At 42.7% G+C, this 144,179-nt stretch overlaps 2 protein-coding genes across 12 annotated transcripts; one reads left to right on the top strand and one right to left on the bottom strand.

Annotated features, from left to right (window-relative positions):
• Positions 1-62,215: 62,215 nt before the first annotated feature.
• On the bottom strand, positions 62,216-70,311 carry ANAPC13 (anaphase promoting complex subunit 13). Of its 4 annotated transcripts, none has more exons than XM_087430542.1 (3): positions 70,196-70,311; positions 67,343-67,467; positions 62,216-63,384 (listed from the first exon to the last, which is right to left on the bottom strand). In XM_087430542.1, exons 2-3 carry the CDS (start codon positions 67,439-67,441, stop codon positions 63,259-63,261), a joined length of 225 nt encoding a protein of 74 aa, XP_087286668.1. In that variant the 5' UTR covers positions 67,442-67,467; positions 70,196-70,311; the 3' UTR covers positions 62,216-63,258. The 4 variants fall into 4 exon arrangements, with proteins under 4 accessions (XP_087286668.1, XP_087286670.1, XP_087286667.1 ...); XM_087430544.1 differs by lacking the exon at positions 70,196-70,311 and adding an exon at positions 70,001-70,135; XM_087430541.1 differs by lacking the exon at positions 70,196-70,311 and adding an exon at positions 69,403-69,883.
• CEP63 (centrosomal protein 63) lies at positions 70,081-128,947 on the top strand. 8 transcript variants are annotated; one of them, XM_087430540.1, is made up of 16 exons: positions 70,445-70,714; positions 74,408-74,421; positions 78,990-79,058; positions 80,247-80,424; positions 90,431-90,526; positions 91,379-91,501; positions 96,024-96,137; positions 105,929-106,162; positions 106,410-106,549; positions 107,378-107,515; positions 110,591-110,705; positions 111,814-112,011; positions 113,922-114,008; positions 118,850-119,055; positions 119,879-120,158; positions 122,369-128,947. In XM_087430540.1, the coding sequence occupies exons 1-16, from the start codon at positions 70,481-70,483 to the stop codon at positions 122,525-122,527; spliced, it is 2,385 nt and encodes a 794-aa protein (XP_087286666.1). In that variant the 5' UTR covers positions 70,445-70,480; the 3' UTR covers positions 122,528-128,947. The 8 variants fall into 8 exon arrangements, with proteins under 8 accessions (XP_087286664.1, XP_014644916.2, XP_014644911.2 ...); XM_014789407.2 differs by lacking the exon at positions 74,408-74,421 and adding an exon at positions 72,956-72,993 and having other exon boundaries at positions 70,445-70,729; XM_087430538.1 differs by lacking the exons at positions 70,445-70,714; positions 74,408-74,421 and adding an exon at positions 70,081-70,167.
• The last annotated feature ends 15,232 nt before the right edge of the window (positions 128,948-144,179 follow it).

Genomic DNA, 144,179 nt, shown 5'->3' with positions numbered 1-144,179 from the left:
AGGTAGAAAATGGGTGAAAGGCGATCCTCTGCCTCTGGTTTGGGGAAGAGGGTAGAAGGCGGGACGACTGCTGAAGTCAGGTTTGGGGTAGGGACAGGGAACCAAGAGTTCCCCTCGGAGAAGTGTGTGAGATCTGCGAGTGCAGATACTGGGGGGAGAGGGGGATGTGGGAATTCAGGGGTGTTTGGAACTTAGCAGACAGCTGTGGACTGGAATGCAAGTTAGGAATCCTTAGCAAATGTGTGGTATTTAAGGCTGGGGGGATGAGCGTTACCATCCAGCAAGGGAATGCAGACAGAAGAGACTGAACTATTGCTTCCAATTCTTTGCTCTGCGGTAATACATACCTTGGCCACTATTTCATGGTGGGTAGAGTGAACATTATCCCCTTGACTTTGGATTGGGCCATGTGACTTATTTTGGCCCATAAGATGTTAGCAGATGTTACGCTTGCGTACTTTGGCTTGGCACCCCGTGCTTCTGCCACCACCAGAAGAACGTACCCTAAGCACTGGGCCCCTCAGCTTCGCCCCAGAACAAGACACATGGGACAGAGCCAGCCCAGCCACCACACAAATCCACCACCTCAAGCAGAGCTGCAGCTGGCCCACAAATGCTGAGTAAGAAAGAAATGCTAACTGTTGTGTATATTTTGTGGTTGTATGTTACGCAGCATAAGCTAACTCACACCTCCCTTCAGCCTCTTGTGTCCATCTTTTCTAACTCCAGCTCTCCTCCACATTGTAATAACCTATCATCTCCCAGCTGCCAAATATTTCCTTTGCTCATCCAAGATCTTCAAATCCTATCCCCTGGACCTTGCTAGACAAGGTGAGGGGAACGAGAATAGTGCTTTGTCTCTAATAGTGACAATCTGTGAGCACACAGCCCTTCAGCGGGCCTAGAACACGTCTTACACGTTCTTATGTGGTAGGTGTTCTTACCTTGTCCTACTGAGGAGGCAGCCAAGGTCCAGAGGGAAGGAGAGTCTTGCACCAGGTCCCACAGCTGGAGGCAAGACAGGAGCCCAGCAGCCAAGACGGAAGCCTAGGCCTTCTTGGGGCCAAGCAGGAACCAAAAACCAAACACTGACATTCTGGGAACAGGTTGTTTTTCACTGAATAGCCATTTGTTCCTTTTGAATTCTGTACCATGTGCATGTGTTACCTACATACACACACACACACACAAAGCCCAGGAATAATCAATAATATTAACACACTTAAAGAAAGACTCCATCTGTGAGTTGAAGGCGATGTGAAAGGGGATTCAGAGAAGCACACTTTTTCTGTTTCTAGTTCTGTCTGGGGGAGGAGACATGAGGTGCAATACCCTGGCGAGTCTTCTCCATTCCCGGTGCTGGGCCTTCCTTTGGATGGAGGATTATGAGCTGGAAGCACTAAAAGTCCTAGAGGAGGAGAGCCCTGCTCTACGTGGGATTCTGCCCTGCCTTGTGTGATGGGGATCTGGAACCTCTGGGGTGCCATCACTCCCCTTTCGTGGCAGAGGGTCAAGAGACTGACACCCACTGAAGTGTCAGCCTGGAGAGGCCGCACCTGAGAGATCAGCCCCAAATCTCCCCACTTGAGCCCTGACACCCCTTTGCACAGACACACCTGCTAGTAACAGCAGCCCAAACTGAGTATGGGTGCCTTTAGTTTTAAATCTAGAGAGATGAAGTCCACATCTCCCCTTGTCTCTCTGCCTTTGTTTTCTCATCTGTGAAAAGAGGTGATGTGCTTGTTGTGTGTGGGGGTGGGGGGTGGGGTCGGTGGGTTGGGGGCCCCCTCCAGTGGAGGCTGAGGAGGTGCCTGGGAAGGAAGACAGATTAGAATCTTTGGGGCACAATGCAGTAGTTTGAAACAGCAAGCTCACAGTGACCACAACGACCACAATAGCTTTGTTTTGTTTTCCTATGTTTATTTTCTTTTTGGTCGGGATATGTCAAAGCATTTGAAGCTGCCACTAACATTAAAGGAAGATGTGAGATATTAAACAAATGAGGGGGAAGAAAAGACTGCTGGGACAGCAGGCCGGCTGGTGGGGCGCGAAAGGGCTGCATTTGTGGCTGCAGAAAAAAAAACCTGTTTTTTCAACCCAGTATCCCAAGAGGCCCGGACAATTGGGGTAAACCCGCAGGATCAGACGTGCAGACAAAACCGGCATCTGCATTTGAAACGCGCTCCCGGGGGCTCCTCAGGGAGGCCGGCGGCGGGATCTGCCGGCTGCGGGTTCCTCCAGTCCAGATAACATCCCAGAAAGCCCAAGCAGGAGGCTCCGGCTCAGCGCTCAGGTTGCCGACCCCGGGTCTCTGGGTCCGGGAGGGGCCCCCAAAGAAACCCCGCGCCGAAAGCTGGAGGGCGGCGGAGCGGGCGGATGCCCCCGGGCTTGGCTGTTTTGCTCAAGGTCACCTCCAAACGGGATTGGGAATAAACCCTCCTTGTTTGCCTCTCGCTTTGCCTAAGCCCCGGGTCCCCTTGGGTGTCGTCCAGGACGCCAGGCGCGGCTGCTTACAGTGGCGCTCAGACGACAGATGGCGGGCGGGCAGGGGAGGGGCGCGGGCAGGTGCGCGGGGGGACGCGCCGCAGCGCCCGACGTCCGGCTGCCGGGCGAATGGATCGCAGCCCGCCGGCTGCAGGCGGCCGCCCAGCCCCGCGAACAATAACCGAATTCTCCGCACCCCCGGGCTGGGCCACGCGCCGGGCAGCCGGGGCGAGCGCCCATCGTGCCGCGCCCATCCCCATGCGCCCGGAGCCCGCGTGCGCTCGGGGCCGCAGGCAGACCTACATGCTCACACTCACGCGCTCACGCGGGGCGCTGGGCCAGCGAGTCCTTGAAAAGGTCACAGGTGTGGCGAGCCCAGTGCGAGAGCACAGTGGCTTTCTTCACTGGCACACAAGCCGACTTCAGAAGGAAGCAGGTTTGGTTTTGAGTGCCGAGCTCAGGACCATAAACCGCGGGCTGGGAGTCAGGCAGGACGGCGACCGAGAGAGCCCTGAACCGGAGTTGGCGGGGCTGCAGCCTGGCCCGGCCTCTGCCACCCGGTGGGGCCCAGTCGGTGGGCTCGCTGACCACCTTTCCAAGAGTGCTCACTCCGCCACTCGCCTCTAGCCGTCAGGCCTTCGCAGCTACTGTTACACGCTCCCTCTCCTGTGCTTTACGCTCCTTCTTAAAGTGAACCTGAACGAGGCAAGGCAGGTGACAGGACAGCGGCCCTTTCTGTTCATCCCTTCAGGCCGGAAGCTTTCCTGAGGCCAGGGAGGCACTTTTGTGAGGCCCCAGCACCGTAGAGTGTTCAGTCTTTAGGGGAGTCGCCCTAATCCTTAGGAGACAGTTCACTGCAAATGGAGGCAGGACCCAGCGCAGGCTGAGTCAGGACCCCTTTGTTGTTGAAGAGCTAATGGCAGTCGGGTGACCTGGGCTGTGAATGTCTAAGGTGTGAGTGTGTGTATGTGTCTGTGACTTTGAGACTGGTGTGTGTGCCCTCAGGGCCTCTAAGAGGTGCCACAGTGACCTTCCCTCCCCACTCCCCAGCACCGTGTGGACAAATAATGATGAACACGACACAACAAAAGAAGCATGTGAGGCTCTTATTCTGGAAGAAATTCCTCCCTGGAGTAGAGGCAGATTGGGCTCTGAGGTCCTCCCTAGCCCAGATCCCCCTTTGGAGGGGGTGCTCTGTGAGAGGAAGTCCCTTATGATGGCCACACCTCCTGTCCTGCCTTTCTCTATAGCCCTAGGGTTTCTGTGTCCTTGCTGCTGTCATTCAACTGGATTAAATCTAAAACATTGTAATTCCTGCCTCCTTGCTTTCTTTAATTATCTGCCTGCGTTTTGAGGTCTATCTATGAATATGCTATACATATGATACATATGGATCATACATACCTGGTATATATATGAAATATGTATATATGTATATGGCTTGTCTGACCATGGAAAAGTCATTTTACTAGTTTAACCTTGATTGTAATCTCTCTTCTTTTTTTCTTTAAAGCAACACATAACACCCTGTTAGAAGAACATTCTGGTAATTATACTATGCAGAGTAAGGCTGCACCAGAGCTGGAAGGGAAATATCACGTTTTTCTGGTGCAGTATTTCTCAGGCTTTGTCACTTACACGCCACCTTTGTGATTTCTGTCATATCATGCACCACCTGTAATATTAATTACTTAATATGTTTCTGTAAATCCTCTTGCTTTTTAGCTTAAATTTATTTCAAAAGGATATTTTAGAGGTGATTTTGGGGACATGGTAGCCTGAATGTGGTTCCCTATCTATCCACTTCCAAATGAGTTTCTCTCCCTCTGGAGCTAAACAGATGTAGGGGCCAGTGGAAAGAACGAGGGATGGTTGTTTTCCCCATCAGTTCGTCAAATACTGGTGAGCCTTGAAAGAAGGTTTCAGAAGAGGAGGAGCCTAGGGAGAGTTTGGACCCCAAAGATCTGGGGACCCCCCAGAGGAAGGCTGACAATGGGCCAGATGAAGATGCTTGGTCCCCTGTACCTCGTCCCAGCAGCTAAAAAGTTGTTGAACCAGTGGGCTAAGTTCCCTTGTTCCTGAGGTCAGAGACTCCTTGGAACTCAGACCAGGGAAGCATTTTCCAGAGGCCTCTGCAGGAGATGGGCAGCATGCCTGCATGCACGCTGCCTTGATTAGGACAGAGCTTCTTTCCCACTGATAGAATGCCCTTCCTTAGGGTTCCCCAGCACTTGAGCCCCAGTGAGCTGGAAAAGAGAGAAGGGACAAACAGAACACACATCCAGGGAAATAGAGCTGCTGAGAGAGGCAGATGACAACATGAATTTTAAAATAATAATAATAAGCACTGCAGATACTTAAATATAGCAAAAAGAGACTTTGTGGAGCTAAAAAAAATGTGATTTCCCGACTAAACAGTTCAATTGGCGAGTTGAAGGAGAAAATGGTCACTACTAGGATTCAGACAAGTAGCATGGAAAATCAAGATCAACAAATAGCTTAAAGCACAGAACAAAAATATAGAGATGGAAATTAGGGACAAGAGCAGTCTGGGATGGTAGGTCTATCAACCTGACATATAAATAATAGGACTTCCAGAATGAGAAAAAGGAATAGACGAAAGAAATAATAAACGTAATAGAAAAATATTGCCTTGAGCTGAAGGAAGACTTGAGTCTGCAAGATTGAAAGGACTTTCTCAGTTTCAGACTGAATTGACAAGAAAGTACTTAGGCCTATTTCTGAACTCTAAGGATAAAGAGAAAAATGTTACAAGGTCCAGACCTCAACTCACCTATAAAGAGAAAAGAATCAGATTGGCATTAGACTTCTCATCTAGTAGCAGGAGCTGGAAGCTAGTGAAATGGACTCTATAGGACTGTGCCTGATCCAGTGGTTCACCTGTTAAGGAAAAAGAAATATATTTGAAGCTAACCCCATCTGATGAAAATATTCAAGAAAAGATGATCCCCAAACATAATGAACCAGGAGAGAATGGAATGGAAAAGTAGAATAGAACTCTCAAATTAACAAGGGGAAAAATGGAAACCAGTAAAAATAAGAAAAAGCAAAAGAGGGAAGAAAAGAATTACAGTGTATTCTCATTATTCTAGGATTCCTTATTTGAAAATTCACCTACTTGCTAAACTTTCTTTGTAACTTCAAAATCAATATTGCAAAATGCAATATGTATAGAAAATGCAAAATGTACAGCCACTTTGGAGGACAGTTTGGCAGTTTCTTATAAAACTAAACATACTCTTACCATATGATCCAGTAGTTGCACTCCTTGGTATTTACCCAAATGAATTGAAAACTTATGTCCACATTGAAAACCTGCACATGAATATTTATAGCAGCTTTATTCATAATAGCCAAAACTTGGAAGCAACCAAGATGTCCTTCAGTAGTAAGTGGATAAAATAAACTGTGGCACACCTAGACAACAGAATATTATTCAATGCTAAAAAGAAATGAACCATCAAGCCATGAAAAGACATGGAGGAACCTTAAATGCATATTACTAAGTGAAAGAAGTCAATCTGAAAAGGCTACATGCTGTATGATTCCAACTATATGACATCCTAGAAAAGGGAAACTATGAAGACAGTAAAAATAGCAGTAGTTCTGAGGGGTTGCGGGAAGGGAGCGAGGGATGAGTAGGCAGAGCACAGAGGATTTTTAGGGCTGTGAAACTATTCTGTATGATACTATAAAGGTGGATACACATCATTATACATTTGTCAAAACCCATAGACTGTACAACATCAAGAATGAACCCTAACGTAAACTGTGGACTTTGGGTGATAATGATGTGTCAGTGTAGGTACATCGATTGTAGCAAATGTAGCAATCTGGTGCCAGATGTTGATAGTGGGGGAGGCTGTGTGTGTAGGGGGTCAGGGAGGTATATGGAAACTCTGCATTTTCTGCTCAAATTTGCTGTGAACCTCAAAATGCTCTAAAAACATGTCTATCTCCCTATCTCTCTCTCTATCTAACTCTCTTTCTATCTATGTTGGATTAAAAAGATCAAAAGTTATATAACAAACTATTTAGAAAGCAATGGAAAACTTGAAAATAAAGGAACTAAATATTCGTCTTACAAATTAGAAAAGCAAAATAAACAATAACCACTAAAAAATAAGACACTGGATTAAAAAAAAAAGAATTAAATCAAGAAAAGGGACTCTAAAAATGATAAAAACTGAAATTAATGAAATAGAAACAACAACAACAAAAATGTCAAAGGACAAATAAACTACAGAATGGGTTCTTCGAAAAGATGAATGAAATAGATAAATCCTCCATAAACTTGATCTTACTCCTTAGACCAAAGGGAGAGAAAGGGCAAAACAAACACTATTAGGAATGATATAGGAAACATAACTACAGATAAGATTAAAATAATTATAAAGAATACTACATGTAAGTCTTTCAACAACAAATTTGAAAACTTGGAGAAAATAGACGATTCCTTGGAAACATATAAATTTTCAAAATCGATCCTAGAAGAAATAAAAAATTTGAAAAGACCAATTAACGCAAATGATTGGAAATGTGATAAAAATTTACTACCAAAAAACACAGTACCAGATGGGTTGACGGTTGAGTTTTTTCTGGCCTTTAGGGAAAATCAGGCCATAGAAAAAGAAGGACTGTTTCTAATTCATTTAATAAATCTAGTCTCAGTCAGGTTCTGCTGCAATAATGCTGCATGATAATTTTTTAAAAATCTCAATGACTTTCAACACAGGCTACAGGTCTGTGGGTCAGCTGTGGGTTGACTGGGCTTGGTTACTCTTGGCTTCAGGCTACAGGTTGGGGTTAGTTCTGCTCCACATGTTTCCTGATTCAGAGACCAGTGACTATCAGGGAAACGATCTTCTTAAGGAAGAGGACAGCGTTGCAAGAAGCCAAGTCAAACCATGGATGAATGTGACATTGTGTTTGCTCACATTTCAATGGCCGAAGGAACTCAGGTGACCCAAAGTCAATGGGATGGTGCCATATACTCCATCCTCAATGAAGCCTTGGCAAAGGCTGAGGAGGGGTGGGGCAGAAGTGAGGGGGAAAAGAACTGTGTACAGATATTTACTTTCCAGTGTAATTTGAATACCAAACTTTACATTTTAATGTAAATGCAAAAGCTCTAAATAAAATATTAGCAAACAATAGAAATATTCTCTATCTTGACCTGAGTGGTGGGTATGTAATTATTTGAGCTACTCACTCTGGATTTGTGCTCTTTTCTGTAAGTGTGATATTCTTCAATAAAAAGTCTAAATGTATACTAGAAAATTAAACATAAGTCCAGACAACCCACAGACCTATGAGCAAGAAATAAGTTGTTTTTTATTGAAGGTCACTGAAATTTTTAAACAGCTTGCTAAAAGGTAATCTTCATAAGATCAGGGATTTTGTTTTGTTCCTTGCTGTGAATCTAAACAATGCCTACAACATAGTAAGCTGTCTGTAAGTATTTGTTACTAGCAAATAAACAAAGTAGCAAATAGATCCCAGGAAAATATCAAAAGAATAATATATTTTGACCAGGTAGAAGTTTTTCCAGGAATAAATATCAGAAACTCCATTCAACATAATTTATCACATCAGCATGTTAAAGGAAAAAAATCACAGAATCATATTAATAGATACTACAAAGACTTGGTAAAATTCAACAGCCATTCCTAAAAAAATTTCATAGTAAACTGGATATAGAAAGAAACTTTAAACATTTAAAAAACTATCCACCAAAATCCAATAGGAAATGTTATTCTAAATAGTGAAACACTGAGATAACTCAATTAAAATTAGGAACTTGACGGGGGTGCCTGCTATGGCCATTGCTATCCAACATTGCTTTGGAGGTTCTAATAAATGCAATAATACAAGAATATTAAGTAATTGCTATAAATATTGGAAAAGGAGAAATATAACTATCGTTTTTTTTTTCTGGTCATGTTATAGTTCACCCAGAAAATCCAAAAGACTAAGAAAAAAACCTTGCTGGAATTAATAGGATAATTTGGAAGGTGTCTTGATAGATGACACATATGTCAAAATAGCTTTTCCTTATTTTAGCAATAAACACCTAGACACAGAAGTAGGAAAAAATTTCAGTAGAGGGGTGGCAAAAGATACATGGCGCCAAGAATAGAGTTAGCATGAAAAACACAAGGTCTATTTGTAGAAAATTCTGAAATCTTACTGAAAGACATATTCTTCTTTGAGAAGGCAATGTCATAAACTATCAATTCTTCCAAAATTAATAAATAAATTTAAAGCTTTGAATTTCCATAGGACTTTTTGGAATTGGATAAACATTGGATTATAAAGAATAGTATAATGCCTGAGAATTGGCCAAAGGGTTAATATCTATAGTATGATAGGGGCTCTTATAAACTGATAAGTAAAAGACGACCCAATTGAGAAAATGGGCAAAGGATATGAGAACGAAGTTTAGAATGGCCAAGAAACAAAAGAGAAGATGCTCAAAACACTAGCCATCAAGGATATGCAAATTAAATTAAAAATGAAATAACACTTTTTCCTCCTTTGACAACAAAAATTAGAAAGGTAGAGATAGCATCTTGAATCAGGGGATTCAAGAAAGAGGTACTATCATACGGCCCTCGTAGAAATGTGGGTTTTTTGGACTGTAATCTATGAACATCTATTAAAATAAAAATACAGCTTCTCTTTGACCAGCAATCTCACTCCCGAGGGTCTACCCCTTAGATATTAAACCACGAGTGTGAGGATGTTTATAGCAGTGTTGTTTACAATGGGCAAGAGTCAGGAGCAGTGTGAATGTTCATCAGTAGGGTTGTGGAACTGCGATGCATCCACGCCAGAGAATTACATGGTACACATAGCTTCTAAAAACCGAATTAGAGCTATAGCAGTGAATCTGGAGGAATTTCTGAGAGGTATTTTTTTCTGTTTTTTTATTGATGTCATAATAGTTTATAACATTATGAAATTTCAGTTGTACATTATTATTTGTCAGTCATCATATATATGTGCCCCTTTACCCCTTATGCCCACCCCCAACCCCCTCCCCCTCTGGTAACCACTATCTATTTTCTTGGTCCATGTATTTGTTTATCTTCCACATATGAGGGAAATCATACAGTGTTTGTCTTTCTCTGTCTGGCTTATCTCACTTAACATATTACCTTCAAGTTCCATCCATGTTGTTGCAAAGGGGATGATTTTGTCTTTTTTATGGCTGAGTAGTATTCTACTATATGTATATATACAACATCTTCTTTATCCATTCATCAATTGATGGGCACTTTGGTTGCTTCCACATCTTGGCTATTGTGAATAATGCTGCAATGAACATAGGGGTGCATAAGTCTCTTTGAATTGTTTATTTCAAGTTCTTTGGATAGACACCCAGTAGTGGAATAGCTGGGTCATATGGTATTTCGATTTTTAATTTTTTGAGAAATCTCCATACCGTTTTCCATAGTGGCTGTACCAGTTCGCATTCCCACCAGCAGTGAATGAGAGTTCCCTTTTTTCCACATCCTCTCCAACATTTGTTGTTTTTTGTCCTGCTAATTACAGCCATTCTAATAGGCGTAAAGTGATATCTCATTGTAGTTTTGATTCGAGAGGTATTTTTGAATAAATAAAGCAAAATGCAGGACAGCATATACACCAGGATTCCATTTTTGTGGAGCCAACAGGGCAAGTCCCTGTATGTATGAAATTAAAAAAAAGAAAGAAATAAAATCATCGTGATTTTTCAAATCAAGTAAAAAGGAAAAGAAAACAAAACCTTCTTGTCCCTGCTAACAGTCAGAGGGGTTGATCTGTACTTAGTGTATTTCTGCTGAGTACCTGGATTGATAACAAAGAAGTGTAAGTCAGAGCTCATTTGCAGGATACATGCTCTAATTGATCATCCTTAATTCAATAACATCTGCAAGTGTCTTCAATTTCCTTGGTCTTTTCTAATATCTGGAAAGGTTAATCCTGGCAGGTTTAGTTAAAGCACACTCCCTACCCAACCCCTGCTTCCCCAACTAATGTTAAAATGGGAAGCCCTTTTTAATGAAAAATAAAAACTGAAAAGGAAGCTATATTTTCACCATAAATAGGAAATTAAGTATAGTTAAAATAAATATAAGGTAGCAGAAAAAATAAAAATAATAAAATCAAAATGAAGTTATTAAATTCCAGCTGCTATTGCCAGCAGATGGCTTGGACGGAAGCCCTGCTCAATCTGTTATAAAGGAGGATCGAAGTCATAAGAGAAGTGTTAAAGGCCCGACAGCACCAAACTGAGACTTTCTCTCCTACAGTATTAAAGAACCGAAAGATAACTGTAAAGGAAAGAATTCTGTCAGTGCTTGCTTCTATGTCGTTTGATGCTCTGCTCCTGTGCCACCTAAAATCCCTGGTGTCACAGCCTCAGCACTTGGGCAAATGCTCATTTAGTCTAATCCTCATTTCTTCAATTGGAAAACCAACCCCTGGAAAGATGCGGGCCTTATGCAAGGTCAAACGTCTGGATGGTAGCGTGTCTTTTCTGCCACACCAGCTGGCTCTTCCTGAAGAAGCAGAAGTCCCTCTAGACATTTGAAAGAAAGAGCAAAATCAGGAGATGACGTTCAGTTCTATTCTCTGCTCGTCGTGGAAAATAACTCCTTGCTCCTCTTCTTCAGTCACTTAGAAAAATATTCACATTTATATGAAAATTAAAATAGATGTTCAAGGGGTAGCATGGAATATATAAAGGTCCTTGGAGGAGAAAAATGTTCATCAAGAAACCATTTAAAGCACTTTGTCTTGTTTCTTAGGGCGGGGAAGGAGTTTAAGAATAGAACTCACGGAAGCAAGGGTTCCAAATGGAAGAGAGCGGTGGCGGGTAATTATAATGTGATGGGTAATTATGGTTTTCCAGGAAGTGCCAAAATTACAGGGCAAGTGTCATTTCCATGTTGCTTCCTCCCAAGAAAAATAACAAAGGCCAGAAAAATTGAGGTCTGGCTGGTACGCATTTGAAACTTGGGCACACCTCATCCAAGGCAAGGCAGCTTTGTTTCAGGGTCTCACGACTGCCCCCGTTCTTCCTTCAGCGCCTTGTCACCTGGCATGAGGGGTGGCGGTCAGTGACTTCCTCGCCTTCCCTGACCACTCTCTACAGTGAAGGTGGCACTGTTCACTAGCCTCCTCCCTGCCTTCTCTCCAGCTCCCAGAGAGATGAAATGGTCAGAAAGTCAACAGTGGTGAGGTCATGGAGAACCGGCAGCTGTGAAATAGCAGATTCTCTCTCTCCTCTCCTCTGTACAAAGGCAACCTTTCATTCCCTTGGAAAAATCCACCACGGGCCCTCGTGAAGAAATGGTCTTCCTGGGGACTCCTGTTTACTTAGCTCTCGCCTGGGAGGCCAGGACTGACTGACACAAATGCCACCTTTTTAAGCCATACTGACCTCAAATTGGTAGAGTAGAAAAATAAGAGTTTGTGTGAGGGGCTCCCACAGGGAAGGTCTATGGAATTTTCCTGCAGCCATTTTGACTGCAACAGCAGCAGCTATTTCACACACAGTTGTTTTGATTCAAGGACATTTTGACTCAGCCTAAAACCCAATCGTTAAAGTTTAGGCTTAAAAAAAAAGAAAGGCTAAGTACACAGACCTCCCTATCCTATTCCTGAGCTTGAGCCTTGGGTGCGGCGAGAGTCGGGAATGGAGTAAGGGTTTTAAGAGTCTATTTTGCACATTGATTGATGATTTTAACAAAGTGTTTTACACTTTGACACAACCTTGTCAAAGTGTCAAGATGGTGGCATCAGGGTGGCCACATCAAAATGCCCAGCTTCTCAGCCAGCCCCACTCTCGCCCTCCCACATGGCACCCCCTTTCTCATATTGCTTCCTCTGTTGGTTCTTGTCCTGGCCCAGGCGTAGTCTCCTTAGGGGCAGGCACCACTTCTGAATCTCCAACAGGAACAGCTGCTCGGTGCACGCTGATTTGACTAACAGAAGAAAATATGCTTCCATTCGGTTGGGACTTTCCCACATCTCTGAAAAGAAAAGATAATAAATGAAGTAAGATCTCCAGACCAGTGGTTTCTTCAAACTCTTTGACCACAATCTATAACAAAAAAGGCATTTTGTATTGCAACCCGGTGTAGTGTAATCACACACACACACACCACACACATACACCTGATACAAAAGTTTAATGAAATAAAACTTACATTCCTATGTGCATTGCGCTTTGCTATTTTCTATTCTATGCTGTTTTGTTCTCCTCTATTTCATTTTTTAAAATGCTTGAACGTTCTGCATTCAGTTGATTTGATGGGCATCCAATGGATGGTGACCCATAATGCGAAAACATTGCTGGACCTGTTCCTGACAGTACTCAGCAGGGCACCAGCCTCATGTGTCACCGCTCACCGCTCACTCACCTCCTTGAAGGTGCATAAGAAGGAGTTGCACCATGTACTCTGAGCCTGGGCCCGTGCTGGCTCCCATTCCTTGCTGGCTGCTCTACCTGCACATGAAGCTGGCACTCAGTTGATTTCATGGGGTAGGTGGGTAGACCAAGTCTTTCGTGCCAACATAGAGCTCAGGCCTGGTATGCCAGTGAGGGTGCGGTTGGCAAAAGGGAAACCACACTGGGTATTTCAACACAGAGGAATTAATATAGGGAATTGCTAACACAGCTGTTGGAGGGCCGACAAAACAAAAAGGCAAAGTGAGGTAATTCAGAGGTAATGTCAAGCAGTCAAGCAGATCCTAAGCAGAAGCTGCAGGCAGTGGCTGGGCTGGCTTGCCACACATCTGTAGATTTGCCTGGGAAGGGGCCCATGAGCCTAAGTGGATTTAGACAGTTCGTTACTCACAGCACAGCAGGCATCATGAGCGCCATGTTTGCATCCCTTGTCCCCCATGGGGGTGATGCAGAGGTGGGCCTACATGAATGCCAGACAGTGGGTCTGCATCATAGCAGAGGAACCCTGAGCTCAGGAAACTCCCAATCTTATAAGGGGCCTGCTAGCAAACCTGCTGTGTTAGGGCTGCTATAACAAATCCACAGACTGGGTGGCTTCATCACAGTATTATCAACAGAAATTTACTTTCTTATAGTTCTGGAGGCCAGAATTCCAAGACCAAGGTGTCAGCAGGCTGTTTCTTCTGAGGCCTCTCTCCTTGGTGTGTAGATGGCTGTCTTCTCCCTGTGTCTTCACATGGTCTTCCCTCAGTGTGTGTCTGTGTCTTAATCTCTTTTTATAAGGACAGAAATCACATTGGATTAGAGCTCACCTTAGTCATCTCATTTTAGCTTAATTACCTCTTTAAAGACCCTGTCTCCAAATACAGTCACATTCTGTGGTCCTGAGGGTTAGGACTTCAACATGAATTTTGGGGAGGACACAATTCAGCCCATAACACCTGCCCAAACTTTGCCCCAGAAGGATCCATTATCTCTATTATCCTGGCCAGAAGACTCATTCTGTGTCCCAGAGGGAAACTCTCTGTAGCTTTCAAGGCTGTTTGCTGTGCAAACCTCTTTGAAAAGATCCTGAACAAAAGCTATCACAAGATGTGTAGAAATGTTTGGAGAATTGGCTCCCAACAGACAGTAAGTAGGGAGCAGCTACCACCCTTTGGGCAGGGGAACAAGGAGAAGTTGAAGTTATCAGAACCTAGATGCTCAGATGTGGGCCCCGTGCAGCTGGGACGCAGACATCTGAAGAACGGGCCCTGCTAGGGGTCTCCTCAGACCTCTGACGGAGGCCACAGTGAGGCTGGTTCTAGGAGTTTACAAAGAAAATAGGGGCCAGAGCCCAAGGCTGCTGCAGGGGTGAAGGGCCTTTTCTGAGACAGGAAGCAAAGGGGAAGGAGCAAGTCCCATCTCCATCTAGCACTGCCTGTTAGTGGAATCTATCAGGGGAACCAAGTAAGCTAAGGGAAGGTAGAGTTTGCGGAGTCCTAATCCCAGTATCTCAGAGCAGAGTACAGAAAAATGGATTTGGGACTGAGAGATAATCACTTATTGACCAACACAGTCTCCCTCTTTGGCTACTGAACATGGAAACACACCCTTCTATAAATCCTTTAAGTCCCATACAACAATCACAACTCTATGCTTCTTGATGACAATTATGCTTCATGAAAACACAGACGCTTTCACCCTCCATCAGGAAGAGGAGACAAAATGTCCCACCATTATTGCCTCCATCTTTGGGCAATAGCCATAGTGTCTATCTCTGGGTAGTGTTCATTATTTCTCTAATTCAGTCATAGTCCCGCTTGATTATTTTCTAACCTAAAATCAGATTCTACAGGTAACTACCAACAGCAATCCTTACATAAAATAATAATGGGAAGAATAATGGAGGAATATACACACACACCTACCAGCATAGCTGCTATGGTCCTCATTCCTGTAGCTGGTCATGTATCTGTAGTCGATATTTATTACTTTTTTCTTTTCTGACCCATTCCACGTTCTCGGATGGCTGCAGTCCTTGTCCTGGTAGGCTGACTCAAACCTTCACTCCTGCATGGTCTGAGTCCTCAGCAGCTCTGACTTTTCTTTGGTTGCTGAAATTTTCATTAACTTTTACTATTAGAGATAGATGTGCTAAGAAGCTGCCCAGAGCATCCTCTGGGTTCCAGATATAGTCCTCCTTACCACCATTGTGCAACAGTAACCCAATTTCCCCTTGGTAATTGGGATCAATCATCCTAGCCTGTGGAGTAACCCCTTTTTCTATCTGCTGGCTCTGTGGCACGAGGATTCCCAAATGGCCGGTCCCATCTTCCAGTTCAATGGAATCAGTGTTTGTGTTCTCTGGGGACTAAGACCTCCAAACCGGCAGAGATCTAAGTTGTATGGGAAGTAAAATTTCCAAGAGCGGGTTATTGGCTAAAATAGTGAGAGGAATCACCCCCACTTCTGCCCCTGATTCCCAGACCCATGTATCCTGGCCTGGAAAAAACAGCAATATCTATTCGTTGTTGAGTCAAAGCTCATGCTGCATCCCGTAGGGCACAACCCCATCATTTAGGCTGTTGTCTCCCAACTGTAGACCCAACGGCTGTAACTGGGTCTTCAGCAGGCCCTCCTGCTGTTCCACCAGCCTTCTGTTTCTGGGTGATGGGGCCTGTGTTAAGACCAGTGAAATCCACGGGCATAGGTCATCACTCTCTTTTGCTGTGAAATGAGTTCTTGCTGTATCTGGGTTCTTAAGAGGATGGAAGAGGAAGGCTGGAGGGAGGATTGGGAGTCATGAGACAGTGCCCCATTTCCTGCAAGAAAAAGTCTAGACCCCTTGATCCAACCTTCAAAGCCCTTTTCTCCCTCAGACAGGCCCTCCTTTCCCGCCCTGGTCACTTTCCCTGCATAATTATGCTCCCTCCTGCCCCGTGAACTCCTCAGTTCTCAGGACAGCTTTCTCATGTGAGTCACTGCCTCTGCCTCTGTGTGAAGCCCCTCTCCTCCACACCTGTGCACCTGAAGCTCTGTTTCGTCTTTTCAGCTGCTGGAACTCTCTGTGCCAAGCCTCAAAGCCCTGACCTGTCCTGTCCTTCAGGGTCCAGCTCCTGGAAGTCTCAGGACTGCCATTTGGATCTGGGTTACTCCTGTGGTGCCCCAACATGTGGTCATCTCAAGAAGGCCACTTGTTCTGGGGCAGGGAGGCAGGAACGGAACTGGCAGTGTACCAACTGTGGATGTGGGATGCCATGCCCAGCTCTATCCTGTTGAAAATGACGCCCATTTGCCTGTGTGGGAGTCTGCTCACTGGAGAGTTACTTGTGTGGCCTGACAGAAGACGGATGTTGGGAAGCCAGACTCAGAGCAGTGTCTGCCCCGCAGTGAGGGGGTTGGGTTGTGGGGTTACAGCCCACAACAGACGGCATTAGCTCAAGACCTTCAGGCCACAGTCCAGGTCACCTAATCCTGAGTCTCCAGTGAAAACCAAAGCTCATTGAGGGGGTCTAGGGAGGGGAGGAGAGGTGAGGCAGTGCAGGGCGTTGTACAAGGCTGTGCCCATAGGGGTGGGGGGTGAGGGGTGTGCTCCCTGGGGAAGATGCCCTTGCAATGAGCACTCTCACAAGGGTAGCCTCATTACACTATGTAGGCATCAATTGCCAGGGCCTTAGACACCAGGGACCCTGCCAGTGCTACACTTCCCTGCCAAGGGAAAAAGAGCCAGCAGGTCCATAGGCAGAAAAATAAACCACGTGGGACAAAAATGAGCTAGAAAGAAAAATGTAGACTCAACTCACTTCTGAACTAGAGAGAAAGGACTATCAGGTCATTTTTTATAAAGCAAAGAAATATACTTTGGCAGTGTATTCTGTCCAGTGCAGTGGAATCATAAGGAGAGAGTGACAGAAAAAGGGAAGGGAAGGGGAGAGCTACCTGCAGGGACAAGCAGAGGGCCTGAGAGGGGCAGGAGGCCACTTTTGGCCACTCAGAGCCCCTCGGGCCAGGCTTCAGCTTCTTTGTCTATGGCCCCTTCCTTCCTGCTGTGATTCTATCCATCCTCATCTCAGCACTCATCCTTGCTCCCACTGTGGTCCACCTCTCAGTCCTTGATTTTTTTAAACAACTTTATTGAGGTATGATTGACATGTAAAAGGCTATACATATTTAATGTGTACAACTCGCTAAGTTTGGGGATAAGTATACACCCTTGAAACCATCACCACCATCAAGGCCATAGACTTCACCATAGATGATATCCATTGTCTCCCAACATTTCCTCCCACCTTCTTTATTATTATTATTATTATCATTATGATGATGATGATGATGATGTGTGTGTGGTAAGAACACTCAACATAAGATTTGCCGTATTACAAAATTGTAAGTATACAATGCGGTATTGTTAGCTATGGGCACAATGCTGTAGAGTAGGTCTCAGGAACTTATTTATCTTGCATACCTGAAAATGTGTACCTTTTGACCATCACCTGCCCATTACCCACTCCCCCCAACACCTGGTAACCACTGTTCTACTCTCTGCTTCTATGAGTGTGACTATTTTAGATTCTACCTATAAGTGAGATCATGTGGTATTTGTCTTTCTGTGTTTGGCTTATTTTACTAAACGTAACAACCTCAAGGTCCATTGTATTAGGCCTCTCCAGAGAAGCAGAACCAACAGAATACATACAGATGCGTATAAGAGGACATTTGTTATAGGAATTGGCCAATGTGGTTATGGATGCCAAGAAGTCCCACAATCTGCCATTTGTAAAGCAGAGGATCAGAAAAGCCAGTGGCGTAATTCAATCCAAGCCTGAAGGGCTAAGAGCCAGGGGGCCACTGGTGTAAGTTCTGGAGTCCAAAACCCTGAGACCCTGGAGCTCTGGTGTCCAAGGGCAGGAAAAGATGGATATCTCAGCTTAAGAAGAGAGAGTGTATTAGCCTTTCCTTCACCTTTTTGTTCCAATTGGGCCTTCAGTGGATCAGATGATGCCAGCCCACATTAATGAGAGGGGATCTCTTTACTCAGTCCACTGAACCAAATGCTATTTTCTTCCAGAAACACCCTCAGAGACACATCCAGAAATAATGTTTTACCAGCTATCTGGGCATCCCTAGGCCTAGTCAAACTGACACACAAAATTAACCAAGACCTTAAATCCATGTTGTCACAAATGGCAGGATTTCCTTCTTTTTTAAGGCTAAATAATATTCCATTGTATGTAAATACCACATTTTCTTTATCCATTCATCCATCAATGGATATTTACGTTGTTTCCATATTTTGGGTATTGTGAATCTCAGCCCCTGATTTAGCCTACCGAAGCCCACTGTGTCCCTGTGTGACAAAGGGCCTGATGAGCTGGACTTTGGACCAGAATACTCTTGCCACTACATGTGGACAAAGGGAGAAGAGAGAATTTGGTGCCTAAGTCCTCTGGATAAAGTCCAAGTGTTGCTGCACAAAATTGGGGTTCTCACTCCTGATGTGCATAAAAAAGCCAATTAGTAGGGCATCAGATTTTGGGAAAAGAAATCAGCTTTACTACTAGATTGATCTGCAAGGAGACAGGGGTATATGCTCTCAGATCTGTCTCCCTGATCCAGGGCTTGGGATACCATGTAAGGGATGAAGGGCAGGGTGGTCTGAAGTGTGGAGACAGATGAGTGGAGGTAAGGAGAAGTGAGGTAATTGATGATCTGCCCAAGTGTAGTCAAGCTTCATGCCTCTTCATAGGATGCATGTTCACAAAATGGTGGCATTACCATGATCTGAGGTAGAGTTTTTAGTTCCTTGACATCAAAAAGGTCACTTATTGAGCATTTGTGCAGGCCCAGTTGATGGGTTGGTGGTCTCAACTGGCCTGAACTGGATAAGGGGTCTCAGTTCCTGAAAAACCACTCTTTATTACTCTGTTGATGAGATAGGGTCAGTTGAACCGGTCCTGGAGGGCCCGTCATTACACAAGAGTCACAAAGGAGACATTGTTTCAGCACCTCAGAACTAGAAGGGATTTTAGCCATCACCTAGTTGAAGCCTTCATTTCACAGATAAGACGGCTGGGGCTCAGGGACTCCCCCAGATCTTCAGCTGCCACTGGCATGCTCTTGCCCACCATTGCAGAGCTTGTTCCAGCCCAATCTGGGCTGGCCAGGCCTCCAGCATCAGGCCCTGTCTCGGTCAATCATACCACTGGACATCATTTGCCCTCGATTCTCTCAGTGTGTCCTTGAACTGCATGCTCTCTCTTTGTGGGGAAGGTAGAAAGTCCTGGGTCCAAATCTGGGCTCTGACCGTTACTTAATGAGTAACGCTGAGCATCACTCACTTCCCTGATACCAAACCTCTTTGTTCTAAGAATGAGGATCTATGTTTATAATGGTGAGGTATAGACTAGATGAAATAATGTTGGTGCATAAGGCAGCTATGGAATCACAGAAAGAAGTTATAGTTTTATTTATTTATTTTTTCTCCCAAAGCCCCAGTAGATAGTTGTATGTTATAGCTGCACATCCTTCTAGTTGGTGTACGTGGGACCCGGCCTCAGCATGGCCAGAGAAGCGGTGCGTCGGTGCGCACCCGGGATCCGAACCCGGGCAGCCAGTAGTGGAGTGCACGCACTTAACCGCTAAGCCACGGGGCCTGGGTTCAGTTTCCAGACTTGCTAGTTGTCTGAACTTGAGCAAAGTTGTAGCCTCCCTTACCTCATCATACTGATCTGTAAAATGGGGATAATAACCCCTCTCAAAAACAGTTATTATGATGATAATTTTATTCATCCATTCACTGAACAAATATTTATTAAACTATCAACTACTATGTGCCAGGCTCCATTCTAGATGCTAGGAAAGCAGCAGTGAATGAGACTTACAGAATCTGTCATCATGGAATTTATATTCTATTGGGGGAGATAGTTAATAAACAAAAGAATAGATGTATATATAATCTAATCTTCAGAAGCGAAAATGGCTACAAAAAATGAGAGAGAGAGAGAGATTGGTTGTGGGAAAGTACTGGGCAAATTACAGAGCACCAAATAATTGCCTGGCACTTAGTAGGTGCTCACAAATGCTTATTCCCTTCTCTTCTTGTCTACATTTCTTATTTCTGCCTTCCTTAGGCAATTCCATGCCCACTGTTATTCTCAGGATGCCCATTGCCCCCCTTGGAGAAGCCCCCTCATTTCCCTCAGCCATCCGCCCACCGTGCTGTATTTGTCCTAACTCTCCACGTCCTGCGGCCCCTGGGCCAGGCACTGAGTGCTCAGTAGGGCATCAATGGCAGGAAGAGGCTTGGGACACAGCAGAGGGACGGCAGGGAAACAGATGCGCAAGATAGAACTGTGAGGCATTCCCCTTGGTGCTGGGCGGCTGCTGAGGCCTCGCCCTTACGGAACTGGGAGCTGCTCCTGGACAGAGCTTTCAACTGAGAAACTGAGAGATTCTCTGAAAATACCACACTGATTATCAAGGATCCAGCCTCTCTCCCAAATTTATTTGTAATAATGAAGCTTAACATCATTAATTTATCTTATCCACCAGAGTGTAAAAGCAATTCCAAAGTATAGAGTGAAGACAAGGAAAAAAAGAAAAAAATATTTTTTATAAAAAAAGACAAGGAAAGAAAATTTAAGAAATCCATCATATTTTTTTCACTTGTAAATGTGTACCCTCTCCTATTGCACTCTCCCACGTAATCATGAATAGCTCCCCTGTGAGTTGCTTGTCTCATCTGCTAAGAGTTCAAGGGAATGTCCTGGATTAGTTCTGCTCAAGGTTTCAGAGGAACCGCTTACCTTTTCTGGGAGAGAAGAGTCTTAAACAACCTTCCTTCTATGGCAAAGCCTCCCTTTCGCCCTTTTCTTCCCTCTCAACCCCCATCTCAAGCCAGTCTCTGGGGCAGGCACCTGCAATTCGTCTCTGAGCAAGGGTGGGTGCTTGCACTGGAGGCCTGTAGGGGGAAGGAGACAGAGGCCCCATTCTCAGGGAGTTCGAAGGGAGACCTTGGAATCAGAAGCTCTGCTTTCAGGTTCAGCTCAGATTTTTACCACCAGTACGCCCCAGGCCTCAGTTTCCCCATTTGTAAAATGAGGAGACTGGTATAGATTAGCATTCCCCTAAATGTTATCCACGTACAACAGTCCCGTTAGATGCTCTGGGGACCATGGTACTTTGGACAGTAGGCTTGCGAGCCACTGACACCTCCAGGAGCATCCTGGGAAGGCCTGCGGGTGAAAGGTCAGCTGTGCTGCACGCTCTCAGCCCAGGCTGCCCACCCTGGTCAAAACACAGAGCCCTTTACTGCCGGGTGCCTGCAGGCAGCTTTCTGGGAAAAGCCAGCTGTGGGTTTCTAAAGGCCTTTTCCAGTCGGAGAGGCCTGGGGAACGAGAACACCATCCTGGGGTTGTGAGGGTCTGAGTACCCTCTGTGACCTGTGGACTGTGGTCATGACCCACCTCCGCAGAGCTGCCCCAGCTGCAGCGGGGCCTGACTTCTCCGCAGGCTGGTGGTTAAGTGGGCAGACGTCCGGGTGCACAGCCACCGCCGGTCCAGCCGCAGCCATGAGCAACGGGCGCTTCACTGTCTGCCGCCCCAGACAGGGCGCCTCATCCTGGCCTCCTCACACCCTCTCCTGGTTTTTCCAAGATTCCCTGGGGCAAGGGAGACTCACGGGGAAGCTCAGACTACACAGTGGAAGGGCAGGTCTGCTTGCCTGGTGGGGCCCCTGTCAGGGTCACAGCAGGGACATCTCACCTGGCTTCTAGAAATGGCAGAGTGGCTGGACCGTCAGAGCAGGTAGAGTCAGTCTTGGGTTCCCTCTCTGTCTAGTCCTTCTCCAGTCTATGGTTGCCTCCTTCCAGAAAAAAGTGACCAATTAACCATCCTTGGTGAAAGAAAGACAGAACAACACGCAAAGCCCCTGGTGACCGAGACAGTGGTGGCGAAGGTCAGTTCGGGGAGAGGGTGACCTCAGCCCTGGCATGTGCAGTGTCAGGGTCCAGGAGCCCAGCTGGCACGGCCAGGCCAGCAGGAGGCAGTGGGAGTTCTGGCTGGAGTGTAGACTGAGTCATCTCAGGACGACGGAGTTCAGGATAGTCACCCATGAGTGATGAGCACTTTCAGGGAGGACAGCGTCACTGACGTGTTTGGAAGGTGAGTCAGGGACCCACAGAATAGAGGTCTCTGCATTCCTGGGAATGGCTTCCTCTTACTGCCTTGTTCTGATACGTTTTCTCCCCCGAGTGACCTCAAAGGAATGACTGCTTTGCAATCGACCTTTCTGCAGCAAAACAAGCCAGTGTACATCAGAGCTCCAGAGGGTGGAGCCTGAGGGGTTTCAGAGGCTGATAACTCTTCTGCTCTCCTTCCCTCGTTCCCTCCCTCCCTCCCTCCTTTCCTCTTTCCTTCCTCCCAGCGTCTGTGCCTCTTTTCTTCTCTTCTTTTCTCCCTCTCTTCTCCCTCTCTCTCTCTGACCCTCATTCCTCCCTTCCTTCCATCGTGTCTATATTCATCTTTCAGATATTTATTAAACAACTACTAAGTGCCAGGCAGTGTGGCCTGGAGACACAGTGATAAACGAGACACGGATGGTCCCTGCCCTCACACATCCTGGAGTCTAGGACGGGAGGACACTAAACAATCATAAATAATTACCTGCAATTTGAACTTAGTCCAGCAGGCTCTGAATGCATCTAACAGAGGTCTTGGCAGGACCTGGAGGGCCAGGGAGAACTTTCTTGAGGACAGTACACTTAGGATGAGACAGAAAGGATAGAAAATTCACCAACGAAGAGTATTCCAAGCAGAGGGGACAGAAGAAGCAGAGAGCTTGATGACTCTGAGAAACAGTGTGGTCAGTGTGGCCTGAGAGAGGGGAGTGAGGGGGAGGGGCAGGGTTCAGGTCAGGCAGGGCCTGGGAGGCTGTGCTGAGGACCCCGGGCTTTATCATAAGACCAAATCTTAGGCAGGGGAAGGTGGAGGACTGGGTCCCCGCAAGCCCTGCAGGGGAGTTGTGAGACTCGGCTCATGGAGCGTTCTGAATGCCCCTGCCATCAGTCACAGCACGTAAGGGTGAGAGCTGATGGATGAGCCATGGAGAGGCTCAGGACCAGACTTCACACTCCAGATGGCTGGCTGCCCGGTGTCGTCCTGCCCAGACCCAACATGGGGATGGGGGGCAGGTGCTGCAATTCCCATTACTATAAATTGAGTCGAATAAACCTTGGATCGGGATGTTGAGTTTCTAAGGATGAATAATAGCAGTGGCTGGAGGGGAGCCTTGTGCTCTTTTAATGGACGGTCTAGGCCCAGATGGAGGCTGCTGAGTGCTCCCCTCCAAGCCAGCAAACCCTGGGGTCACAGAAACATAGCAGTCTCTTCGTCGTGAGGGGGCACCTTACTCTAGGAATTGGAAAAATCCCAAGGAAGAATCAAACAGTTCACAGATACTTCGATATAGTGGAAGGAGTCCAGGCTTTGGAGCCAGAAAGACTCGGACTTGCATTCTGGATCTGCCACTAGCTCTGTAGCCTTGGGCAAGTCACTTAACCTCTCTGATCCTCATGTCCTCATCCGTAACTAGAGGACAGTTGTAACGAGCTACCTTTATCCAGTTGTTCGAAGGATTAAAGATGGTGTTTGGAAGAGGTTTAGCACAGTGGAGGGCAAGAGTTGCCTTTGAGTATTTGGGAGAGGCAGGAAATGTTCAAACCTTCTGAGAGAGGTGGCTTTTCTGAAAAGGGAGAAGGCCCACCTGCCGTCAGTGCCCTACCATGGTCCTTTATTGGTCACTGCTAGGAAGTCCTGCCTCAAGTCTCTCTGCACAGCTGCTGGAGCCCATCTCCCTTGATCTGCCCTAAGTTGACCTGGCAGCATCTGGGGACAATGACCGCAGAGAGGAGCCTAGACTTCTGGCCACCCACAGGATTTCTCCCCCTAGTTCCCACTAAAAAGCTCACAGAAGACACGGCACATGGGGCCAGCTGACACAGCATGAAGATGCCTGGATTAAATCATGTCACACAGGCATCCCTTTCCCCATCACTGCCCATGGGCCAAACACCAAGACCTGTCGCTTCGGGCACTAAACCCTCCCAGAACCAGGGCAGGAGAGACCAACCCTGAGGTGAGCAAGGAGCCAGGATGAGGATACGGGGTTTCTGGGGCTGTGTACACACACACACACACACACACATGAACATGGACACACATGAGAACTCATAATCATGTAACACATAAAGACAGACAAGTAAGGGGACCGCAAACCCAGAGACATCCAGATGCTTGAGTACATAATAACTTTAGTTAACTTTTCCACACCTCAGGTCTCCTGTCTGTGAACAGGGATGATAATAAAAGGGTAATGTTGTCAGGATTACACATAAGGTACATGGAACCCTGCCTGGCCCAGAGTGGGCACTCAGCTTTTGTCAGCTGTGATTTAGTACAGCTAGAATCCCTCACAGGACACAGACAGACATGGGAACACAAATACACTCAGACCCAGCAGATCGGATCACAGGCACACACATACCCCGAGCCTGAGCACAGACACCACGTGCAGGTGCCCATCCAAGAGAGGCTCCACTGGTGGCGGTGTGGTCGGCTCATACAGTTTGGCCTTCCAATTAGGCCTGGTCTGTTTCAGCCAGACTGCAGCAAAGAAAATGAAATTGCTCTGCAAATTCAAATAAGCAGAATTTTGAGATGGAGAGTGGAGGGAGGCCAAGGAGAGAGGGAGGGTATGAGGAAAGGCAGGTGGCTGGGCCCGAGAGGTCAAAGCTTCTTTTTAAGAGGTCAGATAGTCTCTTTTAAGCTGTCTAATGGCTGATGCTGCCAGGTAGCCCCCACCCCACCCCTGACTCTTTGGTGGAAGGCGTATTGCTAGCAGTGCCTGACATGGCAGGTGCTTGGAGATGATCAAAGAGAGGGGACTGTGTTCCACATCTGAGTTAATGCACAGCTGGTTACACTCAGAGGCAAGAGACAAGAGATTGGAATTCAGTGGGAGCGGGGAATTAGAGCAAGCTGACCAGGAGAAAGGGAAGAGGCCAAGGCCACTCAAAGATATCCTCATAAGATGAGGATCAGAGCCATTACAATGGCTGGAGGGTGCAGGACCATCCAGATGGCCAAATTCTGGATTATAAACAGGACAGAAATATGAGCACTTATGTCCGACTCTCTCTAAAACAATATCCCCACCTGCTAAGGGAAGCTGGAGTGTGGGAATTACACGGATCTAGTAAGAGAAGACTCTGTGGAAAGTGAGTGTGGGGCAGAGGAAAAGCTATGGGTGGTCAACTTGAAAGCAGTGTGGGTTACATCTTGAGGCAGGTCCTCTAGGTACTTTCTCTGCAATTCATCAAGAGATTTCCTGTGAGCCCACACTGATTATATGTAGGAGGTGGCCCTCAGATAATTAGTCCCTATCGTCTTTCTTTCAAGGATGAAGCCACCCCATGACCCTGTGATTTACACAGCGACTCTGGGTGTCAGCGGAGATTAAAGGAGGGGATCAGGCGCTTGTGAAGAAAAGGTGGCCATCTGGATGGTGCAGGTGCAAGGTGGCTGGGGCTGAAGGTGGCAGATGGTTTGGTTTTCTGAAGACAAATTAGGGAATGCAGGGGATGACAGATGGGCAGGTGTTGGGTCATTGTGACAGGGATTTGCCCAGGTGAAACAAAGATTTTTTTTCTATTTAAATTTGGGCTGAGCACAAGGATTTCATCACTATTTATTAACTGCCTTTCAACCTTTGCCCACAAACGCAGTAGGAGTCTCTTTACGGCAGATTAGTTTAGGAAATAACTCAAGCAATAAAAAGAAGAGAAAGAAGAGGCCAGGCACTACCATCCCTTATCTGCAATTCCAAAAGGTAAAAAAGCTCTGAAAACTGTACGTTTTTTAAAAACTCATTTGGCAGCACAATCTGACCTGAATTGCCCGGAAGCTCTTTGTCACCTTTATCCCATGTAATGCGAGCATTGGTGCAGGCTATCGATGCATTGGACTATCGAGTACTGCCCCAGACTCCGCTGGGGTTTTACATTATACAGGTGAGGTGCACTATATTAACTTTCTAAAATCCAAAAAGTTCTGGATTCTGAAAAACATCTGGCCCCCAGGGTTTGTGGACAGGTCCCACCCACCTCCAGGGACAGCTGAGAATGGCTGCCTGGTGATGGGTCGCACCACGGGGCGCTCAGGTGTAAGAGAGTGGGAGAAGCTCCAAGGAAGGCTGAGATCTTTGTATGGGTACACTTGGTGAGGGGGAAGCAGGAATACACACTCAGGCTGACTTGAGGGTGTGAAATTAACAGAGAGAGAAATCCTTAGGAAAGCTGTCCTCCTGGATGGAATGATAATTCACTTTGAAATTATGCTAATAATTAAAACATTGTTATGGTGACTTTGTTTTAAAAGACTCATTCAGTTAGATCTACCTGCAGAGCCACTCCTACACCTTTTAAAACGCAGTTCAGCAATCTGGGGTGTGGTTTTGCTGTCCTTTCACTCGCCTTTCTTGTCTCCCTCAGATGAGTCCCCAGTCCTGTAGCCCCTGCAGTGTCCCCTCCCGGGGGCAGGAGGAGGTGAGGAGGAAGGCTGGGGTGGGAAGGAGGGAGCCAGGATTATCACCATAAATAGATTCGCCTTCCCCTTTCTTCTCATTGAGGCGCTCCTGAGCGTCCCAAAACAGCTGAGGCAGCAGCACAGCCACGGCCACAGAAGTGCGGTGTCACCCAAGACACAGCATCAGGTAAGAGAAGGGAGTGGCTGCCAAAAAGGGGCAAAGTCAGAGACACTCTGTCGGCTGGGAGCTTCGGAGCAGCCTGATGAGAAAGGTAAACCACAATTAAATAAACACACCCCCACAGAGTTCTCATAAGAAAGGAGGAAACATACAAATTCCTTGGACAATTTTTTAAAAATAGAGCTTAATTCAAAAAGAAATATCTTGTGTGAGGTTTATGCAGAGAACCTTGAGTGACTTGCTTCTTTAACACTGGTTTTGCCACAGATACAAGGTGAATTTTTAATGATTTTTTTGTTGATGTCACCAACGGAAGACCTTAAATGAGGCTCCAGACTAGTGCTTCTGCGGGAACCACTGTGAGCATTCACTTGTAAGCACGCTCTCTTACAAAGGTGCAGGAGCAGGCCGTGCTAGGGTCTCCTCCGGAGGGCGCACGAAGAGATGCTGATGGGGCAGGACTTACTAGGGAGAGAGGATAAGGATCTGGGTGGGACCTGAGTCCTCTTCACAGATATGAAGAGCTCCAAAAGGAGAAGGAGTCGGGCAGAACAGGGACCAATGGCCTGAGTCTCCATAGTCACCTTCAGTCTGACTCCCTTGGGGGAAGAATGCTTCCTGAAGATGGAATGAGCTGTGGTGGGAAGCAATCAGCTTCTCAGCACCAGAGGTGTTTTAAGCAGAGGCTGGCAACTCCCTGACAGACACGCGGCAGAAGGGATTCATGTATCAGATGGGGGATTAAAATAAACAAGTTATTCTCGTCAGGAAAGACAGAGGAGAGGTTTCCAAATCCCGGAATGGAGGGGGCCAGCAAATTACTGTGTCTTTTGGAGCCACTAATCTGCCCCTCCTCAAAATCTCAGACCATGTGTAACTGAAGCAGATGGGCAAGCATCATGTCAGTCAAGCTGTTAGGGAGGAGAGGTTGAGGACCTCTGGGCTGATGCTCTCACTTGGGGTACTTTGAGCAACAAATACTTGGGTAACTGTAACAGAGTAGAGAAATACTAAGCAAGAGTTTCCCAGGAGTGTTTCAGCTCAGACAGGCAAGCTGAGCTCACGTTTGACAAAAAGTCTTTTCCAAGTTCTTCTCCATGCAAGCAGGACCCCCAGACACCACTGTGTCCACCTTGCCTGGCTAAGCGCTGCTTCTGGTTTATAGGCCACAGGATACAAAAGACTGTGGTGTCGGCAAGTATTTAACACCAGGTTAAAACATGAAGCTATTTCATTTGTGTCTATCTCCCACTGCCTGTCTCCATGCCCAGGGCTATCCAATAGATCTTCCCACAAGGATGGAAATGTTCTCTGCTGCCCAATATGACAGCCACTAACCACAGGTGGCTATGGAGCACTTGCAATGTGGCTGGTGTGAATAAGGAACAGAATTTTTAATTTTATTTATTTTCATTGATGTATGTATTTTAAATAGCCATATGTAGCTAAAGTCTACTATATTGAACAGTGCAGCACTAGACTATTCATTCTTTGAGAGCAGAAATTGTATTTTTTTAAGTCTTTGTATCTCTAGCTTCTTGTATAATGCTCATAAGTAGATATTTGATAAATAAACAATGATTGAAGATGAGGATGTTCTGGGAGGTTTCTGGAGAAAGCATGGTTGAAATCTGAAGGCTAAAAGGCTGTTTTTTTAGTAAATCAATGGAGAAAGGAAATCACCAGATATCGTTGGCTGGTTTGTCTGCAGTTTTTTTCCCCCAACGGCCTTGGGAATTTCTGCCATTTTAAGCCTAGTTTGATGCATTTTGCAAATGTATGCAAATGTTTAACCACACCCCAAATCAAGATACAGAACATTTTCATTACCATAAGAGAAGTCCCCTTGTACCCAGAGTGGGTTTCATGGGTGTGCAGCCTGTGTGCTCACACAGGGACTCGTGCTCAGAAGGACCCCATACTTGGCTTAACGCTCTGCTGCCACTGTCTTAAAACTCTTAACAATTTTTGAACAAGGGGCCCCATGTTTTCATTTTGCACCAGGCCCTGCGATTTATGTAGCCAGTACTGCTAATGCCACTTGGCAATTGATCCCCTCTGACCATCTCAACCGCAGGCAAACATTGATCTGCTTTTGTCGCGATACATTAAACTTGTCTTTTTTGGAGTTTCATATAAATAGACTCATAAAGTCTGCACTCCTTTGTGTCTGATTTCTTTCACTCAGAACAATGCTTTTGAGATTCATCCTCTTTTTGGTGGGTAGCAAGTTTCTTCCTTTTTTATTGGTGAGTAGTATTCTATTGAGTGGATATACCACAATGAGTCTATCCATTCATTGGTTGATGGACATTTAGGTTGTTTACAGTGTTGTCTATTATGAACAAAGCTGTTATAAACTTTTGTGCATAAGTTTTTGTGTGGACATAGGTTTTCATTTCTCTTGGGCAAACACCTGAGATGGGATTGCTGAGTTGTAGGATGAGTGTACGGCTAACTTTTCAGAAACTGCTAAATTGTTTCCAAAGTCTTTGTACCATTTAACATTCCCACCAGCAATGTATGAGAGTTCCAGTTGCTCCCCATTTTTGCTAGCACTTTGTATTATCAGTCTTTTTAATTTAAGCCATTCTAATGTGTAGGTTGTATATCTTATTATGGTTTTACTTTTCATTTACTTGGTAATTAATGATGTTGAGCATCATTTGATGTGCTTTTGACCATTTGTGTATCTTCTTTTGTGGTGTCTGTCCAAACCTTTGCCTGTAAATATTTTTTTTTTGTTTTCTTATTATTGAGTTCTTTATATATTCTAGATATACGTCCTTTGTCAGGTGTGTGTGTGAGTGTGTGTGTGTGTGTGTTTCTCCCATTCTAAAGATTGACTTGTCATTTTCTTAACAGTGTATTTATAAAGTAGAATATTTTTAAATTTGATGAAGTCCAATTTAACAATTTTATCTTCTATGGTTTGTGCTTTTTAGTCACTTGTCTAAGAAATGTTGCCTACCCCAAGATTACAAAAATTTGCTCTTAAATTTTCCTTCAGAAGTTTTATAGTTTCTTTCCCTTTTTTCTTTTTTGCCACAACCACATCTTTATTTAGCAATCTTGCTTTTTAAATAAATGCACATGAATATAGTTAACATATTAAGTTTGTTCTTTTATACTTTATTCTTCATCTTTAGGTTTATGATACATTTTGAGTCAATTTTTGTGTATGGTATGAGATATGAGTAGAAATTCTTTTTCTTTCTTCCCTTTTTTAAAAAAAATATAATATACTATATCCGGTTGTTCCAGCACCATTTTTCAAAAAAACTTCCATTCTCCCATTGAATTACCTTTGCACTTCTGTCAAAAAACGATGACCACATATGTGTGGGTCCATTTCTGGACTGTTTTGTCCCATTGATTTATATGTGTATCCTTGTGCTAGTATGAAATTGTCTTGATAATTATAGTATTTAGTAAGTCTTGAAATCAGGTAGGGTAAGTACTCCAAATTAGTTGTCTATAAAAATTTTCTTAACTATTCTAGATACTTTGCTGTCCCAAATAAATTTTAGAATCAGCTTGTGAAAATCACATTGAAACTATAGATTAATTTGAGGAGAACTGATTTCCTAACAATATTGAGTCTTCCAATTCATGTACTATCTCTCCATTTATTTAGATCTTCTTCATTTTCTGTCAGCCAGTAATGTTTTGTAGTTTTCAGTGCACAAGTCTTGCACATTTTTTGTTAAATTTATCCCTAAATTTATAATGCTTTTCAATGGTATTGTAAATGGTATTATAAAATTTCTTTTCTAGTTGTTCATTGCTACTATATAGAAATACATTTGATTTTTGTATATTGATTTTGTGTTCTGTGATCCAGAACTTATTACTTCAAGTAGCACTTTTGTAGAGTCATTAGGATTTTCTATATACACAATCATGTCAGATAAGAATAATAACAATTTTACTTCTTTTAAAAATTTTATTAATTTTGTCTTGTGGTAAAATATATATAACATAAAATTTATGTTTTAACCATTTTTTTAACCATTTTTAGGTGTACAGTTCTGTAGTGTTAAGTACATTCACATTGTTGTGCAACCATTACCACCATCTATCTCCAGAACTTTTTCATCTTCCCCGGCTGAAACTCTACACCCATTAAACAATATAGTTTTACTTCTTACTTTCCAATCTGTATGCCTTTTATTTCTTTTGCTTGCCTCTTGTACTGGCTAGGACCTCCTGTACAATGTTGGACAGAAATAGTGAGAGCGGACATTCTTGCCTTTTCCCTGATCTTGGTAGAAAGCATTCCATCTTTTACCATTAGCTATGAAGTTAGCTGCAGGTTTTTCAAAGATGCTGTTTATCAGCTAAGGAAATTCCCCTCTGTTCCTGGTTGGTTGAGTATTTTTACCATGAATAGATGTGGAATTTCATCAAATGTTTTTGTTTGCTTTTTTTGTCCATTTGTTTGTTTTTCATTTCTTGAGATGATCATGTAGTTTTTACCTTTTATTCTGTTAATACAGTAAGTTGTGTTGATCGATTTTCAAATGTTGTCAACTTTGCATTCCTGGGATAAACTACTTGTTCGTAATACATTATCCCTTTAACTCTCTTTGCTAACATTTTGCTAGAGATTTTTGTGTCTGTATTCATGAGGGATATTGGTGTGTAGTTTTCTTTCCTTGTAATATCTTTGCCTGGTTTTGGTACAAGGTAATGCTGTCCTCATAAAACAAGTTTGGAAATGTTCTCTCTTCTTTTTTATGAAAGAATTTATGTAGTATTGTTATTATTTCTTTCTGAAATGTTTGAAAGAATTAATCAGTGATGCCATCTACGACTGGAGTTTTCTTCATGGGAAGAAGTTTATTTATAAATTCAATTTCTTTAATAAGCATATGGCTATTTTTATTTCTTCTTTTCCAGTTTTGGTAAATTGTATTTTTCGAACAATTTGTCCATTTCAGTTATCAAGTTTATTGGCATAGAGTTGTTCATGATATCCTCTTTTATCCTTTTAATATCTATAGGATCTATAATGATGTGCTTCTTTTATTTCTGATATTTGCAATTTTATCTTCTCTCTTTTCTTCTTGATCAACCTAGCTAAAGGCTTATCAATTTTATTGATCTTTTTAAAACACTAGAGGTGTTTTAAAAAATTCTTACTATTTGTCCACTTTCATTTTGCTTTTTTATTATTTCCATCTTTCTACTTTGGGTTTAATTTGGTCTTCCCTTTTTAGCTTCTTAAAGTAAAAGCTTAGATAATTTATTTTAGATCTTTCTTCTTTCTAATATAAACATTTAAAGCTATTAATTTTTTTAAGTACTGCTCTAGCTGCATTGCACAAATTTTGATATGTTACGTATTTATTTTCATCCACTTCAAAATATTTTCTTCATAATTTCTTCTTTGACCTATAGATTATTAAGAAGTTTGTTCTCTTTAGTTTCCAAATGTTTGAGGATTTTTTTCTAGATATCTTTTTGTTATTGATTTCTAATTTAATTCTGAGTGGGCAGAGGACATATAATTCAATATTTTTATATTTATTGAGACTTCTTGTTGTTGTTATTGTTGTGAGGAAGATCAGCCCTGAGCTAACATCCATGCCAATCCTCCTCTTTTTGCTGAGGAAGACCGGCCCTGAGCTAACATCTATTGCCAATCCTCCTCCTTTCTTTTCCTTTTCTCCCCAAAGCCCCAGCAGATAGTTGTATGTCATAGCTGCACATCCTTCTAGTTGCTGTATGTGGGATGCCGCCTCAGCATGGCTGGACAAGCTGTGTGTCGGTGCACGCCCGGGATCTGAACCCGGGCCACCAGTAGCGGAGCGCACGCACTTAACTGCTAAGCCACTGGGCTGGCCCCTGTGTTAGCTTTCTTTTAATTGGTGTTCACATGGTATATCTTTTTCTATAAAAAATCTGTTGACCTTTAACTTTTCTGTGCCTTTATGTTTAAAGGGGGGTTCTTATAGACAGCATATAGTTGGGTCTGTTTGGGTTGTTTTTAATCCAGTCGATATTTCATTTTACCCTCACTTTTAGTTTTTAGCTATATGTCTTTGTTTTATTTTTTAATGGATATAATAGGATTTACAATGTATATCTTTATTACAGTCTACATTTAAATAATATTATACCACTTCAGATATGATGTAGAACTTTACAACAATATACTTTAAGCCTCTCATCCTTTGCAGTATTATTATTATACATTTTATTTCTACTATAACCCCACAATATATTGTTATTATTTTTTCTTTGAACAGTCAGTTATTTTTTAAATAACTTTTAAAATGAGAAAAAATCTTTCATGTTTACCCACTTATTTACTATTTCTGGCACTTTTCATTCTTTTGTATGGGTCCAAGATTCCATTAGAATCATTTTTCTTCAGTCTGAAAAAGTGCTATTTATATTTATAAAAAATCTTAATATAATTTTATAGAATAGGTCTGGTGACAATGAGTTCTCTCAGCTTTTGTTTGTCCAAAAACGTCTTTACTTCGCTTTAAGTTTTGAAGGATATTTTCACGTCTTATAGAATTCTCAATTGATTTCTTTTTCTTTTCAGCATTTTAAAGATGCCATTCCATTGTCTTTTGGCTTGTATTTTTTTCTGATGATAAGTCTATGATAATTCTCATTTTGTTTCCTTTATGTTGTGTGTCTTTTATTCTCTGTCTGCCTTTAATATTTTCTCCTTATTCTTGGTTTCCAGCAACATGCCTTCATGTAGTTTTATTTGTATAAACCCTTTTTGGGATTAGTTGATCTTATTAGATCTGTGGTTTGAAAAATTTTGCCAAATTTGTAAAAATTTCAGACATTATTTTTCCAAGTATTTTTTTGCTCCCCAGCCCCTTACACATATGTTCAACTACTTGACATGTTTCCATAGCTCGTAGGCTTTGTTAATTTTTTGCAGTTGTTCTTTTCTCTCCACGTGTTAGCTTTGAGTTTCTATTGTTACATCTTCAAATTCACTTGCCTTTTCTTCTGCAGTGTTTAATCTGCTGGTAATTCCATCCAACAAATTTTCATGTCAGACATTGTATTTTTTATCCCTAGAGTTTCTTATTTGTCCTCTTTCATATCTTCCATTTCTTTTCTCATTATGTCTATTTACATTAGCATATTTATAATAGCTGTTTTAACATATTTGTTTTCTTATTCCAAAATCTCTGTCATTTCTGACTGATTTTTTTCCCCTAGTGATGGGTCACATTTTCCTGCATCTTTGTATGTCTAGTAATTTTTTATTGGGTGCTAGCCATGGTCACAGTTGCCTTTTTGATGGGATGCTTTTTGTTTTTCCTTTTAAAGAATATTGAACTTTGTTTTGGCATGCACTTAAGGACCTTAGGATCAGTTTAGTTTTTTGAAGGTTTGCTTTTAAGCTTTGTTAAGGCAGGTCTAAAATAGCCTTTACTTTAGGTCTATTTTAGCCCTGCTACTAAGATGTAAGCCTTTTGGGATCTCTACTGAGTGTCCCAGGTGTCCAGTGGGCTCTCTTCTCTCTGGCTGAATCTCTACTATCTCACAGCTCTGTGTAAGCTCTGGGGATTATTCAGCATACAGATTCCCAGAACTTCTTTGCACTGCCTCTTGAAGTTTCACCCTAAACATTCACAGCTTAGTTTTTGCAATAGACTCAAGGAGACTCCTCTCTAGATTCCTGGAAGTCCTTCTCTGCATAGTTCTTTCCTCTCTAGTACTCCACCCCCAAAATTCCAGCTGCTTCAGACTCTCTGAACCCGGATCTCTGTCTGCGTAACTTGGCAAGCCTGCAGTGCTATGCTTGTGTTCCTTTTTCTGCACCACTCTCTGGAAAAGCAGATCCTGGCAGAAAGCCAGGGCAGTCGTAGGGCTCACTTTGTTTCTGACTCTCCTTAATCATGGTCCTGCACTGCTTGTTGTCCAGTATTTGGAAACAGCTGTTTCATATATTTTGTCCAATTTTCTCATTTTTTATAGTGGGAGGACAAGTCTGGTACCAGTTACTCTGTCAGGACTAGAAAGGAAAGATTTTTTTTTTTTTTTTTTTAAAGATCACATTCACAGCAGTGGTAACTCTAAACATTTCTCATAGAGCCACATACCAAGGGACTTTGGGAACTGGAAAGGACTTTGGAGAATGTGAAGTGTGGAGATTTGACAGTGGTAGCAGAGGCCCAAGATGCCAAGAAAGGGATTTCAGCAGAAAATATGACACTTCAGGCTAGAACAATTATAATTTCTGTTGTGCAGCCTGAGACTTAGGATGGGAAGAGGATTTGAGTATTTTCTATCTAAACGTTATTTGCTTCTTCTTGAAGCAGAGAACCCAATATGAGATGGACCAGGGCCTTTTCTTCTAAGAACTGGATCTCAACCTTGGCTACACATTAGAATCATCAAGGGATCTTTTATGAATCTTGATGCTCAGGCTATACTGAAAAAATAAGTCAGTCTCTGGGATGGACCTAGGCATCTGTATTTTTTAGAGCTCCTTTGGAAAGTCCAGTGGGTGGCCAAGGTTGAGAACCACTGCTCCAAGGTTCTCCACAGTCAGCAGAGGGGCTGTAGATCTTTCTTCCTGGGGAGCTGTATCAAGTGCTTTCACTGTATCACTGTATCAGATGTGTATCTCACCTACTTATCACCCACTTCCTTTACTTTCCTGAGCATCTTCTCACTTTTCCCTTTTCTGCTCAGAAGGAGGCCCAGGTGATAAAACAGTGGGGAAGGCTAGGCAGGATGTTTGCTGTGGGAAGGAGGGGAGTGTGGATCCAGGACCTGGGAGGGAGGCGGGGGCAGAGAGCAGAGGCTGCAGAGGGGGAATCCCCATTGCCCCTTCCTCTCCTCCTGCTCTCACACTTCCTTCCTCTGCTCTAGGCCAAATAAGTCTGCAGCTAGCCAGCTCGGTTGGAGACTGTCCAAAGTCTTCTGCCCACACTTCCTGGCCATCATCCTCCTTCAGGGTGATGAAAAGGCCCTGGCAGTCACTTCCTATTTACCAAGGAAGTGTGGGCTTTTCTCCCGGGAACATAGTCCACAGACTTTCTGTTATGGAAAGCGCCATGGGTCAGAGCTCCTGCCCGGCCACTGACTCCAGGGTGACCTGGGTCAGTTGCTTCTCCTTTATGCACCGCAATTTCCCCACCTGTAAGATTAGGGCACCAAGCTACATGGTTTCCCTGGTCCTCCAACTCTGACAGTTTGGATATGTGCAGGCAGCCTTATATTCCTTTGTGCTCCAGAACTAGGCTCCAGAACTTCTCCTCAGAGCTGTGTGACGTCTAGTGGGTGTTGGCGCTGATCTCCCCTCCTGAGCATGCCCAACTCTGAGGAACAGGTTGGAAATGGAGATCTTTGGCAGGTGAGAAAATGTCAAGTGGATTGTTGGATGTGTAACAAAGTATGCAGTGAAATTGGACCTTAGCATGGCTTTTTTTTCTTTTCCTTTAAAACTGAGAAAAATGACCATTTTGAAAGGGTCATATTGGGGGCAGACTAAGTGTCTAATTTGAAAGGACCCATTCAGCACTCCCACTGGTGGTGCCAGAAGGGAAAGACCTGATCTCTCTGGGCTGAGCATGTGCCATGGAGACTCCTGGGGATTGGGTGGGGTGAGGGTGAACAGCCAGATGGAGGATGCTGCAAGAGGACCCTATCCTTGGAGGATGTCTGGGAGCTGGGAGAAGCCAGCATAATAAGGGACTCTGCAGAAGGGCTGAGCCTGGGGGCTCTCCGAGGAGAGGTGTGGAGCAGCAGTGGAGGAGAGGTTTCTGTTCATGGTGTAAGGAGCCAACAGAAGAACCAGGTCTCCAGGCTGGGCCCTGCAGCAGAGCTTTGGCAGGGCTCAGCCCAGCCACCAGCAGAGAGATGCCTTCACAAGGACAGTGGGCAGAAGGGGCAGCAGTGCTGGGGCTAAGGATGAGTGAGGAGGCTGTCTGGAAGCATGTCTGAGGCTTGCCTCTAAAGCCCACAGGGGATGGCTCCTGGGAACCCCCTCGGAACATCTAGGGAGCAGACTTTCGGAGAGCCCAGATTCTCTGCATTGTAGGACAAGAAGTGGTCCTTCCTTTACCACTAGGGGCTGCCGAGAGCGAGGGCGTGAAGGCTGCTCCTCCCAGCGCTTAGCCCGCACACAGACATACTGCGCAGAATGGGGCAAAGAGCTGATTACCAGAGCAAAATGTGTAGGACCCAGTGCCTTCGGGTGCATTGATGGAACTGCTGCTGTGATGATCATCATTGCTAATGATCCATCATGGGAATGTTTTCATGAAATTTGGCCCAATTTACAGGGATCCTTTTGTTGACTTTTGCTTGCGTACCACTGTCTGTCCAGGCCTGCTGCTCACATTTGTGGGAACAAGTTCAAGAGTGCAAATGAAGGCCTACATACTTAAACATTATAAATCTAGCTAACAACCAAATTTAATAGCAATCTGAATTATATAATGTTGCAAAACATTCCTTAGCCACCATATATATACAACTGCTGTGAATGCAGCACTGATCAATGAGAGCATCCAGAAGCACACATTGGAACACGAAGAGAAGCAAGAAAGTGGATGCCAGGCACTACTGGGAATCTTATTCTGTTATGCAAGGTTCTATTGCATTCATGGTCTCTGAGAGGAAGGGTTGGGTAGGAAGGGTTGTTAATTTTCTTTTCTTGATCTAAGCACACTGCCCATCTCCGAAGCCACACCTTCATAGCAGTCACACAGTCCACCATTGTCTGAGGCTTCAGAGCAAAAGGTTTGGAGATGGATTTTCCTGGACTCTAAATGGTGCTTCTCAAGAGGGTGGATGTTTAGGTTTTGTGTATGTAATATGCGGGGTGCTCAAAAGCGTGGGGTCCCCTCATTGGGTCAGCATTGTTTTATTTCATTTTATTTTATCTTTGCACCTTAGATACAGAGATTTTAGTTCAGCGTACTCCTCAGTTCATGATACTATATAATCTTTGGTGTGTCCAAGGGCCTCTTAACATTGGATGTGAAATTCAGAATGAGTTTTTCAGAGAACTATCAACTTAGGCTAAATGTATGACTAAGATGATGGTTCTCATCTATTTTGAGAAATATGACAATTAGTTTTACATAGATTCAGCTCAACTCTTGGATTTTTTTATCAATCAGTTTTCAAGTTTTTTCTTTAATATCAGTTAATAACCTATTGAGGATCAGAAGGATAGACTCCATTGGATGCAGATAAGTGTCTATAGAGGAAGGTGTCTAGATTTCCCATGAGGAGAATATAGGAATCGAGGAAGAGGTGCTAAACTTGTGGGCTGGGCTGCCTATCTGTGAGGAATGTACAGCTCATCCTGCATCCCCATCACTGGCTTGTCCACTGTGGCTGTCCCTGGCGGTCAGCCTCTTCTTGCCTCCCTGGCTAGCATTTGCTGGGGTTTCCCACCCCCAGCTGTCCATTCAGCCATTGAAGTGGGCACCGCTCGAGGCTTAACAATGTTTCTGGTGTCTCCTCAAACCCCAGGGGCCTATCTGTGCCCTTTGTGCCCACCTCCCCCATCTCATCCCGACTGTCTTCCCTGGAGGCCAAAGGCTCTGCTTACGGAAACTTTTGCTTGGCTATCAACCATGGCAATCGAGAATGGAGCTGTGGTGAGAGCACCGCCACAAGCCGACCTTGTGTGGCAGCTCTGGGAGTGTGCCGCTCAGCTCTCTCTTCAAGAGGGAACTTATCGATAGGAGGGTAGTGAGCTGACAGCCTCCAGCCTCAGGATCTGTCGCTGTGCTTGAGCTGAGGCCACACTCTCCTGGGCAGCAATAGCCAATGACTGTGTGTAGCAGGAGCACTAGGGGCTGACAATTTCTGTCCAATGCAGGACTCCTCTAATGGGCAGTCTTTGTTCCAGAGGTCTCAATTGGGCAGGCCAAGATTTTCTTGGGGCTGTGCTGCTCTGAGTCTCTTCCTATATAATTCTCCTTCCTTTCCTCTCTCCTTTCATGGGGGTCAGAACCATATTGCAATCTGAATGCTCTCTCTGCCTACTCCTACTCCTTCTTCTTCCTCCTTCATTGTCATCTCCCCCAGCAAATCTCTTGCACTCCTAACTCCATCTTAGTGTCTGCTCCCTGGAGGACCTGAACTGACATAACTTGTGAGAAAGTCTGTGTTAGAAAAACCACGTGTGGCTTTTCAGCTGTTGGCAGAGAGGGGAAAAAATGGCTTGTGAGTGGGGGTGGGGAGTGGGCCAAAAGAGGCCTGCCCAGAGCCACTTGCCCATAAGAGCGTGGCTTGAGCCGGAGTAAGTGGGGGAAAGGTGTGGGCCCCTGGTTTCTGTGCCTCCCCAAACCTAGGCCCTTTCTGCAAGGGTATAGGGAGCCTGGGATCCAGGCCTGGTGCCCACCTTCTTCTTTTGACCATTATCCGTCCCCCACCCCCACTACTCACAGGGTTTTTCAACAGGTGGAGGACAACAAGGAAGAAACTGGCAGTGAGACCCTCTTTTCATCTGGCCAACTTGCCTACATATAAATTCATATCTGTTGTTAATTACTTGTGCAAATATCTCTTAAATGTCTGTCTTCACCTCTACAAGGTAAGCCCAATGAGCAAAGAGACTCTGTCTGTCCTGTTCAGAGTTGACTCCTTAGAACCAAAATAGTGCCTGAAACATAAGAGCAACTCGATAATATTGGTTGATGAATAAATGAGTGAGTGAATGCAGGGTGAACCATATTCTTACAGCAGTTACAAAAGTGAATTAAGAAATAACAGATATCTCAACAGTTTAGTATTCTAGACAAAAAAATACCTCCCATAGCCATCTTTCTAATGGGCATGGTCCCTGTGGTGTGTCTATTCACCCTCTCACTCTGTCACAGAGCAATCCGTCCCTCCTGAATATCTGCCCCTGTCCTAGAGATGCCATTCCAGTATTCAAGATTTTTTTTTTAATTTCTTTTAGGAAGACTGTGCCCCAACCCCCTGCCCCCAGACTTCCCCAAGAGGCTAAAGCCAGCTCTATCTGTGTTGGCCAGCATGTTTAGGGTGCCCCGAGATTACTCAGGAGAGCCTGTGAGATGACATTCCAAAGGGTACTCCTCCCATCTTCTTTCATTTAAGTAATTACAGGGCTCCTTCTCCCGAGGTCCTGAAAGAAGGTCTCCATGGGGCAAAGTCCTTTGGAAGGTGACCCAAGCCCAGCTTTGGTGATGTGCATTCATACTTTAAAAGCCATCCTCTATCAGTGATCTCAGGCACTGGGCATGCTAGCAAGTAATTATTTGTCTATACCGAGAGGAAAAACAAAAGCCACACTCAAGAGTTGAGTTCAGCTAAGGATCGCTGGGCTTTCTCAGAGTGGAGGTGGGAGGCTCAGTCTATCCTTTCTTCACCAAGGACCAGAGGAGAGACAACCATCCCATGAGCTGGTTGTTGCTGAGCCGTGGCTCCCTTAAAAAAGGTCAGCTCACTGTCGTAGAGTATGTAAGATGTGCTCACAGAAGATAAAGTCTTGTGTTCCCTTCCTCCTTGGTCACCTCAGCATACTAAGCCAATTAAAGGGCAAGTTGCCATACCAGGGATGAGTTCTTTCAACAGATGTGTCTCTTTCTATCTGAGTCCCACTCACTCACTTGCTCTATCTTTCAGAAAACATTATGTTATATAAGAGGAAGTTTCTCCAAGACCAAGGTGGGAAAGAGTATGTTCATTACATTATTTAGTCATTCAACAAACATTCATGACGTGTGTGCCAGGAATTGTTTTAAGAGCTGAGGGTGTGGCAGTGAACAAAACATACAATGTCCCTGCTCTCAGGGAGCTTATGCTTTCATGGAGAGGAAAGACTATAAACAAGCAGGAAATAAATGAGCAAGACAATTTCCAATAGGAATAAGTTTCAAGAAGACAATAAAACAGATAGAGTGATGGAGAGGATGGGCTTTCTTTGGGCAGGGGCATGTGTTGGGGACAGAGTTGCTAATTTGGGTTGGTGGTCGGGAAAAAACTCACCAAGGAGGTGCCTTTTGAGCTAATACCCGAACAACCCCAAGAAGCCAGCCATACAAAGACCTCGAAGCAGAGCTTTCTGGGTGGATGGAAAAGCAAGGCCAAGGCTCTAAGATGGGAATGAGCTAGGTGTGCTTGAGGAATTGAAAGAAAGTCCAAGTGACTGAAGTGTAATGAACTGGGGGGAGAGGAAGGCATCAGAGATGTAGATTATGTGGTGAAAATAACCATCCTGCCATACTAAGGAAAATTTAACTGTTCCATGCCCAGCTCAATCTCTAGGCACCTAACACTAGGTGCCTATCGGTGCAGGGATCACTGATTGGTAACAGGATGTGGGACCTGAGCTGACCCTGGTCCCTTCCACAGTCACACATATATGCAGGTGTGTGTAGAATCCTTCATTCCCAACCAGCTTCTGGCTGGTCTCTTCCCTATTTCACTCTCATCTTGGTCAAGTCAACAGAAGCAGCTTTGCAAACTCATCATTGCCAACCAACTATAGAATTCCCATTTCAACAACTTGTGTTACAGGAGAGGGGAGTGGTTAGCGCTCTATGCTTTCCAGCGATGCCTCTGAATTCCATGTTGATTCTCTTGCTATGGAGCATCGGGCTACAGATCAAATCTGATTCAAAGAATTCACACCAAAGCTTCTCACTGATCAAGCCAGGGCTTTGCAGAGTTTTGCAGCGCTTCCGCTCATTTTCCCTAGTGATTGTATCTTCTCCTACTTTCCGTTGACTGTTAGAGTCAGAAGAGTCATTTGAGATTCATGCTTCCGACCCAGTGAAGGAATCTCAGTGCCAACATCCTTGTCAGGCCATCATCCATCCTTGACTAGATTGTTCCTCTAATGGGGAGTTCACCTCCGTTTGAAGGAGTTGGCCCCTTTGTTGGGCAACTTTAGTTACTAGAAAACTCATCTACCTATTGAATAGACATTTATCTTCCAGTAACATTCATCGACAAGATATTTGAAGAGAGCTATCTTGTCTTAGAGTCTTCTCTTCTCAGGATTACATCACCAGTTCCTTAGCTGCTCTCCATGGTGAAATTTCCAGATCCTTCCAAGAACTCAGATACACTTGTATCAGTTAGGACCCTTTTGGTAACAAATGACTGAAAATCCAAATCAAATTGATTTAAGCCCAAAAGGGAATTTATTGGCTCAAGTAACTGAAAAGTCCAAGAAATGCTCCAAGACTGTCATGATCCAGGGGCTGGTTTCCCCCTGTCCAGCTGACAGATTCAGCCTTCCTTTATGTTGAGTTCATTCTAGCGCCCCACGTGGCGGCCCTTGGAGCTCCAGGCTCACGGCTGATTTTACAAGTGATGCTCTGATTGGCTGATCTTGATCACATTCCCGCTGGTAAAGCACAGGCACTAGGAACAGAGGTGCTGAGCATGGAGGAGAGGCGGTCCTCAGAAGAGAAGTGGGGTACAGCTACCTGGAGAAAAAAGCGAATAGACACTTAGGGGCAAAACAACAGCTCTCCAAATAAACCACAGATTTAAAAGTAACCAATAGGTCCAACTTCATCTGCTTGGGGTACAATTAAGGTCATATTTTTCTTTGTGGTATTCCAGTTAAAGACTTCAAGCCCCCAATCTCTGCTCATCTTTTCTTTCTTCCTGGGCTCTACCCTGCCAGGATAAATCGAGAAGTGTCCAAGTGGTTAACTTGTGTTTGTGTTTTATCCTGCCTCAAGGTGGGATTAGAACTCAGACCTATCCCAGAAGCCAGAAATCAGGCACCACAGCTGATGCCTCTGAGGCCCCTTGAGACTTCTGCTGCTGCGGTGGCCCTCACCACACAAGGATGTCACACTACTGGTCACAGGTGAAAATCTGTGGCCAGCTGGGACTGAGTCTCCTATTCGGGTGCAGCCTCTGGAAGAGGCAGAGGATCCTCAGGTTGGGATGGAGGCTGACTTCCCACTCCTCCCCTTCCCAAACCCTTGTGCCATAGACTCTTACTTTGGGGTCCTCAACAAAGTATTGCCTGGGCTTCAAGCATGTACACAAATAATTCTTTAATGTTTGAGGGCTTTGGAGGATGGAGAAGAATTACTACTCCTGTACTTTGTTTTATGGTTCATTCATCACTGTTCCAAATTTATCAAATGATTAACATTCCATTAACTTTAAATGCTGTGTATTTCTCTACATATTCACACAACACTTACACAAATATAAATCAAAACTCATTGACTTACAAATTACATTTCCCCAATCATTTTCCCATTGATGGAAAATTATTTAATCTTCTAAAACATTTATCATATTCTAAATCATATTTTAAAATTACAAATCCATTATATCAGACTTTCTTAAATGCTTCAAATACTTTAAGAAATAAAAATACTCCAAATATCACAGTCATAAAACCGATTATTAGGCTTCTGTTAAAACCATTTACAAAAGTGCTAGTACTGGGATTTATTTATTATATCTGGTCTTATCCTCATTGTTACTTTTATTTTTTAATTTATTTTTTAAATTATTTTTTATTTATTTATTTTTTTGTGAGGAAGATTGGCCCTGAGCTAATATCTGTTGCCAATCTTCCTCTTTTTGCTGAGGAAGATTGGCTCTGAGCTAACATCTCTGCCCATCTTCCTCTATTTTGTATGTGGGATGCCACCACAGCATGGCTTGATAAGCGATGTGTTGTTCTGCAATTGGGATTCGAACCTGTGTACCCCGGGGCTGCCAAAGCGGAGCTCATGAACTTAACCACTACACCACTGGGGCTGCCCCCTCATTGTTACTTTTAGTCTAATATCTCATTGAAGTTCTCTTGCTAGGGTTACAATGAAGAAAATAATAACTGCCTATGTTTCTAGCTTTCTCTTTGTAGATTGCTTGAAACAAAGGATGCTTCTAACAAATTTAGCTTCAAACAGTGAGATCTGATTTATTTTACAATGTTAATATAGGTTACATTTGGGGAGTGGCAGTGGGAGGAAAAAGAGGAGAAACTTTAATTTTTAATGTATATATTTGTATATTGTTGGAATTTTTTTTATCAAGCATTTACTACCTTTGTAATAATAAATACAATTTAAAGTGCTCTGAATAATAAAAACTGAACCACCTATGGTAAGCACTGTTAATACTTTTTGTGCTTCCTTCTAGTATTTTTTTCTCTGAGGCATCTATTTCTTTTTGCAAAATTAGGACCATAATCCATATTTATTTTTTTCCTCCTGCTTTTAATTTTAACTTAACATTGTGTCACAAGCACTTTCTCATGTTATCACATATTCTTGGGAAAGAAAGGGCTTGTGACAGCTGCATGATACTCTATCACGGGGATGCACCATAATTCATTGAGTCATCCTTCTATTGTTGGCAAAGCATTGCTTCAAATCTGGGAAGTACATGAAAGATCACCCCATTTGAGTTTCTTATTTTCCAGATGAGAAAAGTACATTCCCTGAAGCTAGTAATTTGTGCAAGCATGGCCAGCTGGTCAGAGCCTGGCTGGGACCTGGCACTCCCGGGCCTGGGCCTCTGCTGTTGCTCTTGTCACACGCTGTCTCCTGGGCCTCTGCAGGGCACTTTTTGGAACCTGACTGTAGGGCACTGCCTACATTCTTTCTAAATTACATTTTGTAATTTAGGGCCCGTTATTCCTGCCTGTCAAGAACATTTTTTATCTTCTGTCATATAACCATTAGCTAATGAGGGACACTGAAGCCAACATCAGAAATTACGGCTCTTTCCTCTACCAGGATGTGCTTCCTAAATCACCCCTGTGCCAACAAGGGAAAATATTGTCATAACTTCTATCAGATAATTCCAATAGTCACCAGCAATTACAGGAAAGGGTGCTAATAAGCATACTTTAGTCCATGTTTCTCAGGGATCCCGTCTGCGATCAGCATTCCAGCAGATGCCTGGGCTCTCCCCAAGGGCCAGTGCTCACAAGGTGGAAGGAGAATAACCATTGGGTGGGGAAGAAAGAGGAGAGGAGGGAACTAACATTTGTGGCCACTCTGTGCCCAGCTCTGGGTGCCAGGGTGTGGATGATGGAAGCATTACAGGAGGGGATCCTGGAGGATGGGATTGGTATGGTTTTAGGGGAAAGCAGGTAGATCAGGGGTATCTCCCTTTTACTCACACCGTCTCATTCTGAGGCTGTATTATTAAACTCTATCTGGAGGACTTCACCATGATAGAAGAGGTCACTCTTGGAGGGCTGGCGCTTATTCTGCTTTTTCCTTCACATTTTATGAAACATGTTTTATCCAAATTTTGTAAACGAGTCTTTGACATCTGTCATCACTAGAACCACTTTTTGAGTTATCTAATATAGGTTTTTTTCCAGAATGCCATGTTCACTCCCGCCATTTGAGATATCCCATTTGAGATATAGTCCCTTTAGAGTCTGTCTTTGGAAATGTTGTGGTTTGGCTTTATTCTGCATTGACATTTTTTCTTATGTTGCTTTTCAGAAAATGCTTAATTCATATGAATGTGAATGGCAGGCACCAGACAATGTGATGGTTTCTATTTATGGTTAATGTTAATCCATTGACCATATGGTAGTTTAAATTTCTGGTACAAATTCTTTTTGCATGATGTTATAGCTTATTCCTGGACTGTTATAATTATGTAATTTATCAATGTGAAAAATGGACTTTGAAATGTAATAGTCCAGAACTAATATGGAGAGCAGCAAGGGAATTTAGTGTGCTTGAAGAAGAGATGTTTCCACGGAAACTAAATCCTTTGAACAAGGCCCCTGGGTCCCCGGGCTGCAGTGTGAGTTGTGCGTCCAGGTGATGTGACCTGGGTTCCAGGCTTGGCTCTGACATGAATTGCCAGGTGCCATGGGCAAGTCCCTTAACCTCTATGGGACTTAATGTTCTTATCTGTGATTTGAAGAAGTCAGACTAGTTCAATGTTTACCAGACTTTGGAGTATTAGTGCCAAATAATATATAAATATATTATTGTTATTATAAATAAAATATATTTATTTTTTAAAGTTTTATTTTGGAATAATTTTAGATTCATGGAGAGGTAGCAAAGATAGTACAGAGAGTTCCCATATATACCTTCCACCCAGCTTCCCCTCATGGTAACACCTTACATAACCACAGCACATTTGCCAAAACTAAGACATTGACCTAGATGTGATACTATGAACTAAGCTACAGACTTTATCTGGATTTCCCTAATTTTTTCACTACTATCCTTTTCTGTTCCAGGATCCAATCCGAGATACCCTATTGCCTTTAGTTTTCATGTCTCCTTAGTCTCCTCCAATCTGTGACTGTTTCTCAGTCTGCCTTTGTTTATTATGACCTCCTCAGCTTTAAGGAGTACTGGCCAGGTATACTGTAGAATGTCCCAACCAGTAACATTTTTAAAAAGCAAAACCAAATTGGAGGAGCAGCGTAGGGCTGGAAAAATTAGACAAGATGTATGAGTGAGGTCTCTGTGTTGAAAGCGACAGACAACCCACCCTGAACTGTCCTGTCAAACAGGGAATTACTGGCTCATGTAACTAAAAAGGCCAAGGGCATATGTGGCTTCAGAAGGACATTCATATCCAGTTCTGCCCTGTCTCTTGTTCTCTCCTCTGAACAGTTAGGTGATTCTCAGATGTGCATTCACCACATAGTTACAAGATGGCTACCAGCAGCCCACATGGCTATGTCCATCCAGTGTGTGTATATGTGGTGTGTGTGTGATACCCGTTTCTTGTCCACTTTCTCAACTAAGCTCTCAATGGCTCTGATTCTGCCCTCTGCCCATCCTTGAACCAAAGGGAAAAGATAACCCCTTTTCTGCTTCTGATGTGAGGATGCGTCGCCCAGAGTTGTGGCCACATCTTGTAACCACGAAGGGAGAAAGCTGACAGCTGAGGAGGTCACAAGAACCTTGAAGATGGACGAGAACCTGGGTTCTGGGTGATGTCACTTAGTTGTGGAGTTAACCAACCCTGGATCTGGGTTGGTTATGTGACATAATAAATTCCCTTATTGCTTAAGCTTCTGTTAGTTGAGCTTCATATTACTTGCAACCAAAAACATCCTAAATGATACAATGATGTTGCACTTTTCCCTGTTGGATACAGGATATTACCTGGATACAGGTCTGTTTGTCAGGCTTTTATATTTGACAGCACAATACAAACTGGAGTTCAACATATTCTGGTTCACAGTCTGCATTAGAGTTATTGTTGAAAAATTCAGCTTCATCGTATAGGCATTTTGGCAAAAACAGAAGTGATAATCTTCAATTTTGCACCATATAGAACAACTGAATAATTGCTCCAATGTTTCTGGTTGCTTCTTCCCATGAAGGCTAGAAGCAAGCCATGGGGACAGGCCAGGGAGGGGACAGGAAAGGGTCTGTAGGGTGCTCCTCACTCAGAGCTCACCAGTACTTAGGCTTCTGCTCATCCAACAGGTACCACGTGGAGTTGGTCAGAAAGGACACCCTGCCCGGAGAACACTGTCTCATAACAAACATTTGGGCTCCCTGGGCTGAGATGATCTCGTCTAAGGCCCTTTCCACTCAGTCAGGCTAGTGCTGCGTGATGTAAGGGTGTGGGGACCACCAAGCCAACAGCTGGGGGTCCTTTCTCTCAGGGTAATAACTATCACTGAGATAATCAAAACCTGAGTGATAAAGATTTTTTTAATAAAGGTTTTTATAAAGGATAAAAGGTTTTTTAGGACAGAAAGATAAAAAGTGATTTTAAAAAGGAGTTTTTGAAATTAAATTAACATTTAAATTAAATTAAACGTAAATTAAAAAAACAAAACAAAGCAGTGTAATTATTACTAAGAAAACAAACACCAGCCTGTGGTTTCTCATTAAAGAGTAATCTTCCCAAGGGCTAGAATGACAATTTGGAAATGCACTGGCTTCTCCCATCTCTATGCCCTATACACTCACTTCTTTTTTTTTTTTTAAAGATTTTATTTATTTATTTTTCCCCCCCAAATCCCCAGTAGATAGTTGTATGTCATAGCTGCACATTCTTCTAGTTGCTGTATGTGGGACGCGGCCTCAGCGTGGCCGGAGAAGCGGTGTGTCAGTGCGCGCCCGGGATCCAAACCCGGGCTGCCAGCAGCAGAGCACACGCACTTAACCACTAAGCCACAGGGCCGGCCCTACACTCACTTCTTTAATGATGTATATGAATGGATTTTGCTTGCCCTTTTAGCTTTTTAAAATGAAAACAGCTTCTACTCCTTCCTTCCCTCCCACACACAATTTCTCACAAGCAGATACATACTTACATGAATACTCTCAGACTTCTTGTGGATCCACATATTTTGGGCATGGACATAAAGCCATTTATAGGGGTTTAATCCATGAACCATAAACAGGAGATTCTCATTAGGAATGGGCAGTGGCCTCCTTAAACTCACCGAATACTCACAGTATTTGAAGGTGGAAAACTGTCAACATTTTATGTGAGGCTCACAGATTACAGTGGACTCTGCATTTGAATGTAAAAACTGAGATAAGGGATTAAGCCCAAGAGGTAAGAACAATCTGATATGATAGCAGCACTATATTTAGGGCCCAGCTTAGATTAAGTTGTCAAAAACACTTGCCGAGAAAATGAATGACCCTTTCCCCCATTTTTAACGACTGAATAAGGGAATTAGGGGTTTTCAGCATAAAAGTTACAAAGCAGAGCTTCAGGGAAAATCAATGACTTCAGGATAAATAACAAATATTGCTGGATTGTTAAGTGCTGAAACAATTTTTAAGTTTCTCTGTAACCTTCAACAGGGCTGTGGACAGTCCCACGCAGATTTGTTATTTTTTGGTAAATGAAATTTCGTCTTTAGTGTAAAACTGGCTCTCTTTCTTGAGCCTATTTTTCACGGGTTACAGCTGTTTTCCAGCCCCCCACCCCCAAAGCCCTCAGGGCCTGGGTACTCACTCCATGCTGAGGCCTACACTTTTCCTCTTGCTCTCAAATTAGTTTAACTGATACTCTATCTTTATGTGGGTCAGGACTTCCTTTTTCCTTAAAAACTTTTTTTTCCACTTTAAAAACAAACAAAAAAACACTCTCCCATTTCCAGAAATTCCTTGCACTTCTTGTTTCCTGTTGGCTTATTCGGGGGCATTTTTTTGCTAATGAAGTTTTAAGATGATTTCTTGAAACCGTTATAAAGTTATGTAACTTTGCTGATTTAAAACTATCTTCTTTGCTAAATTCTTAACTGTTGAGTCTTTTTCTCTTTTCAGAGTAGAGGCTCTTTCTTAGCTACTGATGGTCATAACAGTGAAACCAGAGTGGATTTTATACTGTATTGATCTCAGTTTCCAAGAATGCCAATCCATTATGCATTTTTCCCCTTTTTCTGATCCGAGAATTAACTGTCCTCTGCTCTGTAACAATTGTTATTACCTCCTATTTTAATCCTGCCGATTCATACTATTTCACCTAAACCCACTTGCGGACTCGAAGGGTCTACCAAGGGCTTGTTTCTGGGCTCCTGGGACATGCTGTCAAGAAAAGAACCTTGTACCAGGAGCCAGGACATGGGGCCCAGTCCCAGATTCTGCCTTTGTTTCCCCATCTGCAAAGTAAGGAGCCTGTAGTGGGTGTCTTTATGGTTCCTTCAGTCCCAAGCCCTGATTCTGCCCAGGCATGATGCCAGCCATTCTATTTCTAAAGGCATCAGAAAAGAAAATTCTAGAGTGCAGGGGTTCCTTTCTTTTTCTGCCTAGCAACTCTGTAAAAATTTCTTCCTTCGGTCACATGAATCTTCTTCCATTCAATCAAGGCCGCTTCTTCAGCCTCATGAGAAGCTGGCATTTGCACACTGATCCATGTAGAATGCTTTACTTCTTTTCTTCATAAATGTTGGCTACCGTAATTACTCATTTTTTCCATAATAAAGATTACAGGTACAATGGCATGATGCAAGTAGGATGGGCTGGGGCTGGGGCTGGGGCTGATGGCCCCTCGGTTTCTGGGGGACCTTGGCTCTCTGAATTTCCTTTTCCCCATCTGTAAGGTAGGGACTTGGCCATGCTGGCCACAGGGCTGTGGTAAGGATGAATTGAGACGCTGCACTGACGTCCCCTCGAGGGTGGCCGTCTTCACCATAGGAGATCGTGCTGCAGCCTGTCGCCTGCTGGCGCAAGGACAGGGATCTGGCTGTGCAGCTACCCCCGACAGGGGTGGCTTTAGACCCCGCGGAATCCTTGGTAGAATGCCGTGGGCTATAGATAAAAGAATAAAGTGAAAATAGAGCCTCCAAGAGAATCTGCTCCCTGGGCTCCGTCGGGGTGCTGGGCAGGGAGCGTTTACTCGGAACACTGCGGCTCCCTCCTGTGCCTCCCCGTCGACAGGGTTAAAAACAAAAAAAACTTTCCTGAACTTTCCCATTCCTCCACGGCCTGGCTGCGAACACCGAAATTCCATCCTCTGTTTGTTGTCACCCGCGGGCCCGTTTCCGTGGTTACCCAGATTCCAGGCGCTGGCCCGGGGCCCACCACAACCCATCCCTCAAAGTCTCCCTGGCCGAGGAGAAGCATTCCTTCTCAGCGTGGACGCCAGAGGAGAGGCGCTCTCCTCCCGCCCGCAGCCCCGCTCCCCCCCTGCCCCCCGGGAAGCGTGTGATGTGCGTGTTCTAGGTGGTTCTGTTCAGCATCGGTTTTGGGGGTAAGCACAATATACCCATTTTCTCCATTTCTCTTTTCCTCATTTAAGCTGAGGAATTACTTGCTTGTACCAAACATTACACCCTTGGCAAACACTCCAGATGGTTCTCATTAAAATTCCAATTCCTTTTTTAACAATTCCTTTTTTTCCCATTCTCCTCACACTGTTATCTCAGAAATAAACACCAGATTGAGGACTGAATGAGGGTCCTGAGTATACCAACTCCAAGGAATGGAATCTTTGCAGAGCCCCCTGATGTGGCCATGAAGGAGCCCCCAGGTCCTGTTCTTACCAACGGCTCTTCTCTAGGACTAGGGGCAGCGGGCCAGCTAGGTCCCTGCTCCCCAACAGGCCCTGGCCCTGACTGTGCCTGCAGAGGGACTGGGGCAGGGGCTGCTGCCCACCCCAGTTAGTGCACACGGAGGTCTCTGTAGGCTACTCAAGACAGGGCCACAGGAGTGAGATATACTTGCTCTAAGAAGCCAATGGGAAGGATTGCCAATGCTTTTGGCCATAATTGCAGCTGAGCAAGCCACAGGCTTTGCTCCCACATCTGGAAAAATCTGCTCGGGCAGGAAAAGTGTGTGTGTGTCCAAGGATGTGTATTTGATGTGTTTTTATTTCCAACTTTATATTATGAAGAATTTTAAAAATACAGAAAAGTTGAAAAAATTGTATGATGAATACCCATATCCCTCCACCTAGATTCAAGTGTTACATTTTGTCATATTTGTTTTCTCTTTCTCTCTTTCTAGAGAGATAGATGTTAGATAGATGGATCAATCTCTATACATCTTTTGCTTAGGCATTTGAAAGTTGGGATCGTGTCCCCTATGGTGTTTTATAATCTTTTAATTCACATATTAGTATAATTATATATGAATACATCCTTACTGTAAAATATTCAAACATTCAAATAGTACAGAAGATTAGAGACTAGAAACAAAAGTCCTGCACAGGCCCTTCCTCAGCCCCGCTCCCCCTACCTGCAGGGTAGCTTGGTTTGTCTTTCCTGACCTTCGCCTGTGTTTATGCAGATATGTGCACGTTTAAATAGAAACATATACTTTTGTTTTTAAACATAAATGAGATCATACTAATACATGCTGTTTTGCAATTTGTTCTTCACTTGGAAATATGTCTGAGATCTTTCCATACTAGTCCTTGGAGCTCTGCCTCATTCTTTGACTACTGCAGGGTATTCTGAAGAATGACTGTACAATAATTTTCTTAACTATTCCCTCCTGGTGGACATTTCAGCTATTTATTATTATTTTTCCATTACTCACAGTGATGTAGTTAATATCCGTGGAAAATGTTTCCTTAAGGACATGTAGCAGTATTTCTCTTTGACAGATGCCTGGAGGTGGAATGCTGGGTTGGATGCGATACACATTGCTCATTTGGACAGATACTGACAAACTGCTCTTCAAAATGGCTGCTCCATTTTTTTTTTTTTGTGAGGAGGTCAGCCCTGTGCTAACATCTGCCAATCCTCCTCTTTTTTTTTCTGAGGAAGACGGCCCTGGGCTAACATCTGTGCCCATCTTCCTCCATTTTATATGGGACGCCGCCACAGCATGGCTTGCCAAGCAGTGCGACGGTGCGCGCCCGGGATCCGAACCAGCGAACCCCGGGCCGCCGCAGCGGAGCGCGCGCACTTAACCACTTGCGCCACCGGGCCGGCCAAAATGGCTGCTCCAACATACACTACCTCCAAGAGAGAGCCCGTTTCCCCTCACCCACAGCCACACTGAATTTTATCAGTCAATTTTCAGGTGTTCACATTCTGATGAAGGAGAAATGATTTCATTGTTGGTAAAATTTGCATTTCTTTGATTATTTTTAAGGTTGATCATTGTGTTAAGAGTCCAGCTACAGATGACAGAATCCACTCTGGTTAGTTTAAATAGAAAGATAGCTAGAAAAGGGGTAGGGGAACTACTTGATTTAAAATAGGGGATTAGGTGCTTATAATTTTGTCAGATCTGGTGGAGGAGCAGATTCTAGGTTGAGTTTCTAGGACTGACTCCCAGAACTCCAGCTCAGAACCCACACACCGAAGGAGCCTCCCCTTCTGCCATGACCGAGAAACAGGGGATTTGGGAAGCTGTGCCCCAACTGCTGACTCTCCTATCTGGAAACCAGGAAGCCTCAGCCACACCTGTTCTCCAGGCCCACACTGCCTCAGCTGCCCTTCATCTTGTCCACAATGTGACGCAGCTGGAGACTGCATCTAGACACTGAGATGTCTGCTGTGTTGATGCAGGAAAAAAACCCACTGGACCAAACCAAACACAAAAAATAAGGACCCCCTTTAACCCTGTGTGCCACCAGAGTCTGTAGATCTCTTGAGGGTACATCTGCCCTGGGGAAGCCAGGCCACATGCAGAGGCTCAGCTCTAAGGGAGCCTGGGAATTGTAGCTTTCCTGGCTCCAGCAGGCAGCAAGGCAAGCTACAAAGTGGTGGACATGGAGTTGAGTGTATCACTCTGAAATATCTGCCATGATCATATTTTCATGTTTGTTATCCTTTTTCTGTGAATTGCCTGATTACACTTTTTGCCCATTTTTCTATTTGGGTTATCTTTTTCTTATTAATTTATAGAAGCTTTATGGGTTATCTGGAAAATATCTTTCATCTGTTATATATATTAAGACCACTTTCTATTCTTTTAATGTCATATCTTTTGTCATGTAGAAATCTCAAGTTTATCTATTTTTATAATTTCTGGTTCCTAGGTTTTGTAATTTACTTAAGAAGGCCTTGCCTATCTCAAGGTTCCTAAAGTATTCAACTACATTTTCTCCAAACATCTTTAAAATTTTTTTATGTTTAATTCTTTAAACCATCTCAATATGTGGTGTGAGGTAGGGATCTAACCTAGTTTTTATTTTCCCAGGTGGAAAGCCAATTGTCCCAGCATAATTTGTTGAATGAATTTATCTTATCATACTTTAAATTTGCAGGTTTTTAAAATATAGAATAACTGCTTAACTTTTTCTGATGCAGAACCAGGGTAAAGCTTAAAAAAAATTAGCTTGTTATCACTTTACATTTTGGTTCTCTTTAAAATAGGGGTTTGGGGCCGGCCCCATGGCTTAGCGGTTAAGTGCGCACGCTCCGCTGCTGGTGGCCCGGGTTCGGATCCCAGGCGCGCACCAATGCACCGCTTCTCTGGCCATGCTGAGGCCGTGTCCCACATACAGCAACTAGAAGGATGTGCAACTATGATGTACAGCTATCTACTGGGGCTTTGGGGGAAAAAATAAATAAATAAAAAAGAAGATTACCTTTAAAATAAATAAATAAATAAATAAATAAAATAGGGGTTTGGCATTTCCTAAAGCAGAGATATGACAAGATTATTCCCCTAATCACAAACCTTCATTGGGTTCCCTTTTCTTTAAGACCAAGGTTTATTCTCTGTTGACTAGCCCTCTATCTGCTCAGCATATCCCATGGGCCTTTCCAATCTTATTTCCCTGCTCCTTTGCCTAGAAAGGAGGTCACATCACTTGATTTGGCTGACAAAAGCAGAAAACATGTGCAGGGCCAGCCCCGTGGCTTAGTGGTTAAGTGCACGCACTCCGCTACTGGTGGCCCAGGTTCTGATCCTGGGCGTGCACCGACGCACTGCTTCTCCTGCCATGCTGAGGCCGCGTCCCACATACAGCAACTAGAAGGATGTGCAACTATGACATACAACTATCTACTGGGGCTTTGGGGGAAAAAAAAAGGAAGAGGATTGGCAATAGATGTTAGCTCAGAGCCAGTCTTCCTCAGCAAAAAGAGGTGGATTAGCATGGATGTTAGCTCAGGGCTGATCTTCCTCACAAAAAAAAAGAAAAGAAAAGAAAAGAAAACGTGCAGATATCTATGGTAGCACTTTCTTTATGACATTGTAATAATCTGTTTATGATACTTCTCCCACTTACTGGTATTTCTTAATACCAGTCACTGTCAACATCTTGGATAGAACAATTCTTTATTGCAGTATATTTAATAGCCCTGGCCAAAATGCCACTAAATGCAGCGGTATTCTCTGAGACACCCTCCCCCACCATCCCAGTCATTGTGAAAATGAAAAAAATTGTTTTCAAACATACCAGCTCTGCCCCTTAGTTGGAAGGAAGTGAGAGAGGGAGGGAAAAACTGGGATTGAATCAGAAATGACAGGATATCATCACCATAAGTCACCTTCTCAACTCCCCTTCTAATCTCTGGATGTCCAAATCTAGCCTGTATTTCAAAGGCTATCTTTTCCACAAAGCTTTCCTAAATCCCCTCCACTCTAGATCTATTCCTCTTCTGATTCTCTTGTTCCATGGCATATCTCTATATCTCCATCCTTCCGTCCATCCATCTATGTGTTTGTCCCATCCATCCACCCATTTGTCCATCTATCCAGTAAGTATTTATTGACCATTTTTAGTGCACCAGGCACACTGACCGCTTTCTTCTTAGATTATGACTCTTTGCATAAGTGTCTTATCTGGTCTAATATGTTGTCATCTCAGGTAGAATCCTACATCTGATCTACCTTTGCATCTCCCAGAGTGTTTGCACAGAGCTGGTGCTCCTGCTGAACGGCAGTAGAAAGTTACCAAATGCTGACACAAGTTTTTAACGTACATTCCAAACCTTTATTCAAAGGCAGTGAGAATATTTTTTAAAAAACAATGCTATTCAGGGCCGGCCCCGTGGCTTAGCGGTTAAGCGCGCACGCTCCGCTGCTGACAGCCTGGGTTCGGATCCCAGGTGTGCACCGACACACTGCTTCTCCGGCCATGCTGAGGCTGCATCCCACATACAGCAATTAGAAGGATGGGCAGCTATGACATACAACTATCTACTGGGGCTTTGGGGGAAAAATAAATAAATAAAATTAAAAAAACAAACAAAAACAACAATGCTATTCTGATTTTCACAATATCTACAACATTATTTAAAAAAATTACCCATAACTCCACCACTTTTTCATAAGGAGATAAAAGAAAATGTGACAATTTCTTTCTTGGCCAGTCTAATCTTGTATCTAGAGGCGATGACTGCCAATAATTTGCTGTCTTTCCTCCCAGACTTTTAAAAATATGTTTATGCAAATTCACATACAGATATGCCTACATGTACATTTATTATGTTTAAATTAGCACATATATTAAGAGCTACATGAAACATGAATTTGAGAATAAATTATGAATTTATGCAGTAAATAAATTATGGTGTGTAACTAATGTGTATATAGTTCTTTATAAGTACAGAACAGTTTTGAATTCATTGTACTTATTTTACTCCCCAATCCTGTGATGGAGGCTCAGAGAGGTGACAGGCAGGCTTCCAGTCACACAGCCAGTAAGTGCTGCAGCTAGAACTTGAACCCAGATCTTTTGCCTCCTAATTCATTGCTGTTTCTACTATGTAAAATAATCCCTGAGGATTATTTGGGAATGATTATTTACATAATAAAATTATACTTTGCTTGACTTCAGACTATCAATGTAGACTTCCTTTGAAATGCTTAAATATTTTGTTATATTGAAAAAAAACAATAGTTCATATTTATCAAGTGTTTACCGTGTGCCAGAAACTGTTTTCAGCACTTTACTTGCATTGTCTCTTTTAATCCTCCAGTAAGCCTATCACGTAAGCAATATTATCAACCCTACTTTCATTGAGAAAACTGAGGTTCAGAAAGGTAAATACCCTATTTGGGGATGCGCAGCTAGTGTGTGCTATGCTGGGTTTTGAATCTAGGTCTTTCTGACTCCAAAGTCTGTTGGACTCTTAGCCACTATATTTTGCAACAGCTTATATACATCTTACTTATATGTAATTTCAAGTAAGTATTATGTAAAATAAAACAAGATGCCTAACTGATATGAGCTTTACTTTAAAGGTATTTGCAATATGAGAGAAGAAAGATAAGTCTAACGTATAGAGTAAGATATTTAGATAAATGATTGAATGTGAGAGAGGGAGAAAAACAGCGAGAGAGAAATAGGAACATACACAGAGAAAGACTCATTGCTTGATTGATTGAGAGAAAGAGAGAAACTGGGTGACAGAGATAGGAAGCAGTCAGCGGGAGGAGAGAGGACCAGAGTTGCAGCCCTCTCCACTTCTGCCGCGAGTCCAGTCCATCTGGAACTCTCCAACTCAGCCTGGGGCTCATCTTTCTTGTACTCCTGGGCTAAGAACTCAGATTCGTTGAGCACCTAACCTCCCAGAGGGCAGCCCTGGGTGAGCAGGGGCTGTGAGTAGAGAGGGAGGAGTCTCTCGCAACATCTGCATGGCCCTGAAGGTTGAGAGCCTGAGAAGCTGGGAGGAGCATAGCTGGGAACACAGAAGCCAGGAATATGGGACTAGAGAGAAGGGGCTCACCAGGCTGTTCCCACATGTCTGGGCTGAGCTGGGGGAAGCTGTGTGGCGTCTCATCTGATGACCCAGGGCATCCCCACTGCCAAAGAGGCAGGGATGCTGCCACGTCACTCTTCCTCAAGATGTCATGCACAGTTGGACTGTGTGCCAGTTAGAGTAGCAGTCTGTGAGCACGGCAGTGGGGGCAGGGAACAGCTTGAGACTAAGGTGACAGGTGGGGAAGAAGCATGGGCAGAGACGCTAAGAAAGTGGAGGCCAGATCATAACATGGGCAGAGGAACACCCCTTTTGCCTTTGGGTGGTGGCACCACGACAGGGGGGGTCTGAGTCACCAGGGAAGGTCTGGAGTCACTGGGATGGGTTTATATACATCAACCTCCCTCACTTCCTTTGGAGTCATTTGGTTGTTTTCAAATTCTCCACCCTTTGCTGGCGCCTCACCTCCCCCCATCAAATCTGGTTTGTGTGTGTTGTGTGTGTATGTGTGTTTGTGTGTATATGTGCACAACTGGATCTAGGTGAGAATAAAATTAGCTAAAAACATAGGAAACTGTTACTATTTATTTATTTTTTGGTGAGGAAGACCAGCCCTGAGCTAACATCTATTGCAAATCCTCTTCTTTCTGCTGAGGAAGATTGGCCCTGGTCTAACATCTGTGCCCATCTTCCTCCACTTTATATGGGACGCCGCCACAGCATGGCTTGATAAGCGGTGTGTCGGTCGGCGCCCAGGATCTGAACCTACGAACCCTGGGCCGCCAAAGTGGAGCGTGTGAACTTAAGCCCTACGCCACCGGCTGGCCCCAAAACTGTGACTATTTTCAACCTATAAAACTAGCTTTTTCCTATGGTTCAACATGATAGGATAAACTAAAATAAAAACCCAGGTAGAAATCCTTCATGCACTAATGCATTGACCATTGTTCCAGCTCTGTCATTGTCCTTCTCATTTCTTCTTTCAGTCAGAGGCTCTGTTCTGAGACAGCTGCATTGCTGTACCCAGGGCAACAGGGTGCAAGTTCACATAGGAGTTGGCTAAGGGCCAGATGAAATTTAGGCAAGAACATTCCCTGGGATTGGGTGATAACCTTGCTTCAAGTTCTTAGCTGTCCACAAACCCGTCTTGCTGCACTTCCAGCATTTCTATACCTACCCCTCACCCCGTGGTCAGTTAGACCAGCTTACAGGTGGCAAGAATGACAGAGGGCTCAGCCGAGCTCAGGAGACAATTTCCGCAACTGCACTGTAAGACTTCATGAGGAAGCGGAATACCTCTCAGGCCGCCGCAGCAAGCCTGGAGCTCTGCCCCAGCTTCTCCTGGACCTGCCTGGTTTGCTGTCACCCCAAAGGCCAACGTTCACAGTGTCTTGAATTCTCACTCCCAAGGTGAGGGCATTTGCTGGGTCGAGTTAGTCGCCATCCAATGTGGAACCCCTACAGATGGCTGCCATAGATTTAAGGACCAGCTACATAATTTACGGGGTCCGGCACAAAATGAAAACATGGGCCCCTTGTTCAAAAATTAAGAGTTTCAAGAGAGCCACAGCAGGCCCTTCTGAGTCTGGGGCACTGTGTGACTGCACAGGTTATAGGCCTGTGAAGCCAATCTTGGTTGGCTCAGGTTCAGAAGCCAAGGTCATCATCCGGGGCCACGAAGGCCACAAGATGAGAAGCCTCTTTAAGAGACCACCCAGCTATCTTCCCATGCCAGCCCTGAAGCCTCCACTACTTTCCATAGGAGCTCACTAATGGGGTGCAGCCTGGCAAGGAACTGGGGAACAAATTTAACTATGGATAAAGCAGGGCCAAGTCAGGAAAGGAAGCTTTGGAAAACAGTCTTTCTAGAGCCCAATGGATCATTCCAGATGTCACCTAAATTCTCCAAATGATTTTACACAAAGAGCTGGGAAATAGCTTAACAAAAGACTCCCCAGGCCTGACAATGAGTATGAGTTGGGTCACAGGTGGGCAAAATTCCTGATTCTGGCTACGTTTTCCTGTAACCAGAGTTCTGAACTGCCCTCCCCTTCCATGTGCCCTCACTTGGCCCCTATAAAGTAAGAGCAATGAGCCCATTAGGTGAGCTGCCTGGTCCACGCATGGCCGGCCCAAATCCCAGGGATTCACACAAACCCCTACCCAGCACTCTGGGCAACCAAGATATGCAGACTCACTGCCAAGCAAAACACCACATTTATTCAGGATCTTCAGTTTCAGAGTTTACTAAAAGATCTGCCAGTGATTCAAACCTTCTCAAAGGAATTGAGCACCCCCTGCTGGGTACTAAATAGCATTGACACTAAGTGGTCCGCTCAAAACGCACCAAAATCTGAAAATTTATCTTAGGGATTTAACCTTATATAAAAACCAGTGGCAACAATATGACTCATGATGATAAAGTTATGATTTCTGCATGGGCTCGTCAACAGTTTGATTTTTTAATGTCATGACTCCTGGGCTCCTAGTAAAAACTCCTCTTTCAGTTTTTTATCTCAATTAGAGAAAGAAGAAAAACATTTTGAAGTTCTGAGTGTTCCGAGAGGATTTTCTTCCCATTTCACAAAGGAGTGGTCACAGCAGTTTTACAGGGGAGGTCACATGGTCCTGGGAGAGGACATGGGTTTTGGGACCAGGCAGCCTAGGCTGGATCCATTTACTATTTGAGTGACTTAGAAATAAGCCCTTTAACTTGGAACAAGTCCTTTAAGTTGCCATCTCCTGATCAACAAGGACAATATCCACCTTCAAAAGCAGATGCTAGGGCTAGAGATCCCATGTCAAAAGCCCACAGAAGTGCTCAGTTAACCATGGCTGTCATCATCATCGTTACCATATTATTAAGAAGTGGGTCTACACTGGGCTTCAAAGGATGGGTGGTTTCTGGACCCAGATTCTACATTCTTAGAGAACAGAGGCTGCACCTGGAGTCCTGTGTCTGGCTCAGAGAATTTGCTCGTGGGTCGTAAGGGCAGCTTACACTGGGTACTCAAGTCTCCTCAGAATCATACCACCATGATGCAGGTACTGGCTTCATGAAACACACCTCTCCCTGGGCACGGCTGGACACGTCTACCTCTAGGAGAAATCCCAAGTTCCTCTACTTCCTCCTTCATCTTGCTAGTCCAAGCCACCACCATCTCTCCCTTGAGCCAATGCGGAGCTCTTCTGTCTTTCCACTTCAATTCTTACCTCCTCAAGCCCTGAGTGCCTCATATTAAAAAAATTCAAATTCAATCTGACCAAGCCACTCACCCATCTCCCATCTCCCACCCACCTTGCCTGTAAAGCCAGTCCCACCTCCAGCTTTATGCAAGTTGCCCTCTGCCTTCAATCCTCATCCCCTAATTCTTCCCCTGGCTACTCCCACCTGTCCTTCCGGTGTTGGCTCACAAACTCAAGGAGGATACAAGAAATATCACATTTTCTTATTTTCTTCAGAGCAAATTTAATCTTTTCAGTCCTGTTCTGCTGTGCTGAAGCAGAAATTAAATCCGTGGTCACTGGGGTGTCCTTTCCACCTCTTAGGGTCTCACAAACATTTAGGATGCTCATGAATGACCTCAAAAGTGGGCAAGGACCTCTACTCTCCAGTCCATCTGGGTCACTGCTGCTATCCTCACTGCCAGCTCTGAGGGGCCCTTGAAGGAGGTGGCTCCAATGCTTTGGGGTATTTTGCCTTGGCTGGAAGACTGTATTGAGCTTCAGGTCTCCTTCAGGGCACCTCCAAAACCATGAACCTCTAAAGTTCACCATCCCATTGGAGTACTACCAGCAACTGGGGCACAGCTTTCCACTATTCCCAAGAGGTTCCTTCTCCCCCTCCCTCTCCTGTTTCCCGAACAAGGGGTAGGGTTGTTTGGGCACATCTGCTCTCTGCTGTGAAACAGGAAGCACCAAGGACCTGGCCACTTCCTTGGAGAGTGGGAAAAATTCAGAAACAAAATTAATACTTCAAATTATATGCTATAAAAGCTACTTACCACAAGGTCTCCTGTGACTATCAAATCCACAGCAGGTGCCCCGTCACACTCTCTTATACCCTGCAGTAGTCACTGTTGGGGCCAAGATCCCCTTTACCTGGTCTGTCTGCACACCATTCCCTGGCTACTGAGTGTTGGCTGCCAAGAGCTCACAGCTGCACTGTTCTCTGGAGAGCCACGACCCCTGGCCCTCCCTGGGTTTTGCCCTCCCTGGGGGATGGTGGGAGAGGCAGAACCAGTGACTAACCAGCATACACTGAGTACAAAGGCCTAGCCCCTTAGCTCAAGGTGGGAAAACTCTTGGTGCCATCACGTTCCATTGAGACCTCGTGTTCTGCTGAGACCCCGTCTTTGCTCCACTTCTTCCCCTGCCCTATCTCGCTTCCTGCACAGGCTCCTCCTGCAAACGCAACCTCAATACATCCCTTGCACAGGAAACTCTGCCTCAGGCTTTGCTTCTGGGAACAACCTAAGTAACATTCTGTATTTTTCCTTCCTGACATATGTCACAATTTGAAACCACAAATTTGTATGGCTATTGGTTTAATGCTTGTTTCCTCCACTAAGTGAAGGCAGAAGCCATACTTATCTTGTCCACTGTCGTATTCCTGCACCAAGTGAGATGCCCCCAGAGGAGAGCCAAACACATGCTCTGAACCAGAAGGCTGCAGGAACCAAGGTGCCACATGGCCCCTCGGCTACCCTCTGCACCTTCCTCCTTGGGTGTACTGGTACATATGGTTGAAAGCCACAGCAGCAGCCCAGCATCTCTTGGTGCCCATCATCCTCAAGCCAGTCCTAGACAGGCAGATTCCAAAGCAGCAGGTGACAACTTGGCCCAGGTTTGGTCACCTAATTCCTGATACACTGAGCTATGGTTCTGACACCATATCACAGGTCACAAACTTGGCCAGAGGCTATTCCTGGGCATGGGGAAAGACCTCAGATGAGGGTCATAGGCCAAGCAGATAAACCAACAGCTGTCTATTTTACAGGCATCATACTCTGTTGAAATCAAGACAACTTTCATATTTTACTGGTCTACCAAGATTCCTGGGAAAAGCTGGGCCACAAGCAAGGCTGGATTCACATGAACATCCACTTAGTTCCTAGATGTCAGGGTCTTAGATATTATATACCATGAATAAAATCGATGTAAAACCCTCATTTAACTAGAACGTGGAAGAACTGTGGCATTTTAGGTAATTTTTTGAAAAGCTTTGTTTTCTCTTGGTATATAATTTTTTTTCTAAACATCATAATTCTCTTTTTCCCTGGGTGGTTTTTCTTTGGTGACTGAGGGACTGGTGCCTTGGGGTCTTTATTCTGAGACAATGACTTCCAGGCAGGACACAGATGCACAGGGAGGAGCTCAGCCTGGATGTGTCTGGATTACAGGAGAGCAGCTACAACCATGTTTCTGATTGAAATTCTAAAAGAGGCTCAGTTGTTTTGTGATGTACTTCTTACTCCTAAAAGCTAGGTAAACAAAAAGACCCCGTAAAAAAGGATGAGAAGAGAGATTTCAATTATTCAGTGTTTTCAGTTTTTCAATGAGGGATACAGAAGTATAAGCCAGGGCCTCTTCCCAGAGTTTATGATCTGGGCACAGAACAAGAAAGACGCCACTTAACAGAGGCAAACAATTCCAGGAGATCAATGTCCATGAATGGGTTCTGCAAAATACAGGTTCTTATACAAATGCTTAACTAAATCTGACTCCACGGTGTTTCAGTTACATCTGAAAGTGCTTTGAGAAAATAAGAAATGCTGTTACTAGATAAAACATCTAGCCAAAGATCCTTTCCAGCGGCACCAAAGGAAATTGTAGGGGCAGCAGAGGTAACTGTCAGATAACTTTTTAATCTGTAAATGTATCCAAAGTTTGAAAATCCTACAGGGAATCTTAGGAGTCCCAGTAATCAGTGAACAGGCTATCTATACATCCATTACATCTACAGGCTTCACACACACCACTCAGAATCTTCTAGAATAGGGGTATATGAGATGGTAATAATTCTCTTCACGTCTGGCTTCCTCTTTGTCTTTCCCTCTCATATTTTTAATCACCCGTGTCACAGGACACAGATAAGCAGTTGGGATGTGTTAAGCTCTGATAGTAAAGCAAAATCAGAGTTAAAGGCAAATGTTTAACTCATGAGATGGTAATAATTCTCTTCACGTCTGGCTTCCTCTTTGTCTTTCCCTCTCATATTTTTAATCACCCGTGTCACAGGACACAGATAAGCAGTTGGGATGTGTTAAGCTCTGATAGTAAAGCAAAATCAGAGTTAAAGGCAAATGTTTAACTCATGATGTTCAGACACAAGCCAGTGAATGAAGAACTTTAGGTTCAGAGAGCCGGATATTCTGCACTCCTGAGAAATCTCAATCAGTTTCTCGCTCTGGTGAGTATCTCCACATTGCACTTTGCTGCCACAAACTAAGTGGGTGTACATTTTTGAGCGCTGATCTATTACTAAAAGATTTCAATTAGGAGACTGGAAGAAAACATTCTGTATCTATGTATTTTTAAAAAATCTGTCCCTGAAAAAGGAGCCGAGGGTCAGTTTCCTATGGGGGGAACGTTCTCATGGAGGTACTGTAAGGCTAAGTCTGTCCACTTCATTTCTTGTTCTTTAACAGATTCTGTGGTGCCTCCGTTGTCCTGTTCAGGTTCAGGAAGCTCGTTCTGAAAAGGCACAATGGACATTCAGAATGACGGTATACTCCACATTAACAAACCCCTTAAAACTCAAAAGCATTTAGAATTAAAACCTGAGTTCCTGGAAATAAGCAACATAATTCATAGAACTGTATTCTACAGAAAGAGCTAGAATAAACAGATGTCAGGAAATATTAGAAGTATTGCTCAAACACGCCCTGGTCCGCCTCAGTAGGGAATGATGGCATCACGACCCTGGCGCCTGTGCAGGAGGCAGTGTGACAGAAGGCTAAGGGCTCAGGCTATGGAAGCCACCGTGATCCAAGCCCATGACGCCACCATTTGATGGGTTACTCGGGCAAGGTATTCAAACCTTGGGGCCTTTGCTTCCTCTTTGGCAGTGAGGGAAAAAAAGCAGCCGTCACCCCATAGAACTGCCGTGAGGACTAAATGAGGTAATCTAGAGCAAGTGCTCAGCACTGCACGGGGCACCCAGTGCTCAAGGAATATCTGAGCTTATTAGTGCCTAGGAACACCGAAAAGAGCCAATACTAAATCTTTTTTAGGAGGCTGCTTTAATAGAATATCACATTTTCTGGAATATTCCTTAAGCACAAGAAATGTATTAAAAAACTACCCTGTACCCAACATGCCCACATTATAATGGAGTTAAGCGGGGAGCCCTGAAACTGGAACATAACGGATGCGACCTCCCCCTAGTGGTGGAGCAGGGCAACATAAAACACATCAAATGACCAACTCATATTCCACCAGCAATTTTCTTGAAATGGTAAGCCATTCTATACTTAGTGTAGAATCTGGGATAGTTCCCTTATATATAAATTTTCCAGCTTTATTGAGATATAATTGACATGTAACATTGTGTAAGTTTAGGTGTACAACATGATGATTTGATACACGTATATATTGTAAAATGATTACCACATTAAGGTTAGTTAACACCTCCATTATCTCATATAGTTACCATTTTTTTGTATGTGATGAGAACCTTTAAGATAGTCTCCTTATATTTTCAATTTAAATTTATTACTACCAGAACCCTGCTTTGTACCAGAGTTCACTGATACCAATATATGTCCTTTCAATTATCTGAATTTACACTTTTTTTAAGAGTTAGCAAACTATTACTCAATATCCAGACTTACGATTTCCCACTGGATTCCAATTTGCAGGACATGAATATAAAAATGTTTTTCTCATTTAAAATTATGTTCAATATATAAAAACTGATTTACTTACAATATGTACAAGTATATTTGAATCATATATATCTTGCTCTACAAATGTCTAAGAATCTCTAAGACTGAGATTCAAACATGCTTGTACAAATTGAAAAAAATTATTTACTGTAAGGCAATAACATAAACTTAAAAAGTTTGGTTCTAATAATTACTTATAGCTGACAAAGCACAAACAAGTCCTTGGTTAATAAATTATTTAATTCAGAGACAGGCAACTTTGCTTAATTTCATCCCATCTGTGGTACGCATTCTAAAATAATGTGTCTTTCATCTGGTCACTATTGTCTCTTGCAACGAATGCCAACATATAAAATTGTGTATGCGTCTGGAAAACAAACACAAAGTATCATAAATCTCTACAGTATACCGCAAAAATGGTCACAATTCTTTGCAGCTCCTGCTATAAAAGGCTGAGTCTATCTCCTCATCTTGATCTGGACTGACCACGTGGTTTGCTTTGGCTAACAGTATGCAGCTGCAGTGCCAGGGGGCCAGTTCTTGGCCTAAGCTCCATGAAGCTCTGCAGTTTCCTCTCATGCTGCTCTTGGAACCATGTGAGGCCATGCGAAGAGGTCTGGGCTAGTCTGCTGGACAATGAGACACTGTGTCCTCATCACCCGTCAGATGGGATCTGACGGCCTACTAACAGCCAGGACACGTGAAAGTGTCCTGAATCACCCAGCCTCCAGCTAGCTGCTGGCTGACTGCAGAACACCAGCCAAGTCCAGCACGGATGAGCCAAGCTGGTGAAGACCAGAAAACCCTCTCAGCTGAGCTACAAAGCTACGAGATAAACAGCTGCTGTTTTAAGCCACTATATTTTGGGGTGATTTGTTATGCAGCAAAAGCTAACTGATACACAAGACATGGGAAAAGATGGATTAGCAACAGGGCTACAAACTGGAAGTCAGCATGGAAATTTCCCTCTCCTTTATCCCCTACCACACAAATGGTCTCCAAATTCTGCCATAAGCATGTCCAGAATTCAGCAATTCTCCTCCATTTTCTTATCTTTGTTCAGGCCCTCCTCCCTTGCCTAGACCACTGCAATAGCTTCTTAATTGGTCTCTCTGCCCTGTCACTTGCCCCTTTCTCCACGGCAGACATTCTCTAACAATGCTGATTGTTAAACTGATTTTCCAAAACCCAAAACTGAGCATGGCAGACTTCTACTCTGAAGACCACTCATTCCTGGATATCCCCAGGATGAGGTCTAAGCACGGCACCAAATACTCTTCTCAAATCTGGTCCGAGCCCAACTTTTCTGCCTACTTATATGACAACATATTCTCCATCCACACTGAATGCCTCACCATCTCCCAAAGCCTTTACAAATTTGGAGCCTTTACACCTCTGTCCCCTCTGCTGGTGTGCCCTTGTCTACCTGACTAAACTTCTGGTCCTCCCTTCTGACATTCTCTCTGAAGCCTTTCCTGAGAGCCAACAGGCAATCAACCACCTCCGATACTACACAGCTGTTCATGACCCCCACTTAGGACACTTTTTATAACTGTTTATCTATGTTACCTCTTTAGACCTCTAGGGACAGAAACTACATCTTATGTTCAATTAGTCTCATGGTACACAGTAGGCTTAAAAAAAATGCTTGTCGAGGGAAAGAATAAACTAAAGTTTACAGGACATGATCTGGAGCCTCACACACCTAGGTGTGAAGTCCAACCCAGACTGTGGACAAGGTCCCCTCTCTGATCCTATTTCCTGCCCGTAAAATGGGGTAACACCACCACCCCTGCAAGGTTGCTCTGAGGATCAGAGATAATGTATGTCAAATTTCAACCTCGGTCCATGGCATAAAACTGATATTCAATAAGTAGCAGCTATAATTCTCATTATGCTCTTTTGACTATTTTTGTAAACTCAAACTAAGCTGTGACTTATTATTTGATGTGTTTTATTCATTAAACATATTATTATCTCCTATTCTTAAATGAAAATGTGGGTGAGCTGAATTTTATTTCTCTGTAAATAACAGCAGCAGACCATCTACCTGTAAGCTATTTTTTATTAATGGCTCTTCTCAGGGCAGTTGACATGCTCTAAAGAAAAACAGTCCCTAAATCCTGTTCTCCTTGTTTTTTGTTAGGCCTCTTATGACATAAATAGGACTTTTTAATAGGCATTTATACAAGCAAAACTTTTACATAACTTATTCATGAAGTTTAACAAACTCTTTGCAGGAGAGTTTTCCAGAGACTGGGAAAGAAAAGAGTATTCCAGAAGCCTGTTGGTCTAAACGCAAAAGAAGAAAAGCCAGGTGTCTTTTGAATATTTTCCAGGGAACCTGGGATAGGTGTGTGTACCAAGAGTGCGAGTTTCTAAAAATGTCAACTGACAAACCACAGGTAGAGAAGTTAGAAATGCAGTGCTCATGCCACTGCTTCTTGTTCCTCTCCATCTAATGCACTAAACTCTCATTATCCGGTTTACTAGCTTTGGTGTGGTGGATAGAACACGGCTCAGAAGACCTGTGTTCCATGCCTGGCATGACCCCTAGCCAAGGTGGTCATATCAGCTCTCTGAACCACAGTTCTCTTCAAATAAAGAGTTGAGCTAAATGCTCTCCAGAGGCTTCTAGGGTTAGAGGACTCCACAGCTTTGATTTCTCTGCCCTGCTAGCTTTTTTGTCCACTGATTCCTACCTCTACCAGGACCCACCAGATCATACCTTTAACCCATCATCCTCAGCACAAACTATAACCTACCAGTGGTATTGCGACATCCTCATAAGGCAGCTTGTCTTCTCGCCAAGCATCATCAATCAAATCCAAGATCCTTCCATCTCTCTGGACCTCACTGTCCATTCTCCGGCAGCTTTATCTTGTCAGATCTGTAAGCCAAAGAGGTTATTTCTTAAACACGAAGACTGAGGAGATGACGTAATCCCGCACTCGGAGTTCCCAGGCTTTTCGGCCTGGATATGTCTTTTGGGATAACATCACCCTGGGAACGACTCACCTCTTGCCTGGGTCAGGTGACAACTTACTTGATAAGATCACAGTCCCTTCCTCCTGCCCCCTCATTGCTCAGCTTTATAGTGTTATCGGACAGACATCAGACATAGCCCAGTTGACAGACCAGTGTCACAGCATGACAGGAGGCCAACATACCTGAGGGCCTCCTTTACAAGGCCACAGTACATCTTGAATGTAGCTTTTCTCTCCTAAATTGCACACTCACCTTTCCCTGTTTGAGATGCCTTTGATGGGTCCTTGATGCATAACCAAGTCTCCTCTCTGGCCCCTCTAGCCTTTCCTGCACCATTTTTACAAAAGTCTCCACCTGCCTTGGCTCTAATCTCAGCATTCTTAGGCACAGGAGCTAAATGAACACACTGAGATAATGCTGAACAGGGTTACACGAAGTGACCAACGACAGATTTGACAGAAATCCTCAGTTGAGCCTGTAAAAGAAACTGCTTCCTTTCTGAAAACAGCGCCCAGCCTGAGCTCTGAAAGGAGCACCTCTAGGTGAACAACAGTGGCAGTACACCATGCTGCTCGTGTCTGTTTCCCTTCAGGGTTCCTTCCTCTGATTCTCAATGCCATACTCCCTTCCATGCCTGGCCCAAGCAGTCAAGCGGCTTACTTAGCTCCTTGACTACAGCTGATTCCCTATTTTTCTCCTAAACGGCTGCTGCCAGCTTGGAGGGCACCTCTGCATCTCGTTTCCAAGTTTGGGCTCTTGCTTCTTCATCACAGGCACCAGGCACCACCCTACTGTGCCACCTGCTACAAAGCAGCCATCCTGATGGCCTGGAAGCCAATGACACCAAAGGCACTCTTTTATTCCCAGTTTGAGACTATGAAGATTCATACAAGAAACAATCTTCAGGTGCAGAATCCAACTCCTTCATACAGGCCTGTGCTTGTCCCCAGTAGTGTGATTGCAAGGTAACCCTAATACCTGTAATAACTGTACAGATTGTAGTGGCAGAAGGGTTTTGCCCCCATGATAAGGATCCAGGCAAAACTGAAGCAAAAGGTGCCCAGCTACTTCTGCCACCAGTGAACATGATGAGGTCTTCACGTTTAACTCAACGATTAATTCAGGACTGCCCAGTGGACAAGTGAAAGCCAAGGAACCTGTCTTTACGAAATCCACACACAATGTGTTCCTGCCCTCAGTTCCAGTTATACTTTTGGAGTCCCTGGACTCCAAAATCTGGAGTCCTATAAGACCCCTCCCTTTTCCTGCTGCCACTCCTTTGTCCTTGCTGCACCGCCCCTGGGGATACCCTCCTTTTCTAAGGTGACCAAAACCAGCCGATTTTCCCAGTCACACACAGATTCCATCTTTTTGTCAAGTTTTCCAAAATCACAGCAGCTTCAGCAGGCACTCTGCCCTCGAATGCTTCCTTCTTGTCCTTACCATCTACTAAACAAGTCAGGTCGCCTCTGCAACCCACTGCTCAGGTATAATTGTCTCCAAGTGATTTTTTTTTCTTCTTTCTGGTGAGGAAGATTGGCCACGAGCTAACATCTGTTGCCAATCTTCCTCTTTTTGCTGAGGAAGATTAGCCCTGAGATAACATCTGTGCCCACCTTCCTCTATTTTGTATATGGGACGCTGCCACAGCATGGCTTGATAAGCTATGTATGCATAGGGATTGTTAAGTGTAAATTTTGTATCAATGCCTCAGCACATTTTCCCCCAATGTGGCCTCAATCTTTATTCACCCATTCCTTTTCCAAACACCTCTAACCCTCTCATACTTGCCAGCCTCTGCACTTAAAACCCTCTTTCCCCCAGCACTAACACCTACTTTTCCCTCCAAACTCAAAGTGTGCGTCAGCTCTTCCGGATCAACGTCCTCCTTCCACAGTTGGGCGCTAAACTGCCTTCACTCTTATGGGGCTGGAAGAGTGGAAAGCATCAAGACAGGCGATGTCCAGGGCACGGCCACTGTCCCAAGCACTTGCCACACTCGACAGAAGGAACCACCACCAGTTTCCCGAACAAACTGTTCTTACGCACGTGACAGTCCCAATGCCTGGAAGGCTTTTTACTTTTTTCCCAGCTAATCCCCAGTCAGTCTAGAAACTCCCGGGTCGCCTCCCGCAGGAGGCCTTCTCCCAGACCCAGGCGCGCGCGTGCCCGCCCCTGCAAGGGTCCCATGGCTCCCAGGGCTCATGAACGGTCCCGACGGGAGGCTGCCACATCGCCGGTTACACGTCCTCCCAGACAGGCGGTGCGCGCGCCCCCCGGGGCAGGCCTCTCTGTGCTCCAGAGCTCTGTAAACGCGCAGCTCCACGATCAAAGCAGGAAGGCGTTTTCCCTCACTAGAAATGACCCTCGCAGGCCACCACCGTCGTACAGGTGAGGCTGCCCCCGCCGCGCCTTCCGGCCCGGGCTGGAAGTACCAAAAGCGGAACGGGGGAGGTCCAGGCCCGCCACGCGAGTCCTCTCCACCGGACCCGGCGTGTGATAGGCGAATGAGTATGAGAACGAAGTGAAAGCCTCAGCTTCGGCCGACGGAAGTTGGAGAAGCGCGACGCTGAGGAACAACGCGATCCCGCCCCTCCAAAACGTAGGCCTGCGGCGCGGTAAACCCTTACCAGTACCCGACCCAGATCGCACCGCTTCCGCCAGACCCCGCCCTCCTCATCACGTGATCCGCACGCCCTTTTCTCCGATCCCCGGATGTGGGTGAGCCCATTTGCTGGCGCGGAGGGGAGGTCAGGGAGAACGTAGTGTCAATTCAAAGTGAGGGCGCAGTGGGCGGAGCGAACGTGCCGGCGACGGAGGCTGGACGTCAGGTTGGCGGTGACGCGCGTGCGCGCCCCCGGCCGGAGGTAACGGCGGGAAGGCTCGGGGGCGCGCTCGCGGCAGCCCGTAACCGCATGTGCGCACGTAGGGCCGGCGAGGGCCGGAGGGGTTCTGGGCTGGAGGCCGCCCTGGCTGCAGTGGCGCCGCCGGCCGCGCGGCCCCAGGGACCGGGACTGGCTTCCGGAGCTGCCCGCCTGCCGCCGGGCCCGCCCCCGCCGGCCCGGGCCCGCCCCGGCGCCCCGCCCCTTGGCCTTGCCGCGGGCGCCCTGCGGCCGCGCGAAGGCGGCTATGGCGGTGCCGGGCGCGCTGTCCGCGCCAGCCAGGTGGTCAGCCTCTCCCCGGAGGCTTGGAGGCCGGGAGGGCGGAAGGGCGGGGGGCGAGCTGCTCTCGGGCCCTCACCTTCCCTGGCGGAGCCAGGCTTCCTCCCCGGGGGAGGGACCCCGGCACAGCCCTCCCGCCCGGGCTCCGTGCCCTGTTAGCTCCCTAGCAAGGTGCGACTTAGGTCCTGGACGGCGGGTGATACCGGTTCATGTGTGGTGGAGAGGTTAGCAATTTTTAGCAAGAGAGTTGCTTTACAAACGTTAATGTTAGTACAGGAGATACGGAACTGTGGCAGAAATCGTGAAGGACTGAAGTTGGGGAACCCTGAACTTAACGGATTGCTCCATACAGATCAGGGATGGGAAATAAATGATAGAGTGCGAGTTTAAAAGGGACGGTTCTGTAGGAACACTTGAATCATGAAGATATTTGAAGACAATAAATCTAGGCTCATAGCGTGGTTTTGCTTATGTCTCTTACAACAGAAGAGTAAAGAGTCTGCTGTCAGTGACTGGTCTCCGTTTACAGTTACAGTGCACTTATTTGCACAAAGTAGTTTTCCTTGAGCCTTACATCCGATTCCTTAAACCGGTCTTTGAAAAAAGTTTTTTAATTCCTTTAATAAAGCAGTATTGTAGGGTAGGTACACTGTAGTTATGCAGTTCCCCACATGCTTACATTTAATTTTATTTTATAGCTATGAAGAGGAAATCGTCATAAGGATCATCAACTACATGTTACTTTCAAATATTTACATTTCTACTTATCGTAGCTGTAGCTTAACGATAAGGTGTATGTATTTTCTTATTCGGCTTGCAGTACCATATTTAGATTGATTTTTATCCTGAGCTTCTTGCCCTTTGACTATATCATTATCACTGATCAGGATAGTAAAAGACAAATTAAAATAGGTTAGAGATTTATAAACATTCAGTCACACTGCCCTTTAAAATGTATGTAGATTCAGGTTTTAAAATTATTTGTAATAATTGTGTGTGTTAATTGTACTGATGCCATTTTCCTCCCATTAATAGGTGGAAGACGTTTGCTTGGTCATCCGTATTCTCATTTGTGTAGTAGTGGTGGCTGGTGGTGACAGCATCAGTAGTCCACTCTATCAGAGCTTCCTACTTAAAAAAAAAAAAAAATGTTAACTTGATTTGAAATTCAGCTGAAGCCAACATTAATATAGGTTTCAGGAACTGAATTTTTGATTTTTATGTTATGTTAGGTTTTTTTTCCCCTCCAAGAGCTAAGTTTTTTTTTTGCAGTTTTACAAAACCACAGTGTTGTCATCACACCTATGAAAATTAAAAAAATTCCATAATGTCAATATTCACTCTGGGTTCGGATTTCCCCAACTGTCCCTTAAATGTCTTTTTACAATTAACTTGTTTGGATCAAAATCCCATAGAGATCCACATGTTGCATTTGGTTGATACACCTTTTAAATCTTTTAATATAGCAGTCCTTGCCTCCCTTTTTTCCCTTAACATTCTAGATTTAGCTGATTGCATCCACATGGTATCCTTTAACATGTACATCTATTCCCTTTATTTCCTGTGAACCAGTAGTTAAAGCTAGAATTGCACTGTCCACTATAGTAGCCACCAGCAAGCTGTGGCTATTTAAATGAATTAAAGTGAAATAAAACTAAAAATTCAGTTACCTGGTTGCATTATCCACATTTCAAGTGCCCAATAATCACAGGTGCTTAGTGGCTACCATTTGAATAGTGTGGATAGAAAATATGTTCATAATTGCAGAAAGTTCAGTTGAACAGCACTGATCTAGAAGCTGGATCAGATTCAACCTTGATTTTTTTTTGGTGGTGGGGGTAAGATTTCCTAGGTGCTGCAGTACACATCCTATTGTATTAGTTATCAGAGAGGCATGCAGTGTCTCAGTTGTCTCTTTTTGTGATATTAAGATTGAGCAGTGTAGTGGGTTCAGGTGTTGTCAGCCCAATCCAGCCATCATGAAATTCCCCATGAGCCTTTCGCTCGATGGTGAATTCTTTCCATGGATTTAGATTGCCTATAACCATTATTGCATTAGGGGTTGCAAAATGGTGATTTTCTAGTTCTATCATTCCTTCAGTATTTATTAGCTGGAAATCTTTTATGAAGAACTTTCCCCACCAGCTATTTGACTGCTATCAGCTATTTGAAATACAGTTTGTGCAGGAAAGGCAAGAAAAATACTTAATTCTTTCCCTCTATTTTCAGACTACGGTAATGAGTTGGTGGCCTAGCAACCTCCAAAGGTAACCATGAGGGTTTTTGCCTTTTTATTTTTTATCATCATGAACTTACAGACTTGAATATATTTAAACTGTTTCAACCTAGTGTAGTCTTTTTTTTTTTTTGATACTCAAATTGTCCTGTCTTTGGCCAGTGGCAGCCCTTTTAAGTTGGCTCCTGTCCACTTTGGTATGACCAGTAGTCTTTGATAATTTCCTTGTTTTCTGGTAAAACCTCTTCCTGGCTCTTTTATACATTTCTGGCCACTAGGAAGCCCTGGTTCCTTTGAGCAGTGTTTAGAGACCATAGTCTGGGTGCTGGAGGTGCTCTTGCTATTAGGCTGGTCATTGCTTCTAGGATTTATAGCAGCCAAAGATAGGAAATACTTTTTTTTTTTGTTTTTTTTTTTGGTGAGGAAGATCGGCCCTGAGCTAACATCTGCCAATCCTCCTTTTTTTTTTTTTTCGCTGAGGAAGATTGGGCCTGGGCTAACATCCATGCCCCTCTTTCCTCTATTTCATATGGGACGCCGCCACAGCATGGCTTGACAAGCGGTGTGTCGGTGCGCACCCGGGATCCAAACTGGTGAACCCCGGGCTGCCGCAGCGGAGCGCACCCACTTAACCGCTTGTGCCAACGGGCTGGCCCCAGGAAATACATTTTTTTTTTTTTTTTTGTGAGGAAGATCAGCCCTGAGCTAACATCCATGCTAATCCTCTTTTTGCTGAGGAAGACCGGCTCTGAGCTAACAAGGAAATACATTTTTTAAAAGAGTAATATACAGAATTCACACTGATATTTCCAACTTAATTTTATAGTTTTTTCTTTACATATTTGATTTTTTTATTTGTATCTTTTTTGCTGAAAATCATCGTATCTAATGTCATTAATATAATTACTTTTTTTCTTATATTATATTTAACAGTTTCAAATTAACAATACCAATTTTATTATTAACAATATGATTCCTGAATAGTGTTTAGGATTTCTTTGCAGTTCTTTTTTGTCCTTATATATCTCACTTAGGATATGTACAGTAAAATTACTGCATTTTAAAGGCATATGAAACAATTTGTTATATGATTAGGCTGCTGACTTGATGTCTAGTTGACTTATTTCATTTTGTTTCCAACTTTTCAATACTACTTTTTTTCCCATTTGCATTTGTTTTATTTTATGTAAAGCATTAGCATATTTCCTATAAAACAAGTAACTGTCAAATAAGCTAGAGCCAGACAAGTTTTAGCTTTCATCCCTGTTTTCTCCACTCTATTTCCCTTTCTTGTAGTATCATATTTACTAGTTTTGGATTTATCCTTCCATAAAAACAAATGCACCACATATATATATATGTTCCCCCTTTCGTAGATAAAAGGTAGTATTTGCATACACTGTCTTGTATCTTGCTTTTTTTACCTAATAATATATGCCTTGTAGATCCCCCCACAGAAGTATGTAGAGATTGTTGTCCCTTTTCACGGCTTCATAGTGTTCCGTTGGTGGATGAATATTCTACTAGTCCCCTGTTGATGGGCATTTGTGTTGTTTCGTACTATTGCAAATAGTGCTGCAGTGTATATCCTGTGCATGTGTGATTTTGTATTTTTACCAATGTATCTTGGGGATAGCTTCCTAGAATTGGCATCGTTGTATCAAAGGGTAAGTGCATACGTATATATCAGTTGCTAGGTATTACCAAAATCTCCTCTAGGGTAGTTGTACCATTTTGCATTCCTACCTACAGTGTATGTGAGTGCCTATTTTCTCATAGCCTTGTCTTCAGAGTATACTGTCAAACTTAGTTTTTGGTTAATCTAATACAGAAGAAAGGGTAAATCAGTGTAGTTTAAATTTGTGTTTCTCTTATTGTGAGTGAGGTTGAGCATCTTTTCATATGTTGAAGGTCATTTGCATTTCTTATTTGGTGAACTACTTGTTTGTATCTTCTGCCCATATTTCTGTAGACCTTTTTCCCCCCTCAATTTTTAGAAGCTCTTTGTGTATTTGCATAATTAACCCTTTGTGATAAAACTTTCAAGTACTGTTGTCATTTGTGTTTGAACTTTGCTCGTGACACTTTTCCCATGTTAAAGTGTATTTTTATCAACTCAGATTTCTCAGTCTTTCCCCTTATTCTTTCTGGATTTTGAATCATAGTTTGGACAATGTTTTAAAACTTCATTTTTAGGGGCCGGCCCGGTGGCGCAAGCAGTTAAGTGGGCGCGCTCTGCTGCGGCGGCCCGGAGTTCGTCGGTTCGGATCCTGGGCACGCAGCGACGCACTGCTTGGCAAGCCATGCTGTGGCAGCGTCCCATATAAAGTGGAGGAAGATGGGCACGGATGTTAGCCCAGGGCCATCTTCCTCAGCAAAAAAAGAGGAGGATTGGCGGATGTTAGCACAGGGCTGATCTCCTCACAAAAAAATAAAAAATAAAAAAATAAAACTTCATTTTTATTTTGGAAAATTTTTTTGATATTTTAACTGCTGATTTTTTTTTCCTTTAAGTTTAAGTAGGAACCTTTCTGGGCAGTGGTAAGTTATGTTGACTGTTTATTGGAGCAGCCACAGTTTATCAGCCATAGTATATCTGACACAGCCATGGGTCTCTGTAATCATAGTAACACCAGGCAGATAAGGGGCAGAGCGCTGTTATCCTCCTTTACATGAGACTGGATGGGTAGGCATATCCCTTCTATTAGTACACATTGATTCATAATTCTACCCAGAGTTGTTATTTTCTTCGTGTGTCCCATTTTGTGAGTAATTTGATCTTGGGCATATAGTCTGGATATTTTTCCTGATATGTAAAATGAAGAGGTTAAATCGGAGGCTTTCAGGTTTTTTCTAGCTCTTAAATTCCAATATGTTAATGAATTTCAAAGATTTGCCCTTTATCGGATATCCTATTTGCGTTCTTTTTTCCGTAAGATTTAAAGTGTGTTTTCCCTGCTTCCCAGACTTGGTGAAGAAGCTTGTATTTCCTTTAACCATCCTATTCCAGATTTCACTGATTTAAAACAGTCTTCATTCCAAAGGAGAGTTAAAATTAATAACTTCTGTTTGTTGAAGTCCTGGTCTAGCTACAGAAGTGACTAAGATTATTCTGTGACAGTTGTAGAGCTACAGAGTTTCCATGTAAACACATTAGCATTTTATGTTAGTGGGAAGGAGTAGCAGATTATCAAACAGTAATTACTTAAATTTATATTTAATATTATGAACAAAGACTATCTAACTTTATATAGTTTTCACATGGCACAGGCAAAGAAGAAATCAAAGTGACATAGTGCATAGAGCTGAATGAAGGTCAGGTTGGTTAGGAGAGGAATCAGTGATTTAGCTGTGAGAAACTCAGATGAGAAAAGTCCACAGCAAATCCAAGTCCTTGCTCTTCACCTGATCCTACGGAATGAGAACTGATGGTGCCGGGCAGCTTCTCAAGCAGATGGTGAAAGTATTGTTAAAGAAACACATTACACATTAGTAAGATAACTTATTTTCCATGGAGAATGTTGCTGGTCCCCCCTGCCCCCCAACCCCCAACCCCCCCCTCCCCCCCACTTGAAAACAGATATCTCTTTGTCTTAGTTTTAGACCATTATTTTGATTTCTGAAATGGCCATTTTCCCCTATGTGGACTACTTTCACTGTTGTGCTGCTGCCATCTGGTGGCCATGGAGGTGATGTCATACTTTAGTTTGTATTTTTTTCCTGTATCCAGACTTTGATTTGGTTTGATTTTGTTTATTGCCAAGAAGACACTATTAAACCGAAAGAAGATATGAAGGTATTTTAGGATCTGGACTACTATAAAATGCATAAAGATTGCACACTGGCTGTCACAATGCCTAGGTTTGAATCCTGGGACTATAATTTTTAGTTTACTGGTCAGGTTATTTAACTGTCCAAGCCTCAGTTTCCTCCAAGTAATAATATCTATCTAAGTTTTGTGAAGAATGAATTAGACCCTATATACAAGGCAGAACAGTTGAACATTCAATGACTTTTAGCTTCTATTATACATATGGCTAATTATTAAATCATAATGTCATCCAGAAAACATATTAATGTATTATATGTTACTAAATATATCAATGTTTAAGAATAATATGACCTGAAGAAGTATAATGTTACTAATGATAATCTTGAGTGACTGTAGGAGTACCGTCCTCAGGACTGGCACTTTCCTCCATATTTAACAACTATCCATGTATGGTGGTCAGGAGCATGCTACTTACCGTGGGCGTTTAATTGGCTGTTAGAATCTTATGAAAAAGCTGGAAGAAGCCTCGGAGATTACAGTTCATACTTCTCATTTTACAGATGCCAAAACCGAAGTCCAAGGAAACAAAGCTAGTTGGTTGCAGAGCAGGACTGTATCCTGGGTCTCCATCTACATGGTGCCGTGGGAACTGTGTACTGCCTCTCATTTCCCTAGAATGGACCAAACACGGAATCTGGGTTGTGTTGTAATTGACTGTGATGGGGTTTGAAAGAAAGTGGAGTAGAATGTGAAAACCTTTTCCTTTAGGTTTTTATTTTGTCTAATGTTGGTGCAATGTGAAGGATAAACCAACTGGAAAAAAAACCTCTCTGCCGTGTTTGTGCATAAATAGTTAGTTTACTACTCCTGTTAGTAACTTTAGAAATCAATGTGGGTAGTGTGCAGTGGTTGTATTCTAGGCTTCTCATCCTCCTTGTGTCTCCAGGACACCCCATGCATGCCTCTGTCACTACATTTATCACACTGGGGGAACATTTTCGGTTAATTTTTTCTCTCCCATACTGGATTAATTCCTTGAAAAGGGCCGTGTCTTTCATCACTGTGTATCCAGTGGTTAGTGCGACACTGAATCCTTTGTTGCATAAAGGTATCCCCTTCTCAGAGCAATAAAATGTTTAGATGAGGCTTTAGGACTCGGGGGCAGAACCTCCACACCACAGTCTTTGGGAATTACCTAAAGACTAATTCAGGGTTGAGCCTTTGAAGGTCTAAGGAAGTGAGAAGTGGTTTGACGTTGATTAAAGTGTTGAAGATTTGTGACGAGAGGGGAGAAACCTACAGCAGGTGCTACTCGTTGGCACTTCCGAATTTAAGGGCAGTCTTTCTCCCTCTCACCTCCCTTTCTTTACCATGTGCCTTTCCTTTTCTGCAGCAGTATGTTCTGTCTCCCTTTTCTTCTTTCTCTTGCTGGACTCTTCTCTGTAGTTCTCTGGCTATGACCAGTTTGCACAGGAGGCTAGGTAAAAGGGAGGGGAGTTGGGAAAGTTCAGCCAAAAGCATCCAGCACATGCTGTGTTGAAAGTGCTGTGCTATGCTCTGGAGCTGCAGGGATGAGTCAAATTGGTTTCTGCCCTTGAGGGATGAATAGTAAGGAAAAGGCGTGTACAAAAAACTCATTTCCAGTGTGGTATAGCTCCTGTGAAGGAAGCTGGAGAGGATGAGGAGCGATGAGGTGCCGAGGAGGGAGGGCCCATGTGGCTGCCTTCCAGGGCAGGGAGGGTGCTCTGGGAAGCTTCATGGGCCTGTCGTCTTGAGGGTGCATAGGTCTCCTGTGATGGACTAAGGAGTTCAAGCTCAGGGCATTTTAATAATATCTCTTTAAAAACAGAAAAACTACACTTTTCCTCTGACACATGTGACCCTCAATTTCTTCCTCTCATTTGTAAGGGGGTTTGTGTCAGTGTCCCTCTGCACTAGCACCCCATCTCCAGCCTGGCCCACCCTTACGTCAGGAAGTAGGGATACAGCAATGAGGTATGTGAAGCAGTCTTTTGGGGAGAGTGTCAACAGCTATTCAGATCCTTTTAAGTGATTTTTTTTTTTAACCTGAAAGGTATTTGGTCCTGGTGTTTCTTGACCTGATAGTCCCTGCCTGCTTCTGCAGTCATCCTAAGAAGTGCTGCAGTTTCTCGTTGTTATTTGTGTGCTTTTCCCTCACGTTCTTAAGTTTGTAAGTTGGAATGTTAGAACTTAAAAAATGCGTTTGGTCCTGACTGATTTTTTTGCTTTCCCAGTTGCCGAAACAAAGGGGATTTGGCGATGGAGGCTTTGTTGGAAGGAATACAAAATCGGAGACGTGATGGGTAAGTTTACTTTTGACCTTAGCTTCTCACTGAGTTTTCAAAAGCGTATCTGAGTTATGCTTCTGACCGTTTCGTGCTTTGGGTACAGAAAAGAAAGTGTTGAGCACAGCTAAGCTGGTCCACGCCATGTTTGTGGACAGCGCTATCTTTGGGGTATTTGCCTCATCTCAGCAGTGTGAAGCTGGATGCTGGCTTTCATCCCACTTTAAATTTTCTGCTCTTAAAAAGCAAAAGTAGAAGTACAGAGGTTTTGTGACACGAAGAACAAATGCTTTTTTTTTTTTAATTTATTTTTAATTTTTTTAATTTTATTTATTTATTTTTTCCCCAAAGCCCCAGTAGATAGTTGTATGTCATAGCTGCACATCCTTCTAGTTGCTGCATGTGGGACGCGGCCTCAGCATGGCCGGAGAAGCGGTGTGTCGGTGTGCGCCCGGGATCGAACCCGGGCCGCCAGCAGCGGAGCGCACGCACTTAACCGCTAAGCCACGGGGCCGGCCCCACAAATGCTTTTTTAAGAAAGTATTTAAGCCTTAGTAGTTAGAGCTCTCTGTGGGCACCCCTGGAAACCTCTTTGAATCCAACACATCTGTGTCCACTTCTCTTTCCACCTCTGCAAGACCTGGCATCTTCTGAAACTTGGAAGGACATCAGTAAGTTTACATAATAAGATAGGTGCAGTAAGTGTGTAATAATAAGGTGGGAAGAAATAATTGAAATAAATCTGATTCAAGGGTGAATTTCTTGTAACAGCTCTTAAAATTGTATGATTTTTCCAATAGCCTACTTGCTTCCAAGGCTTTTTGTTTTGGCCAGCTGAGAATGTGACATAACCTTGCCTGGGTTCTTCCTGAAAGCTTCCTAAGAATATTACAAAAGAGCTAGTTGTTGGTTGTGGAAGTGGCACTCACAAGCCAGACTTAAAACTTCAGTCTTGTGTTGGACCAAATGACTTAGGCTTTAGGTTGGTTATTAGAGGAAGACAAAATATTCTGTGAAATAAGTCATCACCTACATATGAACATTAGTGGGAAAAGCTCAGAAATCCTCTTCTTTGCTTCTGATAATTTATTTACTGACATTGTTCCACCTCAGGTAAGTTTACATCTGCTCTGTTTTTACATGTGAAAGATGAAAAGCCACTTGGACATATGTTCTGTGTTCTTGAGGGTCTGTTCTTATTTATAGGGGTTTTTTGACATCCTGTGAAGCAGAACTACAGGAGCTCATGAAACAGATTGACATAATGGTGGCTCATAAAAAGTCTGAATGGGAAGGGCAGACACATGCCCTAGAAACTTGCCTGGACGTCCGTGAGCGGGAACTTAAGACTCTTAGGAGTCAGTTGGATATGAAACACAAAGAGGTAAAGCAGCTGATTTACTCTTTTTGGTATTTTGTTCTTCCTTTTATATTAAATATGTTTCTTAATATTTGTTGAAGAGAGCATTTGTGTGTCAAGTTAGTTTCTATATTGTCTTTTAATTCTGCTAGTTTCTTGTAGAAGAAAAATTCACTGTGAAAATGCTAAGAATATTAATATTTATTTCAAGGATCATGTTACCTTGGTCACATATAATACATACATCACTTCTTTAAGAAAATGTAACGGGTGTCACACAGTCTTTGTATAACCTTCTACTATTACATGTCCATATTAACATTCACTGAGTTTAGTAAATGTTGTTTTTGGCCTCATTGTGTGGCTAGTGTAAAAAAGTTAAGCCCAAAATTCAATAATTTGCTTCTTTTGGTTAGATTTAAAACAAAATTCAGAAAACCCTTTTAAAAATATCTGTAGTTGCCTTTGTTGAAAATTAGGGGAAAAGAAAGAGGAAAATAAAAATTACTTGTAATCCCATCACCCATAATTATTGGTGACTTGGGGAAAAAGTTTGATAGTATTTGCTGATTGATTTCTCATAATTTAGCTGTACAGTACAAAGAAGTACACTGAATATTGGAAGGGAAGCAGAAAGCTTTGATAACCGCGAGAATTGCCTCTAAATTTCTGGCATGGGGGCTGGCCTGGTGGCATAGTGGTTAAGTTTGCACGCTCTGCTTCAGTGGCCCTGGGGTTTGCGGGTTTGCATCCCAGGTGCAGACCTATGCACCACTTATCAAGCCATGTTGTGGCAGGCGTCCCACATATAAAGTAGAGGAAGATGGGCACGGATGTTAGCCCAGGGCCAATCTTCCTCAGCAAAAAGAAGAGGATTGGGAACGGATGTTAGCTCAGGGCTAATCTTCCTCATTAAAAAAAAAAATTTCTGGCATGAATGTCAATCTCAGAAGGATTGGAAGAGTTGTAGGGAAACACTGGTCCCAAGCTCCACGCTGATGGGCTTTCCTGCTGGGAGGATCACCACTCCTTAGTGCTGCTACTCAGTGTGCTCAGGTTCACGTCCCTGAGTGGTGCACACTGATACTATGATTCTGCTGATGTCCTTATCAAGAGGTCCTCTCTTGGTATTTTAGAAATGTTTCATGTAACAAGAAAAGAGTTAGGCTTGATAAAAGTATTTTTGTGCTTCTCAAGACAGTCTTTCTCTCTCTTTTTTTAAGATTTTTATTTATTTATTTTTCCCCCCCAGAGCCCCAGTAGACAGTTGTATGTCATAGCTGCGCATCCTTCTAGTTGCTGTATGTGGGACGCAGCCTCAGCATGGCCTGAGAAGCGGTGCATTGGTGTACGCCCGGGATCCGAACCCGGGCCACCAGCAGTGGAGCGCGCACACTTAACCGCTAAGCCACGGGGTCGGCCCTCAAGACAGACTTTCAATGGTCGGCCATTTGTACTTTGGGTCAGAGCAGTGCGTGGTAATATTGGCTGTGTCAAATTCAGTTTTCTGTGAAGGTCATTTGCTAAACTGGAATTTATTTTAAAATTTGGGTAGACTTTTGAGAATATATTTTAAAGATTTTATTTATTCATTTTTTTCCCCCCAAAGCCCCAGCAGATAGTTGTATGTCATAGGTTCACATCCTTCTAGTTGCTGTACGTGGGACTCCGCCCCGCGCTGGACGGAGAAGTGGTGCCTTGGGGCGCGCCCGGGATCCGAACCCGGGCCGCCAGCATCAGAGCGCGCGCACTTAACCGCCAAGCCACAGAGCCGGCCCTATATTTTAAAATTACACTTCATGCAAAGATTTGGAGGTGGTGAAAAAGCACATGGAATGATAATCATATTTGATTTTTTTAAAAATTGTAATTTAGGTAGGGTCAGTGCTCCTTGTTTGCTAAGCTACTTTAGCTACCGTTTCTTTATTTCTCCTAGGGTGGAACAAAAGTAGTTCTGTTTGGTAAGTTAAAGTGATAGTGGTTTCCTAGTTAAGAAAAACACCATACATATAGATATCTAAGTTGTTTATTTGTTACAAACCCATTAAAAAAAATTCGTGTGTGTGACTATGAGAATATTTAATCACTCCAAGGCTGTTTGAACTTATTCCTGTAGCATAGTTTTGATGTCAAGGGCATTACTGCCATTGCTTAATACTTTAAAGAGAAATTAAAAGGATTGAATGGATAGGTTCTGTGGTAAGAATTTGAAGATTACAAGTTTGGCCTGGGGACATAAAGGAAATTCAGAATTGTAGCTGTCTGGTCAATTTGCTGCTTCATTGATTGGGCTGCTGAAAGTTGATTAAGTTTCTAGAAGTAAAGTGCTTTTACCAAACACTAGTAATGGGAATTTATTCCATGGAGTTTGTCTGTGAAATTGTGTTGCTAATAATGTGTTCATAATCTACTTTGAACAGTATGTGATATAAGAACTAGAAAAGAGGGCTTTAAGTTTTTGTCCTTCTTATTTGTTTGAAAGTTACAGCAGGCCTAGAAGCAGCTAGGCCTATGGTACAAACCACTGCTACTGAGATGACAGGTCCTTGGTGAGATAAAAAGCTTGCATCAGAATGTAAATCAGTACATTGCGTCCTTCACTTCAGAGGAAGTTTTGCTGTATAAAAATGTCAGTTTGCACTAAACAGTGTGTTTCGTGACACAGTTGATTTACATTCTGCCTCAAGCTCCTTGTCTCCTCCTGGATTGCTGTTGTGACCAGTTCCAGCCCGGCTGCAGATCATAGTTGGAGGAGTGCTGGTATAAACAACTCATTTTGTAAATGAATGCTTTAGGTATTTGCTGATTACACTGTTGGGAATGCGTTGGTTTTTTTCTTTTTTTTTTTTGGCTGAGGAAGATACGCCCTGAGCTAACATCCATGCCAGTCTCCCTCTGTTTTTTAGTATGTGGGCTACAGCACAGCATGGCTGCTAACAGAGCAGTGTAGGTCAGCGCCCGGGAACCAAACCCAGGCCACTGAAGCTGAGCACGCTGAATTTAACCACTAGGCCCCGGGGCTGGCCTGGGAATGCATTGTTTTAATGGACATTTCTGCTGCTCTTACCTTCTCATGCCCTACAGAGTAGGTAGGCCTAAAGAAAGGAGTAAGGAATTTGGAGTCCTGGCTCTGCCGCTTTTCAGCTAAATGGCCTTGAACAAATAATCTCAGCTCTGAGCCTGTTTCATCATGTGTAAAATTAGGATATAATTCCTATGTCCCAGTGTAGTTGTGAAGATTGAGTTACTGTTTAAGAAACCTCTTTGAAAACTCTAAATTGTATTGAAAATGATCAGTTATTTCAGCTCTTTTTTCTGTCATCGATACTGACAGTTTCAAACTTTGGCTCCCATTTCTCTACCTAATGCCACTCCCTCCCTCTGAACATTTAACCTCTGTTTTTCTCCTCTTTTTCTTTAAGAAATTTAAGTATTGTTGAGTGCCCATTATGAACCATACTCTGGTACATAAATTAGATTAAGCAGTCTTTTCTTCGCATTTAATATTTATGCTTGCCATGTATAGTAAATAAAAAGAAAAATGGTTCTACAATGCTCGTAAGGAAAAATAGGAATCATCTGCCCCACCCCTCTGCACCTAGGATTCCTGCTTCTCTGAAGCAGTCATTTCAATGCCTTTAACTCTTTCTTTTGGTATGCTCCTGGTGTTCTAAGTAACATTTTATACTGATATCTCTTAATTTTCAGTTTTAGCTATTTATTTAACAACTTGCTCCTAAAAGATAAGGGTTTTTCTCTCTTATGTACAGTTTCTATCCCGTCATCCTGCTGGATTGTTTACCTTAACTTTTGGTTAGATTAGTATTCAGTATTTATGTCATTAAGATAATAAGTATTATTCACAGCTGAGTCAGATAGTATAATGATAATCAGACTTATTTCTTGAACAATTTTTTATTTTCCTGGGAATTAATAATTGTCTCATTTTCATTTGCTTTTTAAAAATGTACCTAACGTTAATTCTTCCCTAACTCTGACACAAGTGTCAATCTTCCCTCTGTGTTCAGACGTATCGGGTAGTCTGTCCATTTCCTTTGTTTCGTGGTGAAGACATCTTTCCTGGAGCTCACTGTTCCCAAATATGGATAAGTTACTCTGTAGGCTAGCTATAGAGCTGTCATCACCATTATTCTGGAGGTTTCTATACTTTTCTTCTTTTTGCTCCTTTGTAATTCTCTGTCATATTCTTTATAAGTTTATTTCTTCGTTTTGGTAGAACATACTTTTGAGATCTTAGACATCTGAAAAAATTTTTATTCTCTTTTAACTTCTGATTGGCTGTAGAATTCTGCTTGAGAAGTAAATTTTACTCAGGGTGTTTTTACTGAAATGTGACTTTTTCAGACTTTAACATTTGGTAATGGCAGACTAGGTAATTTGGGCCAGTCCACCCACTGAGAACAACTAGGTAAGTTAGATTTAAAAAAATCTGCTGGAAGTAGAGTGCTAACAAGACAGTGATGAATTACCTGGCCAGGGTCTGGGCTAGGCTAGAGGTCCAGGGAGGTGAGCCCAGAGTTTAGGGACAGTTATTAGCTGAAACTAGAGAAGGCAGCTGAGAGGAGGAGAGGCTGAACGGGGTTTTTGATAACTTCAGGGGCTAAGAATCTAAAGGATTTGGTGTCCAAGGTGGCTGTGAACACCTCCTCACTTTGGGTTGGGACCTTGGAAGGCAGCACCCTAGGAGTAAGGATGGGCCAGATGAAGAACAGGCCCTCTTGAAATTGCCACTTAGCTGCAGACATTTAAATCTCTGAAATCAGTTTAAGATGATCCTAGAGTGCTGCTGTCCCCAGGTATCTCCAAAGTGCTAGGACTTCCAGGAACCTGAAAAAGCAAACAAATTTTCTCCAAAGGAAAAAACACCATTCTGGGTCTTAAATTATTTCTTCAAGTAATTTTGCTAATGAAATACTTAATACCCACACAGAAAGGAACCTCAGATATACAAGGAGACAAGACAACAAAAATGAAAAAAAGCAGAAGCAGTAGAAGATAGAAGCTGACCCATGGCAAGTCTAGACATTGGCATTATCATGCTCAGACTTGACGATAGCTGTGTTTACCATGTTCAAGGAGATAAAAGATAAGATTGAGCCATTCAAGAAAGAATTGGAAACTATAAAAAAAATGAAATGAGTGGAAATTTTGGTATTGAAAAATAGAATAACTGAAATTAAAACTTGAAAGATTAAGGGATACTTAGTGACCTGGAAGATAGGACAGAAGAAAATATTTAGAATAAAGCCCAGGCAAATGATAAAAAATATAGAAGAGAAAAAAAGAGAAAGAGGATACAGTGAGAAGGTCTAATATGAGTGTTTTGGAATCCCTGAAGGAGAAAAAAGATAGAATGGGCAGAAGCAGTGTTTGAAGATGAATTGGCTGAGATTTTGCCAAAAATGAGGAAGGCCATGTATTTAAGAAGTCCAAGAATCTCAAGCAAGATAAATAAAAAGGAATATTTACCTAGGTTGAAAACTAAAGACAAAGAGGAAATCTGAAAAGCAATCAAAAAAACCAAATGGATTATCTATCGAGAAAAAAAGACAGATTATCTACAAATAGCTCCTAACAGCTGGCTTGTCAGCTACAACAGTGAAAGCCAGAAGACAGTAGAATGATATCTACAAGCAAAGGAATGACTTTTGTTCCTGCCAAACTAGAAATCTCTACCCAGAATACAGATGAAATAAAGACATTTTCAGATCAACAAAAATTGAGAGAATTTGTCACTAGCAGACCTGCACCAAGGAAAAACTAAATGATGTTCTTCAGGCAGAAGGAAAGTGATCCCAGATGGAAGCTCACGACATAAAGCAAGAAATGAAAGGCAGCAGTAAATATGGGGTAAATCTGAATGAATATTGACTATATATAGCAACAGTAGCCTTTTCAGTTTAACAGATATGTAGCATTATGACGGCATATAAGTCAGGTTGGGGAAAATAAATAGAATTAAAGTATCTCTGTGTCCTTGAGTTGCCTGGGGATTGGTAAAACTACTAATTAACATTAGATTTGTTAAGTCACAGACTCCTGTTTTAGAGAGAACCATTAAAAGTATATTATTATCTGTATAATTGTATATATATTAATATATTAATACAGTGTATATCTTCCAAGCTAATAGGAGAAAAATGAAATAAGAAGTTATTAGTCCCAAAGGAGTCAAGAAAGGAGAGAAAAAGGAACATAGAGCTTATTAAGTACAAATAGCACTTAATAAGATGACAGATTTAAATCCAAATAGGTCCATTAAATGTAAAGGCACTCAGTGGCCTAATTAAAAGATAAAAATTGTCCAACTGGGTAAAAATAATTAAACTCAACTATTTTGTGTTTATAAAGATACAGCAAAGTTGAAAGTAAAAGGTAAAATAAAAATATATACCAAACACTTTGAATAGAAAGATGGTATAGCTGTATTCATATTAGAGAAAGTATACTTGAAGCAGAAGCAATGAACATTACTAAAGGTGAAGAGAAACACTTGTGAGTGATAAAATATGAAATTTCAGGATATATAACCGTAGCAGACATTGTCTGTGGCCTGTACCACATCCTCTTTGCCCACTGATTTCATCTGCACTGTTGGATGCAGCTCCCTGTGCACTGCCAGCATCCCGCTGCTCTAGGCTTCTCTCTCTGGAGCCTTAGAAAGCTGCTTTGGGAATCCTGGAAGTGAGGGAGAGTCAATACTCCCGGGGCAAGTCTGAGCAGTGGAGGGACTGGAGTGGGTGGATGAGTTCTCCAACTTCCCGTCCCTTAGAGGGACAACACTGGAACGCATTCTGTCTGGTTCCTGGTGAGTTCCCAGTGGTAGTTAGCCCTGGCTGCTTACTGCAGAAATGGGCTCTCTTTATTGACTTTTTGTCTGGATGATCTATCCATTGGTGTAAGTGGGGTGCTAAGATCTCCTACTATAATTGTGTTGTTGTTAATATCTCCTTTTAGGTTTGTTAATAGTTGTTTTATGTACTTTGGTGCTCCTATGTTGGGTGCATATATATTTATAATTGATATATCTTCTTGGTGGAGTGTCCCTTTTATCATTATATATTGCCCTTCTTTGTCTCTCTTAACCTGTTTTATCTTGAAGTCTACTTTGTCTGTTATGAGTATGGCAACACCTGCTTTCTTTTGTTTGCCATTAGCTTGGAGTATTGTCTTCCATCCTTTCACTCTGAGCCTGTGCTTGTCTTTAGAGCTGAGGTGTGTTGCCTGGAGGCAGCATATCGTTGGGTCTTGCTTTTTAATCCATCCTGCCACTCTGTGTCTTTTGATTGGAGAGTTCAATCCATTTACATTTAGGGTAATTATTGATATATGAGGGCTTAATGTTGCTGTTTTGTCACTTATTTTCCAGTTCTTCTGCATTTCCTTTGTTTCTTGTCCCATGTGTTTTGGACTGCCAGTTCAGTTTGGTTGTTCTGTCTTATGACTCTTCTAGTTTTCTCTTTGTTTATCATATGTGATTTTGTTTTGATTATTTGTTTAGCAGTTACCTTGAGGTTTGTATAAAAAATCTTGTGTATGAGAGTCGATTTTCTGATGGCCTCTCATTTCCTTATACTAAGACAATTCAATCTCTTTCCTCTTCCCCTTCTGAGTCATTCTTGTTACAACTTATTCTATCTTGTGTTGTGGTGTATGTTTACAGTGATGAGGTTATATTTATTTTTGGTGATTTCCTTCCTTTGATCTTTGATTTTGTTATTTAAGTGGTTGCTAACCTATTCCGGTAAAGATCTACTATTTTTCTGATTTTTGTCTACCTATTTTTCTCCTTGCTCCAAGCTTCGTATTCCCTGTCGCTTCTTTTTTTCAGGCCTGAGGGCCTTCTTGAGTATTTCTTGTAATGGGGGTCTCGTGGCCATGAACTCCCTTAGCTTTTGTTTATCTGGGGAAGTTACTATTTCTCCATCATATTTGAAGGATACTTTTGCTGAACAGAGTATTCTTGGCTGAAAGTTTTTGTCTTTCAGTATTTTGAATATATCATTCTAGTCTCTCCTAGCCTGTAAAGTTTCTGTTGAGAAATCTGCTGACAGCCTGATGGGAGTTCCTTTGTACGTTATTTTTTGCTTTTGTCTAGCTGCCCTTAATATTGTTTCTTTGTCATTGACTTTAGCCAGCCTTACCACTGTGTGTCGTGGAGTGGGCCTTTGCCTATTGATGTATTTAGGCGACATATTGGCTTCACTTATTGGTATTTCTTGCTCCTTCCCCGTATTTGGGAAGTTCTCAGCTATTATTTCCTTGAATAGGCTCTCTATTCCTCTTCTCCTTTATCTCCTCCATTGTATTCTTCATCTCCATCAATACTGATTGGTTTTTCTTTATGATTTCAATCTCTTTTGTGAAGAAACTCCTTATCTCATTGAATTGTTTGTCTGTGTTATCTTATAGAAATGGGCCCTCTAACACATCCTTTATTGGCTTTCCTCCCTTCCCTGGGTCTCCGTCTCCATTTCCTCACTGTGCTTCCTGGGATCACCTCCAGTTACCTGTCCTGAAGTCCGTGTCTCAGGCTACGCTTTTGGGGGAATTCAAACTATGACCAAAAAAATCTAAATTTGTAAGTAATAAAATAGTCTTAAAAGAAATCTCTCCCTCTCTTTGTTCCTTTCCCTTTTCTGAATGCAAAAAGTGGCAGAACTACAAGGAGAAATAGATGAAGCTGCAATTGTAGTTGTGGATTTTAACCCACTTTTCTTAGTATCTGATGGAACAGGAGACGAACATCAGGAAGGATTTGAGCATCACGATCAATAAACTTGACCTAATTTATACATACGGAACATCCCATGAGAGAAGTGCAGAGAGCACATTCTTTTCTAGCACAAACAGAATTCTTTCCAAAATTGAACATATGCTGGGCCATAAAGTAAATCTCAACACAATTCAAAGGTTTGAAATTATAAGGGTATGTTCTTTGAACATAGTGGAAACAAGTTAGAAAAAGATACCTAAAAATTAAAAACCCTTTGATATATTTTTGTAAATGTTTTTCTCAGTTTATTTACTTTTTAATTTTAATGGGATTTTTTAAAATAAAGAAGTTGTACATTTTTACATAGTCAGAGCCATCATTTTAAAATGACTTTTTCATTAATTTTAAGCTCAGAAAGTTTCCCCCACCTAGAAGTCCAGTAAATATTCACTTAGAACTTTTTTTATCTTTTCCATTTTATTGGCTATATTTAATCATTCTTTTAGTTTGAACTTCCGAATCACTTTTTCAAGTTCCAAAAAAAAAAAAATTATACTAGAATTTTTACTTGGAATTGCATTAACTCCTTGTTCCTGCAAGGAGTTTATTTCTGTTTTTTTTAATTACTATTCTGTATTGTGATTGAAATTACTACCTCCTGTTATCCATTCTCCCTCTCTCTGCTCACTCATCAATAGATGAAATTCTAACTGATTATCGAGAGATGTAGAGAAATACTGATGAATATTGATGCAGGTGAGGGCTGGGCATGAACTAGCTGTGAGTGATACCAAACCATTGAAAAGTGGGCCAGGATAACGTCTTTCCTCCAGTTGGTAGAACTGGTTTCTGTGAAGTCGGGTAAATGGTAAAGCAGGTACAAGTGTCCTACTGTCTGACATTACTGTTCCACACTTTGATTTATAGAACTTATTCTTGAAGTCTCATAGATTTTTGTTCAATATTCTTAGTTTCCAAGTTTTTTATAACTATATCTCTTAATTTTTTTGTAAGTTTTTTTTGATAAAAAGGGTTAGGGAGAATAAATCAGACTGAGAGCAAGTTTTCATCTAAACCTAGAAATTTTAGAACAGTTGTTTGTTTTCCATTTTTTGGTAGTGTTATGGATTAGTAAATAATTAGATATTTGACTTCATGGGAACCGGGCTATTACCATATAAATTTGAGAACTTGTGTTTGCAGATAAGTATAAAAGTTATTTCCTATTTTTATGTCTTAGGGATATTGTTTCAATGCTAATAATAAGAAACACTACCACCTCTCTGCTTCTAGGTTGGAATGTTACGTCAACAAGTAGAAGAACAGGAAAAAGTCAAGCAAGAGATGGCCGTGGAGTATAAGCAGGAGTTAAAGAAACTGCATGAAGAAGTGAGGTTTTCATTCTGTGTTGTATGATTCTCTCTCTCTAACCTTTGAGAATTTTGTTAATGGGCCAGTTTCTCCCTTGTAAAGTGGGAAGTATGTATTCCATGGGAAGTATAGGGTGGAAATCTACTTCTCTGTTCTTAAATCCAGGCAAAGAATCTTGCCTAATTATATGTTTGATACTACCTAGAACAGGGATTCTCAAATGTGTTTGTCGGTTGAGAACCTGAAAAGAATAGAGCTATTTTTGTATAATACTGTGAAATAGTGATACCAAAAATTTATATTAAATATTATAAACTTTGAGTTAAATCAGTTGCTAGATTTTAAATAATGGACGATCCAAAGGTTTCAAAAGCATTTTGGGATAGAAAAGAAAAGTAAGAAAATTCTATATATTAACTCAATTTTATTCTTCAGATTGGGGAAAAAACTGCTTTTATTTTTGTTTAATTCCAAAGTACTCCTCTCCTGCTTACTGAATATCAGTGTTCCACAGGAGAATGGCTCAAGGACCTAGGCCAAGAGAAAAGAAAGAGGTTTTATTTGCTGCTTTTCTGGTGGGGGCGAGTTGTGGGGCCCTTAAGTGCAAGGTTATTATAATAAAAATTAAAGTTTTGTTTAAAATTGTTTTGCCTTTTTCTCTTTGACTCAATATATTTCTTTTCTAGTGTTTATTTTTTATATGTAGTTTTGAGTTGTTTTGTATTTTAATTTGCAAATCTAACATGCTCTCAGTCTATTTTCAATAGTACCATTTATCAGTGCTCTTGCTTTCATTATACCAGTTTGTTCCACCACATAATACCAATACAAATTCTTAAATTTTAAGTCTAGAAATAACTGTGTCTACAGTTAGGCAGACTGAAGAGAAGCTATGAAAAGCTACAGAAAAAGCATATAAGGGACTTCAGAGGAAACACCAAAAATCACAGGGAAGATCGGTCTGAAATTGAGAGGTTAACTGGAAAAATAGAGGTATGTTCATAGTAATAATTTGTTCATGGTGATTGTCAGCCTTCATGTGGGAAAATCCTGTTTCTGATAGTGCTGTTTCCTGAAACCAATTTTCTACCATCTCCAGGACTGCCGCTGAGCTATTTCAAAGGTGGGAGGATGATCCAAGTATATCCTGTCATCATCTGGCTCCCTGTGGTTGATGGTGCTGCTAGCATCAGTAGTTCTCAACAGGGCAGTACCACCCTTACAGGGCATTTGGAGTGTATGGAGATGTTGTTTCATTGTCAAAACGACTGGGAGGGAAACTGGCATTTAGGGGACAGGGACCAGGGATACTAAACATGCCTGGGACCGTTCCACACAGGAAGGGTCACTGTACCCAAAATGCCAAAATTGAGAAACATTGACCACCAGTTACTAGCAGTCCTCTGTGAGCAGTGTCCTTGTCTTATTTATCACCTAATACAGAAGGGGCTTAGTAAATGTTGCAAGTATGTGGCTTTTTTTGTATATAGTACTCTGTGTATCAGATTGTTTATTCCCAGTTCAGATTTAGATATAGTAAGCCACTTACCTCTCTCTTTGCTGACTTTGTTTTTGTTAAGACTGAGTAACTTCATGCTTATTGTATATATCGCTTCCTTAGAGGACTTAAGGGAGGTGGTGAGTCAACCCTGCCAAGAGTAGATGAAGGAGCAGCACAAGGCTGTCGGTCTTTTCCCCTTGAATCCACCACTCCCCTCCTCTGTCTATGCCGCTGGTTCTCTGGTGCACCTAAGAATCACCCAGGGTCCTCTTTAGGCTCTCAGAGATTCTGATCCAGTGGTATGGCACGGGACCTAGGAATCTGCATTTTATCCAGCCCCCCCAGCTGCTTCCGATTTGAGAAACATTGTTTAACTTACAATGTATGGTTACTTACAATTTTTCTACTCAGAGCAACCTGTCACCCACAAATGCCAATATATCATTACTACCTAGAATTGTAATTTCTGTGTTTAATATTCTTTTACATCTCAATATTTTTATACATTTGCAGAGCTTAGCATTAGGACTACACAGATACTGCTTCCCCTCCCGCCCTCTTCAGTGATACCTGGGGTTTTTCCTCATGTTCTTCTTGCTGCTCATTACCACTTCCTGACTATTCTCTTTCTACCTCAAAAACTCCATCTTTTTTTTTTTTTTTTTTTAATAATTTTATTTATTTATTTCCCCCCCAAAGCCCCAGTAGATAGTTGTATGTCACAGCTGCACATCCTTCTAGTTGCTGTATGTGGGACGCAGCCTCAGCGTGGCCGGACAAGCGGTGCGTCGGTGCGCGCCCGGGATCTGAACCCAGGCCGCCGGTAGTGGAGTGCGCGCACTTAACCGCTAAGCCACGGGGCCGGCCCAAAAACTCCATCTTTGATTTTCATGTCATCAGCTATACCACCAACCAATGTACATACAACAGAAGTAGTCATCTTCTGATTCCTGGGTTACGCCCCTGCCTCACAGCTGTCGGCTCCCAGTTCATTGTCACTCTCTTCAACGTTACTCTTATCATAATTCTTGAGGATTTCAGTATCCACAGGGATGAGCTTATAATACTCTGGTCTTTGCATTCCTTCGTGTTCTTTCCTCCATAGATATTTTGATCTCCTCCTGTCTCATCCACCTGTTCCCATTGACATTCCTTAGGTGTTGTCATTACCAATACTTGCAACCCTCTTAGAATCACATTTTTAAGCATCTCATTCTCTGACTGCCATCCCTGTCTTTTCAGCTCACTCCCTCTAGTCCTTTGACTCTCAATACTAATTTGACCCCATCCCTTCAAGTGATTGAACTCTGACATCTTGTCACTGCTCCATATCTACCTCGTGTCCTCACTTTTCAGTCCTTACCTGGCTTAAATTCCATGGTTATGTTCCTTACGTTCCCCTTCAGCTCCTGTGCCTTTCTGTTACTTCATCATGTTTGCTTGGCAAAACCGTAACTCTAGTTACATCCAACTTTCTGCCATGTTGGCAGAACATGGCTGGAGAAAAACATAATCATGTTGACTTTGCCTCATTTTGAATTTGTAGTCACTCACCTCAGATGGATCCTAATGCAAGACGGAAGCATACTATACTTCCCCTTCTCTCTTACTTCCCATAATGACTGTTTCATACTTTCTTTTTTCTAAACTTTTAATGCTTTTCCCCACATCCTCACCTTTGGGTGATGGTCTTGCTTTCTATTTCATTGAGAAAATAGAAGCAATGGGAAGAGAATTTTCACAAATTTCTAACACTGTATCTACCCACCTATTTGCTTCAGTGCCCATTTACTCTGCCTTCCTGCTGGAGGAACTGTCCATGCTCTCCCCCTTCCCTACCCGAGACACTGCTCCCGCGATTCTCCTTCTCTCTGCTGCATCCTCAGTTTTTTCCTCCCTGCTGGATATTTTCCACCAACACCCAGATTTCTCCCCTCTTAAATATCCTCTCTTGATCTCTCTCTTCCTCCTCTGGATACTACTCCATTTTTCCCCTTCATTTCATAGCTAAACTACTTTAGGCGTCGATACTTGTCTCTAATTCCTTTTCTTCCACTTTTCTTGTACCCACTCAGTAAGACTTGCCCCCTCAATCTACAGAAGCTATTTACGCGGGAGTCACCAGTGACTTCCACATTGCTAAAGCCTGTGGCCGCCCTCGTCTTTCTCATCCTGTCTGCAGCATTGGACCCAGCTGGTCTCTCCCTCCTCCTTAAAACACTTTCTTGACTTGGCTTGGAGAACAACCACACTTTCCTGGTTTTTCTCCTACCTTGTTAGCCACTCTTTCTCCATCTCTTTTGCTCCCCAACCTTTTGACGTTGGAATACCCTAGGGTCATGTCATTGGACCTCTCCTTTTTTCTACCTATGCTTATTCCCTTGGTGATATCATTCAATCTCATAGCTTTAATCACTGTGTATATGTTGATAATTCCCAAATTTATATATCTAGTCTTGACTTCTCCTCTTCATTACAGAAAATTTCCAACTGCCTGTTTCACATCTCCACTTTGATATATAAAGCTGTCTCAAACTTCATATGTCCAAAATAAAGGTCCTGATTTTCTCTTCCCCTCATCTCCCCAACACCGTTCCTGTTTCAGTCAGTGGCAGCTCCACTCTTCAGTTTGTTCAAGCCTGAAACCTTGGAGTCACCCTTGACTTCTCTTGTGTCAGCACAACAGCCAGAATGATTCTGTTGTAAGTCAAATCATATCCTCTCCTGGACAAAAAACACCTTCTAGTAGCTGCTCTTAAAAGCTGAAGTTATCCTAATGACTGCATAGTCTCGCTCCCTGTTAACTCTCTCACCTTTCTTCTGCCACTTTTCCTTTTACTCACTCCTTTCCAGCCACACCAGCTTCCTTGCTCATCCTCAAGCATACCACGATGCTTCCACATCAAGGCCTTGTACTTGCTGTTCCTTCTTCCCAGAACAGTATAACTTCATCCCCATGTCCCTAGTGTTTCCTTAAATGTTACTTAGTCTGGCCATCCCGTTTTAAAATTGCAACCCCCACGTCTGAGCACTCCATGCTCTATTTTCTCTAAAGCAGGTATTACCATCTAATGTACTGTACAATGAATGTGTTGTCTATTGCCTTCTAATTGAGTGGGGCTAGGATTTTTTTTTGTTGTATTAAATATTGTATCCCCAACACCTACAGCAGTACCTGAGAGATACAGTAGAGTGAATGAATGAGTGGCTATCAGAAAGCTGGTTAACAGTAATTACCCTGAGCTAGCATGAGACTTCTGGAATTGAGGGTCCTGGAGGACTGTGATAGCAAGACTGAGTTTCCTTTCCCTTTGATTTGCCCTGTTTTCATAAATATTGGACTCATTTTTGTGATCATGCAACTTGAAGTTACTATTGATCTATCATTAATTTTGAACTGTTTGGCTTTGAGTTACAAATATCTATTAAATTTAGTAGAGATTTCCCATGTTATTCAAATCTTTGTAGTTATTCTGTTAAGATAGTAAAAATTTGGACATCAAAGAATATTGTATTATCTGAATCTATTTGGTTCCTGAGTTTTAGATCCTGAGAAGTAAGAATTCTGCTACCAAGGGACTTTATCTGAAAATTTATTTGAATCTGTTCAATTCCTGGGTTTGGATATCAAGAATTTGGATAGTGAGGGATATCTGTAGTCATATTTTGAAATTTTAGTTATCTTAGCATCAGTTTTCTGAAAAATTACAACAACCCTTAGGTGGCAGCAAATCTGTGACAATCATCATGAACCCAGTAGTTAGCATCTGTGTTTCATACTCTTCACCATTAGGGTGTTAAATTTAGAAAGACAGACGTCCAGAGGCACAGTATGTGAGGAATTCAGGATTACTCTACAGTTGTGTCAGCTAAGTGAATAATGGGGCTCCTGCTGTGGAGAAAGGTGCGTGCATACCGGGGATGTGGGGAAAAATTAAAGTAAAAGTGACTCTGGGAAGTAGTGACAGCGAGGGGGAAGCACTTAGAAGTTAAGTACCTCAATTGCCTCTTCAGGAATTCCGTCAGAAATCACTGGACTGGGAGAAGCAGCGCTTGATTTATCAGCAACAGGTGTCTTCTCTGGAGGCACAAAGGAAGGCGCTGGCTGAACAGTCAGAGATAATTCAGGTGGGTTTAAGACGTTTTCAAATAATGAGAGACAGAGAGTAAATGAGTAAATTTGATTAAATATGAGCCAGCTTAATGCAGTACACGTGAGCTCCCTCCTGTCCCCTCAGTCCTCTTGCCCACCTGCTCCCTGCTCCTTTCTCCCTCCTTCATGCTCTCTCTCTCTGTCTGTCTCTCTCTCTCATTCACATTCACTCTCCTCATCTTGGTCTCTCCCTCCACTTCTCTCTCTCTAACCCGTTCTCTGTCTGTCTCCTTTTCCACTTCTTTCTGTCTCTGTCGTTGGGTCTCTGGCTCCCTTGTCCTGGCTGTTTCTGGCTCTTGCCTTGGCTCCACTTCTGTCTGTGGCTTGCTCCATCTCTGTGATGGCTGGGGGACCTCGGCTGGTCTGCCTGTTTGGACACAGATAAACTGAGAGATTCACACTGCATTGGTGTGCACACTCACTAAAAGCAGCACTTCGTGGCAGAAACAGAACACTAGTAGAAACGTGTTTTTAATGAAGAACTAATGGCTTCAGCAAAAACAAAAAATAGCCACCTAATTTAGGAATATCTCTTCTTAGAACATATTGTTTGTTTTTTCAATTAAAAACCAAGAACATAAAGCAAAATGAACATAGAGGAAATGAGTATTTGCAACCATCTATTATGTGCTGGTCAGTCTCGATGCTTCTTCTAGATGCATTTATCTAGAATATATAGTTATATGTTATCTGTTTAATTTCATGATAATCCGTCAATGTTGGTAGTTATCTCGGTTTTACAGAATGAGGGAACAGACCAGATAAGTTGAGAGAGGTGGAGGGAAGCTTTTTTTTTTTTTTTTTAACAATCTGCATTATTCGCTGCTTTAAGTCTCAATAAGAGTTGGCTTTTGATCATCCTGCTGAAGTATCAGCTGGCTGATAAACTACCAAGAAGGCCTTGCTCTGAGTGACTCTGCTCAGAATGGCAGGAGGGGCCCGCAGCAACCTCAGGGAGGAAAATTATTTTCTAGGCTGCAGCAAGCTATGCAGCCGGAGCGGGCCAATAAAATCCTGGTCATCTAGACCAGAGTTTTTCGACCTGAACGCTAAAGCACTGTACAAACGTAAGTAGCTGTAAGATAGTGTTATCTTCTTTTTCGTGTTGTGTGTGTGAGGAAGATCAGCCCTGAGCTAACATCCATGCTAATCCTCCTCTTTTTGCTGAGGAAGACCGGCTCTGAGCTAACATCTACTGCCAATCCTCCTCCTTTTTTTTTTTGTCCCCCAAAGCCCCAGTAGATAGTTGTATGTCATAGTTGCACATCCTTCTAGTGTTACATGTGGGACGCGGCCTCAGCATGGCCGGAGAAGCGGTGCGTTGGTACGAGCCCAGGTTCCGAACCTGGGCTGCCAGTAGCAGAGCCCGCACTTAACCGCTAAGCCACGGGGCCGGCCCGATAGTGTTATATTCTAATTGCAGCCTTCAGATTGGCAAAAAAGAAAATTGAGTCTTAATTTTCAGTTCTCAGTTATTCATCTATGAGTATGCTTATTATTGATTGCAGATCCTTTTTTCAAATTACTATTGTGATTCTCTGCATAATTAAAACCTCATTGTTAGTGAAAATGAAATTTTAATTTACCATGATTCAGCAAGTGCTAGAATAAGAAACCTTTAAAAAGCTAACATTTGTTTTCCCTACTAAAGATATTTGAATTATTCTTGAAATAATAATTTTGTTTAATCTAAAACTGCTCTGAGTTTTTAATTCAAAAAATGTTATTCATGATGTATGTCTCTTTATCCCTTAGCAAACTAAACAAAATTAAATCTTTCTGTGATTCAGTATGTAGCAGTGCTGAGTGGTCATCATTTTTTTTAAAAAAACTTTTAAATAAACTTCTGTATACCCATTACCTAGCATTAATAGTTATCATTTTGCCAGTCTTTTTTTTATTGTGGTAAAAAAACACATTAAAATGGACCATCTTAACCATTTTCAAGAGTACAGTGCAGTAATGTTAACTATATGCATATTGTTGTGTAACAGATCTCTAGAACTTTTTCAACTTGTAAAACTAAGACTCTATACCATTGAACAACTCATTTTGCCAATCGTGTTTCATCCTTCCCTACTTTTTATTTTTGGCGGGAATATTACAAAGCATAGCACAGACATTGTCTTATTTCCCAACAGATAAGGACTTTAAAAAAAAACCATAATTACAGTGTATCAGTATTATATTAGCAGAATAAATAATAACTTCTTAGTATAATTTAATATCCAATCTGTTCAAATTTCCCTAGTAGTCTGAAATAATGTCTTTTTACAGTTGGATATTCAACTGAACGGAATCCATTCAAGGTTGACACATTGCATTGTGTTGAAATGTGGGTCACCATTGAACAATAAAGGTAGAAAATCTGGGAGATTGGGTAAATGGATGTCAGCATCCACACTTCCCCTCAATTTTTAAAAATTCTTGATATAAACTTTTTTATTATATGTTTTTTAACCTCTAAAGGTGGAGTTCAGAGTAACTTCTCACTCTGTGCCATATATTTGCTTGAGTTCTTTTCTTTAGTCAGCTGTTAATATTACATAATACATGTTTATTTTAGAAAAATGAGAAAATGTAGATGAAATGAGAATTAAAATCACCCATAATTCCATAGTTGAGAAATTTACCATGGTTAACATTTTGGTGTAAATTTCTTCCAACTTTTTATATGCTTATATACAGTGTACATTGCATTCATGTACATTTGGTAGAAAAACATGGTATGTGTGTGTATGGGAAGGGAGGGATAGTTACAAACTAAATATTACCAAGAATGGCAAAATTTTGATAATTATTGAAGCTAAGTGATGAATATGTATGAGTTCATCTTATTCTCTATATTTGTTTATGTTTGAAAATTTCCATAAAACATAATTTTAAAATGTAGAGTGTTTACTATGTGATGGGCACTATGCCAAGCACTTTATAACACAGTATTTTATTTAATTTTCACAAGTTTAAAAATTTTTCTTTTTAAATATGACATGTCCACAAATGTGTAATCATAATGATTGCATAGAAGTCCAGTCTACCATTATATGTACCATAATTTATGTAACCAGTCCCTTATTGTAGAACATTTGGTTTTTTACTTTTTCACTCTTGTAAATAGTGCTTGAGAGAACATCCATAAATAAACATTTAGGAGTATATGTCCATTTATTTTCTTAGGAAATGGTCCTAGAAGTCAAATTACTGCATCACAGTAGTTGTGCATTCTTAAAGATTTTAATGTATATTGTCAAAGTACTCTCCAAAGATATATTGATACAGACTTTCGCCAGCAATATTTGAGAATGTCCATTTCCTCACACTTTCCCAATCTTGGTCACTATTATTTCTTTTTATTTCCCCTACTTTTAGGCTTGTCTTTGCCAATCTGATAGGTGAGAAAAATGATATCCAATTGTTTGTTTTAATTTGCATTTCTTTAATTATGAATGAGGTTGGGCATTTTTTCATCTGCTTATGGCCATTTCCGTTCTTCTGTAAATTGTTTGTGTCCTTTGCTCGTTTTCCTTTTAGGATATTTATATTTTACTCTTTTGAAAGAGCTCTTCATACATTAAGTATACTAACCCCTTGCTGTTTTGTTGCAATTGTGTGTATTTTCCCAGTTTACCTTAATTTTGCCTAGTAGTTTTTATGGAAATATAATTGCTTTATAAACAATTATTTAGAATTGCTTAATTCTATTAATTTTTTCTTTAGGGTTTCTATCTTTGATGTCATACTATAAAGGCTTACCTAAGCCAAGATTTCTTCTAATGCTTTATAATTTCTTTTTTATATGTTTGATCTGAATTATTTTGGTGTAAAGTATTTGATAGAGATCTAAATTTGTTTTTTTCCAAATGGTTATCCACATAATTATTGACTGTTACATTTTGAGAACTTGACAGAATGATTCTAAAATTCATATGGAAGGATAAATGAGTGGTACTAGGCAACAATTTTTAAAAGCAGAGTAAGGGGGATGTTTATTCTATCAAATATTAAAAGGTATTATGTTAAAAATTACAGTTGTTAAACAACGTGACATTATTAGATGCAGTGACAGAATGATGGTTATATAAGCACAGGAAAAGGATGGAGTTGGTCACTAAAACATTGGGTCATTTCTGTTTGAAGGGCAAGGAATCACTTGCTACTTTCTCTTTTGTCCAAATAATACAAGTGTGAAAAGGAAATATTCAGAGAAATCTTAGAGAACATTAAGGACATTTGATAAAAATTAAAATATTAAGCCAGCACAAAGTGTAAAATATTTAGCTGATAAATGGTATGCGAGAAAAGTAGAGGTTGCATTATATATGTTTTCCTTTTGAAATATTTAGATGAGCTGTAAGATATTACTCAAGTTAGTTGTAAATCCACTGTTCTATTATATATATATTTATATTTATAAGTATAAATACATATTATATTTTTAAAAGCACCAGTTTCCTATCACAACTTACGAAGAAAAGATGATGCTAACTCAAAAGTTAATCTGATGTTTTGGTGGAATTATCAGAGTTAACTGAATTGGCTCAAACCTACTGTTTAAAGTTTATGGTGACACAGTCACAAGAGAGATAAGAGAGTCTTACTGGGAGCTGTACTCTTAATGGGCTCTTTAAGCTGCTACCTCCTGGAGATGCTACAAGGCTGTGGCCTGCATTGATGCCTTCGGAGTTGACAATGATGGGGATCTTGGTAAAGACTGAAGCCTGCAGTGGCCGTAGCTTCACGCTGGGATCCTTTGGAAAATTAAAAAAACCCTTGTTGCTTCGTATCACATTGTTCTCAGTAATCTCTCTATCTAGGAAAGGCATTTCCTTGAAGCATCAGGATTACGTACCACGAAGCTAGGTACCACAAGGCCAGAGGAGGATTCGACTTCAACCCCCACCCCTGGCCTCTTGCTTGCTCTGCTCTCACACATTAGCTACCCACCCTTGGCTTTTATTTCATCTCCCTGATGTAAATTGCCTTCTTAATTATTTCTTCACTTATAACCACCTCTTCACTTTTAACCATCTGTGATTTGGGTTGTCCGTAGAATTCCACCCATTCCAGTAGAATAGTTAGAATGCTGTATGTTAGATTAATGAGAGGAAGTTCTGGTTTCTGGTTCAAAAAATTAGTAGTAGTGGTTAGTGCAAAAAGAACAAAGGTTTGAAAAATATATTAGCCTTAAAATACCTCCAATGCCAGATGTTTAAGACAGATACTCATTATTTTATAAGTAGGATATATGATTATTTGTGACTTGCTTAGTATTGGAAGAGGTATTCTTGAGATATTCTTGTGCAGCTCTGTCCAATAGAAATATAATGTGTCACATATGTAGTTTAAATTTTTCTAGCAGTCACATTAAAAAAGTAAAAAGAAACAGGTGGAATTAGTATATTTTATTTAACCCAACATATCAAAAATATTATGATGACAGCATTTACATTTTTATTTTTTTAACTGAGTCTTTGAAATCCAGTGTGTATTTTTACACTTTGAGTACATCTCAGTTTGGACTAGCCACAATTCAGATGCTCGCTAGCCACATGTGGCCAGTGACTGCCATGTTGCACAGCACAGGCCTAGTGTATGAATTCTAGTTGGTGAAAATTTAGAATTTGCACTTGGGATGATTATGTACTTTTCACTATGCTTAAAAACACTGTTTATTTTTGTGTGACTGAACTAGTGAATCAATAAAGAAGGCTATGTTCTTGATTCTTAAAGCTAAGAAGTTGGTTAGTTTTTAAGTATCAAATCTAAACTCCTTGGTTAAACTGGTGTAAGTAACTTCAACATTGAGTTTACTTTAAGATCACAAATTTGAATTGAAGAGTATTACATAGCTATTGCACTGTTAAAAAGACAATGCTAGTGTTTTGCAATTATGTGTTGCCTTTCATCCTGAGTGTCCATTGGACAGTGGTTTTAGCTGTATTCTGCCAAGCCCCAGGGCTGCTGTGCAGGTTAAGGTGGGTTGGAGAGGTTCAGCAAGCCGGGTTCCAGCCCTTTTCTCCTTCTCACTCTCACCCAGTCTCTTCAATTATTTATTCTGCACAGGATTCTGTATAAAATTTCCTCTTGGAAAAAAAAAAGTTCATATTGTACTTTAAAAGTTTGGAGACAATTGCATGCTTGGCAATTACTCTTGTGGATCTAAACCTATTTGATGTTTTTCTTTCATACTATTGTAGGAATCTGGTAAAAAAAAGTTTGAGTTTTTACACCAGAATCTTGATCTGTAATTTATACAAACAGTATTGTCTGTCTCTTTGCCTTTCTCCAGCCACCCTCTCTGTGGCTTACAGGCATTATTGACCATCTAGTTTATGTGACCACAGTATAGGATTTGGCCCTGTACTGTGTACAATAAAATCTTTAAATCTGCAGCAGATAGAGTTCCCAGAGACATTTCCACTTTAATTTCTAAAATAAAATTGTGTATCTTTACCTTTTAAAAATAGTTAGAATAAGAGTTTTACTTTTAAGATGATTTATGTCCATCTTCAGTGTGTGGATGAAGTACCTATCAGATGCTGGATTAAAACTTGTAAAAAACTAGGAAGGTGGGAGCTAAAAACTGGTATAGCTGGGATACATAGCCTAAAAATTATCTAAGTCTGCAGGAACTATATATTACAAGTCTATAAGACTGTTGTCAAATTGGTTTAGCAATCAGTAGGTACATCATTGAAAGAAACTAGTTTGAGATGCACTATATTTGGTTAAATCTTTTAGCTCAAGGAATGTCCAAAAATTGATGACAAGAACTAATCCGTCCTCCACTCCAAGCACCTTTTTCTTCAAGGAACAAACTTCCACAATTCTCTTCCTCCCACGCCCCACCCTCCCCAATTTAAACATTTTGTGGTCAGTTTGAATCATCTGAATATGTATGTGTATAATATATCTGAAAAGAATGTTAAAACAGAATAATCAACTACATGCAACATGTTTTGTGGTAGGGAGAGGGGAAAATTTGACCTGCAAATTTAAGAAGTTTAGTGATTTAAAATAAATTTTAATTTCTGAACTTTCATAAGAAATACAATAATGCATTATAGTTCCTATTTCCTATATTTTGAATGGGAGATAAATCCAGTTTTCCTGCATGATGACTCCTGGGTGCACTTAAACTTCTGAGTAAGTGGATAGAATAATGCAGCTGTCTTTTCAGTAGATGGGAGGGATCTCTTCTCCTGAGGAATCCCTTTACTTTCTCAATTCTTTTCTTATCCCTCCTTCTCAAGATATTTATTATATATATGTATTTATGACTTTATTTTTTTAGAGCGGTTTTAAGTTTACAACAAAATTGAGAGGGAGGCACAGAGATTTTCTGTGTATTCCCACACATGCACAGCCTCCCCATTATCGACATCACTCACCAGAATGGTACATTTGTTACCAAGGGTGAACCTATGTTGATGCATCATAATCACCCAAAGTCCATAGTTTACCTTAGGGTTCACTCTTGGTGTTATAGAGTCTATGGGTTTGGACAAATGTATAATGACATATATCCATCATTTATAATACCACACAGAGTATTTTCACTGCCCTAGAATTCCTCTGTCCTCTGCCTATTCATCTCCCCCCACCCCTGTCACTATAATTACTGATCTTTTTATTGTCTCTATAGTTTTGCCTTTTCTAAAATGTCTTATAGTTGGAATCATATATACTGTAGCCTTTTCACTTAGTAATATGCATTTAAAGTTCCTTCGTGTCTTTTCATGGCTTGATAGCTCATTTCTTTTTAGCACTAAATAATATGTCATTGTCTGGACATACCACAGTTTGTTTATCCACTCACCTTCTGAAGGACATCTTTGTTGCTTCCAAGTTTTGGCAGTTCTGAATAAAACTGCTGTAAACATCCATGTGCAGGTTTTTGTGTGGACATACATTTTCAGCTCCTTTGGGTAAATACCAAGAAGCGCAATTGCTGGGTCGTATGGTAAGAGTATATTAACTTTTGTAAGAGAACACCAAACTGTCTTCCAAAATGGCTGTATCATTTTGCATTCCCACCAGTAATGTGTGAGAGTTCCTGTTGCTTCACATCCTCGCCAGCATTTGGTGTGGTCATTGTTCCAGATTTTGGCCATCCTAATAGCTGTATAATTGTTGTTTTAATTTGCATTTCCGTGATGACATGGATCATCTTTTTATATGTTTATTTGCTATCCATATATCTTCTTTAGTGAGATGCCTGTTCAGGTCTTTGGCCTATTTTTTGGGAGTGGTTTGTTTTCTTATTGTTGAGTTGTAAGAGTTCTTTTTTTATGTTGTATAACAGTCCTTTATTAGGTGTGTCTTTTGCAAATATTTTCTCCCAATCTGTGGCTTGTCTTCTCATTCTCTTGACATTAAGTTTTTAATTTTAGTGAAGTTCAGCTTATCAATTATTTCTTTCAGGGATCGTGTCTTTAGTGTTATATCTAAAAAGGCAAAAGGCTTCACTATATCCAAAGTTATCTAGGTTTGCTCCTGTGTTATCTTCCAGGAGTTTTATAGTTTTGCATTTTACATTTAAGTCTATAATCTATTTTGAGTTAATTTTTTGAAAGGTGTAAGGTCTTTGAATAGATTTGTTTTTTTTTTTGCATGTGGATGTCCAGTTGTTCCAGCACCATTTGTTGAAGAGACTGTCTTTGCTCTATTTATTGCCTTTGCTCCTCTGTCAAAGATCAGTTGACTATATTTATGGGGGTCTGTTTCTGGGCTCTCTGTTCTGTTCCATTGATCTATTTGTGTATTCTTTCACCAGTACTACACTGTCTTGATTACTGTAGCTTTATAGTTAGTCTTGAAGTCAGGTAGTGTCAGTCATCCAACTTTGTTCTTCTCTTTCAATACTGCATTGGCTCTTCTGAGTTTTTTGCCTCTCTATGTAAACTTCAGAATCAGTTTGTTGATATCCATAAAATAACTTTCTGGGATTTTAATTGAGATTGTGTTGAATCCATAGATCACATTGGGAAACACTGACGTGTTGACACTATTAAGTCTTCCTATCTATGAACATTGACTATCTCCCCATTTATTTAGTTCTTCTTTGATTTCATTCATCAGAGTTTCGTAATTTTCTTTGTATAGATCTTGTACATATTTTGTTAGATTTATACTTAAGTATTTAATTTTTTTTAGGTGTTAATGTAAATGGTATTGTGTTTTTAGTTTAAATTCCAATGTGTTCATTGTTGGTATATAGGAAAGTGATAGAGTTTTTGTATACTAACCTTATATCCTGCAACCTTGCTATAATTGCTTATTAATTCCAAGAGGTTTTTTTGTTGATTCTTTGAGGTTTTCTACATAGACAATCATGTTATCTGTGAATAAAGACAGTAGACAGTTTTATGTCTACCTTCCCAATCTCTTTACCTTTTATTTCCTTTTCTTGCCTTATTGCATTAACAAGGATATCTAGTGTGATGTTAAAAAGGAGTGGTGAGAGGGGACATCCTTGCCTTGTACCTGATCTTAGTGGGAAAGCTTTGAGTTTCTCACCATTAAGTGTGATGTTAGCTATATGGTTTTTGTAGATAGTCTTTATCAAGTTGAGAAAGTTCCCGTCTATTCCTAGTTTTTATCATGAGGGTTTTTTTAAATCATGAATGGGTTATTATATATTTTTAATGAGCCAATCCTTTATATTTTTATAGAAGTAAAACTCAATTTCATTTTAGTCTTCCTTATTCATTGATTATTCTTTTACCATTTCACTTTTACCTATTGGTAATCTGTGTGTTTCTAGGCTCAGCTTGCCAATCGGAAACAGAAGTTAGAGTCTGTGGAGCTGTCCAGCCAGTCGGAAATTCAGCACCTGAGCAGTAAGCTGGAGCGGGCCAATGACACTATCTGTGCCAATGAGTTGGAAATAGAGCGCCTCACCATGAGGGTCAACGACTTGGTTGGAACTAACGTGACTGTTATGCAAGAGCAGCGGCAAAAAGAAGAAAAATTGAGAGAATCTGAAAAACTGTTAGAGGTGTGTTTTAAAATGACTATAATTGGGGAAATGTGTGTATGCGTGTTTCAAGAGAGAATAATTAACTTAGAATTAGGTTCTAAAATCTGTGGTTTCTTCTCTGCTCTGTAGCCAGTAGATCAGATATTGATAGCCTTATTAATATTGTGTCTGTTGTATAACTTAAACAGTCTGATTCTATGGCTTCCTTTTCTCATGAAATAGAAAAATTGTAGTAACATCTGACTTTTTTCTGAGTATTTTGCAGTTTCTTCAGGAAGAAAAGAGAGAATTGAAGGCAACTCTTCAGTCTCAAGAAAATTGCATCCGTGAGGAAAGAATGCAGAAGGAGAAGCTACAAGCAAAATTAAAGGCAGCTGACACTAAACACGCAGTAGAGGCCATAAGGTGTATTTAGTCTGAAATACTATTAATCTTAGCCACTTGGTGGTTTGGCATTAAGCACCAGTTTTAATATTACATATTCATAATTTTGTGTTTGATCATATTATGGGTTTTCTTTTTTAGTTTTAATTTCTGAGTTAAATTTTTATAGTGTTAAAAAAATTTGTGTTTAATTTTTTCTGCCTCCTGTTTGTGTCTGTAACCAAGACACTCTGATATTTAGAAAATTGGAAACCCCTTGGTCAATCCAACCCTTGGTGAAACTTCAAACGTGAAAGGAATAGTAGTCCGCATCTCCTGGAGGCCTCTCTGCCTTGGTAGAATAAGTCGTGATTAGTAGCTGCTTATCATCAATATCATCAACAAGCAGCTATTGAGATAGCCCTTTTAAAAAAATTCCTAAAACTGATTTTATTTCTCTATATGAATTATTGCTGTGAGATTTATAGTGGAAAGTAAAGAAAGGAGCTATGTTCCTTTGCTTGATTTAAGTCTTGTGGAGCACATTTCTGTTCTTGCCAGAACTCTCCTGTAACTTTTCAGTTTGACTCAAGCTATCAAGTGTCAAAAAGTGATTTTTGTCGTTTCGTCTTTTTCCCTTGAAAAACAGGCCAAATTCCAGTTGAGAAAGGAGTAAACTGCTGCTGACTTTTTTGAGAAGCATTATCTCTTGCCCCTTGACTCTCCCAGTGTTCCTTTTGTAAAGCAGGCGACAAAGTGAAGAGTTCCAAGGAGTTTCATTACCAAAAACAGTAGCGAAATATGAACTGGTTGTGCGTTATTTTTGTTTGCAAAGATAAAAGGCCTTTAACATCCTGTGTCCTTTCACAGGTCACTGGAGGAGTCTCAGGCAGAAAGGAGGTACCCCTCTCAAGGGCAGGGGGACTTAGACCTTGTGCTCTCCCAGCTGGATTTTACCCATACAAGTGAAGAACTTCTGCAGGCAGAGGTGACTCGTTTGGAAGGCAGGTAGATGATTATATACACTTTTTAAAAATGTTCAAGTTTAGGGCCGGCCTGGTAGCATAGTGGTTAAGTTCACATGCTTTGCTTCGGTGGCCTGGGGTTTGCGGGTTCAGATCCCTGGCTCGGACCTACACACTGCTCATTAAGCCATGCTGTGATGGTGTCCCACATACAAAAGTAGAGGAAGACTGGCACAGATGTTAGCTCAGGGCCAATCTTCCTTACCAAAAAAAATTAAAAAAATAAAAATTCAAGTTTAAAAAATGATTTTTCATCGTCATATTGATAAAGTAAACTAACATAATAGTCTTAGTGAAAAAATAAGTTTTTTTCTCTAGTATCTGCAAATGGCCCAACTTCTTATTCCATTGATAAAACAAGCAATTAAAGGAGAGCTTCCCAATCTTTCTTCCACCAAATCTACCAGTCCGCCTGCCTCTATGCATCATCTGTTAACAGTGGGTGAATTGATGGATGACATGTCTGTGCTCCTAGGACTCTACTTGTGTACTGTTTCTACAGTTTTTTTTTTCTTTTACGTCATAAAGTTCTTTCTTGCTGCTAAATCATTTCCCGTGGTATAAAATATGCTTTAGTATTTCCCGTCTTGGGAAAAAAATTAAAACTTTCCTTTAATCCTATATCCCTGTCAAGTTACTTCCATATTTCTCTGCTCTCCTTCAAAACCAAATTCTTCAAAGAAGTTGTCTGTACTGACTGTCTCTGCTTCTTTACCTCGGTGAAGCGATGTGGAACCGCTTCTATCAGGCTTTCCCCTCTACCAGCCGCCTCGCTGGAACTGCTCTGGGCCAGGTCACACAGCCCGCGTGGTACGCCTTCCTCCTGCTCTGAGTGCTGCTGCTACTTCTTGGGTGCTGACTGAACCCTGGCTCATGCTGTACCACGCCCAGCTCACTTGCGTCCTTGTCGTACTTGGGAACATCTTTTGTTTGTCATACCTCTAAACTTTTTGACTGAGAAGTTTCATATTTTGTTTAAAACATGAATCATGATTATTCGTACACTAACATTTTCTGTGTGTAAAAGATGAAATATATAAACTAATAGTCTTTAGGCAAACAAACAACAGAATAATTGTCACTTTACCCTTTAAAACTTATCTTTAAGTAATACATTTTTTGTTTTTACTTTTCTTTCTGTTTTTGGAAACCACTAAGTATTTTCTTTATATATGAAATAGACATGCATACACACACACAGTTTTTGCTTTATTTCTTTTTCACTTTGGAATACTTAAGATACTCTTGATTATCGTTACTGAGGTATATATTCACACTTAGGATTGAATAAAATGAAGCTTATTATTCCTTTTTGACATTAGAACTAAAATTACGTTTTTATCGTAGATCTTCCATTGATTGGCTTTTTAGTAAACTTTTACATGTATGTATGTTTTGTGCTGTACGTGTATGTACTGTGCTCTCATTAGGCTCTGAAGACATGCCTCTTGTTTCTGATTTCCAGTGTGACCTTGGACACCTTAGCTTCCTTAGGCCCCCATTTTCCCATCTGTAGATAGGACAAGATTATCTCTGATTTTTCTTCTCTCTCTCGTTATTTGACACATTATAATCACATAGTAAGTACCAAATAAATGAACATTCTAGGATTTTTAGAAATAGGTAATATTGGAATAAAGGTATACAAACACCAGTGTTCAGTAATAAAACAATGGCTTTAAAAAATTATTTTTTTTGTATCAAAAGGCAAGTAGAGGGGCTGGCCCGGTTGGTGCAAGCGGTTAAGTGCGCACGCTCTGCTGCGGCGGCCCGGGGTTCACCGGTTCGGATCCCGGGCACGCACTGACGTACCGCTTGTCAAGCCATGCTGTGACGGCGTCCCATATAAAGTGGAGGAAGATGGTCACAGATGTTAGCCCACGGCCAGTCTTCCTCAGCAAAAAGAGGAGGATTGGCAGATGTTAGCTGAGGGCCGATCTTCCTCACCAAAAAAAAAAAAAAAGGCAAGTAGAAAAAGGAACCCTTTTAGACAGTTTGTGTTGTTCAGTTTGAACAAAGTGTTCCTTAAAACAGGAAGTGGAAGAATTTAAATAATTGTGTTTGTGTTGTTGTATTACAAAGATGGTATTTTTGAATGATAGCTTACCTGGTGAGTTGACTATGTTGGTAAAACTGTCTAGGTGGTTAGTAAGCATTTATTGAACAGTCTAGAACCGGAGGATATAGGGGCTGAGGGAATGATAGGCAAGGTTGGAGGGAGATAAGACGTAAAAGACCTTATGTTAATCATAGAATTTGTAGTTTGAGAGACAAAATATACACATTACAAGGCCTGAGAGCAATTTAAAGTAGAAAATTCTAGGAAATTTGTACATTCAAGCTGTATAAATTAAAAATAAACTCTATTTAAGATGATTAGGGGGATGAGGGTCGGGGTGGTTGTGTCAGGTGAATGCTGATCTGATTCTTGAAAGGGTGTTGACCATCCACTGCCAGGTGGGAGGGGAAGGTGCTGTGTGTTCAAGGGGTTGGTGTATGAAGAGACAAGAAGTCAGGCATAGCAAATGGCACATGGCAGACAGAAAAGCCTATCGATTTGGAAGCAAAAGGTTTTATTAGTAGAAATGAGCAGTGAGATAAGAGAGGTGTGGTGCCCCTGAGGTTCTTCTATCTGGTGAGAGATTGATTCTTAAGTAAGGGTGACAAGTTGGAAACTCTTTAAAGAAGATTATTCTGGCAGCTGTGTGTAGGGTGGAATTGTAATTAAGTCTAGTAAAGATTGAGATTATGATGGCAGCTCCCGTACAACTAGAGAGAAAAATTAGCTAAATTGCTGTAATCTTTAGAATTTGGTGACCAGTTAAATTTTAAAGGGAAGGAATGATGATAGGTAAACACAGAAATCAAAGGTAACTTCAAAATTTGAATCGAATTTAGCTGCCTCTAATAAGGAAATTGGAAATGAGCTTTAATTTGGGGTGAGAGGTGGTGTCTAAGATATTTCTTGGACATCAAGAAGGTAAGTTAGATAATTCCATTTGTGGGTTTCAGGGTTTTTGTTTTGCTTTAAATCTGTGATCCTATTTTTGTCATACAGCTTGGAATCTGTGAGTGCAGCATGTAAACAGCTGAGCCAAGAACTAATGGAAAAATATGAAGAATTGAAGAAGATGGAGGTGTATAACAATGAGTACAGAGCAGAGATTAAGAAGGTAAAAATCTGCATGCCTGGGATCACAAAGTTGTATGTGTTTATGGACTGAGCTGTGGACTGGGAGGTTATAGGAGTTATTTTTAATGACAGAAATATGTAGACCAAAGGGCCACTTGATATTCAGGAGGAGACGAGCACCTGGAATGTTCTTAGGGAAAGTGTCTTTCTTGGTCATCCTCAGTGATGCCATATTAATATTTTCAAGATAATTGAAGCTTTCCCCCTTGAACTCTAAAACTTTATTTTAGACGTGTTTTGATGAAAAGCTTTCTAAAAGGTGTATACTTTCTTGCTTGCAAAAAGATATTATATGAGCTGGCATTGGCTAAAGATGGTTATGGCTGTGTATCCTCTTCTGTGCTGTGGTCTAATTAATACTCTCATTGGCTGCAGAGCTGTTCGTCTCTACATTGTGGGCCCTGGCTGTCCTGTGTGTTGACTCCTATTTTTTTAATCACTTCTTTGAGATTGCTTCTAGCCCCTTTCTTCTTCTTATCTTTCTGTTATGTTGTGTGGATCAGGAAACCATATAAGCAAAATTTTTAGACTTGCAACTAAAAAAAGAATGAAAGTCACAGGTGCTGTTCTCTAAATGATGTGTGCATGGACTTTGATACTGGTTCTTAGCATTTGGATAACCCATCTCTCACTGTTTTGAGATCTAATAAATGATTGTGGGTATAACCATCTGACCTTCAGCACAGGTATGCAACTTGGTAAATTGCTAATTTTCCGCAGATTTAATCTAGAAAAAAATTCATTGTCTTGAGGTAAGGTAAACATTACCTTATTATTTTAACTATTAATATATTTTTTTATTTATTTTTTATTTTTTTAATTTTATTTATTTATTTATTTTTTCCCCCAAAGCCCCAGTAGATAGTTGTATGTCATAGTTGCACATCCTTCTAGTTGCTGTATGTGGGACGTGGCCTCAGCATGGCTGGAGAAGCCGTGCATCAGTGCGCGCCCGGGATCCGAACCCGGGCCGCCAGCAGCGGAGCGCGCGCACTCAACCGCTAAGCCACCGGGCTGGCCCTTAATATATTTTTTTATTGACATGCTTTCTCTTAATTTTTCATGCTTTCCTTTCTGTTTCTTTGTAGCTGAAAGATCAGATTTTGCAGACTGAACAGAGTTATAGTTCTGCGCTAGAAGGAATGAAGATGGAGATCTCACAGCTCACTCGAGAGTTACATCAGCGAGATATCACTATTGCTTCCACCAAAAGTTCTTCCTCTGACATGGAAAAGCGACTCAAAGCAGAGCTACAAAAGGCAGAGGAAAAAGCAGTAGAGCATAAGGTGAAGCTTGAACAAAAACTCTTCTTATTTGAAGTTTGTTTTTGAAGATTGAATTTATTTAAAATATAATTTCCATAGTATTTAATTCAGTAAATTTTTATTAGACACCTGCTTTGGGCTCAGAGTATGCTGGTTAACAAGCGTTCTAGTGAGGCTTGATGGGGAGGTGAGAGTAGATATAGACACGTAAAGAGACTATTTCTGTGGTGTATGGTGAGAGAGGGACATGTTCTTTGTGATAGACTAGAGTACCAGGGGCAAGTGGCCGAGATGAGACAGGAAAGCAGGGACTAGCTCCTGAGGGGCCCTGTCAACCACATGGAGGAGTTTAGTGTTGTCTTCAGGTCAGTAGAGAATAGCTTTAAGCAGGGTAAAAGGTCTCTGTGGTTGTCACATGAGGAAGAAGCAGGGACACAAAGAGACCACTCAGGTGCTGTTTCGGCAGTAAGATGGTGGCCTGAGGCGGGGGCAAGGGTGGTAGAGGGAAATGGATGAATTCTGGAGATATTTGGCTGGTAAAATTGACTGGACTTTGTGTTTGGTTTGATAGAGAGAAGAAGTTAGAGTTAAGGAAGGATGTCACTCAATGCCAGTTTGGGCAACTGAGTGGAAAGTGATGCTCTTTAGTGAAATAGAGAAAAGATAGGGAGCAGGTTTAGGGAGGATGAGGAATTTGTATGAAAAGTACACAAAATAGGGAAGCTGGTGGAGGGGACATTGGTTTGAGATAAAGATATTTCATATGGAAATATCTAATAGTCAATTCCACAGACGGCCTGGAGTTCGAGATTAAAATCAGGGTAAGACATTGAGCTCGAAGTCTTTGCTTGAAGTTGGCATTTGAAACAGCCTGAGGGGCTTAGAGATTATATGAGAAAGCGTAGAATATGAAGAGCAGAGACTTGAACCAAACTTAGGATACTACTCATTTAGGGTAAAAAGGTGTTGGAGTGGAGCTGAAAAAAAAAAGTAGCAATAAGGAAAGAAACAAGATAGTTTTCACTTAGGAAGCAGGAAGCCAAGAAGGCAGGAATCTCTTCAAGTAGGAATTGTCAAGCAAAAAGGCCAAGGAGAGAGCTAGCCCTCATGGCCTAGTGGTTAAAGTTCAGCACGCTCTGCTTTGCCAGCCTGGGTTCACTTCCAGGTCGTGGAACCACACCACCTGTCTGTCAGTTGCCATTCTGTGGCAGTGGCTCACATAGAAGAACTAGAATGACCTACAGTTAGGATATACAGCTATGTACTGGGGCTTTGGGGAGGGGAAATAAAGGGAAGATTGGCAACAGATGTTAGCTCAGGGTGAATCTTTTCCCTGAAGACCAAAGCTAAGGAGAATGAGGACTGAAAATAAGTTACTGTATTGTGAAAGGAGTACAATTCTCATGATGTTGGAGGTAGAAGCCAGGTTAGAAGAGGTTAACCAGGAGAGTGATTCGGGATTTACCAGTGAACTGATTCATCTTCTTAGAATAATAGTTTAATTACATGTCTGTTAATTCATCTTGAAACATCTTTTTTTTTTTTTTTTTTGTGAGGAAGATCAGCCCTGAGCTAACATCTGCCAATCCTTCCTCTTTTTGCTGAGGAAAGACTGGCCCTGGGCTAACATCCATGCCCGTCTTCCTCCGCTTTGTATGGGACGCCACCACAGCATGGTTTGCCAAGCAGTGCGTCAGTGCACGCCTGGGATCCGAACCGGTGAACCCCGGGCTGCCTCAGCGGAGCGCACTCACTTAACCGCCTGCGCCACCGGGCCGGCCCCTTGAAACACCTTTTTAAAAAATCCTTTTAGAAAATATTTGTGTATGTATCAATGAAGAATGTAACTTTGCCTAATGAAATTACATGTGCAAAAATTTTGTAAGATGCATTTGATTTATTTGTTATGTTTTTTCTGCTTTTCCCCTCAGGAGATTTTGGATCAGCTGGAGTCAGTCAAGTTAGAAAATCGTCATCTTTCTGAAATGGTGATGAAATTGAAATTGGGTTTACATGAGGTACGTAAATGGAAACTTAAGTTTTTCTACTATCCAGGCCTTTAAAAGAATCACTTTGTAAATATTGATATTGTAAAGAGAGAATTCAGATCAAACTATGGAATGATCCTTTTGCAGAAACTTTCAAATAAAACGAAGTCAAGACAATGATAGAAGTGAGCAAAATATGATTCTCTGCTCCAGCAATTGGAGGATATTTTTTATATCATGTATGTGATAAAATACATGTACAGTCTGTGTTCTTAATAGGGAGAATGTATTTAAGGGCTTAGCATAGTGCCTGGCATTTAGTAAGTACACAATAAATGTTAGATGCTGTTATTGTTATTGTAATTATTATGTTCACAATATCTTTTCATTATAAAGTATATTATCTTTTAAATAATTTAGTTTTAATTATATTTCTATAAAATATAATTCATTTAATCAAATATTCTAGAATCTTTTATGTTCAGAGCATTTTAGTAGATGTTGTAATGTACACAAGGATGAAGAAGATAGGATTCTTGCCCTTAAGAGATTGAGAGTAATCCAATAGGGAGGATGAGAAATGTATACAAGCTTATGTGAAACCAGAGAGCACGTGATTAGCTAACGGTGAGTCATAAACAGTGTCAGTGTTCTTTTAACTATTTTGTTATAAAATTCTTATAATTTGCAAAATGACCCATCTATTCTGACCCATGTTTTCTTTCTTTTTTTTTTTTTTTTTTGTGAGGAAAATCAGCCCTGAGCTAACATCCATGCCAATCCTCCTCTTTTAGCTGAGGAAGACTGGCCCTGAGCTAACATCTGTGCCAATCTTCCTCCACTTTATGTGGGAGGCTGCCACAGCATGGCCTGACAAGCGGTGCGTCGGTGCGCACCTGGGATCTGAACCCCGGGCCGCCAGCAGCGGAGCGTGCCCACTTAACCGCTATGCCACGGGGCCGGCCCCTGACCCATCTTTTCTTCATGTAGGTCAAATGCCCCAAGATAGTAGAAATTCTTTTGTTCTGTACTTCCGGAGATTATGTGTCTCTAAAGATGCACAGGTACGCAATGCCCCTATTTGCTCCCAAGTAGTTCTGATTTCACAATTATGGATTATGGAGGCTGGGATGGGAGAAAGTGCAAATGCTATATGAATACTTTATTTCAACTGAAAGAAAATATAGAGCATGACTTTTATAATCTTTGGGAGGGTAAGATTCTCTTAGCATCATGAAACCATAAAGGGTTTTACAACATAAGGAATTTTACGACGTAAAATTTCTAGATGGCAAAAGACCCCATAAAAAAAGACTTAAAGGGGGGTCGACCCAGTGGCATAGTGGTTAAGTTTGCACGCTCTGCTTCAGCGGCCTGGGGTTTGCAGGTTTGGACCTATGCACTGTTCATCAAGCGATGAATCCCATATATAAAGTAGAGGAGGATTGGCACAGGTGTTAGCTCAGTGACAATCTTCTTCAAGCAAAAAGAGAAGGATTGGCAACAGATGTTAGCTCAGGGCCAATCTTCCTCACCAAAAAAAAAAAAAAAAAACACTTAAGAGGTCAGCCTGGTGGCATAGTGGTTAAGTTCATGTGCTCTGCTTCAGCGGCCCGGGGTTCACAGGTTTGGATCCTGGGTGCAGACCTATGCACCGTTCATCAAGCCATGCTGTGGTGGCATCCCATATACAAAATAGAGGAAGATGGACACACATGTTAGCTCAGGGCTAATCTTCAGCCAAAAGAGGAAGATTGGCAACGGATATTAGCTCAGGGCCCATCTTCCTCACCAAAAAAAAAAACAAAAACAAAAAAAAAGACTTAAGAGATTAAGGGAAAACAATCTATAAACAGACAAAAGATTAATATAAAATACTAATGTATAATGAATTCCTACAAAGATAATAAAAAGATAATCCAGTAGAAAATGGGCAAAGGACATAAGTAGATAATTCATAGAAGTAATACAAAAATCCAGTAAATAAGGAAAGCTGCTCAACCTCCCTAATAGTCAAAACAAAATGAATATTCTTTTGCTAATTAGATTGACAATGATTTTTAAAAACTAATATAGCCAGTGTTGGCGAGGATATAGGGAAACAGCCTCTTTCATGCTCTGTTAATGAGAAAGTGAACTGATATAGCCTTTCTAGAGGACAATTTAGCAAAACCCATCAAACTTGTAAATATATACAGCCTATGGACTCCAGAGTCATGTGCATTTCTGATTTTGATAGTCATTGCTGAATAGTTCTCCAGAAAGTCATATTAGTTTGCTTTCTCAAAGAACCCATACTATAGGAGCAAATGTGCAAAAATGGTCATTTCATTGTTGTTTGCAATAGCCAAAATTTTTTTTATTGATGTCATAATTGTTTATAACATTATGAGATTCCAGTTGTACATTATTATTTGTCAGTCACCATATAAATGCGCTACTTCACCCCTTGTGCCCACCCCCCAACCCCCTTCCCCCTGGTAACCACCATACAGTTCTCTCTGTCCGTGTGTTGGTTTACATTCCATGTACGAGTGAAATCATGTGGTGTTTGTTTTTCTCTCTCTGGCTTATTTCACTTAACATAATACCCTCCAGGTCCAACCATGTTGTTGCAAATGGGACAATTTTGTCTTTTTTTTTTATGGCTGAGTAGTATTCCATTGTATATATGTATACCACGTCTTCTTTATCCTGTCACCTATTGATGGACACTTGGGTTGCTTCCATGTCTTGCCTATAGTGAATAATCCTGCAATGCGCATAGGGGTGCATAAGCCTCCTTGGATTGTTGATTTCAAGTTCTTTGGATAAATACCCGGAAGTGGGATAGCTGGATCATAAGGTATTTCTACTTTTAATTTTTTGAGGAATCTCCATACTGTTTTCCATGGAGGCTGCACCAGTTTGCATTCCCACCAGCACTGAGTGAGGGTTCCTTTTTCTCCACATCCTCTCCAACATTTGTTATTTTTTGTCTTGGTGATTATAGCCATTCTCACGGGTGTAAGGTGATATCTTAGTGTAGTTTTGATTTGCATTTCCGTGATGATTAGTGATGTTGAACATCTTTTCATATGCCTTTTAGCCATCTGTATATCTTCCTTGGAAAAATGGCTGTTCATATCCTCTGCCCATTTTTTGATTGGGTTATTTGTTTTTCTGTTGTTCAGTTGTGCGAGTTTTTTATATATTATGCAGATTAACCCCTTGTCAGATTCATGATTTGCAAATATCTTCTCCCAGCTGGTAGGTTGTCTTTTCATTTTGATCCTGGTTTCGTTTAATAGCCAAAATTTTGAAATAAACTAAATGTTAATCTGTAGAGGGATGGTTAATTTGTTGCTTTCTATACTATGAAATATTGTGCTGTAATTTAAGGTGGCAGATGAAAGTATGCATCTAATCTTGCTCCTTCCCCAGATCCCTCTAAAACTATAATGAAAGGATTTTTTAAAAAGCGCAAACCAACAAGGATGGGAAAAATAGGAGAGGAGACAACAGCTAAACATTTTGTAATGGGGGAAGATGGATGGATAGAAGGATAGAAGGAAGATGACTTTATATGCCGTGGTAAAGCCAATAGTAAGCTAGTAGTGGAGAAAGCCAAGAACCAATCTTATTTACACCACAGAATCTTCAAAAGGCTCAGGATTTGGCAATACCTGACTGAGAGAATCTTATCTTGTGCAGTGATTACCTGTTCATATTTAAGAGTTGGGAACTCTCACGGGTGCGTAAGCTAGACTATGTTCAGAGATTCTGTTTGGCTTAATTTCTTCTGAAACCTCCATCTAACAGTGGTATTACTGTCCTTTCCTTACACAGCCAGATGTGTGCTTGCTGTACAGTTTTTATATTATCTTTCACATTCGTTTATCTGTAATTGTTATTGATAAAATAATAAATCTGAGAAAAATTTAAAAGATACCTAGCAAAGGCAAACATTACCTTTTTTAAAAAGGTATATTTAATGACATCAGACTCTGGCTGGTGAATATCCTGTCAGCAGTTTGAACTTCCTCTGGTTTTGAGTTATACACAGTGTGAATATGATGTACCTATTAAAAATAATTATTAGAAAGTAACTTTTTGCATTTTACCACCTAGGAAGGTAGAATTACTTTTACAAATGAATGTGTGGGTTAAATAACTATTTTAATAAAATTAATTATCTTAATAAAAGCAATAGCTCTGACAACATAAATTATTTCCACATTTAAAAAAATTGACAGTAGTTTACAGTTTAACTCGTATGTACTGCAAATTTTTTCTTTTTTGAGATTTTATTTGGCGGTGACAACTTATAGAAGGATTTTATAACTTATTTTCGCTACTGGAACACAGATAGTTAGGAGGTCGTATTTTAAGTTCATGTTTTTAGGTCAATTTTCTCTGTCAAACCGCTCTCAACCAGCTTATTTTCAGAAAATTCTTTATAGAAAAGACCAAGCTAAACATCAGACTAAACTCAGAAGAAGATTACCATAGTTTCTCAGAATGCTAATGAAAATATTTTGTCATTAGAAAAAAATGGTTCAGACTACTGTTTTTTGAGGTACTGTATTACCAGGAAACGCCTGGAATTGAAGAGCAATAAAATTTATGATCACAGAACTCAGACCAGCTCAGAGTAGTAATTCCCACCTGATACTTGAATGCTGCTTTATCATGTCCCATTTACTGTAAGAAACAGAACGCTTTTCCTCTCTTAGTCTTAAAAGGACCAAAAACAAATCTTCACTTTTTCCAAAGTAAAGCTATAGGTGAACTAATTACAACTAAAAAAAATGTGATTTTTCCACCAGCAGTGTCACATCTCGCAAGTATTCTGATACAAATTACGTGACTTGAATATTCTTTTTTATTAGGCAAAAGAGATTTCACTAGCAGACCTCCAGGAGAATTATATTGAGGCATTAAATAAATTAGTGTCTGAAAATCAACAACTACAGAAAGATTTGATGGATACCAAATCTAAGCTGGAGATTTCTACTCAGATGTGCAAAAAAAACCATGACAGGATCTTTAAACCAACACACAGCAGAGCACCTGAGTTCAAGAATACAGAGTTCAAGTACAATTTCTTCACAGTTTGTTTAAAATGTGTATCATTGTAATATAATTCTCATTTCTTTGAGAATAATTTCTAACTTACAGAAATTAATTCTTCATCAAGGGACTCTATGTTTTATTCTGAAGTACAGTGTGCACTAGTAAACTACTCTATCTGCTGCTATCAGGTTAACAAGTGAAGGGGGTTATGTAGCACTTGGTCAAGCTTTAGTTTAGACACTCAGGGTGTAGGTATATGCCTCCCACCTCCCGAACCCCACTTGCCCTATAAGAAGTAAAAGTTGGCTTTTTATTTTATTTTATTTTATTTTATTTATTTATTTTTTTTTTCAGAAGTTGGCTTTTTATAAGAAGCTTCTTTGGTATTTTTGGTCAATTAATTATAGGCTGTTACCGTAAGAAGTCAGCATTCGGTGAAAAACCTCCTGGCTTCAGCTCTTACTATATGGTTTACATGTTCTCCTACCAAAAGCCTTTGGGGATGCCCTCACGCCTACTCCCACCTCCACCCCCAGATGAAGGGAGGTGCCCTTCCTATGTGCACAGTACTTCCCCTGCCCAGCACTGACCACTCTGGATTACTCTGGCAGCTTGTCTGCCTTGCTGTATTGTAAGTGTGTGAGGGGAGAGGCCTGGCCGTGGGGATTGGATATTTGGGGCCGGAATGAAAAGAACATCTGGTCTGAGTGGGCTGCTCATTTTATAAATTACAGCCTTACTAGTTAGCCTGTTCCTTTATTTTTAAGCGAACTTCGTACAACATTTCTGTTTTAAAAGAGAAAAGTTGCAACAATTTTTGTTTTGTTTTCTAATCTGCTATCCAGGCCAACCCATGGCCAGCACAGACATGATGGAATAAAGACTGACCACTACAAAACAGGCCTTCATTCTCCGAGAGGACAAGCGTCGGATAGTACAGAGCCCGTGTCCAGGGTCCTCAGCCCCCTGAGTCCTCAAATCAGCTCTTGCAGCTCCACCATCTCTTTGCCTTCTAACTTTCTGTGTAAAACTCAGTCTTTGCCTTCAGTGCTAGATACAAATGAAGCCAGTTTTTCTGACACTGTCTCTGAGAGTATAAATGACCACGAAGAGTTTATATCTTCGGTATGGAAACTTTCTGATCTTACTGGTTTATTAAGTTTATTTAGTTTGATTTTATTTTTTATTTTAAGAGTGATGAAGATGATGGGTTTTATTTTTCCTTATTGGTTCTCTATCTTAGGTACCCTTTATTGTTCTCCTGTATTTCTGTCTTACGGTTTTGCTTGAGAAGACATGTTCAGCCACCATTATTTTTCAGAATACATCTTAGTTCTGAAATATAAGTTACAGGCATTCATTTGGTTTTAACCCTAATTATAAATTCCTTTCCTGTGTTTTTCAGAGAGGGTCAATTTTGTGTTGGAATGGTTGGTTCAAGGAATATCTCTGGATGCCAAGATGGTCCTGAGGCATAGACAGTGAAGGAGGAAAAAAGGAACAGCTGGAAAGGGAAAAGGAGATGGATGGGGTGGAGGAAGGAATTGCATCTGACATGTCCAGAGCATGGATTCGATGCCACGTGGTGGTGGCCCTGACGGCAAGGGCTGCCCTTTGACGCTGTGCTGGCCCCTTGTTCCTGCAGCTGCTCTGCAGCCTCTACTGTCTTTTTTGCCTTCTGTACTGAAGCAGTTGCCTTGGGCCGTTCATTCCCATCACCAGTTATATGGTCCTATACCTGTGAAAGTCCAGTATTTTTGACTTTTTAATGTGCCAAAAAGTCCATGGAAAGGTTTTCTTTTTGTTTTCACAATGTAATTCTGAAGTCCAAAAAAGTCCTGAAAACTAACTTTCTTCCTGAGTTTGGCAGCAAAACTTATTTTGCACTAAAGCCTGACCTGGCCTGAACTGACCTGATGTGATGATATGTGTAGACTTTATCACACTTAGCATTTTATTAAAAAAATGTTTTGATTATGGGATGTTACCTCAGACTCCTCTAGGGTAATACAGTTGATCCTCATTAGTCGTGGATTCTGTGTTTGTGAATTTGCCTACTTGCTAAACCGTCTGTAACCCCAGTCAGTAAACGGCACTTGCAGTCATTCGTGGATGTGTGCAGAGCTGCAAAAAACTTGTGTCACTGGACTTGCACTTTCCCAGCTGCGGTCCGCCAGGGTGGCCCTCTGCCCCACCGTTGCAGCTCTCATCCAGAGACAGCCGGAGGATGGAGCTGGTAGGGCAGTGCGGTGCAGTGCAGGAAGCTCAGGCGCTGGGGCCCAGTGAACAGGGTTTGAACCCAAATCTGGCACTGTTAGCGGGGTGGCCTCAGTCAGGTCACTAAACGCTTCTCGACCTTGTTTTCTTTTTTGTAAAATAAAGAAAATGGAATCTACCAGGATGAGTTGTTTTCAGGATGATAATCTATATGAGAAGTGTGTGTATATTTTCCTAGGAGCAATGGTTCTGTGTTCACTCATTCAGCGTTTGAGGTGACTTCATAGAAAATAACTACTGTGAATGAGGGTCGACTGTATGTGGTATATGTCCGTGTTACCTTCCTAAAATCTGAATTCTGAAATACCACTGGCCCCAAGGGCTTCAGATAAGGAACTGGGACTGAAATTTTGGAGGAGGGAAAATACTGATTTTAACTGGTGTCTAATATGTTATAGGTGGATTTTCTGTGCTTTAAAATGAAAGTAACATATTCAGATTTTAAAAGTGAGTATGAAAGAACAGCATTAAGTCTATTCTCTTCTGGATGCAGAAGGATATACAAGTCTAAGTTGAAATAGTCTTCAGACCAATAACCAATACCTTACTTTTATATGACACTTTATACAGCTTGGGTCAGGAAGGGAGAGAGATGTGTTAATTTTTTTTTTTTTTGTGAGGAGGACTAGCCCTGAGCTAACATCCATGCCAATCCTCCTCTTTTTGCTGAGGAATACTGGCCCTGGGCTAACATCCGTGGCCATCTTCCTCCACTTTATATGGGACGCCACCACAGCATTGGCTTGACAAGCAGTGCGTCGGTGTGCGCCCAGGATCCGAACTGCTGAACCCTGGGCCGCCACAGCGGAGCGCGCGCACTTAACCGCTTGCGCCACCGGGCCGGCCCTGAGATGTGTTAATTTTTGCAGAACTTTTTTTTTTTTTTTTTTTTTTAACTATTCTTGTCATTAGGATAAAAACAAAGAAATATCTCTTCAGAGGAAAACGTATTTTTAAAAAGTCACTTTTTGTTATTGCTAGTTAGAAAGTATCATGAATAATGTGTCTTACAAATATACTATTCAACTTACGTATGTCAAAATTTGTTTCTTTTCCAGTGTGCCTTGCCCGTATCTCCCCTTGGGTCAATAGCTACAAGGTTTTTGGAAGAGGAGGAACTGAGGTCCCATCATATTCTAGAGCGGCTGGATGCCCACATTGAAGAACTGAAAAGAGAGAGTGAAAAGACGGTGAAACAATTCACAGCCCTAAAGTAGCCTCTCCAGAATCACAAACTTGGAAATAAAAATAAACAACACAGAGCTACTGTCATCTGAAGTAGTGCCTCTTTAAAAACAGGAATGCATAAAAATCGCCCAGGTGAGACATACTAAAGCCGTTATGAAGAAATCTGAAAAGCTGTTACTTCTTTAAGGCATTTTCACTGCACTGGTTTATTTGAAGGACTTTTTCCAGCAATAACTTGGAAGAATAAACCACTTTGCTAGACTTTTTTTCTCATATTAATATCTATTATCATAAAATAATACTTTCCTTTGCTGACTTAAATGTGAAAAACTATAGACTAATTAAAATAAAGATTTTTATGATACATGATGAAAATAAAGTAACTATAGGAACTTCCTATAAGGGAAATACGTAGTAGAAGTATGGATTTGAGTCAAACTGATCTGGACTGATATACTGGTTTTGCTACTTACTAGCCAATTGGGCTGGTACTGTGCAAAGTCGGGCTGGAAGTGTATAAAGGGGCTAGAGAACTTTGACCTGAAGCCCTCTTTTACTCAAACGCAAGTGTAAGAGAGAGGTAGAGGGGGTGACAGCGGCTGGTTTTAGTGTGTGGTGCCTGTGGAACATCCATGGAGATGTTTGGCAACTGCATTTCTGGAGAGAGGTTTAAGGGAGAGATCAGAGTGCAGGAGGCCTTTGAAACCATGGCGAGTTGATAAGATCCACCTGATGAGATCTCCTGAGAAGAGTGTGGAGAGAGAGAGAGAAGAGCAGAATGCAGGGCTTGGGGCCCTGAAGGATGCCAGTGTATGGAAATAGATCCGCAGAGGAGCTAGAATGTGCAACTGGAGACAAGAAGGTAAAGTGGACTGTACTTGCCAGGTCAAGGATGTGGCTCCCGTGATTCTCCCCTCTCAATGGATCTTTCCTATCAGCATACAGGCACCCTGTTATTTCTCCTTTCCTTAAAGCAAAACAAAACCTCAAGTCCATATGCTCTCTAGCTACTGCACCATGTATTTGCTCCCCTTCACCCAAACGTTTCTGGCAAGACTTGTCTGCAGTGACGGTTTCCACTTCCTCACCTCCCATTCTCTTAACCCTCTCCCACCCCACTTCTATCCCCACCTGTAAAACTGCTCTCTTGCTTCTGAGGTCACCACTGACCTAATTAGTCCCTGAGCATCATTTCATTTCACACACTTGGCCTCTCCCTCTAACTCTCTTGGCTTCTATGACCTGACTTTCCTGGTTTCCCACCTATCTCACTGGCACTCCATCTCATTCTGCTTTTCTGGCTTTTCGTCTTCTAAAGACCTCCCCTAGGGCTTTGATGTGGGTTTTCTCAGTCAACATACTCTTCCCTAGAATGTTCCATTTGATTCTCAAGCTTTTAGTCCCATCTAAAGGCCAGTGACCCCTACATTCAAAACTAATCTTCACCTCTCCCCAGAGCTGCTGTCTTAGATACCTAACTGCTTATGGAATATCTTCACTTGAATGTCTGATAAGCATTGTATGTTGAACATTTCCGGGAGAGAACTGTTGATTCTCCTGCTAAGATTCCATGTCAGGACAGCATCATGTTTGCCAGTTGCTAGGAGTTATCCTTAATTCCTTCCTTACCCATACCTCTACACCCAAGCCATTGGGAGGACCTGTCAGTTCTGCCTCCAAAATCCATGTCAGACCCAACCATTTCTCTCCGTCTCCACTGTTGCCACCCTGATCCAGTCTAAGCCGACTCTCACCTAGATTCCGGAAGTAGCCTCCTAACTGGTGTTACTCCTACTCCTGACCCCAATAATTCATTCTCCTCAGTGCCTCCAGAGTTATCCTTTAGAAATGTAAATGAAACAGTGTCACCACTACTTCCCTTTATTAAAACCCTTCAAAGTCTTCTTCACTCAGAATAAATCTGAATTGCTTACCGTAGCCTCCAAGGCCCTCTGTAATCTGGGCCTGTCTCCATCACCACTGCATCCTCTTTCTTTCATTGTGCTCCAGCCACGCGGGCCTCCCTTCGGTTTCTTGAGTTGCCACCAGCTTTAACTGGTCAGGGTCGTTGCGCTTGCTCTTTACCTGGAATCCCTTTCTCCCACCTCACCCGTGACTGGTGTTTTCTCCTCTCTCAGGTCTACACTCAAACGTCCCCTCTGGAGAAAGCCTTCCCTGACTGCTGCTTCCAAAACCTTCTCCCTGTTTCTCTAGCTCACTGTCCTGAGTTATTTCCCTCCTAGTACTCACCACTCTCTGAAGTCATTTGTTACTTGATTTACGTTTTCATTGTCTGTTTCTACTTTTAGAATTAAGCTCCTTGAGGGCCAGGCCTTTGCCTGTCTGGTGTGTGGTGGGGTCCTCGTCACCCAGCAGGAGCCCAGCACTTGGGAGGTGCTCACATAGCTTGAAGTGGTGGATAAATGTCCTCTCTCAGACGCACCAGGTTTTCCCGTCGTGCCTTTGCACATGTGTCCCTTGGGTCGGCCTCCTCTTCCCACACACTTTCACGTGCCCCTATTATCTTGCTTGGCAAAGCTTTCCCACACCCCCTGACCAGACTCAGGGAGGTTTCTCCTCGTTTCTCGCAGCACCCTGTCTGTGCCCCTCTGGAAGCACTGACTACACCGAGCTGTCCTCTTCAAATTCTGTCCCTCCCACTAAACTGAAAACTTTAGAAGCAGGGACTGGGTCCTGCCTAGATCCTCAGTCAGCATGCTGCCTAACTCATGACAGATACTAAGCAAACACTGGATGAAGGAAGCCACTCCCATTCAGAGCTTCATTGTTCTTACCTGTAAATGGAGATAATACCTCATGGGGTTGAGGGGATTTACTGAAAATGTATTTCTGAAAGGGCTTTGCAGACTCTGAAAATACTATTCCCATGTGGATTGGTCTCAGGGGACTTCTGAGTTTCAGACTGTCCCAAGCTTCCACTTAAATATGTAGAGTACAGCCCCTTCTTCTGAAATTTCCTTAGTATGTGTTGACTGGGAGGAACAGTGACGGGCTCTGTAGTCACTGGAGGTACCTAAGGAGTCATGAGGTACCATGTACTTCCTTAAATTTATGCTTTGTTATTTAAAGTTGAAGTAGTTAACTGATTGTCTAAATTGTCAGAACATTTTATAGTAATTTAGTCTCTCAGCTTCATTTTTAAAAAAGATATGCCAAATATTAAAATGTGTCATAACTAAATTTGAGTTAGTGTTTTTTGTGTGTGTGTGAGGAAGATTAGCCCTGAGCTAACATCTGTCGCCAGCCCTCCTCTTTTTGCTGAGGAAGATTGGCCCTGGGCTAACATCCATGCCCATCTTCCTCTATTTTATATGGGATGCTGCCGCAGCATGGCTTTATAGGTGGTGCATCGGTGCGCGCCCAGGATCCGAACCTGCAAATCCTGGGCCCCCAGTGCGGAGCCCGTGCACTTAACTGCTACGCCACTGGGCCGGCCCCGAAGTTTGAGTTAGTTTCTTAATACACATTTTGGAAAATCAGTGATCAGGGTACCCAGGTGAGATGAAGAGATGAGGGGGCTGTAGTCTACTGTTGGTGTTTACAGGTAACGTCTTGTTGGATGAGTTATCTATTCCTCTTGGCCTGGATTCCCAGTGAAGTTTTGTCTGGATTTCTGTGCAGATTTTAGCTGAGGAGGACGAAGCTGAGTTCCCATTGTGGGTGGGGCACTACCTTTCTTTCCATGGAGCCTCATTTGATCTCAACGAGTCTAGGAAGCAGTGGGTGTCATTGTTCCCATGTGACAAGGAGGATTTAAGTGGATTGCCCAGGGTTCCAAAGCCCGGGCTCTTTCTAGCAGAGCCTAAGGGTGGAGAGTGGACTGCAGGCAGATGACCCTGTTCCTAATCTAGCTCTGCCACTTACTAGCTGTGTGACCTTGGGCACGTTCATTAACCTCTCCAACCCTTAGTTTTCTCATCTGTAAAGTGGGGGAAATAAAAATTGTACCTACCTGGTAGGGTTTTTGTGAAGATTAAATTAACATGTGTAAAGCACTTAGAACAGGGCCCAGCCTAGTGAGCTCTATCAAAGTACCTTGTTGACTAGACAAAATACAACACTGTGTTTCTGTTAGGTCTACGTAACTCCAAAAAATTCTACCTTCCCTCTAATACACAGACATATAACACCTGGTAGACGATAGGCGATGGTTATCTGTTTGCAAAACACCCTTGAGCCCAGTACCTAAAAGTTACAGGTGAGAAAAAGAACTGTGTCTGTGACTGAGAACATACGTTAAACAAACAGTTGTTGTGAACGGCACTCAAGTACAGCATGGCAAGGTTAGGAAAAGAAATTTGTTTACTTGTTCTAAAAGCGCTCTGAGATAGCATACAAGAATGCATCAAAAAGAAACAAACAGTGGAATCAGGGCAAAGGGAAAATGAAGGCAGTAAATGTTGATTCGCAAACAAACGTCTCGTCCAGTCCGGTCACTAGAGGCAGGCAGCAGCATTACCTCTGAGCTGCTTAAGGGCAAAAGCAGAGAAGAAAACATTACTTAAAAGCTTTATGGTGCCCACAAGATCAAAACAGACTGTGGCTTCAAGAGAAGCACATCTTTTCCTGAGTGTGTGTATGAGCGTCTGGCTAGGTGTACGAGCATAAGGAGAGGTCCTACAGCATTTGGTAACTGATAATAATGAGAGAACCTGTCCAGCTTCCTCACAGTGGCCTTCAGTGCAGCTGATGGCATAAGGCTGAAGTGCAATTCAGAAGAACCAGTTCTGAGGTGGTCCCAAACATGGTGGTGTAAAGCTCTCGTGGCCTGGCTTGATCAAGGGAAAATGTAGAGGAATGATGGACTGCAGGCGTTTAAAGCAATCTTCTATACAAGCTGTTTCACTACAATGCAATTTCGATAATTCAAATAGTTCACTCTTTTTTTCTCTGTGGGAACCTAGAATTTGGGAATTTTATGTTGCCGATGAAGACCAGGTTTGAGTGATTTGACAATCCAATCAGAAGTAAGTTTATACACCTCTTATGAAAAGAAAGAACCTGATCAAGGCAATGCTTGAATGGTGGAAGGTCCAGGAACTCCCTAATAATAAATGCAAAATATATAAATATGCATATGTATAGTTTTCTGTGGCAGAGGGTCCATAGTTTTCATCAGACTCTCAAAGATATCTGTGAACCAAAAAGATTAAGAACCACAACTTTGGGCCAGCCCGGTGGCGCAAGCGGTTAAGTGCGCGCGCTCCGCTGCAGCGGCCCAGGGTTTGCCGGTTCGGATCCCAGGCGCACACCAACGCACCGCTTGTCAAGCCATGCTGTGGCGGCGTCCCATATAAAGTGGAGGAAGATGGGCACAGATGTTAGCCCAGGGCCAGTCTTCCTCAGCGAAAAGAGGAGGACTGGCAGATGTTAGCTTAGGGCTGATCTTCTTCACAAAAAAAATAAAAGAACCACAACTTTAGGGACTGGAATTCTCCCAGAATGGTGTTCTGTTTCCTGGGGAGAGATACAAAATTGGAGGAGCCCAATCAATTCCTATTGGGGCTGAGTTTTAAGTGCAGTTGAATAGTCATTAAAAATTCAAGATTTTCAATAATAAAAAAAAGACAACCCAATTTAAAAGTGGGCTAAGGATCTGAATAGACATTTCTCTAAAGAAGATATACAAACGGCTAATAAGCACATGAAAAGATGCTCTACATCATTAATCGTCAGGGAAATGCAACTCAAAACCACGTGAGATACCACTTCACACCCACTGTAATAAAAAAGTAGGCAATAAGTGTTGATGAAGATGTGGAGAAATGGGAACACTCATACATTGCTGATGGGAATTTAAAATGTTGTGGTCACTTTGGAAAACATTTTGACATTTCCTCAGAAAATTAAACTTAAGAGTTACCATATTACCCAGCAATACTGTTCCTAACTATATACCGAAAGTCGATGAAAACATATGTCCATGCAAAAAGTTGCACGAGAATGTTCATAGCAGCATTATTCATAATAGCCCCAAAGTGGAAACAACCTAAATATCCATCAACTAATGAATGGATGAACAAAATGTGGTCTATCCATACAATGGAATATTATCTGGGAATAAAAAGGAATGAAATACTGATGCTACAACACGGATGAACCTCGAAAACATGATGCTAAGGGAAGGAAGCCAGTCACAAAAGACTACATACGTATGGTTCCATTTATATGAAATGTCCACGATAGGCAAATCTGTGCAGATGGGAAGGAGGTGGGTGGCTGCCTAGGGCTGGAGGGTACGGGCGGATTGGAGAGTGAAGACTAAAGGCTACGGGGTTTCTTTTTGCGTTGATGAAAATGTTTTAAAATTGACTGTGGTGATGGGCACAACTCTGAAAATAACACAACTAAAAATCGTTGAATTGTATAATTTAAATGGGTGAATTATATGGTATGTGAATTATATCTTAATAAAGCTGTTACCAAAAAAAGCCTCTGATGCATAGCAACGCCTAAAAAAATTCAAGTTTATATTCAGAAAACATCACAGCACATGCTATTGTAAAGTTTCATATTTTCCACTCTCAGCGCACAATCAGGAGTACGAGTGGTACCCCTCTTTGGAGAGTGGGTGATCAAGCTCTGAATAATTGCTCATGGGTGGGGTTGTTCTGTACCAAGAAGACGTGGGGAAGGGCTTTGTGGGCAGTCAGGCACACTGCAGGGTTCCTGTTCTCCCTCCAGTGGAGCACGGTCTTGTCCTGCCCTCGAGGGAAGCAGTTTCCAGGATTACTGAGGGCTCTGGCAGCAAAGTCCATACTAATCAGCCAGGCAGAGTTGGTTGGCTAAGTATATTGTATTGGGGGGCTGCAGGAATGCTTGGCACTAACCTCAGGGTTGAGGAGCACTGTTTACAGAGCATTATAGTGATGGTTACAGACCACTGATAGGGAAATGTGGGAATATGGGACTTGTACCCTAAGACTGCTTGGTAAGTCCCCCAATATCTCCACAAGCATGCCTGGGCGAAACAGAAGGAAAAGCCAGGTACATTACATAAACCTGCTTCACTTCTTCAGCTAGGGAAAACAGATCAGCTGAGACACTGCTCGACACTGGTTTGCCCAGTGCCTTTATGGAACGGCCACTCCTTTGGGAGGCATCCAGTGTGGACGCCTGCATTGTCAGTTCCCAGAGCTGTCCTGAGTCCCGTGGCACTGGCTTGGGGAAGCAATGGGGGCCACTCAGTGGGCCACCTCTTGGATTTGTCTTGCCCCTGATGTACGGCATAAACTAAAACAACTCACCAGTCCCTGAATCTTTCTGCAATTGAGGACATATATTTCGGATCCTCAGCCTAAAATTAAATGCCACAAACAAGGCAAGAAGTGTTTTGTACCAGTTAGTCCCTTCAGCCATGGTTGAGCATAGCCCTCGCTCCCAGCAGGAGCCTGTAGTCCAAATGTGCAGGTCCCCGTGTCACCCAACAGAGCGGTGGCAGGGGCAGGAGCCCAGTGGCTTCCCCATTTATCCCTTTCCTGGCTGACAAGCCCCTCAGGCCAGCATGGAACCCTAGCAGCAGCCTGTTCATATTAATAAGTGCTGGACAATGAGCGAAGGATGGGCAAGGTTCTAAATTGCTGATATATTCAACCTGCTACCCACTGTGTAAGCTACCATTTGTAGACTAAGAAGACATCACCTGATCTCTTTATTTTGCTCCAAAAAAGTTCACTAACATATTTTTTAACAACAACAAGCAGTTCCAGTATCTTCCCAGCCTAAGTTATTCCTTAAATCCACATTTCTCAAGCTGTTTTCCAGAGAGCTGAAATTTTTCAGTGTCACTTAGTGTTCCTTAGAAATATGTGAAAGCAGAATGGAAATCGCTGCATATCGTATTCCCTAGGGCCAGGATGGAATTGGGAGAGCTGCCTCTCTTCCTCCCGCTGGCCAGGATCCCTCCACTCCTCTCCCTGATGGCCTCCCTTATTGCTTCCCCAATTCACTGGGAGCTGGTGCCTTAGACACTTGGAGGTTCTGAACCTTTCGTGTACCAGGGACTTCTATAGCAGAGTGGTGAAGAGTAGGGACCCCCCAGAATAATGACTACGTGCATAAAATAGATTATATCATGTTAAAACGAAAGCCAATTATATTGACATTCAGTTACCAAAACCTAAGAAAAGCCAAATTTGTGTTATGGTATTATATATGCTTCCTTATTAACTCATTACATAATGAGACCGAGTGGCAGGTCTGTCGCCTACTATGTTGTTGAAGCAGTGGTGCATGAAGACAATGTTTTGAGATGCCTGCAACGACTGTAATGAGATACGAAAATATCTGTGGTCTCTATTGGAATAGAGCCCCAGGTACTGCTGGCACCGCTGTGGTTTATAACCTCTATTCCTAACGGAATAAAAGCTATATTTCAGTCAGTATTGAGAATAAGGATATCAGTTTCCCTATCCAAGTTCACGGAGCCCTAAATTCTATCCTTGGACTCCTTGGTAGGGGTCTGTGGACTCCAGTTAAGAATTTAGAGGGTTAGAGTTTTCTCGTGCTTTTCCTCGTACCTGGTGAGTCTGGTTCTCTGTGAAGACTCATTGGTGAGGAGGCAGTATTTGTGTTTAGTGTCACCGACTTATACAAGGGGAACATTTTTTTATTCATGGCATACCTTTGGGCATCTTGGAGAACTAGTGTTGTGCACTTGACAGGTCAGAGCATTCCACCTGGGTTACTGGGGGACCCTGGGGTCTTGGAAGCCCTCAGCATTTGGGGCAGGCAGGGCAAGCCTGGGATGGTCAGTGCTTCTAGCCTGGGGCTCCTCTGAGGAAATCCAGATTTGGCCAAGCAGCCCACAGTCCCTATAGGTGACAAGCCCAATGAGTGACATGTGGCATCTTGGGTTTGCTACATGTGACCGAGGAGAAGCTGGACCACTCAGACGTCTCCTTCGACAGAGCTGCAGAGGGTGCTGCTGTCCGCTGTGGACAAGGGGCCCATGGCATCCTGGAGGAGCTGGTGCTCTGTGCACCCGGGGAGCATTTTGCAGCCCAAGTGCAGCCACCTAGGGACTGTGGGGCAAGGGACAGGTGGGGGTTGCTTGGTTCAGGGAGGCCAAGTGTTCGTATGGGTGCAACTCTAGACAGCAGCCCCAGATGTCTGTCTTGACAACACAATCCAATAGTCTCTGAATCTTTCTGGAATCTCAAGACATGTATTTTGGACCTTGGCCTAAAATTAAATACTATCAACAAGGCAAAAAACGTTATCCAGGGATAGATAATTGTAGCTGTCTGCCGGTGTACCCTGCCACATCTCACCCCAAGCCAGCTACAGGGCGACTGCTCAATCAGAAACAGAGTTCTCCAAATTAGTGTTTTGAGTTATTTGTTAACAATAGATCTAAAAGTGTTTGGTTGGATTCAAAATCTACCCATAATAATACTAGAAACTTCAACAATAAATTTGTCAGTGAAAGAAGAGGAATTGCAACTAGTTTTTAAATACAATTTGTATTTAAGGTTAATTTAAATTAAGTTAAAATTACAATTTCCAAATTAATGCTGTAAAGAAAATTATCACTACTTTGCAAAGTTTCTCATCAAAGGGAACTATGAAGAATTTAAAGACGTTGTTAATTAAAAACATCTTGACCAGGAATTGTGTGTAACAATTTCAAGCATAAATCCTGGTATAAAAAGTTAAGATCACAGAAGAAAGCTCAGGGTTTTCATTAAAATTTTTTGAAAAGATCATATTGTAAGTTTTATATAAATTCAATGTCTTTCCTAATACATTTTATTTTTATCATAATAGTTACATATTGTAGAGAAAATGTAATGAATTTTGTCCCATATAGACACCCTTAAATCCTCTCCCGTGTACGCCAGAGGAGTGTGCAAATATTGTTGTCTCTGCTTTCGTGGGAAGTCCTCTCTTATACGTTCAGCCATGAGACGAGAGGATCTCGGTGGCGAGGGCCTGACGTGGGTTCTGGTGTGTTGTAAGCCAGCCCTTCCTCCTCTTCCTTTATGCCTCAGCTAAAATATTTCTGCAGTTAAAATCTATTTTGATTAATGGTTAAACATGTGGGCTAGTCAGATGATAGTTCATCCATTTATTCATTCATCAAACATTTAATCAAGCAAACCCCTCATCTTAGAAGACTGAGCTCCTGCTGTTCTCTGAGGATGCCAGCACTGGTGACACAGACCCAGCTCCCTTCCTGCTCCCAGCACTTCTGACAAGTGTGCCTGGCAGGCCCAGTAACACACTTGCGCCCTCAGCAATTTACATCCCCAATGCTGCAAGAGAGCCCTGTGCCCAGGGCGGTGGGCCCAGTGAAGTGAGTCTGAGAGCAGAGAAAGCCTCAAAGCCAGCTTGCACTTAGCAGCTGTACGCCCATGGGCAATTTCTTCATATGCAGATTGTGGACTCTGATGCTGCCCCTCCGGGCTGTCTCCAGGCCAGGTGAGATGCTGAATAGAGAAGAGAATCGAGAGCTGTAGATGGGGCCTCTCAGGTAATATCAGTCACTGAAGAGGGGGGCTGTGGGAAAGATCCACTCAGGGTCAGGCAGCTGTCCTCATGATTTGGGAGACAATCAGAGGGCCCAGTAAGAGCCACCTGGACGGCCAGCCCATCCAAGGGGGGTGCTGCAACTCCGTTCCCTGTGGAAGTGTTCACAGGCTTCTCGAGAAAAGCTGGCCAGTCAGATTTTAATGCAATTTTCCTGATTTTTAAATGTTGGCAACAATTAACTTTTTTTAACACCATGCAGGCTGAACAAAGTTTGCAACCTCTGCCCACATCAGTGTTGGGGTGATAATGACCTGGGGCCAGGGTCCATTACCACAGGCAAGGCCCCCAGGAGAGCGGGTGTGGAGGGCAGCGGAAGGAGAGGCCATCTTCCCTTGTCTGCAGGCTCCAAGGGACACCGATGCCGCAGACGCTGGCCACCCGCCATGTACTGTTCGTTCCATCCTCCAAGGAGAATGGGGCTCATTTTGCAATAGATTGACTTCTATTAAGAGCTGAAACCATAAAATTTCTAGAAAAAAACAGGACAAAACTTTTGTGACCCTGGGCTAGGCAAAGATTCTTTTTTTAAAATGGTGGCATAGATGATATGTTTCCCCCTGGATTTAACAATTGCCGACATTTCATCGTATATGCTTCAAAACTTACATGTATAAAAGATTGCCAAAAATTGGTTTGTAGCCCTTTCTAATTCCGCGCCCTTCTTCTATCTCCAGAAGCAAGTGCTATCGTGGTGATGGTGTTAGCACTTCACAACCATATTTTTGTATTTGTACGCGTCCACAAAGAACACATAGCATGATTTCATGTATTATAATTGTGTTTCTATACACTAAAAGCAAACAATTAGAAAATGAACTTAAAAATTGACACCATTTACCACATCATGAAAAATATACCTGTAAATACCTAGAAATATATTTAATAAAAGATATGCAAGGCTCTACAAAAATCAACTAAACTTTACTGAGAGAAAGTAAGAATTTGCTCCCTCGTCCTCTAAAGTGAGAGACGGGAAATCGAGAATGGGGTTGGAATGGCATCAGATGTCCAAAAACAGCATCTAACACATCAATATTCAACATTTATATTACTGAAACCATGTAAATATCTATATGTCACCCAGGGAAGTACCAAAAATATTTTCCATGTCTAATGCTTTGTTTTTAAGTCGTGCTTGCTTATAGGAACCAAGGCAGAACAATGCCAGATGGCCAAATGACAGAGTGGGTCCAAACCAGAAAAGTCCAAGATGGCGATGGGGTGCCACATGCAAAAGGAAATGCATGCAAAAGGTGCCCTGTGCAAGAAGAGATCTGTGCACGCCCCAAATGCCCCTGACCTGAGCGATGACATGGAGACCCCTCCCCCACACTTCCCATAAGACCCCTGTTCACTTTCCCTTCGGGGGGAAGGTGTTTTAGAGCACGAGCTCTGCTTCCTCTGTTCATTGATCAATGAATGACGTTTCTGCTCTGCCATTCCAAACCCTGTCTCATTCTATCGTAGCTAGTGGCTCCGGGCAAAAGGACCCACTTGCTGGTCACCAGTCTCTTAGGGCTCGGTAACAGATATATAGTATACCACGATTAAATTGACTTTTTTGGTACAATTTTCCTCCATAGAGTTAGCATTTGCTTTGTTTTCTGCGTACTTTTCACCAAAGAAGACCCCCGAACTCCTCATTGTCACTAGAAAATTCCCTCGATAAAGTCAACTGCATCAGATCACCAACTTATTGGTCTCATTTTATTTTTTCCTGTGACATGCCTCCTGGACCAGTCTGCCCCACTCCTTTCTAGACTGTTCCTCCTGCTTGCTACACAGCCACTCTCCAGACACATCCTGTTACTATTTCCCTTTGTCCCTCCTTTGTGTAGGAGCTTCCTGGTCCCAAGTGCACCTCATTCTTGGTTTATGTCCCTTGTTGGGTTGAGCACTCCGTCAGAGAAATGGCTCACGGGAGGCAGATTTTCTTTGAGACCTTGAATGTCTGCAAATATTTTTATTCTGCTCTCACCCTTGAGAGATTTTGATGGAGTATAGAACTCCAGGTTGGAAGTCGTTTTCCCACAGAACATTGAAGGCGTCGTTCCGCTGTCTTCTCATGTCCAGTGTTGTTGTGAAGTGCGAAGCCATTCTGATTCCTGGCCCTCTGCAGGTCACTTGACCTGTTTTATGTCTTATCTGGAGGACCTGTTTGTCCCCAGTGTTCTTTAATTCACAATCATGAGCCTTAGAATGGGTCTGTTTTCACGCATCGTATGTCCTGCAAACCTGGGAGATGCTCTTGAATGATGTGTTTAATAATTTAATCCTCAGCAGTTCCTGGCACAAACTCGGCACTGTGCTAAGTGTTTGCTAATATAGTTATTCTCTTCCTGGAACTCCTGTTAGTCGACATTCTCTTCAAGTCTGGGGATCTTTGGAGGGACTTTCATTTTAAAGATTGAAATACCAAAATGCTGTATTAGTCACCTATTGCTGGGTAACAAATTACTGTTAAACATAGCAGCTTCAATTAACAAATTTTTGTCATCTCATGGTTTCTGTGGGGCAGGAATTCAGGAGTAGAGGAAGTGGGTGGTTCCGGCTCAGGGTGCCTCACAGGTTCCCATCAAGAAGTTGGCCAGTGCTGCAGTGTCTGCAGAAGGATCAGCTTCCAAGACGGCTGCTCACATGGCTTTTGGCAGGAGGCCTTAGTTCCCTACCATGTGGCCCTCTCCAGAGGGCCGCTTGAGGGTCTGTACTCCAAGGTGGCTCACTCTCCCTGGAGCAAGTGACCTGAGAAAGGACGAGGAGGAAGGGGTAGTGCCTTGTATGTCCTATTCTTGAACATCACACACTGTTCTTCAATCTGTTCGAAGAGAGTCACTAAGTATAGCTCCCACTTAAGGGGATGGGTTTTATGAAGGGAGGAGCACCAAAGAATTTGTGGACATGTTTTCAAATCACAAATGACGTCGGGAGCCAGAGCTGGTCCTGTGGGGCCCTGGTCCCTTCACTGGAGTGCTGCCCACAGGTAATACTGTGGGTCTTTTTTCTTGGGTTGGTCAGTTTTCTGAAAAGAATACTCAGCCATTGCTTGCAGGATATAAGCCAGGCAGCCAGATTTGGGTCGTTGAGTGGGGTAAGGGCTCAGGGTCGTCTCACCACTCAGTATGTGGATTGCGTTGTTTTTAACCGTGACTTTTCTTCACGTGGTGTCAGATGCTGGTTTGCAGCCTCTCTTGAGTGGAAGCTTTCCCCCTTTTTTCCCTTCTTTTGGGCTCCCCTTCCCTCTCTAGATATATTGCCACTGTTTCCCAGCTCCCAGAACCCCCGACTAGAGCTGGGTTTTGTGCTGGTGGCTCAGGGCTCCTGCCATATGCTGGTCCTGGAATATAGCAGAGAAGTTCATGGGCCAGTGGGCGGACGGGCTCAACTGCTCTAATGTAAGGCAGTTCTGCATAGGGAGGGCCTTTTAACAGAGGTGTCCAATAACGGAATACTGCCTCGTTGATTGGTGGGCTCCTGGTCTCTGGAGGGATTCTAGGGGAGGCCGGGTGGCCAAGTATTGGAGACAGGACTTCTTTTAGAGGCTGGAATCAGTGACGGCTATGATTTCATGATGGGCCTGTGACCTTTGGATTCTTCAGGGAACAACACATGCCATGTCAATATCCTCCTCATAATGCTGGTGACAACCAGAGTGTGGCGGTGATGAGAGCTGACTTCACCGAGCACGTACTCTGTGCCAGGACTGTTGTGTTCACAGTCTCATGTTCGCTCATTCAAGCCCCGTAAGAAACTCGCATGGAAGGTGCTATGATTATCCCCATTTTACTGCTGAGGAAGCTAAGACAGGAGGTTCAGTAACTTGCCAAAGGCAGCGGGAGGTGGCAGAGCTGGGGTTGGATCCAGGAGGCTGACTCAGGGTTTATACCCGCCCGCTGTTGTCCCACAGGTCTGAGCCCCGGGGCTCCCCCAGCCTCACGACAGCCCGGGCTCTGCAAGGCAGGGTCTCCAGGTCAAATCAGCGTTTATAGAGGGAAACTGAGGCTTCAGTCATACACTAGTGGCCCCTGACTGCACAAGACAGCCCTCAGACAGGGACCAGCGGCCATGAGAGCGTCTTTCCAGAGAGAAGCCCATTGGCTTCTTTTTAAAATGGACATTTTAAAATGGACATCTTGTTGTGCTTTAAAAATGTCAAGCGATGCTTTTACTGACAGAGTGGATTTCCCTCCCGTCAGGTGAATGTGTTCTCTCCGCCGCGCTTCTCCTGGGAGATGGGGAAGGGGATCCGATGCTGACGAAATGGCTGCCAGCGGGTTCATGTTGCCCACGCTGGCCCCAGTCCCAAGGGCAGGACCATCACAAAAGAATGGGGGGAGGAGACAGCCTCCAAGTGCCTCTGGCATCTTGGCTATATTTAATTTTTTAGACGATAATAAAATTTAATTTTCAGATCCCGTTGGTGTTCACACACATACAAACACAGGTACAGAGTAGCAAAGTGAGCACGGGGAAATTTGTCATCCCACAGTCATTTCCTTGTAAATGAAGCTTTCCTCCTTTTCCCTCATCTTCATGCTTTGTGCACATGGGGCTGCCACATGCCACTCCTAACACATGCGCTTCCTTCATCATGCAGCCCGATTGTTCCTGGCCACTCCCAGTGTGGCTGTCCCTCTGCCCTCATGCCACGCCTCTCCACAGTGCTCCCCGCCGCCCTGGAGGAGGCATCACTGCCTTGGTCCCTGCACAGCCGGGGGGGGAAATGATGGCTGATTCCTTGTGTCACGGAGGCAGTCAGCCGTCCCCCATGGACACAAAGCAATCTCAGCACAAGCTGGGGGCGGTGGGTCCCCCGAGAGGAAGGGCACTCCTCCGACGATCCATGGGTTGCCCTGATTGCTTCCTGGTGGCAAACACCACGAGCACTCCCGGGCAGGTGGCGATTTCTGTCTTCCTGTAAACACACATTCCCACAGGGGCCAAGGAGCTCGCTGCCCGGCATGTCCTTTTATAGTTAGTTGGGAAAAAGAAGGAAATGACTACTTAGGATGTTGTAACTCAACGGTCTTTTTGGTCAACAGCCAGGGACATAAATCCAGCGATCGATTAATTCATTTTCGAAATGACAAATTGATGTTCGCTTCAAAAATTAACTGATCACTTATTCTAAACGCACGGTGTTGTTTAATCATGGAGACGAAACGGCAACCTAGTTCAGCTTGGGATCCTTCCTCCGGGGGCAACGTGCTGGCATGCATTTGTGTGCTCCAAGTGGGTATGTGGGGCGCATCCTCCTGGAGACCAGAGGTGGTCAGGAGGCCTCCGGCGCATCCCTGGACCCATGGTTTGCTAGTTGACTGGTTGTCAGTCAGTGGGCTAGGTTTCTGGGAAGCCAGTGCTCATGTACTGGTCTGAATGACCTCCTTGGTTATTTTGGCCTTAGCCTGATTTGGCTGCCTTTAAGTCAGAATCGGCAAATACATGCATATCTCACCCTTCGATCAAGTGTCTGTGGATCACTAGCTAATCACAACATGCTTTCCTGTGGAGCTCGATGTGACCTCAGAATCCTTCTTAACCCAGTGCCCTGGGCAGCAATGACCAAACACACGGGGAGCTGGTTTAAGGTAAGACATGAAAACACTTTGCAGGCCCTGTCCAGGTTTTCTTCTCATTCTGGAACCCTCATGACTCAACTTTGCCACTGGATACACCAGGAACCTCAGGGTCTTGGTCGTTTTTACCCCTCATCCTGCAGGCGCTTCTCTGTAGAGGATCAGCCTTGAGGACGACCATGCTCAAAGAAGCCACGAGCTCTGAGTGCTCACCTGAGCACTGTTTTCTAAACTATCAGTTCTCCTGGAGATGCTCCTACACACTCAGGCTTTGCCCAGGTGGAACATGTTTATGCATTTTGGTCTTAAATAACCAAAGACTGGCCGTTTTGCAGCTCTTTCCTAAGAGAACAGGTTCTCCCGGGGATTAGGAGCCTTCCTGAGAGAGGTTTATTTGTCAGATCTGTTTGGGTGGGGGCGGGTGGGAATGGCGGATGCCTTTAGGGAGACTGGTGTGCTCCTAAACAGAAGCACCCGGCTTAGGTATAGACTCTCCTTCCAACAGGATCCTGGGGGGTGGGAATCACAATTAGATAGAGGGAAGGTGCCTTCCAACAGGGTCCTGGGGGGTGGAAATCTGGGGTGGGAATCGCAATTAGATAGAGGGAAGGCGATTCCATAAAACTGCTCACGGCCGAGGAGTCCCTGAGCACCCTCTGCCACCGCCAACACCCTCACCGGCAGGGCGGCCGCTCTTCTCTGTGGATAACCTGACTCATGAGGTGTAGCTCGCTCACCTTCAGGGCTCCACCACCCCCCCGTCACAGGTCCCATCTGGCTGTGGTGCTAAGAGCCATTCTACACACTCTCACCTAGAGTGAAGACCTCGAGACCTCGCCTCTTCCGAGTCCAGAGAAAGGAGGAGACCCTGGGCTTCTTCCTGCCTCCCTATTAAGATCAGTTTTTGTTTGAAGACCTGTCTTTTCCATCAGCGCCTGACACAAATCATGCCTTCTTTGGAGATGGCGAACTTCTTCTAGAAGGCTTTCGTGGAAACCTTGTCTTAACACAAGCCGGTAGTCCTGTGTTCATGTAAGAAGAAACGTGAACAGTCATGAGGCTGGTGGGGGTTCATGTCATCACAGGAAGCAATCACAACAGTGGAGCTGGGAGATGATGAAGGCCGGAATTACAGCAAAGGCCTTGGGGGTGGAGTGAACGTGGAATTGGGAGAGTGGGTCAGATATGAGACACAGCCAGAGCGGACCAGATTTCATCACTGAGGGGGATGAAGGAGGCACTAGTGGCCACCATGAGTCTGACTTAGGTACCTGTGGGATGGGTATGCATTTACTATACTGGGGGCCCAGGAGGAGTTGGAGGTAACTGAGGGGAGAAAAGTGACTTTGCTTCAGTATCTTATGACTCAGGGAGGCCTGCAGGACACACAAGAGCGAGCATCCCAGGTGCTGCCTGACTTTGTTTTCTTTAGTTCTGCTTGCAAAGTCAGAGAGAAGCAACATCCTGTCAGGGGCTGTGGATTCCCCTTTGGTCCCTCTGCTGGGTTTTCTCCAGCCCCTTGGCCTCAGGCAAGAGAGGAGCCAGCAGCGTAGCCTGCTGGGGGCTGCAGGGCAGGCTCTTAACACAGCAGGGCCCTTCAGATGTGCTGCAACTGACAATCCCAGGTCTACCGCCCACTGGCATCTGTTCACGGAGGCACAGCATCACAAATGCTCCGGACTGGAAGGGACAGTAGAGGTCACCCATTCCAGCCTCGGGGTTGGCATTTTCAGACTGTTCTAATAATTCAAGAGTCCCTCCTTCTATTATGCAGGAGACTGTTTCTTCTGACATCCCCTCAATACGCTGTTAACGATGTGGTCCACCCACGTACCTCTTCGTAAGAAGCGTGCAGGGGCTCGTGTTTGTGGATCTGGCAGTGAGGGACACGACGAGGCCAGATTTGGGAGCACAAGTTTTTTGTCCTTCACATTACAGCTACCAGAATGGTCTCCATGGTGACGGCAGCTTCTCAGAGGTATCTAGATTTTCATTTTCTATATTTCCCTAAGTGTCTAATTTATGAATAATCTGTTTGGGTAACCTGCTGGCAAGTATCTGTATGTATATGAATATCAAGAAATAGATATTTATATATATTCAAAACACCAAAAAAGTACAGTGATGGGCATTTGTGGTACATTTTTTTCCTCTCCCACTAAAAACAGAAATTAGGATTGACTTTAAAATTTTCAAGTTAAACAAGATTCAATAAAAGAAACACTGCCTTCATGTTCTTCAAAGGCATGTGAGCCAGAGAGGAGCCAGAGCTAACCTAATTATGTTTTCTTTAATGTGAAAAAGCTATTTGCCTGACATGCTATTTGCATCTCACCATCACATTCAAACGGCTGGGACATTGATTTTTTTTTATTTTCTGTGGCTTCCTTTGAACATGAAAGTGTTTTTTTCCCCCCTTGTGAGAGCAGTGATAAGAATGGATCGATAATTACATTGTTGGATAAAAATGAATATAAATTTTATTGAAAAACAACACCAGCAACAACGTGGGGAAAGCATACTCAACAGTCACCGGCCCACACAACTCAGTGCACATGTTATAAAAAGTAATCACCTGTTAAGGTTTCCAACTACTTACTCCAAATGAAAAGAAATCATAGACCTCAGGGAAACTGATGTGGGATGCAGATGGACACCACCTTAGAACACTTTGCTGGTAGCAGAGGACGGGGCACCACCATTCACCCTGTGTCCGCTGTGGACCATCTAGCGTATTTCAAGGATTAGTTGGCTTGGAGAGAACTAGTGCTTCCAGGGAGCGTGGCATGTAAAACCCCAGACCGCTGGGAAAACGCTTCTACTTTTCAAGTTCTTTGAGAAGAGGATTTCACAAACTTCTTGGCAACTTGTCCCTCTGCTTAACAACAGGAAATAGTTCTTTAAGTCTAGCCTAAATCCTTCATGCTTCAGTTAATCTATTTACTTTCTTTTAAACTCAGCACGCTGGGTGTGAGGAGTTTGTCCTGGTGGGACATTGTAAAGGATGGGGATGATCATAATCACAATGATCATAATCAGATTGAAAGCGGAGTCCAGCGGTGGTCGTAGCGCTTCTGAAACCAGCTGAAAAGAAGTCGATTGCTGCTGTGGTGGTGGCCCACCTGCCCCTGTGCTCCCCCATCCTCCCAAACCCTCCGCACCCCCTTGTGCCTGTGGCCTGAGAGTTGCCACCCTAGGACCAGCCAGGAAAAGCCCTCTGAGTTTGATCAGTTTCAGTCTTTCACTGGCATAGTAATGAGTGTGGTCAAAGCTGTCCCATCTAGTCCTGTGTCCACTGTTTCTGTTTCAAGATGGGATTTCCGGGCAAAGCACTCCCAAATCCTATTACATTCCCTGTCTTCTCACCATGCCAGGCTGGCCTCGCAGCTTGCGCGTGGCAAACACGTGCTCCGTGTACACACGAGGAAGCACTGAGAAGCTACAAGAAAGCACCCACTGAATATAACATAAACATCTCAGCTGCGTTTTTCAAGTTCTGCGTAAAAACCTCGGTGACAGATTCAGCCTCGCGGAGGTGTGCAGCGCGGGCAGCTCCGCACGTTGGACACCAGGGGGCGCCCGTGCCCTTCCACCAGTCGCTGGGACGCGTCGACCGGGAAACAAAGATGGGGATTTGGAGAAAAGACTTCAAAATGCAACACAGGAATTCTACCCTGAGCAGCGTGCGTGTAAAAATTCATGAAGATTGGATTTCATTTCATGTATTTTTACTTCAGTGGAAAGAAATGCAGGTGATTTTCTGGCTCTGCCTACAGCTGTCTTTACAAAGGGGTGCCTGGTTAAACATGAGGGAGGGGCGGGGATGCTCCGGTTCTCGGGACACGCATCTCCTCTTTTGCTGGGTGGCGTCCTCTGCACGCTCCAGAATGTATGGCTTAATTATATTGTTTTTGAAAAGATGCGTGTCGTTCTCTGCAGGACTAGCCGTGGCAGCCGGTCCAGTGAATGACATGAGTCACGGAAGGCACTTATTATTTTGATGAAACACAGCACATTTCTTTCAGTCCGTAAAATCAAAGGTGTGAGAAAAGACTGTTTTCAGGGTGTAAAAACTCCCCTTGTTTCCCTGTCGTGGTTCACAGTAGTTCCGCCTCTGGGGCCTCTGTGCATTTCCCAGGCGTGAGGGACATGGTGCGCAATGCCTGGCTGGCAGAGCCTGCCAGAGGGCACTGGACACAGGCCAGAGCAGCTCAGCCCCCCGTGGGGGTGCTCCCTTCCTGTTCCAGGGCCCCCTGCCTGGTGGAGGATGGGCACCGCTGTAACATCACTCTGGGCCAGGTCCATGCTGGGTGGCAGTGGGGACTTTTGGGGGAAGGAGCTCAGGGGTGTTGGGAACCTGGAACTTCAGCAGGCCTGGGCGAGGGAGGCTGCTGGTCCCCCAAGCTCTGGGATGCAGGGGCAGGCCCCTTGGTTCCCTCTGTAGGCCCAGCATCTAGCACAGTGCCTGGTGCTTCTTAAGTGCCCCACGAACATTTCTTGGATACACAAATGTGAGAGGAAGGCAGAGGAGGCTGTGAGGGTCCCTGACCGGCCCTGGCTATAGCTGAGCCTTGGGGTATTTGGAGCACCAGCGGGGGGAGAGTCCTGGGCAGTGCTGGCTCTCAGGGGCCGCAGAGCTGAAGCCAGGAGGTCAGCAGGGACCACCCCAGTTGTCTCTGCGTGCCGGGAGGGTGTTGCAGTGGCCACGCACGGCCTCTCCATCCTTCCCTCTCTGCTGCCCTTGCTGGAGCCAGCCTTTCCGCTGTTGCCATGGCAACGCCAGCCTGAGGTGCTGCTGAGGGCCAGCAGGGCAGCTGAGGCTTCTCCGGCCTGAGCAAGCAGGGGACTCTGAACTGCCCCACAGCAGGTGGGGCCCCCGGGGGCTCTCTTGTCAGAGAAAGGGAGGAAGCAAGACGGGATAGGGACAAGCACAAAAACCGCTCCCAGGGCAGGTGGAGGTCCCCCCAGGCTGGCGTTGCTGGCAGAGACCCTCGGGGCTGGCAGAGCCCTGTTATTGTGGGAGTCTGCTTGCACTGCAGAGTTTGCACTACACCCCCCGGCCGCCCTGCCCAGATCTGTATTTCGGGTTATCGGCAAGGCTCCCCAAGGGCTAGCAGGCGTTTTGGGGCTCCTTGTGAAGGGTGCAGGCGGGGCCCAGAGGCCCAGGCTCTGAAAGGGCCTGGAAGGGCACCCCAGGCCTTAGCCTGAACCAACTGCCCACCAGGCTCCTCTAAGAGCAGAGCTGGAGGTCTTATCCCTTAGACTCAGGTTGCAGGACGGCCATGGTGTCTCTCCACCCCCTGGTCCCCCACCAAGGTCACCCACGAGTGGGTACTGGCTGCTCTTTGCTTTGGAGTCTCCTCAGAACTTTCTGTTGCCACATTCCCAGTGTACACAGGGACTGTGAGGGCCACCGGCCCCCAGCCAGTTGTTGGTCGGCTCGCTTCCTCTCTACACGTTCTTTTTCCTAGGGCTCTTGAAGAGCAAGAAGCGCCGAATGAAGAGGCCGCAGGAATGCAGAAGATGGGCAGGTCTGGGGAAAAATGACAGTCCC

The sequence above is a fragment of the Ceratotherium simum genome, chromosome 5 (assembly GCF_057802395.1).
Source record: "Ceratotherium simum simum isolate JZ-2026a chromosome 5, ASM5780239v1, whole genome shotgun sequence".
NCBI classification, from domain to species: Eukaryota; Metazoa; Chordata; class Mammalia; order Perissodactyla; family Rhinocerotidae; genus Ceratotherium; species Ceratotherium simum.
Note: the sequence above shows the minus strand (reverse complement) of the source record. Positions and strands in the feature narration are given on the sequence as shown.

Excerpts from the sequence above, each read along its gene's own strand:
- ANAPC13 (XM_087430542.1), bottom strand. The coding sequence starts at position 67,441 with ATGGACAGTGAGGTCCAGAGAGATGGAAGGATCTTGGATTTGATTGAT. Across the intron at positions 63,385-67,342 it reads AGGATGTCGCAATACCACTG|AACGAGCTTCCTGAACCTGA; the intron begins GTAGGTTATAGT and ends GTGCCTTTTCAG.
- CEP63 (XM_014789407.2), top strand. The coding sequence starts at position 70,481 with ATGTGCGCACGTAGGGCCGGCGAGGGCCGGAGGGGTTCTGGGCTGGAG. Across the intron at positions 80,425-90,430 it reads TGGATATGAAACACAAAGAG|GTTGGAATGTTACGTCAACA; the intron begins GTAAAGCAGCTG and ends CTCTGCTTCTAG. Across the intron at positions 106,163-106,409 it reads AATCTGAAAAACTGTTAGAG|TTTCTTCAGGAAGAAAAGAG; the intron begins GTGTGTTTTAAA and ends AGTATTTTGCAG.